The sequence below is a fragment of the Rhyacophila brunnea genome, unplaced genomic scaffold (assembly GCF_057557595.1).
Source record: "Rhyacophila brunnea isolate RB1 unplaced genomic scaffold, BYU_Rbru_1.0 scaffold_50, whole genome shotgun sequence".
Lineage (NCBI taxonomy): Eukaryota > Metazoa > Arthropoda > Insecta > Trichoptera > Rhyacophilidae > Rhyacophila > Rhyacophila brunnea.
In genome coordinates, this window is record NW_028233171.1 from 524268 (window position 1) to 668446 (window position 144179).

Here is a 144179-nt window from a genome sequence, read left to right on the forward strand (position 1 = left end):
TTGCTACAAATATACAATAATAAAAAGACAGAAATGTTATTTCGCATTTAATTGTTATATATCTGTTGCAAATAATCTGATCAGCATAAATTGCTTTTGCATCTTTATAAGTCACAAAGTACCTTTTAATTTGGTTTGTTTAAAGATCTTAAAACGTAAATTTTCGAAAAAATTACTAAAATAAAATTTATTTGTTAAATAACATAATAACGGCATTGATAAATGTATACTACAAATCTTTAAGTGATTTTTTTTTCAAAACACATAATTTTGAATAAAATCTTTCATTTTTTAATTTTTCAATTTTTCAATATTGTACTAGTATGAATATTAATATAAAAATGTATTCAAAACATTTTAAACCATAAATTATCGTTGTTTTGTCACCTTTCTCTTTTATAGATATTTTATGTAATTATTAGTATATTTTACCGTCTCTTATTTACAGATGCTCTCATAAATCATTTCCTTTTATTTATAAAACATGATTACAAGGAAAAGCTCATTATATGTTATATGTTTTATATTTTGCTATTTTTTTACAAACATAGATAACAGAAAACAAAAAATGAAGATGTTTTATAAATATAAACCCACAAATATAGATAAGTTTTTTTTAATTTTGTTGTTATTTTAGATTTAAGAGCTGCTAAAATACGTCAACTATAAAACATCTAAATTATAAAGATTAAGAATAGAATGAAAAGGCAAAAATTTAGTATGGATTATCTATTATTTATAAAAGCCGTTGTATTAAAAATATAAGAGGTCTTAATATAATTATTCATGTCTAAAATTACCACAAAAGCATTTCAGAAAACTTTATATGTTATATCTTAATTATATAAATCAATGTTACAAGAAAAGAACATTATTAATATTTTCATTTACATCATTAAGCTAATTCGGATGTATTAAATTATATTTGTTTTATTGGCACGCTTGTATAAATGTGAAAAATTTAATTATCTTTCTAATGATTTTTTAGGCATATAAACTATTCTATAACTTATAATAATGTATTCATGCAAATTAAATTTGTATAAATCTCATCAGAAAATTAAAAAAGAAATTCAAATCTAAAAATCCAAAATTTTGGGCTTATTGACGTAAAAAAAAAGATCTTATAAAAAATTAAAAATATGTTTCATGATTTTTGCGCCTAGATCTATATACAGTGAAACAATATATCTTTTGAAATTAATTCAAAATAAAATTTTACTAACAGCATTCTTAAAATTTTTTACGTATATTTTTTTGTTTATATTCTATAATTTTTACAGTATACAAGCTTTTTTATTGTTTCTAATTTTTAAAGCATTCTATCTATTATTTTACGGCTTTATACAGCAATTTTTGAATCTAGAATGCTAAAAATCCATATATTATTTTATTTTTTTTTGCTTATTTCTTTTTTTATCTTATTTCAGTGAACTTCTCTTTTCTTAATTTAAAACTATACGCTAGTAATATATAAGGGGGAAAATCTAAACGCCATGAATTTTAAAAATAAATTACACTGATATATAAAAACTTTGAGTGTCATGAATTATATCATTATTGATTGTCTTATTTCAAAGAGAATCCATGGTTATTTATCTGCTATTTCTATCTAACATATAATCACATGATAATCAGAATATTTCAGCATAAAAAATTTCATTCAAATGACTAATTGTCTATACATTTTTGTGGTAATATGCACCTTCATCTTGTTTAGAGTATTTTTTTTAAGGTGCATCGGTTCTAAAAATTTAATACGCTTGTAAAGAATTTTGATATAAATCCGTACTTTTATATATGCATGATGCATATTTATTAAATATGTAGAGTGGTATACATAAATATGCTAAATTTTATAATAATATTAAGTCGCAGACTATTTTTGTTTTGAAAGGTATTTAAAGCAAGAAAATCATATATAAAAGTTAGGGAATGCAGGTTATGAATGATTAAAGTGGTTTAGTGCTTACAAAAATAAAAACTCGAGTCTACGGTGCAAAACTTTATTTATATAACGATGTAGATTTTTGTTATACATAATTATTGGTAGTACATCATTCTTTTTGACTAAATTGCTGAGAGATACATTAGGTAAAGATAAAAAAAGTATAAATTACATAATAGACAGTTAGGAACACATTATTATAAATATATTTTTTGCAGAAAAAGCAAAAATCGTTGATTGATAGATACTTTAATAAGCTATAGGCCTATTTGGTATGGCTCCGGCAATAAAACCAGACTTAATTAACAAAAATACAATCTTGCACCATCGTATGCCCCAATTTTTTTTTATTTTAGTATTTATGCTTACTATTATATTAAAATAGCCCGCACTGTTAAAATGAATATACAATATAATTTCTATGGATCATTTTAGCGTTAGTATATATACGACTGCGGTTTGCAATTACTTTCAGAAATATGATAAAATGCAAAAAGGAAGATTTTATATAAAAGCAGTAAAAATTATTGAATAAAATTAAAACAAATGATTTTTTTTTGTAACAAATTATGCCAAAATAAGTTTTAGTCTAGTCTAATAATGATTTTAAAAATCTACAAAAAGATGTTTATTTCTATGAACATGTGCTATTCAAAATAAAAGCAAAAAAAAACATTCATGTAAGAATAAATAAGATTTTTATATCAGCTCTTCTATATATAAAAATACTTGGGTTGAAAGAAGAGTTTGATTCAGAATGAACAAAATAGTTTAAACGCTTAAATATACTATATACTGGAAAAAGAGGTTTTGTGTGTTTTTAACCTAAAAATACACGAAAATAACTTCAAATGCTCTGCATTAATATTTTAAGGCCGTCTGGAAATCGAATTTTTTGAATTTTTAGGTTAAAATGTCATAAAAAAGCAATTTTGAATATTTTAACTTTTCCATGTTAATATATAATACAGATATAACAAGTATAAATATGTATATTAAAATGAACATGTTATGTATAGAGCAATTTCTATATATTTTGTAACTTCTCTGATGCATAAACCGTATATGTAATTATGTCGTAATAAAAATTATAAATACAAAATAACAGTCTAACACAAATTTAGAATTTTAATATAATAAAATGGCATCTTTTTGTAATATTTATCAAGAAAAAAAAAGATCAATTAATTTGCAGTTATTTACATGTTATGCCATATCATCATCTGGAGAAATATAATTTAAAAGATTTTGCAAGACAAAATCCGGCTATCTTACGTGTATTTTTTTTTATAAACATGATGCTTAATAATATAAAAATACCTATTTTTTTTTGAAGCGGTATAAGATTACGTTTAAACATAGCATTTTAGAATAAATATACAATATAGTCTTAAGTTATATATTTCTAGCAAAAATACATTTTATACATTGATTATGATAATTTTAATGATAAATTCGATCTTTAATTTACATATAAAAAACTGTTGAGACACCGTTTGATTTGATATATATAGAAGATAAGTTCATTTGACTATATGGATTAATGAAAATCTGTAATAAATTAAAATAGAATGCTACATCAACAGTACGAAAAAACAAGAAAACCATGACAAAAAAAAATTTATTATCATAGTACACTTTGTAACAGTTTCTTTGCAGAAAGCAAGAGTAAGCTATTAAGTGTGTGTATAAAATTTTTGTTTTATAATATGATTGCAAAATATAATGCAATGATTTCATGTAGGGTTTATGTAAAGAATTACTAGTTTGTTTATACCAATTAGTCGATTATTTTTATCCTAAAGTTAATCAATGCGTTTCTAATCTATTCAGCTGTATATCCTGTATAATACCCATACTTTTTCTTAGGTTTATTAGTTAATGGTCGTTCTATATTCTAAAGTACACAAATATACAGTGTATCTACGCATTTAATGATAAATTAAGTCTTTAGAGCTATTTTCTGTAGTTTTTTTTACTTGGTATGTTATAGACAAAAAATTTATCAACAGCCAAGAAACTTTTAAAGCTAAATAAATATATCGTGATGTTAATCTCTTTTTATACATATAAAATACATACCATTTCCTTTTTATAATTGCAATGAATTTTACGCTCTCACTTAGAATGCATATTTGTTATAATTAGAAATATTGTATTTCATTTTTTGCTTTTATATCCATAACACGACCATTGCATAAATTATAACTTTATTTTTAGCGTTATTAGATTCTCTTTATTCCTGTATGTGTAATAGATATATAAAATGTCAGTTTATCGTAAAGTAATGATTACTTTCTTGGGTTAAAATTTTTTTTTATATATATTTTTTTTTTCACATATTCTATATGTTTATTTTTGTAATTCTATTACATAAAATGTTAGTTTATATATTTCTTGTTGTATTATTTGAGGTTTTGAACTGCTTTACAAATAAATTTTATCTCGTTTTAATGTTTTTATTAAATTCGAGTTATTTAATAAACAATAATTTTTGTCAAATAAACCCCTAATAAAATTTAAATCATTAAACACGAAAATTTAAAGTACTATGTATTATATTATCTGATTATTGTTTAAAATTTTTTTTTGTTTTAATTAAATTATTATATTTTTCCAACTGAAAAGACGCAAAAATAAATGCAAAAGGACTACATATAAAATATATATAGTCAACTTTTAGCGCAGATGAAAACTGGTAAATATAATTATCCATTTCACTATATCGATTGGTATAATTATCATTGCATAAATTTTTGTAAGTAATAACTGAAATTGCCGTATATAAATAAAATAAAGAAAATATACTATTCAAACCAAACAATGATTTCTGAAATTCATAAAAGGCTTTAAAAATTCAATTAAAAAAAAATGTAATTATTTGTTGGCTAGGCGCAATTGCACAGTTTTTACAGATTTATTACAAAAAATATTGTTAAAAATTATATCTGTATTATAAAAAATCCAATTTAAACGTATAGGGTGAAAAACACATATAAGCAATATCGTTCATTTTACAAATTAGATGTTTGCTAAACGTGAGAACTTTATTTTTAGTTATATTAATTCTTGCATTTTCACTTTTTATTATTTCTTATACATTAATGCGCAGAAATAAAAAATATGTATTCTTTGAACATTGAAAGGCTTTGCATCAAGTCAATAATTGCCACGTTAGGTAAATAAATAATGTAATAATTCTTTTTAAACTGAAATATAAGGAAGAGTATTTCCTTATAAATACATAAAGGACGCAAAATTAATCCATTACCGACGCAAAATTCTCCCTATTTTTAAAAAAAATAATATTTATAGCTTATTTATTTTATTTTCAGTTCATAATTCTTCTGATTTCTTTATAATGAGCATAAATTCGTACCGATATTTGGTAGCCATTGTATTGATTCCTGTTTGACAATTCATAAACTGATAATGTAGCATGCAGCGCATTATGTTTAATTTATATATGATCAGTTGCGTTTTTTTAGATAGAGAACAAGGCTATACTTGGCAGCAATCAATTGTGACTATATTAAATCTTTTTTTGTCATGATAGGTAACTGCAAAACTCCATATAAAATTTATCTGGCGTTGCAGAATACATATAAAACTATTCTTTATACGCTGAAAATTTCTGCTGATTTATGCATAATAGTCATGCATGCATGTATCAACTGTATTTTTTGATATCTATCAGACTGTTTGAAAGCATAAAACTTTGATACCGAATATTATTTTTAAAGGCTATTAAATATACTATTTTTGTTTATCTATAAGATATCATGTATTTTCCGCCTAATCAAGTTGTCTAAATGCTAAAAATTACCAATTCTAGTTTAAATCACATTTTAAAAAAGAACTTGAGTCACATAAGCAACAGTATATGCATTTTTCGTTAGTTGATCTTTATTTATAATTCTTTTTTTTTGCTGCTGCAATTAAATTGAACTTTTCGTCTTAACATCACAATCTTTTGAATCTTATCTAGATCACGTTTTCTTAGAATCTATTGCATTTTTTGCATATTTTTCGATAAAATTTGCGACTTTTCTTCCTTGGTGGCAATCAAAAATTCGAATCCTTAGTATTGCACAGTTATTAAATCTGTAAAACAAACATCTTATAGAATTTTTGATGTATCTTTGCGTTATCTTTGAAATTAATATAACTAGAATCTAAAATTATTTTAATTCAATGTGCAAAATACATATTAAAGCAGTTTTGACATATCTAATAAAAATATATCAATTTTTTTATGAAATACACCTGCATATTATTTTTTTTTATATCACAAGCTTATTACCTTATCTAGAAAGATTTTTTGTATGTTAAGTTCATTATTCTTACACACCTAAGTTATAGATGTATATATATTATGCAAGGAAATTTTTATTTGAATAGAAGCGAAATATATTATTATATTTTTTTTAGCAAGTTAAGGTAAATAATAGACTGGATAAATTTATACAAACTAGCTTATGAAAATACCAAATGCACGCAAATGTCTTTATATGGCTAATTGATTGATTTGGAACAGTTATTTGCTATTTTATCAGAGAAAACATGTGATTTTATATGAAATTTATCTCATATTCATATAAAAGTATAATAATACGAAAGTAAAATATTAAATGTATATGATATATATCTCTTTGTTGATATTACGTATATTTTTCTTTGTTCTATGTAAAATATACACTAAAAAAGACTATTGAACCAGCCATCGTAGAGCTGTAAAGCAATCATGATTTAAATTTATATTTAATACTGTTTTTAAAATAAAATTTCATACAAGAAAAAACATTGCGGGCTTTTAATATTATTATTTATGTGTAAAATGCATCATGTATTTTCATCTAAGATTTTTTATTGTAAAATTTGCAATAAATGCAGCAGTAATGTCTGTAATTATAAAATAAAGATACAAAACATGTTTTATTTTTTCTAATATTGCAACTTTTTCAAAAATTACTGACGGTCACAAATATGAAATACGATAGATTTACTATATGAAAGACCTGTATATGTATTTGCAAAGTAATTTAAATTTTTTCTCTGGGGCTTTCAAATTTAATAAGTATGTACTGTGAATGCTAACATTCTTAAAAAAAATACTAATAAACTTGTATTTTATAAAAATATTTGCATATTTTTTTGACGCGTTCTCTGTTTTGCTTTAATCATTTAAATTTGTTTATAACTACTGAGATTCTTAAAGGTTTATAATTTTCGTACTACGGCTTAATACACCCAATTTAAAAATTCTATTATTTTAATTTGCACTTTTATTTTTGTTATCAGTTGATTTAAAGTAACTATCACGTATTATGAGTATAGTTTTTGATGATCATTAAAATTCTAATCTTTGGAGACTAATTTATGTGAAAAAAAAATAAATTTGAAGTATTTTTTTTGCATTTATATAAAAAATCAGAATTTGTTAAAGTATTTAATGCTTACATGCAATTTTTATATAATTATGGATAAAATTTTGATAATTAGAAAATTTTAATATCCTTCGATTTGTTGCACTAATTAAATATATTAATTATATTTGATCTAGGGTGGTGTGGTTGAGTGGTTTACAAGTCTGACCCCTAGGTCAGGGGTCGCGGGTTCCATTTCCACCCACCCCACTAATTTCCGAAACGAATTTACTCTAAAGAAAAATACCCAAGGGGGCGGCCAGTGGACCGTAAAAGATAAACCATAAAGCACTGACAAGCCATGAGAAAAAGGAGGTTGCTGTGCAAGCCGTTGAACTGTGCCTTCAGTATTGAAAAAGATCCCACACCGTTCAGCAAGGATATAGGTAAGTGTAGAGTGTGGTTGTAGCTTGTAACTTGTAGCGATGAACAGTAGACAGAATCTCATTCCCTCCACATAATGACTGCCGCCTATGAGAAAGGTCCCAATCCACGGTGATTACGGGTGACAAGAAGTGCTGGAGGAGTCCCACAGAGAGACGCAGCAGTTAAGCAATAGTTCCTATGTATATAAAGCGAACTTCCTAAAAAGTAATAGAAGTAAAACATAAATAAATAAAGTAAATTCGATTAGAATTTAATATTTGATCTATATATAGTGATATTTGCGCACTGTAATACAGTAATTATTTTTTTCTCTTTGTAAATTCATTTTAAAGGCACTTATAATCGATAATATTATAAGCTTTTTGTTATTATGCATTTACAAGTTATACAATGCGTGACCTATAAATTAACCAAAGTTCATTGTTATAAAATAAAAGACATTATGTATCTATTAGAATACTTCTTTTCTATGTAGTTTCTTCTTCGAAGTATCTTTATGAATTTTTTCCAAGGCTGTTATTTGATATAATTCTATATAAAAAAATTTTACTATAAGATTTTAGGTAAAAACCAAATTACTTTTATTTTATTATTTCAAATTTTTATATACAAAAATAATATCTTAGTACTTTATTGCCTGTATTTTATGCTAAATACATATCAATAGTAATCGAGTCAATATTTAAACGCTTGAATATTTTTACAAATATTATATGCATTTCGGTTGATATAAATATATATTTATACTAAATAGAAAATAACAAAATATAATTATAAGCTTTTAAATATTATTCAGATATCTAGATGATTAAAAAAAGATTGCCACTATTTTTTTTATAATATTTAGTTTATATAGATTAGATTTTGTGATATATAAATCTAAATAAAATTGGATAAAATTGAGCACTGAATATAAAATTGAAAGATAGAAAATCTGAAATGATTTTAACATTGTTAAATACAAAAAGTAATTTTAGATAATATATATTACATGGTTGCTATATTCTCTATCATAATATTTATAACAAAATAAATACAGTGTAAACAATAAAAATTTAAAAAACCATTAAGTGACCACATTAAATAGGTACGTCTGTTTTACAAGTATTGCAACATATCAGCCATTTCATCATCAGCAAATGCTCAAAATATATGAAAATTATGATATAAGGATAAAGAAAAAAATTAAATATGATACTATAATAAATTCAAAAGAAATGAGACTAGAACGATAACATGCTAAAGTTTTTTTAAAAGCAAAAATAAATGCTCGTGAAAAACCGCTAGAAAAGGATATATGTGATATATGTTAAATTTTCGGAAAATCTATAGAACAAAAGATGTAATTAGATTGCTGAAAATGTAAGTAAAACTAGGAAAAATCTCCTCATAATTTTTTTCATATGATAATGGTTTATTGCTTGTTTCCATGGCTATCTGTATGGTTTTAATTATACAAAATTCTATCTTAATTCTGTTTTATGTAGTTAATCCTTCGTTTGGTATAAATCTTCCCCATGTCTATTTTCAATTATTTCAGAGCAATATTTAGAATAAGAGAAAGGCATTTTTTTACATATTCTGATTAATTTATCATGTCTGTTTTATTTTTTCATGTAATTTGATCATATAGTGTTAATATATAATATTTTTTGGAGTGTTTTATGCAAAAAAATGATATCATATATGAATAGGAATAGATAATAAAAATAGTAGTATCTATGTCACGTATTTTACAATAGAAAGAATACAAATGTTAAATTTAACTAAAACACATGGTTTTTGCGCTGCTGGTCTGATTAAAAACATAAGATGATACATTATAATTACTTAATATCATATTATTACTTTATATAAAAATAAAATAATAAAGAAAATTTTACAAATATAAGACATAGCAACCTAAGATAATGCTGTGTCATTTCTGTCAGAAATCTTAGCTCAAGAAACTGATAAAGTTGTTTATGCCCATAAACAAATATGATTACGTATTTGTGATTTTGTCGTATAATTGAAGAAACCTTAAATTACAATATTTTTTATGCTACTGGCATATATGTAAAAGAAAAAGAAGTTTTATTCAATTTGATGGGTCAATATTCTGCAATTTATTCAAAAAATTCTTTATGGAAAAGTATAATTATTTCTATTCCAAAAGAATAAGATTTAAAACGCTAGAATTGTTTTACATATCGTTTAATAAATCCTTTTTGGAATTTTTCTTATCATGAACAACAGTTGCTTATGATTCATTTTGCCTGGTTTAAATATGAAGTCATTAATTCACTTAAATTACGAATTTTTTTTTATATTTTGTTTAAATTTTATCAAATATGCAATTCTTAACGTATTATCGTTGTCTAGATTCAAGGTTATATATTAATATCCAAACCTCTTTTACGGCTGAAACCAATACAAACTTTCCTCTTGTGTTTAGAAAAAAAATGATAAACTGTTAGAATTTATATAGGCGCGAATACTTTAATTAGGCATATAATTCAATATTTTGTTAATTTTGCTACAATTTTTATATTTAAAAACATCTATTCACAGCGTTAATTCTTTTTCAATATAATAATAGAGACTCTCATTTAAATAATTATTTCTTTTGTAGGAAGTTTATGAATTTTCATACTTTTTTGCAATTTTTTTAATAAACTCATAAGTCTCATAATATATAATAAGCTTAAACATTATTTAAACTTATTCTAACTTAAAAGCGTTTTAAATATGGCAGAAGAGTCATTTTTAACACTTTAATTACAAGTTCTTTGTTGGAGTATAAGTCAGTGTTTATTTTCTTTTTCTAATATGATGTATAGATACATACTAGTAGAAAAGAAATTTTATGTGTGAAGAAATATAAGAAATTATATATTATGACGAAAACTCTTGAATTTTACCACATTAACTTTTTTTAATATAAGTTTTATCTTTTGACAATCGTAAAAACTATACAAACAGCGTAGATAACGTAATATTGTTATATTTATATATCGCTAAAGAAAATGAATTCTTTTCCTCAAATTTGTAACTTATGGAAATTTATGATTCTTTATTATACTGCTGGTAAACGCGAAACTAATATCATTTTAAATACGATCACAGATCGATGTATATGGTTTCGTATTTATGTTCTCTATATTTTTTTATTCAGAAATAATTTGAAATCATCATTTTAGATATTAAATACAATTCAGATAATTTCGTTTTACATTTACCAGATGTCTAAATTACCACAATCATATATATAATTTCTTCTTAATTTCATGACTTGTTCACTTTTCAGCGGTGGTGTCACAGTAAAAAAAACATATATATTAGACTTTTCATAAGATTCTCTATATTAAATGTACATCAATTATACTTGTATAATCCCCTTGAACTTAATATTACACTATTTAAAGTCTGAAAAGGTGGTATATATTTTATATTAAAAGTAATCAAATTATAATTACGATGATTGATATGTATTTTTGGAGGTATTATATGTAATAAAGCAGAAATATACTTTTTGTGATGTTTTATTTCAGGCCACGATACTGTGAATCGAATTTTGTGGTTTTCACCAATGATTAACTTGTTGCTAGTTACACATAATTTAAAATTAGAATTATAAATTTTATTTGCAAAGTGAATTTATTTTTATCAATACACCACAATAATTTTTTAAAAACCTCTTAAAAAAACAATCTATATATAAAAACAAAATAAATTTTTTTAGCTATACTGTGATTATATTTAGAAATCACGTCTCTTTCATTACTAACCGCTTTTCTGAAGAAATTGTAATTCATCTAATTGCAAAATTTATCGCTAATAAAGTATAATCATCCATACTGTATAGTATAAGTTATCTAGTGATTTTTTTAGATCATTTATCTTATTTATTTTCCATGTAGAGTTGTTTTAAAAACTTAAAAGTTTCAACAAAATAATATAAAAAAAACGTGAAAAACATTTATTTGATATTTAGGAATTTAAACCTTTGGATAAGATCTCTAATACGTTTGTATCTAACAATATGATGCACATAATGAATAATATCGAGAAAAATATACATATATCATATATTCTAATAAATATATTCTTTAGTTGTAATGATTTTTAGCTATTTAAATATGTCTATTCAAATTTAATGTTGACATAAAGATGAATTTTCTTTTCTTGATCAGAATCTATTTTTAAAATTCTATAAGTATCTATAAATAACAAGACAAATTAATTCACGGATTTTGCACAATCATATTGTTTACCCGCATGTTTAAGGTTCGACTGACATCTTTAAATTTATGGTATTTTGTGACTGTAATATTTTATGTTTTAAAGTATGGTAATATTCATTTTCTGCGATTTTTACGAAGTTTTAACTAAAACGGTTTGAAAAATACAGAATATAAATCTTTTTATTCGTTTATAGAGAGGAATTAATTTTCTACAGTAATAGAACTTTATATTGAACATATTCAAGTTTATATCTATTTGTATAAATCTAAGTTATTTTACTTTCATTTTTTGAAGAGCTGTACGGATGTTTGGAGAAATTCCGATATATTATCTAATTTTGGGCCAATAAATTTGCCTAAAACCTTGATTTCTTGTTAATCGACTACCGTGTTATTTTTTATTTATGGGTTAATGATCTTTTTATCAATTCAATCTATTGAGACGTAGTCAGTCTATTGTGAACAATACAAAAATCCTAAATACATATTTTGACACTTCGCCTAATCTGTCTTCATCAACTGCTCTTTTTCTCTCAAATGAGATGAGTTCAAGTGTCTTGCGATCGACTAACATGCTATAGCCATAGTTTCGATATCATTCTCATCATACCATAAGCGGCTTTTATCACTAAAAAAACATATAATTTCGAATCTTTTCATGTGGTTTATACGCAATAATCAAGTGTTTTTTATTTCAGAAAACTTATTTATATCATGAAAAAGTCTAACAGTGTTAGTGTATTTCTGGAAACTATGTGGTATTAATTTCATGGCTCTACATTATTCATGCCGTTACATAGCAAAAGTTTGTGCATTTCTAGCAGCTATGTTTTATTATTAACAGCCTCCTAATTTATATATGCCGTTTAATAGCATAAGTTTGTGAATTCTTAGCAACTATGTGATGTATATTACCAGGCTATATAATTATCAATGCCCTTGTGTGAAAACAATTCGTTCCTTCAATCCTCAAATAATCTTATCTAGGATCAATGATGTTACACGATACCAAATAAATCTAAAATAAATATGATTGAGATTTGCGATATAAAATTTTAAAAAATGTTTTGATTTAGGATATGTTATCGTATTTTTTATGTGTCAATTTTGGCACTGTAATTTTTTATTTTTTCTTGATGCATAACGTCATTAATTTCCCATGGACATATTATATTTATAATCTTGGTTATATCCTATTATCTTATTTCCTTTTCATTACCTCTTATCTTTTCAAGCTCTATTAGTTCCAGTGGGTTTCTCAATCCTATGGTTTTTATATTTGCTTTGATTTGTAGCTTCTAGTTCTTATAGGTGTCTTTTATGATTTATCTTACCGCTTAATTCCATATTACAAATTGATCATAAAAGTCATTAACAATTAAATAATCAAATAGATGTAATATCTGAAAATGATCAAGTCCAAGTAATACAAAAAAATAATTCTTCACATAATTTAAATAATTACAATTACCAATGTAAATATTTTAAATGTAATAAATCAGTACATGAACCAATAAAAAACTATCAAACGAAAGATCAATTATTTATTTATATGATAAAAAGAAATACGCTATCACTCACATAGAAATTTAGGAATAACTATTGAAAACATAAACATAGTGAAAAACAAAAAATTAGGAAAATATGATCTTATAGCATCTAAGCTGTGATAACAAAATATCATAAAATTTATCAGTAAGAACTGAAAAAACGAATAAGATTGTGGCATATAGACAAATCTTGGGATTAAGAAGAAAACTTCAATTAATAAGTCTTGAAGGGTGAGAGGTATTGAAGAAGACTCAAGAGAGGAGAAAATAGCCAAAAGAATTAATATTTTGTGCCCACGAGAGATTAAGAAAGTTGAGCATGTGAATGAAAACTAACATTTTAACATATAATTTGTCGCTAAAATAAAAATGTATTTGAGTTTTAAGAAACAATTGTTTTTTTAATTAGAAACTGGCAATTTCCTTAAAGATATTAGTTTAAAATTTTGAGAATTGAAGTAGATAACAAAAAAAAATTATTTGAAAACTGAAAATTTCATTAAAAATAGGATTTGATTAAATAAAAAAACAATGCTTTTATTTAACTACTATCTATTTATAAAATTAAATATAACATATTAAAAAATCATATATTAAATTTAGTAAAAAACAAAAGGTAGTTGTAATACTATTAGTAAAATATTTTTAAAGTTAAAAAAGATTATTAATATTTGAATACTAGATTTATAATGTCCATCACAAAAAAAAATTGGTTAGTATAAATAAAATACATTTTTTATATTCCATATGGCTTATATTATGAATATTCGTGCCCAATTTTTTAATTTTCAAAATCATTTGTTATTTTGCATTTTCTTGTGATCTATTCTGCATAAAAAAATTTCTGCTAATTTGTAATTAAATATAGAAATTCAGAATTTTTTTTAATGTCTAGCAAACTTATCCATTACTACAAATTATAGGCAAATTAATTGTATTTTACGGTATGATTTATTTTTATAAAATATAAATGAATTTTACGTGCATCTTATACATCATACGAAATACGAAATAAAGGTTAAAATTACGAAGTCTATTATATCTTTAGTAATTTAAAACGTTAAAAACAATCAATTTTTCATTTGATAATACAATTATGTTTTTGTAAAAATTTAATGTCAGAATGTGCATAAAGTCATTTGCTTTTATTCTTTAGTCTTCTATATTAGAGTCCAATTAGAAATTAACGAATATTAAACTACCTGATTCTAAAAACTAATTTTATCAACTTAAGAGTATAGTTTCTAACACAAGAGGTGTTAGTTATAGAAATTGATATTAAATCGCAGTTTTATAGATATCTATTGCATTTCTGATATAATGATAAATAAAAACACAGAGGATTGTAAATTTATTTTTGATAATATTACTATAGACTATCATGCTTACTTGTATAGAATAATAGATTGCTCTGTATTACAGATTTGCAGCATACACTTTTTAACACATCATCCTAAAATACAAGAAAAAAGCCTTATTATAAAAATTTTAGTAGTTTATATACCTTTTGGATATATTAAGATATAATTTTTTAGTATATAGATGGATTTTTAAGTGCATTACAACAACTGTAAAATGTATTGAGATTGAACTTTAATATTTTTTTTCACTTGACGAGAATTCCATCAATCACGAATGCATTTTTAAATGGCTCTGGCACATCAGAATCATTTTGAGATGGTATTTGAGGAACAACTGCACCATCAAGAGTACTGATTTTAGTTTCTAAGCTAGAAACGATCCTTTTGTATCCATGATCAAAGTCATATTTTTCTTGTATCTTGTCTCCGTATTTCAAAATAAAACTGAGCGCAGTTCCATTTGTCCATCCAAATCCAGTTTGAGGTGCATACTCACCGCCTCCACCAGTATTTCCTAGATCGGTACAATTGTATTTTTCGAAAAATGCCTTACTTTGCTTGAATCCTTCACTCACTGAATTATAGAATGATTTGGCCACATGGAATGCCATGTTTCTTTCATCAACACTTAACAGGAATTCAGCCATCATGTGCTGGTGAGGTGCCCAAACATTTGGGAAGTCCCATTGTTGTTTGGTGTTTGGACCATCTCCACTTGCTGGAATACCGCCTGGATATCCAAATATTTCTTTTGAATATTTATGTAGAATGTCGTAATTGTTTCTTCCATCTGGTGGTGTTATACCGTAAATCATTGGAGTTACGTTAGAGAAATAGAATCTGTAATCCACAAACTTATTTGTAGAAACAACGTAATCCATCCACGAACCTTCTTTCTCATTCCATAAAATAGAATTTATTGCTCTCTTCCTATCCTCAGAAAGCTTTAAGAATTTATCAGCGCCAGCTTTATCGCCTTTTTTAGACAAGAGTGTATGAATAATCACTTCATTTCTGTATTGTATTGCATTTAAATCGACTGGAATTTGATAGAAAGCTTCAATCGTTTGTAATTCCGTTTCAACTTCTAGCCAACGTGAAGAGAAGTCCCACCCAGATTCAGCACCAGATTTAATATTTGAAAAGACTTCCTCTTCTGTTTTCCCCACAAGTCTTTCAAAAGTTAAAATATCTTCACTAAATGATTCTGGCCTTGGGAAGTTTGTTCTTACATGAAATTGATTCAAACTATGAACATTTCCTTTAGTGTCCTTAATTTCAATTTTTCTATTATGATCCCAAAATTCATATTCTTTTATTGCCATTTCCAGACCTTCACCCATAACCAATTCATTGAATCTTCCATCTTCATAATCAAGAAGCTTAAGCAACATCATCGTAAAGAAAGGCGGCTCACTTCTGTGCAAATAGTATTTTCTAGTTCCATTAGGAATATATCCATATTCTTTTATGATAGAAATGAAGTTTCTCACAATATTTTCCGCTGATTTTGCCATGTCACAAACTAAAAGTCCTTCTAAAATCCAATACGTGTCCCAATAATAGAATTCACGAAATCTACCACCAGGAATCATAAATGGAAAGGGAAGATCAAGCAAAGAACTCACACCACCATTCTTTATTTCATTCTTTTTCCTCGAAAGTTCTTTCCAAATTTCATTCAAAGCTTTAGAAACACCAATCAATTCTTGATTCTTTAAATTATCAAGAAATCTTGGTGAAGGATCAAAATCTTCTGGATCATGATTTACAATGTCATAACCAACTGGATGGAAATTATCCTCAATAAATTGACTAAGAACTTTCAACTTACTCATCATCTTGGCTTTCTTAGTCTTCTTCTTCTTTGCAATAATAGACTCCGCAAGAAATTCTGAAATTCGTGTCTGCGTGATTGCATGATCGATGTTCAGAATCTCTTCTGTATAGGAAGCTAGTCCAAGATCTTTCTGAATAGTAGCGAACTCTTTCGAAATCTCTTTTATTGGTCTCTTCGTCGCTCTATCAACAAAATCTTTAGAGTCGGATGTTGGCAAAAGAATCTGGACGGCAAGGAGAAGGTTTATATCCGTATAGTCGGATATATCTCTTACATCATCAAATTTCTCTTCTCTTCCTTCTACTAGCTGCTGGAAAATAAAAAAAAATAAACTTAGTTGGAGCTCCATATCTGTAAATCAAATATATATTTTTATTTATAATTTGTTATCGCGGATTTTTTTTGAAACATTGTTTGGAGATTTTTATTTAGATTGATAATGAAGGATCTAGATGTTAAACATTTTATTTATTGATTAAGATTCTGGCGTGGTCATCATTTTTTTAATAATGATGTGTTATGCGATATGAATGTTTCATTTCAAATTTTTTAATTTCAGGCTGGAATAATATATAACACAATCAATGGTAAATTAAATAATATTTCCGAAGTTTTCCTCATGGTAAACATTCCATCATAGAAAATAATCATGAAAGTTTAGTATTTTTTTACGATTTTCTGTTTATTAAAACAAAAAATAAAATAATATCTAGTAAATTAAATAATAGTTCCGAATTTTTGCACATATTAAACATACATTCAAAATAAAAACACTAAAATATTTTAAGTTAAAAATATATTGCACTTTTAATCATGGTAGATATGTATTCATAAAAAAAAATACAATTTTTCTTATTACTTTTTTTTGCACAAAAAAATAAATAACACAAAATATTTTGAAATTAAGCGCCTAAATTTTTTTTATATATATAGGGCTGGTACAAAGAAAAAAGAAAAATAATAAATTTTGAGGATAAATATTACTTTTTGATATTGGTAAATAGCACTATATAATAATACAAAAATTATATATTTTATACCAGGACAAGATTTTGAGAAATATTATATTACATATTATAGTTTTATAAAAAGTTTTATTGCTGTGTTTATTTTATAATATATTTAAGCATATTCTTGTACAGCTTTGTTATTGTAATATAAATTCTAAAAAATGTTGTTTTATGGATAAAATAGAATCTGCTAGATTTTTTAAAATTCTACAATAACTAAATAACTAAATAAGAGGGATAGAAAGCATTGAAATTATATTTTTTTGTTTATTGTTTATATCAGTATACAATAGGTGCATTTTTGATATTTTGGTGCGTTTAAAGCATTTTCAAACTTCTTGTAGTTCTATTAATATTTTGATCTTGATGCTAAAATCATTTAACATTTATATGCATTATAAAAATAAATTTATAAGTTTTACTGCTATTGTTAATCGACAAATCATGTTTTATTTACTCTTTAATTCTAATTTACGAATTTTAATGTATGTAATTAAGTGTAGAAAAATATGAAATAATAGAATATTTCTTGTTTTTAATATATATCTTTTTTTTATTTCTTAAATCTTAAAAATAGTCGTTTAATATGAAGGTATCCGGATAAAAAATTATAATTTTTAACTAGCTTATTCTATAGCCTTGTTCTTTTGAATTAAAAATCACAAGCACATTTTCTTTTTTAGCCAAAAAAATTTATTTCTTATAATTACATTTTTTTTATAAGCAAGATACTTGAAACTTCTCATTTGATAGAAAAATAGCAGTTGATATAGATTTATCAGGGTAAGGTGTCAAAGGAAGTACAAAGAGTTGTGTATATTCCCAACGGGCTACATAGTTCTAAATAGATTAATTAATAAAAGTCGCTTAACCCATAAAAAAAATTTAACTTGTAGTGTCAAAATAATTTAATGTATATCTTATGGGTTTTATATTATTTTTTAAGTTTCTATCTGCAAATACAACAAAATATTATGGCACGTTAGATCAATTGTATGCTATTGTATATAATAATATATAGATTCGCATTTATGTAATATTTTAAGTCGACATTAATTTTGATATATATTTCTAGAATTCATATAGACATAAAAATTATCAAGCTTTCTTAAATTCGTAAAAAGTTGTTCGTGTTTTTATAAAAACATGAAGAATATGACACTTCTAGAATCTAAAAAATTATTTTTATGCACATCTAAATATAAAAACGTTATAAAGATAGCACATTATGGTCTATTCATAGATAAATTTTTTTTATGAAGTTTATTTACATTAGTACTACTTATATTTTCTTTTACGTTCTAATAATATTCTATTTAGTTGCATATTTCATTTCTTACATACAAAATTTATATTTTCTCACGAAGATAATAAAATTTCGTAATTTTGAACTCTAGAAGACGATTGCAAACGAAATATTTAAATAACCATATTCACACAAAAATTCACTTTTATAATAATCAAATCGATTTACATTTTAATCAAATTAAAATCAATATTATGTGTGCAACACGTGTTAATTTATTTATGTTCTTAGTAAGCTATATCATAGATTATAAGATGTTGCTTAGAAAATATCTGCGTGCCTATACATATACCATAGAGTAATTATAAATAATTTAAAAATCAAAAAAAAAATGATATCTTATAAAAAGTCAAAAATAGCACAATTAACGTACATATAATACTTAATTTTGCGTCAAATATACACGAATATGATTTTATAACCATTGTAGATCATCGATAGCATTTAAAAAAATAAATCTATATAGACAAATTTCTCGGATATAAAATTATGTTTTTTGAACCTTAAATGTATGAACAAGTTATGAATCAATTAACAGTTTTTTTTGTTCATATTACTTAAGTATTGTATTTTTAATAGTAATCTTGATTAAAAAAATAATTTATATAATATTAAAATATCATATGCATAATAACTTCAGCGAAATGGAGTTTGTTTTTGCATTTAGTTTATAGGCTAACATTTTAAATCAAGCATTTTTAAACATATGAAATGATAAATTTTCAGCATTATATATAAGTTTTTTCTAATATATTTAGATCCGCTCTACTGACATATATATGAAATAAAAAAATTTCTCATAATTATTATCTATGAGGCCATTACTATGCTCTTTTCGTTAGTATTCTTTAAAAATGGTCACACTTATAAAGCTGCATATATTTATGGGCAGTATTAAAACCTTTAACTTCCAATAAATACCATTTTATACTTTTTTTGTAATTGTAATCATATTTTATATAACTTATGTGCACTTACAACTTTTTCGCTAATGTTATTTCCAAAAGAAAATCAAATTTTCATCTGCAAAATTATTCTGGGAGCAAAGAAAAAGATAATTTCTGGTGCTTTCGTTAAGGTGCCAAGGCTTATAAGATGACTTTAAAGAGAGGAAAATAACCGAAAGTATAAATACGCAGTGTGCGCGGGGAATCAAGAAAGTTGTGCTTGAGAATAATAATTAAACTTAAAAGTGTGCATTATGCCTATAAAAAAAAGTTACTAATTGGTGCTTGCTTCATATACTATATAAACTTTGATCGCTTTAAAATATAAAAAGCTAGTTTAATGTTAAATTATATTATAAATTTATATTAATCACATACATGCATTTATGATATGTATAAGCTTTTAACTGTTTCGTTTTCTTAAACATATCTATTTTTTTTTAACGTTATCAATGCTAAAATTATTTTTTCATCATATTTTTTAGAGATAAGAAAATAATTTTTTTAGATTTTTTAGATTTTTAGATTTTTTACATTTTTTAAATTTTAGCATATAAAATCGCGTGAATTCTTTTCTTGTGCGAATATATATTACTATGACTGATATTTTGTTATGTACATAGATTTACATATATACTCAAAAAGAACTAATATATTGGTATCTTTAAAACATAAGCTCCAATAAATAATATAGGTTTGATAAACCAAGTTCTTTCTGTCATTTTTTTTCATTTTATTTTATATAAATATAATGTGAAGACTGGATTTTAGAAACTGTAAATTTATTATAAAAACTAATAATTTAAAGAATTCTTATTGATTATAATATTCAAATTTTGTTTTAAATAGATAAATACGATCAAATTGGGTTAAATGTAATTTAAAATTTTATTGTGCTTAAAATGAGAAACATTTTGTGTCGCCTTTTATTAATTGAGCTCAAATTTATTAGAAATTCTTAAGAAAATTATAAAATGCTCCAAGATGGCGTAATTGCACATCTTAATAATACCATGTGTTCTATTTATATGTGTTTACGAAGTAAATCTTTATAAATACACTTAATGACCATAATTCGTTTATAATAACTTAAATTATAAGTGCAGAAAGATAGTATACATCTGTGATATTTTCGTAAGAAAACAATTCTAAAAAAAATAAGAAACTATCCCGAATAGAGCAATATTGTGTACTTTGTAAACAATTCCAATCAGTATTTTATATGCCATAAATTAATTTATTGGGTTTTTAGAATTGTAAATACGGATCAAAAAAAACAATTTTTTTTAAATATTATTCTTCATATTTAAAATCAATCATATCTACATTATAGACCAGCAATTAAAATTTTTTTTGTTGTATTTTGCATATAAAAAATTAATTATACTCTCTAAATATTATTTATTTAGAAAAAAATTATGAAAAATTATGGTTCATGTAAATAAAATACTTTTAATTTTTATTTAGTGTTTTAAATTATTTTATAGATATTTTATTCATATTTTGATAGTCAGAATCAAAATTAAATAATACATTTAAAATTAAGCATATAATACAAGATTATTTATCGTGTATAATCGGTTCGCTATGTTTTTTATTTGGTGTTACAAATTTTAGACGTCTATAAATAATCTTTTTCTACATTTTTATCATATTATCGTTACTTTTAGTAAAAAAGAAAAAGCTATATATAAACACAAAAATATGAAAATCACATAAACATGTTTTTTTATTTTTCTATGTATTAGTCCAAAAATAAAGCAACATGTTTTAAATTTCTGCATCTGTATCAAATAACATCTTTTAATTTTAACACATTAAGATCCATATCGAAAATTTTGTTCTTTATATTTTAAAATTTGATTCAAAATATTTATTCGTATTTATGATACGCATGACACATTTTCTACTGATTTTCATAAATTCTGCATCAATGTACTGTTTATACTAGAATTAATATTGTGTTAATATAACATTGGTAATTTATAAGAACTAATTTATTCTTTTATTACACTAAAAGTATTTATTAGCTGAAAAACTTTTTTGATTTCGAGTATTACAAAAAAAATTATAGGTTTGCTTCAGCATTTATGCTTTCCATAGTTTTAATCTTTGAATCATTTGCGAAATTGATAGCTTAATTTTTCGCTGATCATAGGTTGATTGATTTCTCGTTAAACATAATATCTTTACTCTGAACATTCCCTAATCTATTTATAATAATATGATACCTTTATATACTTAAGACGGATTAAGTCAAAAATCATTTCCCTTTCCATAGTTTGTAGTTTCATCATAATAAATACTAGAATAAGGGTCTTTTGAAAAAAATTCAATTTTTTTTAATTCTAAGCTTTTTTTTTACTACATGCTAATAGTAATTTGTAAGATAACTTTTCTGATACTTATCATAGTCCAATATTTATTTTTTTTGTTTTTGCGTGCACTAATTTATACATTTTTAACTGTCATTACTAAATAAAATCGCATAATTTTACCGATCTTAAGAATAATATCATACAAAAATGTCAAAACGATAATTATACACGTACTGTTAAAAGAATATCATCAGAAAACCCGTATCAAAACTAAAATAGATATAATTAAATAATAAAAAAATAAAAAAATAGAGTGTGTGCTACATCCATTTAAATGCAACTTTATTTGAAATTTGAAAATAAATACGTAATGCGTATTTTTAGATGTGTGTATTCTAGGGATGCAATATATTCCGCAATATATATTTGATTGCTGAAATCCCAAATTCTGTTCAAACCCTGGAGAAAATGTTAAGATCTTCGTGCATAATATATTCTTAAAATAACTACGTTTTTCTTAGCAATTTTTATCAAAGAAACACATTTTTGATGAGTTAATCTAGGTATATATGATTGTTGTATTTTAATATGCGAGATATGCAAATTTTTTTTCGAAACACATTTTCTCTTCGCAGATATTATAAGAAGTATGTTTATGGGTGTTTTTACATTTCAAGTTTCTATTTTGTAAAACATCAAGCACGATAAAAACTTGGTGCAAAAAAAATTTTATCTTTTTTTTTTGCATTTCTAGGTATACTTCATCTGTATAAAACCTGATTTTTTTATGTTATATTTTAAAGGCCTTTCTTCATCCATCTGTTGTCTTATATGCGTTGATTATGTTAAAATTTTGAGTTCTAAAGATTTTGGTGGATAATTTGTACCTATAAGATCCATTTATAGAGTTATAAAATGATTCTCTTAATAAATCTTTTTATAAAAGATAATTTAAAGCGTATTAGTTTAAGAATTTTACATTTTTGATTTTCAAATAAACTAATGTTATCATTTCTAGTAACATCAACTTATTCAACGTTTAGTCAGATATTATTTTGACAAAAATTATAATTCAGACTGATTTTATAATATGTTATATAAATTGTATATAAACCACAAAAAATCATATGATAATATATTTAAGTGCAGCATTTATGCATAAAATATGCAAAATTTTGTTAAATTTTGTTATTTTTTCATGGGTCGGCTTTTTGGAAAATTGTTTTGTTTATATTTGTTTCATATAATCGAGATTAAATCTATATTGTAGGAGTAAAATATAAACGCTAAGAATAAATCAACCTTAATCATACATAAATTATAAAAATAAAAATATGTTTCCATCTACTTTTACTTAACTTAAGATATGAAAATACCTCTTTCATAATTATAATCTGTGATAAGGGATAAAATCAAAGGATTATGTACCTATCAAAAGCGCTACACAAAAAAAGGGTTTATAAAAAATAGTGGAATTATTTTGAATAAGAAAAACATCATTAATAAGATGTCACCATAAAATTCCTAAATAGATTTCGTTTATTTTTAATGGGCTGAGATAACATTGACGAACTTGTGTATATCTTTTGTATTATTGTCTATGAAAGGGCCTGTTTATTATCAATTCCAGTGGAAAAAAAAGATATGTGAACCTTATAAATATTGGTTTTAATACATAATTCAAGTTCCAAAACACATTTTTGCATTCAAGGCAAGTTTAGATTCCTTTTAAAGGTAGTATTTTATATTTAGAGATAGATTTTCATATTAAAGTGCTGTGCGGAATTTTGTATGTTTTTATATTTTGGCAAGAATATTCTAAATTTGTTTCGGTATCTCTTATATTAAACCAGTATAGATTTCTCATTTGTAATTGTATATGTATAAATTTCACGTAGAATTCCACCATAAATACTGCTTAAAAACGATAAGTTATAAAGCATATAATTTATAGTTTACAGATGTTCTCGAGTCATCTAATCCACTCTTGCTGTATTTAATACCAAACTTGTGTAGATTCAGATTTTGTGAATCAATATATACACTCTAAAAACATATTCGGTGATTCAATGGACTTCTTGCCCAAAAGCCCTGTATTATTATACATCGAGAAATACAGCATCTTGTTTCAAGGTGATTTATTGTTTTCATAATTTGTTACAATGTGAGAATTTTATTCTCTCACCGAAAAACGCATTTCTGTCGTGAATAAAGCGAAATTTCCATTCTTTACTTGCTTAAATGTTACCGCCTTGCCACCAAGAAATAAAGGCAATTAAAATTAATATGATAATTAGCATCAATTGTAAAAATAAGACTTGGATTGGCCTTCGGCAAATTTGTTTTGATAAGATAATATAAGGGTTCCTTATTCAAATTTTAATAGCTATAGTCAAAATTATGTAGAAAATAATATTTCAATTTTATTCATTTTATATAAGCATTGCAAACATAATTTATGGTATTTTTATCTAGGCTAAAAATCATACAACTTAAAATTATCAATATGATAGAATAAAAGAATAATTAATGGTTTAAGGCAGTAAAATGTTATAAAAGCCCTGATGTAATTTTTAATCGTATGTTAATAAAAATTTTATCTTGCTTTATACATAGCAAATGTGTTTTATTTACCAAAATTATATATTTATACGTGCATAACATGTATAAAAATAAATTTTAGATAATAGAATTCTATTTTTACCGCTTTTTACGTAGTGATGGTCGACAATATTCTAATATGCAATTTTTTATCTAAGAAATATGCGTATAATTATTATTTAGCATAGCCATCTTTTAAGTAGATAACCTGCATCTATAATAAAATTGGTTGTAGATTAACATACGTAGAGTGTAAAAGGTCTATGCTAAATTATTTTTTTTATCTGCAGTCCTGTTTTGATTTTCTTGTATTTATTTCGGGTTTTATACACTGCTTTTTACATTTTAAATAGCACCATATGACATAACATAGGTTCTAAATAAATTAACTGCCGTATTTACATAAATAGATTACAATTATAAATATAATCCTTTTTTTTATAAAGTATACTAATTTCATGAGAAAAGTTGTATATATACCAAATTTAATGACAATAAAACACGATCTTTTGCTTCTTTTAATATTTAAAAGTTTTTTTTTGCGATTATAATTTCCTTACTTTATGTAATCAACAGTATTAGCAGCATGAACTAATAAAGAATCACTATTATAAACATCGCAAATTTAAAGATTCTAGTAACATGAAAATGATTTAATTTTTTAAATGCGGTCTACATCGAGATAATTTTACAATACGAAACTTTTATATTTACATGGTTGCAAACATAATAATTTAGTGGCCTTTCTCTTTCCTACCGTTAGTTCAATGATATCTTATGGAGCTTCATTGGCTATTGTGCGCAAAAAACTGCAAGATGAAACTAAAATGTATCATAAAAAATCAATTAAGATTTGGTTTTTAGAAGTTTATTTGAGACATTATATATATTTTTCATTTATATTTTTATATAAATATTCACTGTTCAGATCTATCAACACAAAGAATAAATCATGACCATGTTAAGCAATAAATGTATGCTAAAAAATGTAATTTTGGAAACTAGTTGTTGGTTGTAAAAATTCCATTTTAGAAAATTTAAGTTTTGCGAATTCTACGATTTTTTCCAGGTAAATTTTTTTTGATTTATCGAAGCGATAATTAATTTTCACATCTAAGATTTACGTTTTCATCAAAAAAAATTTATGGCGCTTATATCAATGAAAATAATACGGGTTGAAATGTATGTATATAATATAATACTTACGCTTAAGTATATTAAAAGATAATTATAAGTTTTATGATAAGTTCTAGAAATTTTTATTTGAAAACGATTTATAAAAATGTGTTTGTTCTTATAAAAATACTATTTAAGAAAAAATGCAAATAAAAATATTTGGTTTTTTTATTTTTTTATTTTTTTTCGTCAATCACAGTATATTTAAAACCAGATTAGACTCAATCGCTTCGTCTTTTTTAGATATAAACGTAAATAAAATTTTTTTGTTGTCTATGAATGCGAGATATAGCAAAAAAATCATCACAAAAGTATATACAAGAAGGCAGAAAATGAAAAAAAATAGATATTATAAGCACAATTTTCACTAAAAAATTATAACCCAATAAATGTCAATCATTGAAATACACCAAAAAGTAAGAATGTAAAAACCAAAACAATGATATTACATAACTATTTTTTTCAATTAAATATTTTGCCTCAAATTCCAAATTGTAATCAACCAAAGGATAATATGAATAAAAATACAGATGGTCACATCGTAAGAGAATTATGGTCTTGCGAAACTATCATGTTTGTTTATACAATTGATAGTTCAAATAAAACATTGAGTATTATCGGATTTATATTTTAAACATAATGCCAAAACAAATTTAATACAATGCTGATGTTTCCAATGCCACCTTTAACAGTGTATTTCATGATATAACATTAAAGCTAAATAAATATTTAGGAAAAGAAAAAAATCATAAGAAATTGTGTCCAAAGTGTCTGTATTTGGGGAGTTATGAACGTATAATGATCTTTTTATGTACCTTTTTGTGCTTAAAATAGAACATCATATGTTTTCATAACAAAGTTTATATAAAAAAATCAAATTGAAAGGGCTTATGCTTGACATAGAAAAATATATTTTACAGAGTGGATTCGTAAAATATTTAATACATATTGATGAAAATCATCGATAAATTTTTTAAGCATGGGTAAAGATAAACCAATAGTACTATAGTTTTAGTGTGTTGAACTGTCAAAAGATGCATATATGCCATGTTCGTACCCAAAATAACATTGATATCCATAAGATTGAATTAATAGTATTACACACTGAAATTTTTAGGTATTTTGGCTATTTTCTAAATCCATTCTACTTCTTTTAGATCATTTTGAAAAAAATAAGTTTCATTTGGTGTTAAAATTTTTTTGTAAATAAAAATGCTTAAATAAGCAGCACCAGCCTATTTTATTTATAAATTATGTAATTTAAACTATAAGAACATGTATTTATTTCGCTTTCTATTTGCAATTTACAACTGTAAATACAGAAAAAAATGGATGTTTATAGAATTACACTAAATTTGAATATTAGTTAAAAAATTAGTTCACCAGAAATTTAACTTGGTTTAAAAAATATATATATTGACTTAGAAATTTCATAAAGATCCACATACACATATGAGAATCGATAAAAAAAGGGACCAAATATTAAAATTTTTTTTACAAATACAAAAATTATTTTTATGGTCGAGAAAGCATATAATTGAAGAATTTAACCTGATTGTAGTAATATTTTTGCTTAAACGCAAATATTAACTAAATAAAAAGCATTTTTAAAGCTAACATTTAATCATTCTTATAATTTTTTGAGACAAATTTACGTAAGATAGGTAGATAAACGAGAAATAGAATTGATATCGAAATCTTTTTATTGCATGTGTAGATTCTAAAATCATAAAAAATCAATTATGAAAACTTAATTATGTGCATTGTTAGAATAATGACCACAAAGGTTTAATGTAAAAAATCTTTATTATTTCTACAAATATCGTATTTATTGCCCTTAAAACTGTAGATTAGAGTATATAAAGTTTAATGGTTCGTTTTTTTTATTGTCATTTTAGAAGAACTTTACACGGCTGCAAGTAGATTGATGCAATTTAACCCGATTTCATGAATATTATGTAAAAATTTTATATTTTGATCTTATGAATGAAAATAGGTAGAAAAAATGAAATTTTTAAATTTCCGCAAATTAATTAAATTAGTTCTTTGGATGATATTTTTTTGAAATTTATAAAAATTCAAATATTAGTTATCATAAAATTGTTTGCATTTTAAGCATGTTTGAGCATGTGAATCAAATAAAAATAATCAAACTGAAAGGTTATGGAATTCTAGTGTTTTTTAAAAAATATGTGCGTCGATGTTAACTTATGTTGCAAACAATTTCAAAACGTTCTAAAATAGTTATAAAAACATAAAAAAGGTTTTATGTATATTAAAGTCATTACATGAAGCTCTTATATACCCCTAAAAAATTCAATATTTTCTGAATGTTTTTTTATTAATTATTGTTAAAGAAACATGTGTGCAAATTATTCCGTATTCTGGCAATTATTCTAATTTTATTTCAATTAATCATTATTATTCTTAATGTAGATTTTTCTATAATTTTTTTATTATCATTTATGCATTAAAATGTGAATATATGAACATATCAAAAAAATAATTTATATATAATAAATTTTTATATGTATTGTATTTAATCTAATAAGAAATGCCTCTAAAAAGAGGAAAGGTGTCATATAAGATATAGGAGAAGAGAATATGGCCAAGTGTATAAATATCGCGTGATCATGGGAAATAAATCAAGTTGAGGTTAAAGAAAAGACTAAAATTATAATAATAGATGAATACGAAAAAAATCGTTTATAAAAATTAAAATTTTTGTTATGTTTTATGAAAGGTGAATACTATTCTGGATTCCTATCGAATTTAAATTATAATAAATGACCCCCGAAAATATAGAATTTAAGAATAATTTAGAAGCAGATACAAAAGCAATGTATTTTTTTCCTTAAAGATATGAATGTATTGTATGGATATAATTTGCATGTTTTTTTTTATATAACTAAGTTTACCATTATTTTGAAAACTACAAAAGATAGCTGTGGTACTTTATAGTGTAGATGTAGAAATTCAAAATTTTTAAATACCTAAATACCATATATATTGTAAAAAATATATTCTGTATTAAAATAAAATCGACAACAGCATGTTGCAAAAATTAATATTCTTCAATTGAAATAGCCTTTCACATTGAATATATACGAAGTTGTTGGCATGAATCAAAGACCAGTTAGCAGGTTTATATGTGACTTTTCGTTAATTAAAAAGAAATATCACGGCAAAAATATTGTGTGAATATTTGGTTCTGGCAGTATTATTCAAGCCAATAATACAATGCTATAACCAAGTTAAACTCTCATCGATGAATGTACAAAAGAGATAAAAGCCAAACCAAGACTATTTTATACATGTGAATATTACTTGGAAAAGTTTTTGCTACTGTCGTTTTGAAAAACATAAACAAAATCTATGCCATTAAGAAAATGATCTTAGAAAGTTTTGTGATGTATAAAGGTTAATTTAAAGGCCAAATTTTTATGAATGAAATGCGAATATACATCATAGGATTGCACATGAGCATAATTTCGTCGATCCAGATTCTTTGGTTTATGCTAAAAAACTATACTCTCAACAACAAGCTGAAGAACAGCATTAAATATGAAAATATATGGAAAATAAATTTTAGACGATAGTTTTAGGTCTGTTGTTTTAAAATTGAAAATAACGAGGGTAGTGGAATGCTCTTTTTTACTTAATATATGTTCAAGTATTAAAACTTTTGTATTCAATTTTTATGGTACATCAATAATTTTAGCGAAATTTTTTACTTTTTAATTATAGATAAATTAAATTAACTTAATTTTATTTAATCAAATCGACTTAGGATCTGTATATTGATAGGATTGCGGCGGATATATCTAATGTTCTTCTTTTTTTTTCTAACTTTGAATAAAATAAGGGAAAATTTTGATTTGAAAAAAACACTGATGGTTCATGCAAATGTAATTATGATTTGTTTGTTAATCTTTTATGTAATGTATAAACTAAGAAAACAACTTGAATATACTAGATATTGAGTATATTTTCGGATGTAATTTTACTGTAAGTTCTATCCATTCGTGCTTTTATGTGTTTTTATTTATAAATAATTTTGTCTCAAGTATTAGTTTCCTCAATTCTTTAGACCATAAAAAATATAAGATATATTTGGGATTGGTTTCCGCATTATTTATTTTGTTTTATGATTATGTATATGATAAACTTACGATGTTATTTGAATATTTTTTTTGAATTCGAGGGCATGAAATATATAAATTGAAGATTTCTTTTCCCAGTTATCTATGTGTTTTTTTGTAAATTAGTCAAAAAATGCAGATAAATTTCAATTTATTTTTTCGCATGTTAAAAAAAGTATTCATATCCTGCAACTATTATATCGTAAATAAAAAGAGCAAATGTGTCATAATAATGCAGAATATGAAAATTAAATATTGAATTTAGCATAAATTTATAGAATTTTATCGATTCACAATGAATCTAATTTTAAATAAGAATACAAATATATGATCAATTTTCATTTCGCAGCTTTTGTAATAAAATAAACAGATTTCTTAAATAAACATGTTTTTTGATGTATTTTCTAGTAATATATAAATTTCTTTCAAATTATATTATAAATAAACTTTAGATATATACTTGCTTTTAATTTTATTCTTGTAATTTAAAATACAGTAATAAATATCTGTATTTTTTGGTTCATTGCGTTCTAAGAGACCATTTTTCCCTTGAGTTTAGTGGTATTATTAATTTAAATCAAATCTAAAGGGCAATTGCGTGAGTGGAAAAGAAGAATATACTTTTACATTTATTGCCTACAGTAGAAGTTAAAAGATATCAACCAACATGTGCAGAAAAAATATCACGAAAACTGTTTGCATTGTTGTTTTCTCCGTTTTAAATAACGTAGAAATGAAAATTGCAATAATAAAAAATCAAGAAAGTATTTTTATCTGTTTTGACGATGTATATATTATGAAAAAATATATTATTTTTTTTACTTATTTTAGATCTGTACTGTATAATTAGTATAATTCAAGTTTAAAGCATAAATAAAGAAGTAAATATAGTTTTGTTTTGATCAATATTCTAAAATCGCATAAAAACTATCTTAAAATGTATAATTTGGTCTTAAAGGAATTTTTTTTATATCAAAAATATGTTTTTGTTTAGAAATTACAATAATATGTACTATGATATATAAAGACTTATAATTTATTTTTCAAAACTATATATTTTTTTAATTTATAAACAAATCAAAATTTATAAAAAGCAGAAAAATATAATTTTAAAAAACAATTTGTCTGCTGTTTACAATTTCTAAGTAATATCATGTGATTTTACGCGGCAAAACTATAAATTTATATTTTATTAGTCTTAATTTGTATTTTTATAATTCATTGGAATATACAATGATAAAATAATTCCTCGCATTTTCATTCAAGTATACAGTGCATTTTTTGTCATATAAAGCTGTCTGTATAGTGAATTCTGCAACAATTTCCACAGAATTTTCGATTTATGTGCTAAAAGACTTTCTTGGAACTATAAATCTGTTTTAAAGATTACATGTGAGTTCGCATTTTCATTTTTTATGGTGTTTTTAATTGATGAAAGACCGGTATATGTTAAATTATAAAAATACAAACATGTGTTATTTATATATAATGTACTTTTCGTTTGGTTTTTAACGCATTGATTCGTATGAGTAAAATAAATATGGATATTCGTAACCATTCTATTATATACCTTTCTTTAAGATTAGGCAGTATATTTGTTGCAAACATAAAAAAGATGGATATTAATAATTTTTAAAAATTTTTTATGTTCCCATAATCTCGATGAGAAAATCAAAAACCGAATTATTAAACTTTTTATAACTATAAATATATAACATATGAATTTTTTTGTCTTATATACTTTAAAAAACCCAAACAGTGAATGCGTTCATATAGATGGTTTTTTTTTGCTGCAAGATGCCTAAAATATAGAAAAATAAAATTGGCTATTGCAATATGCTATAATTATAACGTTTCAAGCATTTAAATTTTTCTTCTAACAAATGTATAAAAAATTTTTTGTTGCATATATACCCAAAGAATGATTTGAAATATTTTATTTATAGGTAAGCTAAATTTCAACAAAATATAAAAGATGAAAAACCGCAGATAACTTTAATGAGTTCGTGAAAGTAAGCTTTTGCATTTCTACACCCAGAGAAACAACACTTAAAAAAGATAGACACACTTTATGCTCGCGAGGAAATTCATTTAAAAAAAAAGGAAGATCAGGCGACATTTAGTTCAAGTAATCATTGAAAATATACTTTGTTGTAAAAAAGAGTACTTTAATAATCAAATAATTAATTTATGCTAAATCAACTAATATATTTGCCTACGATATAAATAAAAATTTGATCACGTTGATATAAACAGAAACTACGATTATAGATCTACTTACTAATGTTGAAATGTGAATCAAGAAAATATACCTATGGGCAAATAAATTATCTATTAAATATAAATACTTAAAATAATAGCACTGTACGCAATAACTTGGAATCGGCATTACAAAATCCTATATGTTGTAATTACGGAGTTGGAAATTCCATATCTTGGACAAGAATGTACACAAAAAATAAATAGAGAAAAAAAATATGTAAAAAGTCTTTAAAGAAGAAGGTGTATTTAGAAAAAATTTTAAGATCTAGAGGTGGATATAAGAATTAGTAAAATCTGTTCATAAGAGCATTCAGAAGTTTTTCTTGCAAATTTATAATAGCTATAAATATAAAAAACACACAAATAAACATTATTGGTCCGTAAAAATGAAAATTATGAATTAAATATTTGAATATACCTTATTGAATTTATTAGATCATATTTCATAAAACCGAAACAAGATATTTTGTATAGAAATAGCATAAAAAACCCCATAACACTACAGCTTAGAAATTACGATTATGATAAAAAAAATTAAAAATCCGGAATTTGTTTCAATAAAATGCTGATTCTAGCACAAAGTGACTAACAAAATGTTTTTAAAAAAATATCATGCTCTGGACGAATGAAATCTGCCTTTTTTAATTTAAAAAAAGTTGTAATTTTTAAAGAAAAAGTGATAAGCTGATCAAAGGAAAAAATATATTTTTAATCAACTTAATTTACATAAAAAGAGATTTCAAACACATTAAAATAAATTAAATCTTAAATACAAAATTATTTATAATATTATTATAACTAAAATGTACTATTTTATCTGTTGAATCATAAGTGTCTGTCCATTTAATTTTTACAGCATGAAAATGTACTTTATAAATTAAACTTATTGATAGAAATTGAAAATGGGATTAAGAAAATATAGAGTGAGCTTTTTATTGTGGATATCTTAATTTGTATAGAGCCTTTTAAAAGTTTCATTTTATTTATTTATGGGTTAAGTTTCTTCTTTTTAAGAATTCCATCTACTAAGTTGTTGACAGCCCATTAGGAATATTTCAAAACAACCGAATGTATCTCTGACACCTTACCCTAATCTTTCTTCAATAACTGCTCTTCTTCTGTCAAATGATATGACTTTATGACCTACAAAGTGTATGAGCTTGCTATTTTGTTGTATATTTCATCTGTGATTTTTAACTTCATAACATATTTTTATTTGATTTTGAAATATTCAAAAAAATTCATTGCATATTATATTAATAGGTTGTTTTACATCGAGTTCTTTAAGATATATATTTTTAATTTAACTTTAAAATTGGTCGTATCTTATAAATAATATGGGAATATAAAAAAAATATGATAACACGATTGCACAATAATTTAAGGAATTTTATTTGCCGAATTTGCAGAAGCTTGTAAATATATCGAAAAGTGTATCATTGCTGCACCATACTTATTCTAATTTCAATACTTCAGTCATATTTGATTTTTCTGTTATATTATATTTTCAAAAAAGTCTGTTCATCGAGCATTTCATCAAGATAAATTGGAAAAAATTAATGCTTTTTGGCTTGGGATTTATGATTTACAACACACATAAATATCCTAAGACTAGCCTTTTCATTTGTATTCTCAGTTTAAAAATATATGTTAGAACAATTCTAAATGTATAGATTTATTACGAATTTCTGTTTAATTACTATAAAATATAATTATTCACAAGATAATTTAAATAATAATGATTTTAGATTTTAAAAGCCTATTTCTGAACAAAAAATATTTATAAACTGTTCCTCAAGAATTTTTTCAATCAAAAATTATCCTTTGCGCAAATTTTCATATCTTTAAAAGTAATAATAGTTTAATGTAAATAAATAATGCTTTTTAATATCTTCATATGTTCTTTGCTATACAACACATTCAAGAGCATCTAATTTATAAAAGGGATACAAGTTCTGAGACAGATAAAATCCAATAAGAATATTATTTTTATTTTTTATATCTAACAATATATTTGTCTTCATATAAAACATCCATGAAATTCTAATCGAATTTACTTTATTCATTCATGTTTTACTTCTATTACTTTTGGGAAGTTCGCTTTATACTGATAGGAACTATTGCTTAACTGACGCTTCTCTCTGTGGAACTGCCCCAGCTCTCATTGTCACCCGCAATCACCGTGGATATAACCCTTTCTCATAGGCGGCAGTCATTTTGTGGAGGGAATAATATTCTGTCTACTGTTCATCGCTAAGAGTTACAAGCTACAACCACTAACTACACTTACCTATATCCTTGCTGAACGGTGTGGGATCTTTTTCAATACTGAAGGCACAGTTCAACGGCTTACACAGCAACCTCCTATTTCTAATGGCATGTCAATGCTTTATGGTTTATCTTTTATTGTTTACTGGCCGCCCCCTTGGGTATTTTTCTTTAGAGTAAATTCGTTTCGGAAATTAGTGGGGTGGGTGGAAGTGGAATTCGAGACCCCTCACGCTGGGGTCCGACTTGTAAACCACACAACCATACCACCCTAAAAAATCCATAATAAAATATTTTATCTTAGCACAACACCCCTGTATATGAAAATCGCAATAATACGCTATAATCAAGAAGAAAGATATACTAAATTCGATAATAACATGTATGCAAAGGCATTCTTTTAATTTATATTTGAGAATTTAATAGCTAACAGATTAACAGAAAGTAATGTGGAATATGTAAACATGATTATATTTCAATAATAGTGTAAACACACTTTAATGACATTGTGAAGATTATAAAATGGATTAGATATACATGTTCAGATTTTGGCACCAAAAGAAGTAAATATATATCCATCTGCTAGAGAATGATCGATTGATCAGCAAAATTTTAAATACAAGAAATTAAAGTGTGATATATCTTTAAAAAAGAACGAAAATGCTTGAACAACAAAAATAATATTTCTAATTGTAAACGAGTGTACATCTTAATATATCACAGATGTAAATTCAAAGCGTCATTACTTTAATAAAAATAAATGAAAATTTAGTATTATAAAATATCAAAAAGAATGATTGTCAGATATTCGGAAAGGTATAAATTAATTGAAAGTATCAGTCGTTCCAAAGCTGAGTGTAACAAGTTCACCTTATAATAAGTATCATCAGCTTTTATATTAAGACCGCCTATGTAAATTTCGTGATATTAGAAGAAAATGATGTCGAGTTGTTTTTTTGGAAACATGTAATTAAATATAATTATACTAGTTTTTGAAAAAAAGAATGAAGAAACTATACATGAATATTGAATTTTTCATTTTACAGATTCTAGCATAAATTAAACACAATTTGAAATAAATATAAATATAATATAAATAAAATAATTGATTTGTTTATTAGCATGAAAGATTGTAAACAACAACAGAATGAGAATGAAAACAAAGATATAATTAGAAAGAATCGTAAATCATTTGATCAGATGCTTCAGGTTGCAATAACTGTTAGAAGGCTTAGTTTAGATAGTGATGATCCCTTAAAGCAAGGTGGGAAGATATAAACTAAGAACAATGTTGATCTAGAAATTACAAAGACAAAGTCCGATATTATTTTCACAAACACTAATGAAAATGACATTTTGACATCTACAAATATCATCGGCGTCGTGTATAGTCTTGATAGTAAAATAAATTATAATGAAACAAAAAACAGAGGTAAAATGGTCCATTTCATCGAGGATGAAAATCTTCATATTCAAAATTTGTCAGAAATTGTAAAATAAATTGTGAATGATATTTAAGTATTAGAAGATGATGATAAAAATAGCGGACGTATGCAAAAAAAGAAATTAATGCTAGTAACAACAAATTACTAATAAATTAATTTATAGAAGTGATAAAGGAAAAACAAAAAGCATAAACTATGAAGATAATGAATTTCTTTCAATCACAGATTATACAAAAAGAGAGAAAAAAACATAAAGGCACAGTAAAGATAATTCTTACATTCTTAATGCAGTTTCTAAAATTTGATTTATAATCACAAAACAATCCTGAAAAAAATATATTAAATTACAGTGATAGAAAAGAAATCCAAAGACAAGAAACAAAAATACATATATCTGAAAACAAGGGAATTTTTAATATCGATAAACGGAAAATAAAAGATATGTTTCCACATAGACTTCTTAAAGTTATGAATCCTAAATAAGATAACCACTCAAAATGTATCTGATTGAACTGCAAAGACACGTTATGTAAATTTAAATAGATTCGAAAATTCATATATCTTTAGTAAAATATAATATTAGTAAACCTAAATACAAAAGCTCGAATGAAGTAAAAACATTGATTCAGTATGAACTATACAAGAATACCACCATACGACGCATTTAGAAAATTATAAATGGTAATATAATACTAGAAGAAGTTCAAATTACCTTTACCTCAGAATTTAAAGAATCGAGAAAAATAAAACCCCCATCATCTATACATAGTGAACACAATATATTAAAACACCGGTAATAGAAAACTGGAGAGAAATAGAAAACTTACATTCCGCAGGAAAGATAATACCAGACTTTACGAATACAATAAAACAAAAAAAATAAAACTAGAAATACCGTCATCAGCAGCACTTAAACAAATTTGAAGCTCAGGGCACAAAGAATCAAAGGGGAAAGAAGAAACGCCGATAACTCAGAAGCCAATTTATATCAAAACAAAGATATACAAAGAATCAATAGGAGTAAAAACAGAAAATTTATACTATGAAAGGAAAGAAAAATTGAATAAGAATAAAGAAGAGAAAAGAAATATACTGAACCATATCGTTTGAAATTCCGGTGTTTCGATATGCAGAAAAGAAAAATATACCCGAAAAGATCTACCCGATTGTCTTCATGGAAAGCTAAAAACCAACATCAAAAGAAGATTTTTCTCATATTCTTGTAAGTTTTTCTGAATAATAACTCAAAAATCATATATTTGCAAATAAACCAAGACTTCATTCTTGTTTTTTTGAGTTAATTCAAAAGAGGAAAAGTGTTGTGCACAAAAGCTTAGTATATGAAAGAAAAATAGACAATGAACTCGATATTAGATATGGCCCTTAACTAAATAGAGGTATTTATAAAATTCATGAAGTAAAAATAAAAACAAAACCAGTCAATACATATGTTCCTAAAGTCATAGGTGAGGAAGAAGCTTATAAAAGAGGTTCTAATTTGCAAAAATTATTGATGAAATCAGAGGAAGAAGAAAAAGAAAAGAAAACATGAAGGAGAATGAGAGCATGAAAGAAAATAATTAAAATAGCTAAAGAAGAGCAAGAAAGACAAAATAAATTATGTACGAAAAAGAAGCAAGAAGATTGATAGAGAAATAAATAGAGGCGAAAGAAAAAAAGAAAAGAGACTGCATAAAAGAGTGTATGAGGGAAAACATAGTTCCGGAAAAACTAAAGAAACCTAAAAAAACCGGCAAAGGATTTTTAAGTTGTTAATCTAAAGGCTCAAGGCATAAACACTATATTACATTGATCCAAAAATAAAATCAAATTCCACTTCACGTGCATGAATTCTTTTTATTAGTTTTTAAAAAAGTAGATAATTCTATAAATTTAAAAATTGGCAAGAAATACTGGAGAAATAGCTTGATAAGGATTCCAAGTAAAAAAAAAGCTTCTCATATTGTCTTCTCGCCCACAAAAAGAAATAAAAATAAAGATTTAGAACAAGTGAAAAGAAAAAAGACAGATGCATATACGAAGTTATATAATCTCTAGTATAAAAGAAGAATGAATTATATGCTGAAAAGGATAATAGAATATTAAATATGTACAAAATATTACTTACTAACCAATCATATGAGAAGCCAGAAACGGGATCAAAAAATCCAGTATACATGGAAAGGGAGTATTTGCAATAGAAAATAATAAAGAAAATACATTTATAGGTGAATACGTTTGGGAACTTATTTAAAAAGACCCGAGCGGCAAATGAAAAGAATCATACAAAGATAAAGAAGTAGAGGAGGTATATGTTTTTGAGGCTTCCGAAGAATGTGAAAGTGATGTGGCTTCATATGGGCCAAGGCTTCGATTTGCAAATCACTCTTGCAACCGTAATTGTAAAGCCGAACTCGTGAAAGGAACAGAGAAATATCCACGAATCCATGTCGTTGCTATTAATGGCATCCAAAAGAGAGATTAAATTATAATTCTCTACTAATTCAAGTTCAAAAGGGGGCTAGAAAGATTGGAATGTATGTGTAAAGTGGAATATTGACGTTAATATATGTATATGAAGTAAAGTTCATAATAAAAAAATCAATACAAAATTGTTTTTGATAGTAAATTTTCCTATTATATAATATTAATCTAATTAATATTTATGTATTCTGAATGTTGGGTTTCATAAAAAAAAGGCAGTACTTTCAAATTAAATATATGAAAATCAACGTGTATATTTAAAGTGATGTTTCAAAATTAAGATTTGATCTATTATATTTTTAAATAAGCTACCATGTGAATTTTCAGCATAAAAACACTATTAAAACGATGGTCATTATACGACAATATTTTTAGCAAAAATAAATTATAAAAATTATATGTTATAATCGGTATTTTCGGATAACAGAATCTCGCTCCTATATTATTAAAAATTATTTTTTTTATATATCTTTACAAAAATCTATATTTTGCGCCATTTTGGTCTAAAGGTGATTTAAATCTTTCTTTTTTTATTATCAAAATTAAACCTATGTTTTCAAATATAATAATAAATAGTTTTTGACATATAATATATTATCAAAAACTTTTAAATAAACAAAATCATTAATTCGGTAATATAAATATTTTTATCACTATGAATACTAATTTTCAAAATAAAAACTGAGCTATAATCAATGAATTATATATTTCGTTAACTTTTGTAATTGCAATAGTCTAATATTTTTAAAGTTATTTTTTCTTTAGAAAGAGCATATAAAATAATCAAATGTAAGAGCATTTAAAAATAAATTAAAAATGATATTTTATCATAAAAAATGAAAAAGGTTTATAAAGAATAAGTATAAACAACAGATAAAAAAATTCTAAGAGATAATAACATTAAATATATTTAAATAAATATTGAAGTTACTACGGCAATAAATAACACATAATATAAACAATAAATGAACTGTTTAAAGATTATAGCAAGTGACGGGTCATTTAAATATTAAAGACCCTAATAAAGTTGACAGCTATCAATATAAGAGATTCAAACATCAAAAAGGCCTAGGAGATTACAAAATCCACGCAATACATGCTAGGAATTATCTTGAAGTTAAAATAAAAAATATAATTGTTTTTATAAACAATTATAAGCGGAAGCCATATTTGATTTTATCATATCTTGCCTTTTATTTACTTTAACTGTAGAGTAGAATCGTAAATGATGTATTTCGATTAGTGTAACATAAATACAATCAAGAGTTTCGTATAAAGAGTAAAATTAGGAGATTATATTCCCTTTTTATAACATGATTTATGAAACAATATATCTATATTTTAGAGCATTTGATTAAATAAAAATACACGTCAATATGAATCCAAAATAAATTGCGGGTGGTTTTTTTTGTAAATTTCCTGGCGATTGTTGTTTGAATAAATTCGTACATTTTGTTGACATTTTCATATTCTTTTTATGGGTTTATTTTCTTTTTATCTATTTTAGTTATTTACTAGTATGCACTTAGCGGGAATATTGCACAAACTCTTAAATGTATCTTTTGACGCCTTCCTCTGATCTTTCTTCATCAAATGCTCTTCTTATCTTGATGAGATGAGTTCATGTCTCTTGCTTATAATTTACAAATTATTATATTTTTCATAAAAATAAGACGTGCAAACATTGAAAGAATTTAAATTCAATATTACTAATAATGTTTTATATGGACTGAAAATTATATGCCTTACCTTTCATATAAAAACCATTTTAAGGTTTCAGGTTTCAAATATCAAGAAATAGCATTAATGCTAACTGACTTGTAATAAGTATCTATTATTATAAGAGTTTATCAAGGTTTTTTTGTTCATACAGACAAGCAATTAGATTTTTTCCTCTGATTTAAGAAATACAATCTATAAGTCTGACAATAAGGTTAAAATATATGCCGATTTGTTTCACAAGTAAGAGAAGTCGATTTTCAGCTATTTAATCTTACGAAAGCTTAACTTCAGAATATTTTATGAAAAGGGATTTGGCTTAATTATTAGACCTCAATGTTATTTTTACTATGCTCTAAAAAAACACCTATTTATTATAGCTTGATTTTTAGTATCAGTGTCTTCATCAAACCTATTGTTTGTACGTATGCTTCCACTAAAGTAAGCATGTCTAACACCTTACAAACGACGTATGTTCTATTTAATAGGTCGTGTATATATAAAATATAAATCTTGATTTCAAATGTTTGCTTGCGCAAAATTATATTTGCTCTATAAAACATATTTAATCAATACTTCTCAATTTGATCATCTTTTTAACTACTACCCCAAGGCTCTTCTACCCTCAAAGCCATAAAAGGAGTTTTTAAATCATTTTGTTTACGTGTATTCTTGAGATTTAGATACCACTTAACTCTTCATTATACGACTCATGTTATTTTGTGATCAGAAGTTTCCCGTGATATGCATGTACTACTATTTTATAATATATTTGCCGATTAAAGAGAATTCATTCGCTAGTTGATCATTTCTCATAGTTTTTTCATTATAATAAATACAAATATTTTTATTTATGAATTAATTCTAGTGAGTGAATTAGATTTTTTATTCAAGTTCAACTTGATTGATTTCTCGTAGGTACATCATATATTTATGTTTGGCTTTATTCTCTTCCCTTACATTTTCTTCGATACTTCTAATCTTTTAAAGGCCTATAAGTTCAAGGGCTATTCACAATCCTATAGTACAAATATATGCCTCGATAGGTATGTGACTTCAATTTCTTCTGGTACATTTTATGATATTATATTAGAAATTAATTACGATACAAAATTTAAAGAAGATCAATATTAAATAAAGTGTTTCGCAAGGACAAAATAATATTTAAAAATGTTATATATATTTTTTTATTAAAGAACGCATTTAAATTTTTGTATTGAAATATAAAAAAACCTAATAATATTTGAAACAAAAATTATATCACAGATGTTAAAAATACCTAATGTACTGAATTCCAATGCTATGATTAGCTTACATAGGTTAAAATATTATTTATGAAATTTAAAATAAGAAAATCTGGAATTTGTTTTTTATTTGCAAAATCATATTTTGATGTCAGTTATAAATTCAAACAATAAATTTTTGAAAAATAAATAACCCTGTCAATATATTTCAGGATGATGATAAAGTAGGTTTAATAATAGATAATAAAGTAATCTGGTAATAATTATGATCATGAAAAAATTACGAAAAATCTAAGTAATAACAGCTAGCTGAAATTATATCAACAAATATATTTTTTTTATGTTAACTGTGTGAGACGGCGGCGTCATGAAACATTTTAAACCTTTCTATCATTTATTTTATATTTTATATTTTAACTACATTTATTCCGGCATACACCAATATAAATTTATCTTTATATGTGTAGAGTTTCAACCAAAAATTATTTCATCGATGAGATTTAGTATATATCGTTTTGAAGAATACATAAAAACGCGATGTTTATTATTTTTATCATAAACACATTCGATTATGGGTAAAATATTCAACCTATATTGCAAATCTCGATTTTTTATATATATAAGTGAAGATAAATGTTCGAAAGTTGTATAATATCACCATCTTTAAATCATATAAAATTGGAAATTATTACATGAAACGATTATATTATATTGTTTAAATAACATTGAATATATTTATTCTCTAATGACTTGTTTATAAAAAAAATTTATTTTATTCGCGGCTGGTCACTGAGATCTTTAGAGATATATAAATAACATCTTTTCGTCAAGTACTTAGAGGATTTGTGACGCCATGGAGATGTGTTTTCATATGAACGTAGTCCGATAAACAGTATACAGTGCTTTTTTCTGTGATGAATGTTGCGATATGAGACTAAAATCAACACGCATCTATGGAAAAAAATGAAGAAGTGTGCAAAATTAAAGCGAAAAAGAATTTATATAATTTTTTTGGAGAATATGTATTTTCTGTATATAAAAATATAAGATAGAAAAAAAATTAGAAAATTGAATACGTGCAAATTAATTTGATTCCTTGGGTTAACTTTTATTATAAATATAAATTGACAACTTTACAGATATTTCAAGATATAAATCTATAAAAAACACCATGTATTATATTTTTATGTAAAACTGCATAATAGCATCATTTTTAGTGGTTTTTACTCGCAAATAATATCTTTACATTTTTTTTAACAAAATCACTTGCTTACGATTAAAAAACTCATATTAAATAACTTTTTAATGTCTGATAAGTAATTTATAATGCAATAATTTGGATCATAAATTATGTTATCTACGCATTTAGACATAAAGTTTTTTCAACTTGTTTTTAAATTCGACTAAATTTACTTGTATGTCAATCGTATGCTAACTAGTTAACTAACTAACTTACTTACATACTAATTTATTTGTTATTAACTTATGTACAAAAAACCAAAATTTTTATTTTTAGATATTGAATTTATCCTTTCATCTGAAAATCTTACAAAATAACAGAAAAGAAACCATCAAGCAGAATTCTGCGTAAAATAGAGTAATTAGGGGCGTAGATTTTGAGCACATATTCATAATTTCTATAATTCTTTCTAATATGGCCACTATATTTTCAAAAACAGACACTTTTTTATTTCTCTTACACAAAAAAAAAATATTTTGGTGGAAATTTTAGCGTGTTTAAATTGACGCTTAGTTGAAAATAGAACTTTTCTTATGATATAAATTTTTTTCTAATAAATACAACTCTGATTTATGCATTACATTCAGAAATATTACAATATATTTAAAAAATATAGCTGTTTTTCTCAAAAGACCCATAATAAAAAGCTTTATTTTCAGTTTGAAAAACAATAAAATATAATTTACTGATAGAGCTACGTTATCTCTAGAAAATTCCTTTTAAAGTTAAGAAAGAATAACATTTGTCTATTTTTAGAATATATACCATCAATTTTATTGTTAAGGAAGTTATACATATAAGAATTATATAATATGTTAGTAAATTGCTAGTCAAAACATTATTAAAAATACGTTTTTTTGAATCCCAGATATCACTTTTGAATCGAATTATTGATACAACATAAAAATTTGTTTTTTATGAGATGGTTTTTCTAATGAAATTATAACTTTTGTAAATGATATAGGGTTTTTTAAAATAATATAGCTAGCTATTTTTTTTCAATCATCAATGTGTTTATAATAATTTTAAAACATCGAAATATTTTCGTTTGAATGAATATCTCTTTATTTACAAACATCGTATTTTCATAAGAATTAGTGTATTTTCCCGTATAATTTCTTTTTATCTAATGGTCAACATTTTTATTCAATACATTTTCAAAAACGTTGATACAATCTTCTAATCCTATTTTATAGACCATTTCATTATCTATTATTTTCCGCGATCATGTTCAAATCATATATGTAATTTTCTAGGTTTTCTAACTTTTGATATGCAGTAGTTTGAGGTTCCCCATACGTAATATTTTAATGCATCCATTAAATAAAAAAATTAAAAGTTATTTTCAACTTCAATTTCATTGAGTGTTTCAAAAACACCAGCTTTTTAACCAGGAATACGTCATTTTCCCCGTATTTACCCTGTCTGTAAAAGAGTTCAAATCTATAAAAAAAATATTTACGATTATATGTAATTAAAAATCTGCGTTGTTTATCATTCAATATTGGAGAATAATAAAATATTTTATCCAGAGTCGTAACTTAATGACTTCTCATATTTTATTTTTTGAATAGTTATCGTATCTTTTAATTCGGCTAATGGTGTATGTATACTAAACGCCTTATATATTCGTAGGCCTTGTTCAATCTTTCATCAGCTGAAATGCTTCTCTTGAATAACAAATCTTGCAAATATCTTGTTTAAACCTCTCTTATTATTATTGTCTTTCTCATCGTAAATATCTTGCAGCTTAAAAACTCTAGTCTATTATTCTTTTCATATGATTTGAAAATGATTTTTGCCTTATATAAAACATTTAAGGGCGTTTTCAAAAAATCTATTTATTCTTACGACGATCTTTAAAAATGATTCATAGCTAAATTCTATTATAAAGATGCTACTTTGCAACAGAAAATTTTTTATGGCATCCAAAATATATAATTATTGATTTTCAAAAAGAAAGAAAATCCTATAATCAAGTATTTTATCCATTCTCTTTGAATTTTTATTATTTTTATCCTTGAAGAAGTTTTCAATTAATAAATTTTGCAAATCTTCTTCCATCTCATTAATAATATTTTATATATAAATATATATAGTCGTAATTCGAATCAAAGATTACAGTGTAATCTGAAATGCAGTTCCTTGTTCTAAAATTCCCAGTATCCTTGAGTTTGTTTTTCAAAAAGGAATTTCGCCTAAATATTTTCCACAAATCCATATTCTCATCTACTTTTTGAAGGGAAACATAATTCTTTTTCGTCTACTTTTTTGGTGTGTAAACTTTTATCAACAAATTAATTTTATTTTTTAGAACTTTGATAAAACTTTCTTCTCTAAAAAATACTATTTCTTCAAGATCTTTTTCGAAGAAGATCATGTTTATTATTTATTGAAATCAACCTTTTTCATTACTCGGTGATAATATAATATGATTAATTTAAAATATGAAGCTAAATTTCTTGCAAGGACATGCATCTTAAAATCACCCACATTATATAATTTCTTAAACTTTTAATTGACATCTATTGTCTTAAAATTACTATTTTTAGCAGCTGTAATTATGTTCTCTATATTGTTGAATATAATATCTTTCATTTTAGAATGGATTCTTATATCAGCCTCTTCAAAAACATCGGGAATAAATATACATTTTACCTCAAGCAATCCTTGGTCTTCATCCCCAAAAATAGAATTTTAAATTTTAGAGCTAACACAATCAAGAATTCTATCACGCTTAGAATTTATGGTGTCATAAGCATATTTTACTGCAGTTATATCTTTTAATTCGTTAAATAGTAAAAGCGATCGATTAATATTGAATGATGAATTCACCAGATTTTTTTCATCTACGCGCTCCAGTAAAGATTTCATACGTGTATTTTTTGGGGTATTTAAAGTAAGTTCCTTTGAAACTTCCATTTCGTCTTTTGCTTATTTCAATTCATTTATGTCAATTATAAGTGACGATTTAATTTTATTGACCCATTTCTTTGCCTCATGAAGTTTATCCACGGATTCGCTGTTTAACATATATATATTTTACTAAACGACATAATCGGAAAATCCTTGGAAAGACATCTCAATAGTCTTTTACATGGCTCTTTCTAATTTGTGATACATGTCTATATAGTTTATAGTCGATTGAGACGAAGAATCAGAGAGCAATATTGCAAGTGTCAATGGATTATATGTGTTATCTAAAATATTTTCCCATTCAATTCTTATTTCACACATTATCTTATCATATTTGTCTATATATTACTTTATCATGGGTCTATTTAAATATCTGCTGTGGAAATTAAAGCAATTTTATTTTCTCGAATTGAAAGAAGTGTTCATCAAATATGTTCTATGTAGCAACCATAAGTTTTGCTTATACATTTTCAGGGATATAAAACTAAATTAACCGTAAATGTATTAAAATAAGTTTTTTTTACAAGACCTAAATCCTTTATTAATATATTTCCAACACAAATATTTAAATTATTAAAATGGTAAACCCTTAATATATGAAATTTATACATCATTAAAAGACCATATACGATCTTTATCATGCAAAAAAACGTTTGTTTGAAAAAAATACTGTATCGATATGCATTCAGAATACTTTATTTATAAAATTTGGTAAATCAACTTATTATCATAATATTAAAAAAAAAAGCTTATTATATATTAATAGAAAACAATCTCTTATATACAGCTTTTATATTTTTTTCGGTAATCAAACCATTTATGACTTACCCTTTGTTTTTTTTGCTAAAATCAAACAGTTTTATTGTCATTATATGGTCTATTTTAGATTTTATATCATTTTATATTAAGGAATTTAGTATCTATCATGAAAACTATTTTTAAAAATTTGAATAGTATTTGAAAATCAATACAATGAATATTTGTTCTTATTGTTTTGAGTACAATTTGTTCTTTTAAAATCTTTTAGTAGAACCATTAAACATTTTTTTATATGATTTAAATGCATATTTTCAGTTTTTTTCTTTTTTTATCATAAAAAACATCTAGAAGAGCAAATTTTCTTATTTGATAGAATAATCGAGTATTGATTGTTGGTAATAAAAAATTTCACATTTTAAATACGAAATTCATCATAGAAAAAAGAAGTTAAAATTTAAAAGAAAACATTATTATATCATGAAGATATTTGAGTCTAAACATCACTTTATAATTCCCTTTGCTTCTTATTTTAATAAATGGAAGAAACAATCAGAAGTGGTTTTTAAAAAATGTTTTTTTTTGTCTAAGACATTGAAAAGGTATAAATGTTATGAAACTATCTTTAAAACTTAAATTAGTGTATTCTTTTATATCAAAATTATCATGATTTTTATATTTATCCATGTTCTCATAATATAAAAACCTAGAGCTGCTTCGAATAAATTTTTCATATACACAGTGCTTATTGCCTATGGTTTTATACGCCACTACTTTGTGTAAATTTATCAATATTATCCAATTTATACTTATGACGGCGTGGTACAAAAATAATGAAAGGTATTTGAAGAAAATCCGTGTAATTAAATAGATTGTGGGATGTTTACGAAACTTGGGATTGGGAAAAACTCTTTCTGTAAAATGTCTCAAACGGAGGAGAGGTGTAGAAGAAGACTTTGAGAAGAAAAAATAGCCTAAATTATAAATACGTTGTATACACGAGAAGATAACCGCGTTAGGCTTAAGAAGAAAAACTAGTATTATAAAGCATAATCCTAAAATATATAAATAATCTACCTGTTATTCTTAAAAAAAATTTAAAAGTTGCTGGGTCTATTATGATTAAGCTTCTCATGTATAATTAGATGAAATTTTTACTGATTTTCTTAAGTTTGTAGAAATTTTTATAAACGTAATTAATTTATATAGCACTTGTGCACAAAGTTTTAAAATAGACTGTCTGATTTTGGGATATATTTTTTAAATGGTTAATTAATAAATTATTAAAAATTTTAGGCAGTTTAAATTTTAGAAAATATATGCAGCAGCGATAATTAGAGAATAAAAACAATTAAGAAATAAAATAAAATTAATTACATTGTATTTGTTTATTTATTTTTGAACTACATTATGGTTTCGAATGTGTGCGGCTACATATTCTCAGCATCTGCGATCTTGTTTCTTCTGTCAAATTGTATAATTGGCAAAGGAAGTCATATTTCATAATGGAATCGCTTCTAAAAACGAAATTCCTCATTCTTTCCCCATACAAAACATCAAAATTATTTTCATTACATAGTTCAAATAGATCCAATCTCAGTTTCGATGGGAAAAATATTATCTTTTTCTCATCAGCAAAAACATGATGGAAATCAATCCCATGTGAAATATAATGTAGTTCATCATCAAAGAACACCAGATTATCATCATGTTTAGTGCAGATTCTGCAATAAAAATGCTGCTTATAGAAGTGTTCAAGAAAATCTGCGACTGTTTTATAATCTGTACTGCATAATTCACAGTATATTTCCTTAGCATTTATAGACTTGCTTGCTAGTAATTCTTGATGCGGGTCTTTCACTAAAATTCCTTTGTCATTCAATTTTTGGATTTTTAGGTTGATTGGCGATATTTGCATATTACCGGGGTGTTCTTCTTCTATAAACCTTTCTGATACCAATTTTTCCAAATCTTTTTTTTTAGAAATCACACTATTTTCGTTTTTTAGTATCGGCCTACTTTTCTTTTGATTCTGTATGTTAAAAAATACTTTCAATTTTTTTATTAGCATTGTCAATAAATTCCATATTAATTTTGCTACATTTTTTATTTTTACCATTACATCCAATATCAAAATTGCCAATGAGTAAAACATAAATATGCTGAAAAATATCAGCTCTAAAAGGCTCCCTTCTTTACAAACTATTGAATTCACCTTTAAAACCCGACTAGTTTCCTTGGTCTTTCTTGTTTCCTTTGCTTGTTTTGTTTTAAATTTCAATGAAGTCGAATCAATGTTACTCTGAATTTTCATTATAAGTGGTCTATTTCCTTTGTTTATATAGCTAACATTGGTCTATTTTTGATTTTATTGTTCCATCATGCATTTAGCATTTGCATGATGACCTAAAAGAACTCCTTGCTTTTGGATATAATCAAATGACTGAGGGTGTAATTTTTAAAAAATACCGGTGAAAATTGTCTTCTGTACAGATTCATTTGTTTTTAATGACTAATTCACCACTAAAAACCATAAAACCCATACAAATTACTCACCGTAAATATGAATTTCCCTCCTTAAATATATATTTCCCTCGATAAATATGAATTTCCCTCCTTAATACAAATTTCCCTCCATAAATACACATTTCCCTCCATAAATACAAATTTCCCTCCTAACATTTATCACTTATAAATTATGCCACGGTACAGTTATATAGTGAATTTATAATCCGAACAACAAGTTTTAATTTGTATACAAAAGATTCTAAAAATTTTTAGTGCTCATCACTTGAAATATCTAATTAGTCAAAATAATTCAATCAATTATAATATAGAGCAGAATATATTTAAATATATATTTGGAATTAATCTATATGACAAAAAGAAGAACTGCATCACTCTGATAGAAATTGGCGTGACAAGTATTGACAACATAAACATAGTTGAAAACGAAAAATTGAGAAAATATGACCTGCTAGCATCTGAACTTTCATTAATATACAAATACAAGACAAAAATTATTCCATATGTTATAACATGGGACGGCGTGGTGACACGATATCATAGAAGGTACCTGAAGGAACTAGATGTCACCAACCAGGTTGAGGCATATATTCAAACATTGGGATTGAGAAAAACCCTTGAATTAATAGGTTTCGAAAGAAGGAGGGGTATTGAAGAAGATTTTGGAGAGGAGAAGATAGCCGAAAGTATAAATACGCTGTGTGTACAGAGAATCAAGCAAGCTGTGCCTGAGAACAAAAACTAAAATTACGACTATAAATATAGCCCTTAAATAAAAATCAATAGTAATGGAATTAATCTAAATATCAGTAAAACAAAGTGGTAAATTATTCTTATTTTTTTCAACAAAGAATATTATAGCAGCCATGTTAAAGCCTATAGTTTTTTAAGGATAATCTTGTTAGTTAGCAATTTATTTCCTAAGATTATGAAATTTATGATTTTATTTTTGAATTTTAAAAACAATATAGTGGTTATATATATTAATTTTCTATAGAGATATCGAAAACTTGCGCATAAATCCTTTGTTTTACTAAAGAAACTATTGTTCTTTATCTACTTCAAATTAAATAACTCTTTAATTCCTAAAAAAATAACCTGAAAATCTATTATTTTTTGATAGAATAAAACAGTAAGTAGAATGATCTTTAAAGAAAAAAGATAACTATGTACATCGCAAAAAATAGATGTAAAGTTATCTAAAACGTAAAATGATGTTTGAAAAGATTCTATTATGTTTATAAAAACAATTAGTGAACGGAAATTTAAAATTTACTAAAACTATTCAACATCCCAATTGGACCATCTAAAAATCAATTTGTATTTAAAAAGATTTTAATCATGCCTATAAAAACAAACTGTGACATTAAACTACAATTTTACTAAAACTAACCAAAATCCCAATCTGATCATCATAAATCCAATATAAGTATTACGAATAACTATAAAAAAATATATACAATGATAGCGACTCAAAGCCAATTCATTTATCAACTACTTATGTGTTGATTATCATTTCTTTGTAATAATAAGGTTTTTTTTGTGCGCTGGTTGCTATTATTATCGTGAAGCATATGTAAGTCTAATGTTAATACATATTACGAAAGAAATAAAAATATTCTGTATTTTTATGTTTATTTTTGTTTTTGTTAAAGTATATTTGTTTAAATTTAAGATAGCTCTATTTGTGAGCGTAGATAAAGTTTGTTATGTATAAATAGTATCGAATATGTCATGTTTATATCACAATTGACGATAATTATAATTGTTAAAAATACCTATCTATTTTGCAAGGTTAAATTGTTTATAAAATCAAGGCCTAGGCATATATATTGGTTCGTCTTGTATAGATTTGACGCAATGATCCATCTGAAAATAAGAATAGAGAAGAAAATGTCTTAAACTTTACGCATTATTATTATATGGATAATGTTTAAAACTAATTTATAATATTCCAATACAAAACGTCTTTTGTTAAGAGTTCAAATCACTTTATGCGTATTCTACAATTTGGGAACAAATATGTTTTTGAAGACATATTAGCCCAAATTATGGCTATTTTTTTTTGGATTTTCTTGCAATATCGCTGTAAAAAAAGCACTGTATCGGATCAAATCATTAAAAGCATCTGAAAATTTGCACAGAGTTGCGAATTGATTTTATATTTATACATTGGATAGGTTTTGTAAAGTTCTAAGAAATGGAAATTGAGAATAGAAGGAATAGCACATTCTTATAGTGTTTTTTAAAAAAAGTTATACCATGAAAAAGAACTGCAAACAGTCCGTAGCGTGTATATAATGCACGTTTTCAAAACATACGGTAAGTATAAACCATATTGTATCGCATTTTACATTAAGCTACGACAATGATATATGATTCAGTGATCACTTCAAAAATTTTGTGGGTTTGATTTATATTGTTTGTATTAAATATTATCAAAAACTGAATTAGAGAATTCTCTTGATACGAGTTTGATTTATATACCTAGATACAAGATTAGAGAGAAAATATATATATTTTTATATAGAAAAGAATTAGAAATTAAAAATGAAAATAGCAGCAAGATCATATATAAAAAATTTATCAGAAGGGTGTAAAGTTTAAAACTTGCTATCAACGAAAATAAAAAAACAAGTTTTAATATCAAAATTAAATCTGATGTTTTTATAATTCATTAGATTTATTTGTGTGCCGATTTGATATAATAAAACAAAAGTTGTGCATTTAGAAATTTGAAGAATTTGAAAAATACAATTTAAAAAATCATTTTATTACATCTTTTTTACTTTAAGCATATTTATGATATAATAATAAAAATTGGGTGATGATAATATCACATTGAAGAAACTTTTTTTATATTTTAACAGTTTATTTAACATAAGAATCGGCTAAATCTAAGACAGAATTTTGCAAAAATACAGAGACACTTCCGACGTACAAAGCCCGAAGCATATACACAAAACACAATGTCGTACTATTGTTTTCAGAGCTCTACCTCAATCATAGAAGATGTGTTATATTTCACAATATGTCTGGCAAGGGTTTTCACATTGCCAGAGGTTTTCTCTATATGTGAAACTAGCACATCTATATTGCAAACTCAAGCATCTAACGTAGTATAAATTATTGATGCAAAAACAAGAAATTATGAAATATTAGAGAAGCACAAACATTGAAAAAAAATATAAGCACCGATACAAATTCGAAATTTTTTCTTTGCAATAACTTGTAGAGGCAGAAAACCAATCTCGAAGTACAGATTAGATTTTAAAAATATGTTTTTGACTTAAAATTTTATGGTTTTTAAACTCTCTTTTGTAAAAACTATCGCAATATCATTCATATTCTTTGAGTAATCAATTCGCATAGAATTATCTATTATATTCATTGCATGCGCACAAGTCGATAATATTTTAAACTATTGAAGAAAGTAGTAATGCATTAAAGAAAAAGGCCCGATCTGTATTATTAAAACAAAGCAGAAAACGAGATCTGAATCTTGTTGATACAATCATTTATAAACTATATTATTACGTATGTAAAAAATTTACAACTTAAAGAAAAAAAACAGTGTATATTATATAAAAACTATAAAAGAGAGACAAATATAGTGAACAATTAACATCGTTGTTGATGTTATGATAGAAAAAGGATATTTAAGAATAAAAAAATACTAGTTTTAGTCATATGGCAAAAAGTATAAGGTTGAAAACAATATATAATTTATAAAACATAGAATTAGCTGTATTTTATCTTTCGCTATAAATAAAATCTATCCATAATATTTGGATTGAAAATTTTACAAAATTTTGGTTTTTATGTTAACATGAGCACAAACAAACCTGATTTTAGCGATTGCTAGGCTGATAAGCGTAAAGAAATAATATGATCTATTTAATTCAAAAAAAGATGACCTGTTTTATTTTTTTCTATATAAATAGACCTTCTGTAATTGATGCCTTACTGAACAATTATGTTATACATATAATCACGCAATACAGAAAACAGTCAATTAGTTATGTCAGGAAAACATAAACACATTCACTTTGTTAGTATCGCATGCCTTATATCTCATCAAAAGTATCATTAAATCCACATCAGACACTAAATACATAAAAAATTACTATTAATACATGCATCAAGACGCTGAAGAAGTAAAAACTTCATATCTATAAGCAGAAAACTATCTAGTATAGGTCAGAAGAGTGCATTAAGCTTCGAAATTGACAGAAATAGTAAAATTGAGCAAAAAAAATAAATTCGATAACACATTACATGACAAATGTTAGAAATGAAAATACCATTTGATATATTAGACTAAAAGATCTGATTGTTATGCTTACTAAAATTTTAAATATGAAACGGATGATTATATTTTTTTTATATTAGATATTAAAGAAACTTTATCTTTGAGATTCATAAATATAAAAAAATGACATAAAATGTATATAAATAAGTTAAGGTCCAGTTTTCACCCTACCGTTTGTCATTGTTAAAAATCCATTCAAAAACATAAAAAATAAAAATCCCATATATATATTCGTATCTTGATAATTAGTAATTGAACTAATAATTTTAATTTCATCGAGTATTTAAAAACTATATCAAAAGAAGATGAAAATGTATAACCGATTTCTATTATGGCAACATAATTAAAATATATAGTAAAAATATAAAGCCTAAAATATATTTAAAACCAAGTTAATAGTTACGATAAAGACTTTTCAGATATGAATATATTATAAATATCTACGAAACTAAAAATATACAGTCTAGAGAAAGAAACCAGAAACATTTAAAAAAGCCAAAGACGTTTAAAAAATTTTGTACATCGGACACAGACTAATTCTGGTAAAGCCATTTCTAAGCAATATTGAATGAGTACTACCACCTTTTAAAACTACTACGTGGGCTTTTTAAAAATAGAACGAGATAAACTATAAAATACAAGTAATTAATTTTGTAAATATTGCTAGAAATCAGATTATAACGGTTCCTTACTAAGCAAAAAGGCATATTATCTCGTAAAATATCCCAAAAGCAAACTGAAATATAACATACATATAGAAAACCCCTTTTTCTGCCATAGAAAATAGATTCTGAAAAATGTAAATCACCATAAATAGCAAAAAAACAAAAATATTACACAAAAAATTGCGAGACTTCGTATTTAAAATGCATTTCAAAACAAAAAACACGTATATTCTAACTAAGATCTAAATGCGTGCTCGGTTTTTCAGAAAGAAACACGTGAATTGTAAAAACTTATAAACCAATACTCTTTGATATGCTTGTAAATGTATGTTTAAGCTAGGTTACTTATACAGCTTAGACAAAAAAAATAGTGGCCATCTAAAAATCTTTGTTCTGAAGTTTCTAACATAGAAATAATATATTCTTTATTGTTAAAATGCTTGCAAAGTTATATGCTTTAAAAAAAAATTTATATATGAAAAGGAGATGCAAAGTTATGGCTGGAAAATTCCACAAATAAAACACAAAGAGATGGTTTAACTTCCACAACACTTACCTGAAAAATACCTTTTGAAAAAAGAGCAAATTAGCATTAACCTTATGCAAGATATAATGTAAAATATTTAAGCGTACATCAATGCAAATAAAAATATAAAATGTGACAAGAAAATTACTATATGACATACTCATGAGATATGAAAATAAAAAATATAAACCTAATAACGACCAATTTAATTGGTATATTCAGTTATATCAAAATATACATCATATATATCCAAAAATCATTTATATCTGATCTTTATGAATCTAATATTTTATCAATATAGAAGTGCATACATAAATCACTTTTTACATTTACTTGATATGGTGTTTTATGGAGGTTTTCTTATATTTTCTTGTAAAAGCATATTGTACGAACCCAATCAAGACATATTTGCATTTTTTGATACCTATACTCTTTCAAAAAAACAGTTTTAAAAATAAGATTTGATATTGAATCCAATTTAAGATTTAAAAAGATTGTCGAAATGTCACAATACGGTAAATTAACCCGAAAAAATGTAATTGTTTTGAGAGCAATAATTAAGATAATCATAACAATAAAAGCGAAAAATGTATTCATTTTCTATATAGCGAAAAAGAAATATAAAAAATACAAAAATTTAATCCAAAATCAGTATTTATTTTGCCTAATAAATTACTAAAAAGGTTGTAATATCTTAGTACAATTCACATGAGTGTTATATTTAAACATAAAAATAATGCGTAAAAGTTATATTTCTGTACATTAAAACGCCACTATTGAGTTAAAACAGATTATATATCATAGAATAAGAAAAATATATATCTATACAATTTTTTTAAATAAATTTAATCATAACCTCTCATATCGCATTTTTCATGCATTAAACATGAAAGCAACTTTTTAAAATCTTTTAAGAAAATATAAAATTGTAATTGTAATATATATATTTACGAAGAAATTTTATATATGTTTTTATTGCTTGCAATGGTAATTTGATTTTGTTTAGTTTCGTGTTGTGCTTTATTTTTATCAAATATACAATATTTTTCGTAATACGATTATGTTCATTTTGCATAAAAAACGATATGGTTATTTGATTTTTTTTAAATAAGTTTTTTGATATATTAAAAAACCAATTTATTACAGCTTATAGTTACTGATTCGACATAAAGAAATTTATATTAATATTTTGCTCGTGTGAACAAAAAAAACGATTTAAATTAAGCGAACTGATTAATTTATTGCACTTAAAACAAGCCAATTATTGGTAAAAAAGAAATAAAGGATAATGTTTTTTTTTGGTTACGTTCGAGATTATTTTGTAAAAAAACTGTTTGAATATTTTTAATTAATATAGATCATAGTATGTATGATAACTTGTCATATAAAAATCTTTTTAAACAGTGAATTTATGTGAGTTTATAATTAAAAAGGTTGGATTATTTGGTTAAGTTCTATATTTAGCAGACTTGGAAGAAATTCTTTTTAACGATATCCGTGTTTCCAGGTTAGCATTGTTATTTATTCAGAAAATATAAGCACATGCAAGCTTATATTATGTACTTTTTAGCTGTTATCGATTGATTCATAGTTTTAAATAAAAACATTTTAATCTCTTTTTAACTATATAAATTATTAAATTTAACCATATAAACTAGTAAATAATATCAAAACCAACACATAAATTTTTTTTATATATTTATTCTAAAAAATTGGTTAGAAATTAAATTGCAAATGTTAAGCCAAACATAGGTTAAGAAAAATAAAACGTTTGTAAATGCATGTAATAATAATATCAGAAAGTTCATTGGTGTTGTTTTCGCATTGGCAGCTATTTTTGTGAATTAAAAAAGCTAAAATAATGAGATACACTGAACGCATGCTTTTTAGAATGATTGAGATTGATTATTTTCCATTCTTAATTATAGTATTTTCATAATAATCAATATCCCATGCAAGAAAATATTCAAAATCATTTAAACACATTTTTAATGGGTTATCTATAAAATGTGAAAGTAGAAAATATCAATAGAATTTTTGGTTGCAATCTTTTTATTTCCAAGCGAAAGAAGCTTTACCTTTTAAAGTTCTTATAACGAAACGTATAATAGCGAGGTCATAAATATATCTTATTAAAATATTATTGTTTTTCATTTTTTTATTGTACCATCTTTTTCCGTTTAATAATATGTTTGTTTACTTTTTAGCATATTTTGTTATTTTTATACTATGTAATAGTAAACTATTAAGCACTCTTATTTTATATTCTGTTACAAGTAAATCAAAATCCTGAAAATATAGATATAAATTTATAAAAATTATAGAAATCATATTATGAAGACAAATAGAAAAAAATAATGGCTTTTAACTTGTTTTTTAACCCCTTCTAATAAATACATTAAAAAAATCATTTTGTATCTATACAACTTAAAAAAAAATAGTGCTGTTAAGCATACGAATGATAGATATGTATGATATATGCAGTATTTATTGGTTTCAAAAATATACTTTTGTTATATTTGAGTGCAAATGTTGTAAATCTAAATATTTTTGCATGATGATAACGGCTAAATAAAATGCAAAAATATGTAAGAAAATTAAAGTTTGCATAGAAATTATATGAATTTTAAGGATTGCCGTATTTTTATAAACTTTTCTAAAATTTTATTTACTTATATAATAGAAGACAAACAGAAAAAATGCAATAAGTATACATTCCATGGATTTACATAGTGGCTTTGCTACAATGTAATATGAAATCCATACTTCATGTGTATAATCGATGAAAATTATGAAGTCATAAAAAAGCGTTGCAGAAAAAGTTGAAATCGTCAGAGAATAAATAGAAATAAAGCGTACACTGTGTACTTAGATTCACAAGTAACTGTTTTATAACCTTATTTGCGCTTTTATATTTACGATTGTAGTTTTTGTATAATTTTGGAGTAAAGTGATAAAACTGATATCAAGATTTTTTTTACCGAGTAGCTTATAATTTTGATTACATATAGATAGCAGTAATTCTATTGAATGACATTATCAGCCACATATTTTTAAGGTACCGATATTTACCGTTTATATCTAATCACAACACATTTTCTAATTTTTCTCGAAAATCACTGTTTTTATTAAAAAAAGAAAGTTGTTAGATGCTTTTCTATTCTAAAATTGTAAATTTGTTAACCGACACAACTCGTAAGCGACTATATGTATCTTCGTATCATGTTTTTCTTACGAGAAAGCTGAAGTGTTATATGAATTTCGCAGTTGAAACTAAAATACTGATAATATGTAATTTTTAGATCTTTTGTCTTAAAAATTGTTAAAATTGCATTATTCTATTTGAAATTTCATTTTTTAGAATGTTTATGTAAAACACGAAAAGATAGAAATTTCAAGATTAATTTAAAAAACTCTACTGCTTTTTATTATATTTTATATCATAAGAAAAGTATTTCAAACAATTTTTGTATCAGTTTTATTTTATTTATTTTTTCTATTATTTTACCTGATTTTTTTTTTAAATCACATCATATAAACGTATACTAGAGCTATAAGAAATATGTATAATTGTTGATTTTTTAATAAAAATATATTTAGTATAATTTGTTTATAAAGATTATTACAGTATTTACGAAATTTTAGCAGCCTTTTTTTTTGTTTTTAAGCGTTAAAAATATGCCAAATGTTTTTTAAACTGTAAATAGATGCAGAAAAAAAGTAAGTTGCACATAATTTTGTATATAAATACAGAAAAAATAGACCAATATAAGTCAATTAGATACTTTATTGAAATATATAGGTATATTTAATACATTTACTTTACTCCCTGCGATTTACTTTGACAATGTTTTTAGTTTGTCATTTTAGCGCTGTAAAAAGATAGAAAATAATAAATTTGTGTTTATCATATACATTAAATCGGTGTAAAATATTATATTATATGCAGCTGAAAAAAAATATAAAAGATGGAAAAAAAACCATATAAAATGATATATCAATACAATTTTTTTATTGTTACTGGAGATTCTATTCGTGTTTTAAATTGCTCCAAAGGAATCATTTTACTCACATAAGATTTTATTTTGTAATTAAATTTAATAATGCTTAAAAAAACGATTGAATTTGTGCAACAACTCTGTTATGAATGAATCGTGAATATATGCGTAACATTATTTTAAATCGACTCACATCGCTTACAAGCAATTCTGCTAGTTAAGAATTCAGACATCTTTAATTTTAAAACACATATTTTAATTGATATTTTGTAAAAAATAAATTTGCTCAATATGGGTTTATAACATTTAATTCCGTAAACTTTTGTAATTTTTAAGCCTGTACTTAGAGTTTCAGATGCATTATTTTATCGAGAAAAAACCATATAAAAAATACATGAATGCGTTAAAATATAAATTTAATAATTAGATATTAACCTGATAAGTTTATAAGCCTAAAGTAAAAAAATTGTTTTTATACACTTCCTGGATATTTTAATAGTTTGGAAATTTTATGCTTAAGCGAAAGATGATATCTTGTATGTTTTACTAGAACAAAACAGATATTTTAAAAAATAGTTTTATTTATATTTTACGTTCTCATAATTAGTCTATCATTATATATACAGACTAGAAGTTATATTTAAATATAAATTAAATGCTATTTCAAGTGCAGTTTCTGCAAGATTCTGTTTTTTGTTCTATATATTGAAATTCGATTTTTCATTCTTTATATATTAAAATAATGGTGTTAGAAAGAAAAAATACAAAATTAAAATTTTTTTCTGTATTTTATACACTTCTAGAATTATTCATTGTGCTTTTGGGTTTAAATTAAAGTTTTATCCTCTTAATTATTTTATAAACAAAAATATTGAATTATCAAAATTTAAATATAAAAACCATAAATTTTTTGATCTATCAAAATATTTTTATATATTTGCGTACTCTCAAATATACGGAAAAACATGTGTAATATGAATATGTTAATATCGATTTTACACACTAGCACTGTCAAGATGAGATCACTATGTAAATTATACAAAAACATGCTAGATTCATATAATTCTTTTTATGATTATCCAGACTTATATTACGTTCGCGCGTTTTTTATGAAAAGAAATTTTAGGTGGCATTGATTTTTTTTATAATATGTAATCGTACGATCTATTCTAAATTTTATATACAGAATTGTGTATTTTAAAAAAAAAAGGACAAAATCGTTAAAATATACATTAAAGATATAAATCAGCCTATCAATATGTTTCTATACTGTACTTATATTTCTAAAAACTTAAATTAAAGAAAGATTATACTAAAAAACAAAAAGATATCAACTTAGTGTTTTATAATATTGATACTTTATAAATACACATGAATATTATTCTTACGGCAATCTTTTTACTTTATAAAGCGCTTAAACACATCCTTTCCATTATATTATGGTACAAAAACCTTGGATTGCTTAAACAAAAGACTAATAATTTCTTTACAGCAATTTTTATACAAGCTATCTTCTAATAATGCTGCCTTTTTAAGTTCGTAGTTCATTTTTGCTTTGATTATTGCTTATATTCAACCTTTGTATCAGTTAAAATTTGAAAACGTATATTTCACAGCTTAGCATAACAAAATTATTTTATGTAGCTGCAAGTATATATATTTTTATTACAACATTATATAATTTATCATAATTTTTTATATTCTAAATATATATTTTTAGCCGCTAAGAACATAAATTATGTCTTTTATTTATAGATATAAAATCGCAAAATGTGAAAAATAAAAAGTTCATTTTTAGTAGAAAAATGTTAATCAATACATTATTAGAATTCTCTATTGAAAAATTATAATTTTACAATGTTTTTTTATATAAATTGTAATTTTTTTGTGTATAGTGTATATAAACTAATTATGAAATTTTCACAAATTTTTGTGTGTATCTACTTGTATGAAGTAATTATACAAATTTCTTTTGCATCTATCGAATTTTAAGTAGGCTAATATGGAACTTTATGAAATTTAATATAGTTAAGTCCCATCATGAAGTATTGCTCAAACAAGTTAAATCACCTTAAAATCGGATGAACTCATAAATTAAATATCATATACAAATTTTACAAAAATTCGAGCTTTAATTTATTTAAATTAAACCTTCATATAACATTATGTAAAATTTCAAAGGAAAAGTATTTAGCCATTTTCATTTATAATATTTATTTTCACCCGCATAATATTAAACTCAGTTTATTTAAAATTCACATAAAGTACCTGATTTTACTTTTCACATGCAGAAGCCAATTTTATTGTGATGGCTTTAATTTATTAAACCGATAAGTGTTTCTTTGCAAAGCAAACTCGTTTTATTCCTCTTAATTATAAAAATAAAAGATCTGACTGCACAAATTCACAAATATATCATGAAACATTATATTCGTATTATAGACAAGTGATTGTTCACATATTTTTGTTTTATTTCTATTTCTAAATCGTTTGCGTATGACATATACTGTTCAATTAATATCTTATTTGTTTTCTATTATTTCAAATAAGTTGATTGATTTCTTTTTTAATAAAGATTGCGTTTTACTAAATTTTGAGAGTACTTCGCTTTTATTTTTCAAGATCTTGCAGATTATTATAGCCCCCTATTCATCTTTCTATTATTTTGTCTAGTTTATATTTATGAGAATATTTCTTTGTAAAATTAAAAAAGATCATCACTGTGTTTTATTTTACTGTCTACTTTTTATTGCATATTTTTATTTTTATGATTGAGCTTTTTGTTTCTTCGATTTTACATGGTATATTTATCAACTTCATGTAAATATTTTTTAAATCATATAATATTGTTGCCATTTATTGGCGTATTAAAGCACAATTACGCATACATTCTCTTGGAGATCTACGATTTATATGCCTTTTCGCATGGTAGATTTTTACACACAAGCAAAATTAAATTTATTTAAAAAACAAACGTATCGTTATCATGTATTTTAGTCAATTAGACCACAATTTAATTTTCGTAAAGTACCATCTGCTCTAATTATTAAATAGATGCTTTACAAAAAAAAATATGTTACTTTTTTTTTAAAAATTATAATATTTGTGTTTTATCCCGTTATTATATAAAATTATATAAATGATAATATGTCACTAGTCTTATGTCTAAAAGAAATCAAACTTTTTCTAATCCATAAAAATATAATAATATAACAATGCAATAATTGTATTGAAATTAACAACACAATTAAATTTTTATATTATTTGTATATAATATGAATTCGTTGAACTTTTTATTGTATTATACATGTGTATGTGAAATTTTACTGGTTTTGTATAAATTACAAATTTGTGGCTCTAACTAGCATTAATAACTTGAAAATAAAACTACTAATGCCAAGAATAACTCAATCATAAGTTTTTAAGATATATACTGCAAATTATTAAATCCTGTGTATTTTTTCGATATATATCTTCTATTGGTATTTTATACAAAAATACATATAGTGTTTAGAAATTACTTTGTAAAACGGAGACAAAAGAAGATTATATTTTCCTAGAAAATCGCAATCTTATTATATATAAGTTGAATCTTCAAATATGTAAAAAAGAGCTGAAATATAGTTTGAAGATCGAGTAGCTATGGTTGCAAAGCAAGATAGATAAATTTAATTAGATGCTGTATCATATATTAAAAAGTTTGCGATTTGTTTCAGAAATTATCATTTCTGTGCGATTGCATTTTGCTGTTCATCATTGAGTTAAAAATCATACTTGTTATGATTATAAAAAAAATTCTTGACGAATCTGATATCCATATATCTTAAAGAAAATCATAGCATAGGTTATAAAACTATTACTCAAATGATATAAATACAAATGTTGAAAACTAAAAAAATTTATGAAGCTTCTAAACATGAAAATATCATTAATTAAAGATACATGTAATAGCATAAATATAAGAACTCTTGCAAATTCTTGTGTAAAAGCTTTTTTAGTCGTTCAAAAAATAGTGAATTACGATCCAAAGAATGAAGAACTTTTAATTTTATATCGAGATAACCCGTGAACCTAAGTTTTTCAAATATAGATCGTTTTTTACGACCATATACTAAGGACAAAAAGACCACCATTGTAAATATCACAGAAAATTAAGACACATATGGTTGATATACAAGACACTTGAACTCATCTCATTTGAGAGAAGAAGAGCAGTTGAAGAAGAAGGATCAGGGGAAATTGTCAAAAAATGCATCAAGGAGTTGTGCAATATTCCCAATATGCTGATCACGTCTAAATAGATAAAACTGATAAAAAGAAAATCTACCCATAAATAAATAAAAATTTATTATGAAACTGACGCATAAATATATAAAATCAGCCTCAAACCCGCTCTACTCGACATATGAATAGAAGAAAATAAAAAATGTTTCTTGTGTAGCTGAGAATTATTCTCATAACAGGCATCGCTATTTGCAACTCCTATGCAATTCTACTCATGAATTTTTGATCTTATAGAAATGTAATAAATTTCCCACTTATTATATCTCATAGGGATCATAAAAATACATAAAGATTTAAATATAATTCTATAATTTGTATTCGATAAATGAATTACCAAATGTTGATACATAAAATAATTAGTCCCATTTAAAATCCATCCATTAATTTATTTCATGTATAAAAAAATATATAAAGAATTAAAAGGAATCTTTTTTTTTCAATAATATACCTTTTAGTTTATTTTAACGGATTTGTGAGAGCTACGATTCGAAAAATTTATATATTATAGCTTATAAAAATAATTTCTACTGAGATAACTTTTATTCCTGGCTTTTTAATGTGTTACATTCCGTATATTTGATAAAATTGTAGTCTTGATAACATTTATATTATTACCTATTATTTATAGCTACACAAGCAGCGAAATTCGAAAATCTATATATGTAGACAAAATAAATTATCAGTTAAATCGAATGATAATTTACTATCTAGTATAGATTTTTAATATTCAATGCAAATTTTTATATCAAAGGTTTTATAATAGCAATCGGATTTTTTTAGACTAACTTAACCTCGTAGTTTTTAAATTCTAATAATTAAACAAACGCTTTTATTGTTATTTAATTATTAGGCCGTTTAATAATAGATATCATAAAAATTCCAATAATTGCATTGCTAGCATTTATATATTGTATTTTATTGTCTTTTTACAATTAATTTTCTTATAGAAAAAAGAGAATACGTTTAATCTGTAGGTATATAGAATCTATAATCATAAACAGGAAGATATAAAAAAGCATTATGTCTCTATTAACAATTACTGTTATACTTTCTGGTAAATATACGTCATTTATTTACATTAGAAATGCTTGCAAATGTTTGGTACATTAAATTAAATATGTTACGTGGTGCAATTTTGCCTATTTTTTACCTTTTAATTTACCGCAAAGTACTGATTTGAATAGTTCTTTGATGGGGGATATTATAATTGTTTTGTAAGCAACTCAAATAATGTTAGTTGTATATTAGCTTTTACCTCGTAGAAAAAAAAAACATTAAGAAAGATACAATAAACGCGAATTCAGACTAAAAACCACATATGAACATAGAAAACAGCCTTAACGCATGGATTCATCTGATACAATAATAAGCTGATGTTTAGAAAAGAGAATAGATACATCACTTTTCTTGCAATTCGAAAAAATAACTTTTGTTTATACTTATATATTTATCAAAGCATAGGAGTGTTTTTCATGTGCTTTTCTTCGTAAATAGATATATATTTTGCATTGCATAAAATTATTAATCCACTATTAGAAAAAAAAATACACATGTCTAATTTGTAACATATGATAAAAATTGCCATTACCGCTTTGAATATAGAACTTTTAATTGTCCAAAAAAAATATTTCTATTCTATTTCAATTTTTAACGCGGGTTAACTTGTTTTTTTTTACTTTCGTTTCTTTTACCCTTTAATTCGCATCATTTTGCACAAAAAAAAAAAAAAAAACAACAGTACTTTTAATTACAATCATACCTAACAGGCTCTAGGCTCCCTAGAGATCGGTGGAAAGCGGAAAAAACCACCACCTGCACGATCTTTCTCATTAAAAGTACTCGGGTGTTACACTCCCATCATACCTTGCGGCTTCGATTACTGAGGGTTCACCTAGCAGATACTAGGTGAGAGTGGGCCCCCGACGTTCTGCAACAAGTGCATTTCGGTGGGGTATTGTTAGAGAGAGATACTTGATTGTATCAAGTACCTCCTCAGGAAGCTTCATGTGGGAAGCTACCGACTCCCCCTCAAGGAGTATTTCAATTACATTTCTTTTAAACCCTTCTGAACAACCTTGCTCAAAAGGGTATTTCATTATTTGATGCTTTTTCCTTGCATCTTCAAAACATTGGCACTGACACAAAAAATGCCAAATGTCTTCTTTCACTAGCTTGTTGCAGCAGACACATCTATTATATAGTTCTGGTGGCAGTGCTTGTGTAATTACTAATTCGTTCGTAAACTTGAACGTTCCTGTCCTTAGCTTAAACAGTGCATTTACAGCTATTGGATCTAGTGCAAATATTATTTCGCTTGTTCGTAGCTTTTTACCGCTTGTAATGTTGTACAAGTCGGCATTTCTACCGGCTATGGATGTGTCTTGTCGGGATATCTCCCTCATCCTTTCTATCTTAACTTGGTCTAGAATTAAGTCACTGGTCATATTTGTGTCAATATGCCTGGATCTTAGCCATCGTTTTGTTTCTTTTGTCCAGGTTGATTTTCTAGACTTGAAGTTATTGGCTGAATCAATCAGTTCTGCCATTTTTCCTCTTGATGTTTTCCATTTCAGGAAACCTCTTGCTCTTGCCACTGCACTTGTCACATACAGTGGTAAGATATCCATTTCTTCATAGACTCGCAGTCTGCTAAAGTTTGATTTTTTTACGATACACTTGAGGGCATTGTCAAGTACTCGTTTCATTGGTCGGGTTCTTTCTAGACTCATCCCAAATATTTCTGTACCAAATGTTAGTCTTGGTATAAGCACATTTTTAATAAGCATGCTTTTATACGCTAACGGTACTCTGATGTTGGATAGAGTGCTCCGGATAGTTTCCAGAGTCCCTTTTCCTTTATTAACTCGGAAGCTTGCCATCTCTTGCAAGTCGAGTTTATTGTTGATTTCAATTCCTAGATAGACATATTTGTCTACTGTAGGAATGATTTCATTCGCATATTTAATTGGTTCCATCATTGGCCAATTTTCATCGGAGTTTATTTCCATTGTTCCACATTTACTTGGATTTAATTCCATGTGGTTTTCACTGCACCAGAGTTTTATCTGTTGCAATTTTTTTGTTAGTTCGTCTCTTGTCGAGGCAACTATTACTGTGTCATCGGCGAACATAAGCCCGCTTAGACCACCTTGTATACCTTCTACAGGTATTTTTTCTTGTTCCTCTAATATACTGTTGTAGTATATATTGAAGATTAGAGGAGATGTGGGGCACCCTTGCCTCACACCTCTCTCGTACTTGTGGCCAGAACTGGTTTTATTTCCAATCTTAACCTTAATTTCCGTGTTTTGATACATCCTTTCTATGAATGCTACAAACTTTGGACCGAGTCCGGCTTTCTTAAGTCGGTTAAAAAGTCGTTGGTGTGGAACCATATCATATGCTTTCTTGAGATCTAGAAAGCACAAATAGGTTTTATCACCCCTAATCCTTCGTCTTGTGCATGTTTCTATTAGACATGCTGCCTGGCTTACACATTCTTCATGTGTAATAAAACCAGTTTGTTCTTGTCTGACTAGGCTATAGTCTTGACAGACTATTTGTAGCCTAGCAGCTAGAACTTTTGTTATTATTTTAAGGAAAGTATTTATCAATGCAATGCCTCTATAATTGTTGGGTTCAAATTTGTCCCCTTTCTTGTGTATAGGAATGACTATACAGTCATTCCATATTTTTGGGAATTCTTCGGAGTTAAAAATCCCATTTAGCAATATTACTATTGCTTTTGCTAAGTTGCTGGTTGGCATCTCCTCGTTGGATACCAGCTTATATACCTCTCCAGGTATTCCATCGGGTCCAGCAGACTTGTTATTTCTCATGTGCAATAACACTTGCCGGATTTCAACCCATTCGATATTTCTATCGGTGATGTTTGTAAACTTTCCAAGTTTACTTGTATCTTTCACTTGATTTGAATCACCTATGGTTTTACACAGGTTTCCAAAGTGATTTCCCCATATTTCTACGGATTTTTCATGGTCATTTTCTACAACCTTCGAGACTGGATCATATACAGCTCCGTCTATTTTGCCCCTGTTTTGAAGTTTCGAGTGAGTTTTCACCCACTCCCAGGCCTTCTTTGGGTCTTTATTTTTTAGATATAGCATACCTTTTTTGATATATCTAAGGTATGCTTTTCTTTTTGACATGTTTATAACTTGTCTTAGTTTTTTCCTTGCAGCTTCTAGTTCTTCTAGAGTAGCCATGGATTTTGAGACACGTCTATCTATGCGTCTTTTTCTGTATATTGCATCTTTAACTACCCTTGGTAGCAGCAATTCTTTTCCTATGAAAGGTTTTGTTTCAATAACTTTTTCATCAATGAGTTTTTGTTTAAGCTCTTTGTGAAAAGTATCAATACTTTCTCCTATTGTGTTTCCACTCAGTGTGAATGGGAACTCAATAATGTTTAATCTTGTTATTTCATCTAAGATTTTTTTCCTATCGGTAACTGTTACCATTATAGGGATGTTTCTCTCGACAATTTCGTCGATCGTTATGATGATTGGAAAGTGGTCGGAGGGTCTCCATTTCCTTAGAACCGTTTGACTTTTGATAATATTTGCAGTGTTTGTCACTGCAAAGTCAATCGGTTTTCTCGTGATTTTCCTCGATTTGGAAATTCTTGTGCCATTTTTTGGACTATAAGGAGCTTCGATTTTGTGCCCTTTTTTCCTTAATTTATGTATTATATGTTCTGGTGTTGCATTCCAATCACCAGCTAATACTATTTTTTCGTTCTTATATTTGGATAAGATTGTTTTGACTTCTAGGTCTGTCGACTTTCGAAGTTCTGTATTGTGGGATCTATATACGCATACTATCACCACTTCTATTGATGGCCCTCTTATTAAGGCTGCTATCATTCCCTGTGATTGGAAAATGATAGATGGCCGTATTGAGATGCCTTCTCTACATCCGAGGAGTAGTCCATGTCCATTGTTATTAATATGAACTTCATGTATGATATAACGAGGTATGTACAGTTTTTTATCCTGTATACCTCGTTTTGTCTCTTGCAGACATATGATGTCTGGTTTTTCTTCACCTAGTAATAGGTTAAGTTCTTCGTTTTTAGACTTTATACCATTAATGTTTAACGTCATAATTTTTATTTTTTCCAGTGGTTCATATTTATGCCCTTCTAGATTTATGTTTCTATTCAGGCTCTGTTTTTTGAGCCTGATATCACATTTTTTTAATAGGTTTTTTTCAACCGTGTTTTTATTATATTCAGCATCTTTTTTGATGCTGATTCGAATATAATTTGACACTGGTTTATTTATCCTTTTTATTTTGAAATCTTTATTTTTGATTTCTTTTAATAATACCGGGTATATATTTCCTGGTTTATTAATTGTATTTGAATTGCAGATGAAGTGATTGGCTTCTCCTTTATTCTCTTTTAAATTGACAGTCTTGGCTTTATCAATATTATTGGTCTCTTTTATTACATCTATGTCGATGTTTTGAGAGTTATTAAATCTACTATTTTTTTTATAGATAGTATTTATTTTTTCAGTATGGTTATTACTGTTCATAATTTTAACACATTCTACATTATTGATGGTGTTTTGTACATTTTTTTTACAGAGAATATTTTTTGAATTAATATTATTTAAATCTGTAATTACATGTTTTTTATTATTAATATAATTAATATTTTTTATATTTTTAATTTCTTTAATATAATTAATATTGATTATATTTTTAATATTATCTTTTTTAATATTATTTTTAATACTATTTAAATTTTTAGAGAGGTGTTCTGCTTTATTTAGGCTTACTCTTTCTTTTTTACAGAGAATATTTTTTGAATTAATATTATTTAAATCTGTAATTGCATGTTTTTTATTATTAGTATAATTAATATTTTTTATTTCTTTAATATTAATTATATTATTAATTTTATCTTTTTTAATTTATTTTTAATACTATTTAAATTTTTAGAGAGATGTTCTGCTTTATTTAGGCTTTCTCTTTCTTTCAGTAACTCTGTCAATTTAAGCCTGCACTAGGATTATTCCCAGTGCAGTTGCTTTTTTCATTTGTCAGAATGTATTCCTCTTCTAGAGCTCGGGTGTTCCCAGTTTCGAGGTATTCTTTCATCCTCTTCATCCTGTTCCTTGTCTCTTTGTTGGATTTTCGGCTTCCTATTTGGTTGGCCGCCATTGTAAATATCTGTCCGTTATACATGGACAGTTCCTCGGTTTTCAGTGGCAATAATCTTATTGCATCTGTGTATTTTGGTTCCTCAGTAAGTTTTCGTAGTGTTGTTTCTTCAACCAGCACTATAAAGCGCCCACTTTCGAGTTTGAAAATGCTCGAGATATCTGTTTTCGATATCTCAAGCAAGTCCACCAAAATTTTTTTCAACTCATTGAACAAGTCGATTTTTCTGTTTGTCTCTACTAAAGTTAGTATAAACTTTCTTTCTGGCTTGTATGTTCCGTAAAGGAGCATGTAGGCACTCTGTCTAGCTTTATTTAGATTGGCATCAGACCTTTGTTTCCATTCTTGATTTTTAACATCTTCTGGATTTTTATGTGTCTTGGGGTTGACACACTTGTTTTGCCGCCTTTTCTGTGGCTTTGGAGCTAGTTGCATGGAGTCTGCCGTATTTTTATCATTCACTACGTTTTTTTCAGCGTCCAATTCACTTTTGCTCATTTTTTGGAAGTCATCATCTATATGAGACTTCCTTTTTTTCGCCATTATAAGAGCGGCTTGTTTGAGGATCTTAAGTTCCTCTTCAGTTTCTAAAATTTTCTTGTTTAGTTCCTCCTCATTCATTATAAAGGGGTTTTTTGAGAAAATATTTTTATGACAGAAGAGATCGGTATCCCCGTATCTCTTTTCGTCAGGTATTTTTTGCGCTGCTTTTAATATTGCTAGCGCTTGTAGAGCAGGTTTAGTACTACCTGCTCTTTCGTTTTTCCTGGATTTATTTTTATCGGAATTTTTATTTAAATTTTTCACCACATTTTGTGGGTAATTTTTAGGTTTTTTATTATAGTTATGTGCCTCAATCCATCCATCAGATTTAGGCATTACTAATAATTTTTTATTAACTTTCTTAGTTATATCCACTTTAGGATTTTTTATAGATAATAGTTTTGAGAAATTTATTTTATTTTTATTTTCTCTTTCTAGTTTTTGGCTTTTGAGCATACTTTGAATTGGTTCATTACCAATAGAAATATTATCTCGGTCCATTATTTTTTTTGCAGCTTGAAGGATTAGACGGTTATCCCTGTCTATTATTTTCCTTGCCGCTTTAATAAAATAATTGTCATTCTTACCTTTAGATATCGACGAATTAATTTTATTCTTTGTTTTGCAGTTCTTAGATAAACTTTTTGCTAGACTGTTTTTACATTTTTGGCTTTTAAATGTGAGAGCCTTTACAATTTCGTGAAATAAGACATGCTTAGGGTTTTTAGTTTCATCGAAATTATTTTTACCGTAGCTTTGGTTGGTTGCGGATTTTATTTTTTTGCAAGGTTGTGCTTCATCTTGATTGGGGCATCCTCTGCTTTTTTTGACCCTTTCTTCCTTTTTTACGTTAATCTCATTGAGATTTAGGAGGTGTCTATTGGTTGAAATATCCGATTGGGATGATTTCTTATTGGTGTTGTCCCCTTTAATTTGGTTTATCACCATCTGGACATTTTTAGTGGTTTCTGGATTTGATTCCAGATACTTTTCCTTTTCCTCTTTTTTCATTTCATTCTTGCACGAATTTAGTAAATCGTCAAGTAGAGGGAGATTAGAAAGAGTGGATTTTTTAAAATTTGGCCTATGTCCATCAAATCCATCGGATATGTGAGAGTTTGGGCTCTTTAAGAATTTTAACTTGAATTTATATAAGTTTTGTGGACTTGGATTGCTTTCACAATCTCTAGTATCCGTTTTGACCATGTTGAACATGTTCTTAGAATGGTGAGAGGATGACATTATTTTAGTGTCTTTAAAAGCACTTGTCTTCTCCATCTCTTCGGGTTTTGAAATCTCACCTTTTAGAGTGAGACTCTTATTTCTTGGAATTGGTTTTTTAAGACCAGTTTCTTTTTGGGTGAGTGCATTAGATGCACTCTTAGGATTTTGAGACTGATTTGGCCGGATACTCGTATCTAGCGAATCTTTACCAGTCTCTTTTGGTTGCTCAGGGTGTCTCTCCTTGTCTGGAGGCCTCTTTCGCGGATGTAGTTCTCGCTTTGTATTTCTTACATAGCCATCATTTTGCACAAATAATATGAAACACAGTGTTTAACTAGGTTATTTTTTTCTTTAAAAACGGAAAGTGTATACTATATACCTAGAATTCGCCGAAATTTTTATTGTGCATAAATATGAAAAAAAAAGATAAAAAGAGCTATCTGAAAAATACTTATTTGAATGTATACAAAAACGTAAAAAAAATTAGACATGAACACTTATAATACTATAATTCTAAATTTTATGCTAAAAACAAAAAAGGCTTATATGATTGTAATGAATGTAGCTATATGACTTGCAGCAAACTGGTAACAAAGTGCGTTTTTATGTTGTTAAAAAAATTTCAGGAAGATTTTTTAGTATTTTTTATTCTTTGTAATGTATTTTATGTATTCTTCTTCTACATACAAGTGTTTTATTTATTAAAAGACAAAATATTTTTATCATAAAATAGAATACAATTTTTGACAAGTATAGATGTAATATATATCAGCACATTGTAATTTCTTAGTTGTATATCTATAATAAAAAAATACAGCAGAAGCTTACATATAAACAATAGGCATTTAAAAACGCCAACTAAATAGTATTTTCAAACGGAAATTTTGATAAATCTTATATATTATCATAAGAAAATCATTTAGTTACGGAATGCCGTCTTATCATACATAAATAAGTTTCCTTCGACAAGTTTTTTTTAGCTTAAAGTCGAATTTAATAATCATAAGTTAGGTTAAAATAGTAAAATTCTTTTTAAAAGATTGATAAATTTCGTTAAGTTAAACATAACAATACTGCTATAAACATAGTAATTCATATTTTAGGCTATGCAAAGTTACCCATGCACGAATCACCACCTTACAAAAGCTTTATATAGCACAATTTATTTATTTGAGGACTTTTTCATTCGTTATAATTAGGCTTTTTTTTACCATCTTAAGCAATACTTACTTGATCTCGCGTGTACACAGCGTTTATAAAAATCGACTATTTTCTTCTCTCTCTAGTCTTCTTTGTAACACAATAATTATAATTTGAAGTTGCAATTATTTTATTTTATATTATGAATAATTTAGATGACAAAATCAGGGAGACCTAATTTTGAAATTTTTGAATATCGTTTTTATGATATTCATGTGTCGTTTATTTATATAAAAATTTTATATTTTTTCTATGCTGCCCGTTAAGACTGTTTTATGCGAAAAAAATATCTGAATAAAGGTTTTTAATTTTCTAGAATTTATCTAGCGAGTTTTCAAAATTTAAAAATTTTAAATAAAGAAAAAAGTAACTTTCGAATTACCGACTATTTAATCTAGTAAAGTAAAATGACATTAATTCAATTTTAATTTTACACAATAAAAAAACAAATTATATACGAAGATGTTGTGCCCCGTGCGTATATATACTTAAAACTGTAGCTGTATCGTTAATTATTCGGCTATAGATGTAAATCTATATGATAAAGCCTGTAATTGATCGGCAAAATACATATACGTAAAACTAGAATAGGGTTTGCAGCGTAAATATTTACAAAAATACATAGCATTCCTTTATCTATACAATAATTATATACTAATCAATTTACCCGATCATTTAATGCAAAATAAGAATTATTTCTGTTATGGAAATAAAATACTGATATATTTATATTTATTCAATAGTTTTTAATGAAGTATAATGCGCGAAAATTACAATCTTTCAAAGTATGACATCAAAAGTAAAAAGTGCAAATGAATTTTAATTAATTAATAATTGGTATCTCAATATATATATACAATTCTTGGTATTTATATATTTATCCCATAGGACATGTGAGTGATTTTGAAGTGCGTAAATCGCCAAAGGTTATAAATATCATGTAAAAATAGAACACAAACAAATTCTTATTTTTGTATTAATTCCACAAAAAAATGGATAATTAATTTTATATTAAAAATATATAAGTTTCGAATCGATGTTTATAACCAGTCATTCAAAGCATTAAATTGGATAAGACTACCAAAGAATCGCTAGTTTGAAAGATGAATAGATATTAAATTGCTTAATAGGTTTGAAATACAATTAAAAAAACATAAATTATTGCAGAGAATATAATTACTTCAAGTAAAAAAGGTCTAATTCGATCTATAAAAATGCCTTAAATATATAGCAACTTGCTTTGTCTTACTCAATTTCAAATTTTTGGCTGGTTAGAAAGGTGTTGTTTTCTAAATCACAAAAACCTAATATTTACAATGCATAAAATTCAGAAATATTATTTATTGGCAAAATATTTATTATATTAGATTTATAGTATACCAGTCAGACTTCATTATATTTTGGGTATTTCTATTCTATAAATGTTAGACTTGGTTGAATAGGAAATTCCTAATGCATAATATAATTTAATTTGGCAAAATGGGTCCATATTACGCCCGTTTTTATTGTTATAAGTTCATATGGGCACATATTTAATAATTTAGAATTTAAGTGAGTATTCAGGTCATATTTATCAATTTTATTCTTTGCTGGATAATTTTATATTCAATCTAATATTTTTTTCTGAGTACTAATACCAATATGTTTAATTATAATTCGAAAAATGCATTATAAGTTTCTTAAACTGCGATTTAAATGCTTTTTTATCCTATATTAAAATATCAATTTTTTTATTATTAAAACAGCTGGCTATAAGTAGAAAGAAATTTTGATGATTGATATTCTTTCTAATTTTAATTCTTTAAAAATGTATATAAAATTTAGATTAATTCAAATACTTCATAAAACATGTTGACTAACTGTTAATATCTTGAAATTAAATTTGATAAATTTATATTGAGTAACTTTTTCATAATACAAGATAATATTCCTTTACTCTTGCTACTTTAGTATATCACCGATTCTTTATTTTGTAATTTTTTATGATAATTATTTATTTTAAAGTACATTTTGAATTCAATAGACTTATATAAAATCAAATTTTTCTTTAGTCCGGTAATGTTTATCATGCTCAAAAATTTAATTTCATTTAAAAAAATTTGACAAAACTTTCTTACATTTCAAAATCATTTGAACAGATTTATAGTGTCTTTTCTACGCCATAATATTATGCATTTAAGTGCCTTTCTCTTTTCCTTTTGTTTGTTCGTATGTTTCTACTTCTTTTGGAGTTCCCAAATCTTTACTACACGACATGTGGTATTTTCTGAAATATAAAATATTTTAATTAGGGTATAATTTTAAATATTAAAAATCATTTTTATCTTTTAATGCATAAATTTAAATCAATTTTATGCCTAATACAAATCGATAATTAGATCCTATTTAAATAAATGTACTAAATTATAGAAATATATTTATTGCGCATATCAGTTACACTTATTTATTTTTATGTTATTTGATTTAAGTTTATTTATTGGAAATAAAAATTTCTTTTCCTGTTTTCAATTATATATTTGGTTGTTTAAAAAAGTTAAAAAATATGATATTTCCCCTTTATCCTTGCAATCTAGACTTTCAGAATTAAACTTTCTGTATAGACTAAGAACTAAATAACAATATGAATTTTATTTGCTATATATAACCTCTAATCGACTTTTTTGTATTTTTTTTCACCTTTTAAACTTCTTATTATTTTACAAATTATAACTCATTTATGATAAGTTCGATATGGTATAAAAGTACAATGTTTTTGTATTTTTTTCGATTTACAAAAATTGTCATAAAAGTAATTAATTTATATAACACTTGTGTACTAAATTAATAAGAAAGTAAGCTAATGTTGGGATTATTTTTGTTAATATTAAAAAAAAAATTTAAAATGGTAATTTAATTAATTATTGTAATTTATTATAAACTTGAGATTTTATGAAATATATGCTGCTGCACAACATAGAGAATTAAATAAATCAAGCAATTTAAATTATTTATATTGTATTTGTTTGTTTATTTATTTATTTATTTTTGTTTTACATTTTGGTTTTGAATGTGTGCGGCTACATATTTGCAGTATCGGCAATCTCGTTTCCTCTGTCAGATTATATAATTGTCAAAGAAAATCATATTTTATAATGGAATTGGTTATAAAAACGAAATTTCATATTCTTTAACCATACAAAACATTAAATTCATTTTCATTGCATAGTCCAAAAAGATGATGGAAATCAATTCCATGTGAAATATAATGTTGTTCATCATCAAAAAACCTTAGATTGTCATCATGTTTAGAGCAGATTCTGCAATAAAGATGCTGCTTTTAGAAGCGTTCAAGGAAACCAGCGACTGTTTTATAATCTGTACAGCAGAATTGACAGTATATTTCTTTAGCATTTATCGACTTGCTTGTTAGTAATTCTTAATGCGAATTTTCCACTATAATTCCTTTGTCATTCAATTTTTATATTTTTAGGTTGATTGGCGATATTTGTATATTACCCGGGTGTTCTTCTTTAAAAAATCTTTTTGATACCAATTTTTCCAAATATTTTTTTTTAGAAGGAACATTATCTTCGTTTTTAAGTATCGGCCTACATTTCATTTGATTCTGCATTTTAAAAAATACTTTCAATTTTTTTACTAGCATTGCCAATAATTTACAAATTAATATTGCTACATTTTTTATTTTTACCATGATGTCTAAAAATATAACACACCAATGTGTAAAACATAGATATGCTAGTAATTATAATTAATAAAAAAATTACCCATTGCATTATCCTTTATGGCATTTCATGTTTGCTTTATTGTTCTTGTTTTCAATTTATATATAGTCGTATCCGTGTTACACTGTATTATATTATATATGGTCTATTTGCTTTGTTTATAAAGCTAACATTGTTCTATTTTTTCTTTTATCGTTCCATTATGCATTTGCATGATGGCCTGAAAGAAATCCACGTTTTTAAATATAATCAAATGACTAAGGTTGTAATTTTCTTAATATACAACTATAAATTGTCTTGTATACAGATTTATTTATTTTTCATGTCAAATTCTCCATTAAAAAACGTAAACCCAAATAATAATTTCCCTCCATAATGTAAATTTCCCTCCAAAATATGCGAATTTCCCTCAAAATATATTTTCCCTCCTTTGCCTTTATCACGTAAAAACTATTTCACGATACAATTATAAAGTAAATTTATAATCAGAACAACTTAATTTATTTATGAGTTAAGTTTCTTTTAATCTATTTAGAAATGGTCAGCCCATAAGAAATTTTTCAAAACTCCTTAATCCAGCTTTTGACACCTTCCCCTAAAATATTTTCGCACTACTGTTCTTCTGTCAAATTATATGACCATAAGTGTCAATCAAAGTGTGAGAGCTTGCATGTATGCATCTACTTCATTTGGTAATTTTAACCTCAAGACATATTTATTTGTGATTTTGTAATACTTCACTCCAAGTCATTACATATTATACTAATAAGATTGTTTTACGTTGAGTATATCAAGATTTCTATTTTTTTTAAGCATAAAAGTGTTCAAATCTTATAAATAATATAGGAATATTAACAAACGACATAACAATAAATTTGAAGAATTTCATTTGCGAATCATTAGAAACTTATATATGAATCGATTACTATATTATAGTTACTTCAAATATTTATTCTTATGTTTTATATTATTATTCCATTATATAATATATAAAATAAAAGCCTTTTCACCATGAATTTCATCCAATAAAATTGAAAAACAATATATAATTTTTGTCTCTGACTTTATGATCCACAACACAATAACGATCCTAAGACTAGCTTTTTTTAATTGTATTTAGAGTTAAAAAATGTGTTTTGGATCAATTCTGAATGAATAGATTTAGAACGAATTCGTATTTAATGACAATAAAATATGTAGATTAATTACTTAAATAAAAATAATAAATTTAATCTCAAAAGTATATTTAAGACCAAATCTTATATGAACACTTGTAACTAAAGCTTTTTTGGATCAAAAAACATCCTTTATCTATAATTTTATGCTATAAAAATTTATAACTGTTTTGTGTAAATAAATAATGCTATATAATATCTTAATGTGTTATTTACTATACAACAAATTCAAAAGCATCTTCTAATTTATAAAGAGAAAAATAGTTTAGATATTGATCTAAGAGATAATATATATGTTTATTATGTTATCTTTGAATATATTTGTCTTCATAGAAGACAGCCATATAAAGATTTTTAATCTTGCGCGATACCCTTGTAAACGAAAATATCAATAATACGTTATAACCTTGAAGAAAGAGATAGAAGTTATTGAAAATATTGTTGGTAATATTTTCTTAAGAAATATGTTTGTGAATTAAATATCTATCGGATTATCAAAAAGTATATTGGAAAAATTAAACATGATCATATTTCAATAATAGTGTAAATACACTTCAATGGCATTATGAAGATTATTTCATGGATTGGATATACATGTTCCAATTTTTGTGCTAAAAGAAGTAAAAAAATATCCATATGTTAGAGAATGATCGTGTGTACAGCAAAATTTTGAATACAAGAAATATAAGTGTGCTTTGTCTTTAAAATAGCACGAAAATGCTTGAAAAGCAACAATCATGTTCAAATATTATAAACGAGTTTTATTTCGTGATATATAACAATTATAAAATTAAAGCGTCATTACTTTCATAAATAAGTATTGAAAATATAAGGATTATAAAAAATCAAAAGGAATGATGTTCAGATGCTCGGAAAGATAGATATGAAATGAAAGTACCTCCGTTCCGAAACTTACTGTAGTAATTCCACCTTTTTATGAAGTATTATCAGCCCTTGTATAAAGAAATTTTTGAAAAATTCTGTGATATTAGAAGAAAATACTGCCCAGAGTGTTTTGGAAACATTAAACTAAATGTAATAATACTGATTTCCGAACAAAAGAATCTATAACCTATACATAAATATTGAATTTCACATTTTACAGATTCTAGCATAAAATAAAACACAATTTTAAATGAATATAAATAAAAAAAATTGTTTTGGTTATTAGCATGAAAGATTTTAAACAACAATAGACTGTGAATGAAAGGAAAAAAACAATCAGAAACGATCTTAAACCAGATATCAGATGGATAAGATTACAATAACATATAAAAGGCTTAGTTTATATAGTGTTGATCCCCTAAAGCACGGTGAGAAGACATTGGTTAGAAAAAATATTGATATACATATTACAGGCACAAAGCACGATATTAGAACATAAAAACCAATAAAAAGGCTGATTTTTTAGCCACAGATATCATTGGCGTCGTGTATAGTCTTGATAGTAAAACAAATTGTAATGATACAAAAAATGTAAGCAAAATGGTTTATTTCGTCGAGGAAGAGAATCTCAAGATTGAAGATTTTTCAAAATTGTAGCAAAATTTGAGGATCATATTACAGTATTAATGGATAATAATAAAAATAGCGGACATATTCAAAAGAAAGAAATAAATGGAGTAACAATAAAAACACAGATTAATTAATTGATAGAAGTGATAATAGATAATTCAATATTATAAGCCATGAGGATACTAAATTTCTTATAATCACAGATTATAAAAAGTGAGAAAAAATATATGGGCGTAGTAAAATTAATTCAAGTGTTCTTAATGCAAATTGCAAAAATTCAATTTATAAAAACATATACAATCGAGAAGAAAATAAGTATAATAACAATGATAGAAATAAATTAGAAAAAAACCAAGGACAAGTAAAAGAAAGACATATATCTGAAAACAAGGGACTCATCTATACTGAAAAACGGGAAATAAAAGATATGTTTCCACATAGACTCAATTAAGTTTACAATCGCAAATAACAGGACAACTCCAATATTCATGAGATTGAACCGCTTAGAGAGTTTGAGTCAAGATAAAAAGATGCAGAAATTCATATACCTTTAAGAAAATATAATATTAGTAAACCAAATATCAAAAGATCGAATTGAATAAAAACATCAATGCATAATGAACTTAACAAGAATAGAACAACAACAATACAATGAGTTTAAAGGATTTGAACTAGAAATCCGATACCAGAAGAAGATCAAATTACTTTTCACGCAGAATAAAAAGAATCAAGAGAAATCTAAATACCAATATCTCTATATTATATATACAAAAATATTTAAACACCGGAATACGACAAACGGAGAGAGATAGAACTAGAAAGACCAACATTGCCCAAAGAAAAATAATACTAGACTTATCGAATACAATGAAACAACAAAATAAAACTAGATATACCATCATCAGCTGCACTTGAACAAGTTCCAAATTCAGGGAGCGAAGAATCAAATGAAAAAGAAGAAATTCTGATAACTCGAAATCCAATTAATATCAAAACTATAATATACAAAGAATCAATAGAAGTAAATGTATAAAACAATATACTATGAAAGAAAAGAAAAATCGAGTAATAAATAAGATTGGAAAAAATATCCCATGCCATAATGTTCGAAATTATTGTGTTCCGATATACAGAAGAGACAAATTTACCTTAAAAGATCTACTATTTCCTTCATGGAAAGCACTAAAATTAACATCAATAGAATATTCTCTTCATATATTATATAACTTGTACTGAATACCGAGGCTTAAATCATATATTTCCAAATAAATTAAGACTTCCTTCTTGTTTCTTTGAGTTAATTTAAAAGGGGAAGCTGTTGTGCACAAAAACTTAGTAGTTGATAGAAGCATAGATAATATAATCAGTATTAGATACGATCCCAAACTGAATGGAGATATTAATACTACTCAAAAAGTAAAAATTACCAAAAAACCTATGCATAAATGTGTTACTAAAGTCATAGGTACAGAAGAAGCCTATATAAGAGGTGCAAGTTTACAAAAATTATTGATAAAATCCGAGGAAGAAGAAAAAGAAAAGGAAAAAAATTTGAGGAATAATTAGAGCATTAAATAAAATGAATAAAATAGCTTAAGAAGAGCAAGAAAGACAAAAAAAATTGAAGAGGAAAAAGACGCACGAATATTGATTGAGAATCAAATAGAGGCGAGGGAAAAAAAGAAAATGGACTGCATAAAGGTGTGTATGAGGCAAAACGTAGTATCGGAAAAACCAGAGAAAATTTAAAAAAATCGGCAAGAGATTGTAGAGTTTCTAATCTAAGTGCACAAGGCATAAAACCATAATACACAGACCCAAAAAAAAATAAAATCCATCTTCACGCACAAAAAGTTTATATATGTTTTTTTTTAAAAGTATATAATCCTATAAATCTAAAAATTTGCAAGAAAGACTGCAGCGATAGCTTGATAACGGTTCCAAGAGAAAAAATAGCATCACACAATATATTCTCGCCTAAAATTAAATTAAAAATATAGACTTAGAACCAGCGAAAAAAAGACTGATTTATAGAGAGATAATAAAATTTCCAGTAAAAAAGTATCATAAAAATTCTGGTGAAAAAGATGATATAATATTTAATATCTGTAAAATATTACTTTATAATCAAACATATGAGAAGCCTGGAACTGCAATAAAAAAATCCGAATTACAAAAAAATGTATATTTATAGCTCAAAATATGGAAGAAAATACGTAGTTCGGGAATACGTTTGGGAAATTAATTAAAAGAACCAAGCGAAAAAAGAACAGAATCATAAAAGGATGAAGAAAAGAAGGAAGTGTATGTTTTTGAGGGTTCCGAAGAATGTGAAAGTGATGTGGCTTCATATTGAACATGTCTTGGATTTGCAAATCAATCTTGCAACCCCGATTGTAAAGCTGAATTCGTAAAAGATTACGAGAAATATCCACGAATCTATGTCGTTGCTATTAAAGACATGAAAAAAGGTATAGAAATTACAATTAACTACAAATTGAATTTTAAAACGGGGCTAGAAAAATTAAAATATATGTGTAAACTAGAAAATTGCCGTAAATAAATTGAATTGAGAATAAATTTAAACCATAAAAAAATAAATTTAAAATTTTCTATACGCAAATTTAAAATCATACACAATATATCTTATTCTTTTTAATGTTCTGAATATTGCGTTTCCTAAAAAAAAAGCATTACTTTCAAATTAAATATATAAAAATCAACGTGTATAATTAAAGTGATGTTTCAACATTAAAATTTGATCTATTTTAATTTTTAAATAAGCTACCATGTGAATTTTCAGCATAAAAAAAAGATGAAAATGATTATCATTATGCGAGAATATTTTTAGCAAAAATAAATAATGAAAATTATAGGTGATAATCTGTATTTTCAAAAAACAGAGGTTCGCATTGATATGTACGAAAAATTGTAAGTTTCATACTTTTAAATTATATTTGTTTTAGCTTTTGGTTTATAGGTGATTTTAATCTTCCTTTTCATTGGTATCGAACTTATTTTATGAATTTGCATGAATGATTTTCAAAGTTAATAATAAATGGATTTGCGATATTATAAATATACAATACCTTTTAATGATAATAAACAATACTTCTATAATATGAATGTTTTTTTCAACGAATACTAATCAAGAAAATATAAAAAACTAGAATTAATGAATTATATATTTACTAACCTTTTAAATTGCAGAGTATAATTATTTTGAAGATATTTTTTATCTAGATAATTGGAATAAAATTTGAAAAATAGCTTTTTGCAATATTATAGATATATTAAAGATGATTGTTTATTTTAAAGTCAAAAAATCATTGCAAATTTGGGATTTTTTTTTATTAAAAAATGAAGCAGTTTAAAAAGAAAAGGCTGGAAAAATAGTAAAAAACCCAAGGAATAATAACATAAAATGTATTTAAATAACAATTGATGTTACAACAGCAATCAATGGCATAAAATAAAAATTAAAAATCTACAGTTTGAAGAATTCATGTGCAAGTGATGGGACATTAAAATATCTAAGACCTTAATTTAGTAGACAGAATAAAAAGATAAGAAAAATAACTATCAAAAAGATCCACGAGATTACCAAAACCATGCATTACATGATATGAATTATCTAGAAAATAAACGGCAAAAAATTACCATTTTCAAAAACAATTATAAGTGGAAGCCATATTATTATTTTATTTACTCTACCCTTAAAATTTATTTTAATATAAACCAGAATCATAATGATGCATTTCGGTGAGCTCAAAATAAATTTTCCTATCAGATGTTTTCGTATAAAGGGTAAAATTCGGATTTATTCTTCCTTTTTCAAACAATAAAGCTAGATTTCGAAGCATTGATGAAGTTAAAATATACATCATATATGAGTCCAAAATAAATTGTGGTTGTTGGTTTTACTGCAAACTTCTTGTTAATCGTAGTTTTAATATATTCGTATACACGGTTGCCATTTACACATCACAAAATATGATATTATAAATTTACACGATTGAATCTTTTAAAATTAAATTAAATTCACTTGTGTTGCAAAAACTCGGATGTTTTCTAATTTTATTATTTTTTGTCTGATAAAAATCAAAAAAGGATTGTGAAAATAAATCGTGTTTACAAAAAATTATAGATAATATTACCAGTAAAAAAATACACTAATTATGAAACTAAGATTATGTGCTGTAGATACAAATATATTGACAATACCAAAATTTTTACGAGAAAGATTGCTTAAAGTATTTTTATATTATTGAAAACAACAAAAATACATATATCGGCAAGGTTTATTTTTTGATATAATTAACTGTTAATTTTTGAGCGTTTTTTCTACTTATCTTCGTAAATATTTTAGCATTAAATTGTATAAATTGCCATGTTTACATTAAAAAATAATCACAAAAATAAATTTTCGGAATTTCATTAAAATGGCGATGTAAGTAATTTTTTATTCTATTTGAAATTCTACTTTTATAAATTGTTTTTATCTTATTAATCCACCCCACCTAAAAATGGAGAGTCACATGGTTATAATTTATATGAATATAAAGTCGTTTAAAATATTCAGTAAGTTTATATTAAAAAAATTTATGAATCATTAATGCGCTCAATTGCAGTAAACTTTTATTTAAGGATTATTTTCTTTGTATCAATGCTATCAATTTAGACGTTGTCAGCTTATTGGAATTTCGGAAAACTCCTTGATGCATCTTTTGACAACTTTTATTGATCAATTGGTACTAATTTCATTCTTCTTATAAATGAGATGACCTCAAGTGTCTTGCGAAATTTTTGAGCTTGCATGTTATGCTTCTACGTCATCTGGGATTTTTTACACCTTATTTTATTTTTCGGAATTTTTGAAACACAATCCTTACAAATTTTTTTCAAATAATATATTTCGTGTTTTACATTTGTAATTAAAACCAAGTTTTTTGCCAAGATGTCTACTCTTTATATTATAAATTCTCAACTTCATTTGAGTTCTTAAGGCTAGTTATACCTTTTTCTAATTAACATAATCATATTTATTTTTTTGTCGTGTATAAACATATCTGAATGTTTTTTGTGATAAATATATGTTTTTATTCGGGTTTCAATCTTAAATTTTGCATATTCGTATCTGCAGATCTCTTGCTTTTAAGAGTTCTGATCTTCTTGGTTTTCTGGATTTGTATTGTCTAGATAGGAAGAAATGAAGACATACTCGATTTCATTGTACCTTCGCATTAAGTATGCCCTAAAATTTTCTTATCTCGTTGCAAGGTAGTCAATTGTTTTTATGGCTTCTTTACAATGTCAGCATTTTATCTTCTAACCAAACAACACATTTCTGTTGCGAATAAAGTTTAAATTACCCCCAAAATTGGTTTTATGGAATATCTTTTGTACATCTTGATTATCGAGCAATTATAACCATATCATAGTTCTTGGCTTCAAAAGGTTTTTGGATCGATTTTTTTCAGTTATTGTAAAGAATAGACTTTCCCCCCCCCCCCTTTTTATCCATTTTCTCGGAAACGGTGAAAATGGCATGATATTTATTTATAAGATATTCTTTAATTAGTGAAAGATCGTTTCTTGCCATCTTTTTTACTTTTAATATTGTATCCTCCGTGGTAAAAATTTTTTACTGTTTTAAGTAATTTTTGGCTGGTAGATCATCTTATCAGTTTTTAATATGTTATTAAATAGCCTACTTCCTAGTAGATATTCTTTATATAAAATCTTTGTTTAAATCTGGGTTGGATGTGAATAGAAAATTCCTTAAAAATATCTCTTATCTTATCATCTAGTTCGGTTTATTTAGCAGGTCTATATTTATTAAACCCTCTGCATAATTTATTTGTGATTTTGCATGTGAATACATGACTTATTATGAATTCCAGCATTCAGTTTAGTTTTACGTAAATTCTTTTTTGATTTAGTATTTTTACAGAAATAATAAGCTGATTTCCTAGCTTTATATCCGAAAAAGAAAATCACAGTTTTTATAAGATATTATCAGGCAACCGGACTGTGACTAAATGTTGCTACATCTCCACATATTCCATGGTCTGTAGCAAACTTATTTTTTTGAATCTAATGTATACTGTATTTAAAAAGATTAACTCCCCATCCGACAAAAGTTTAGGTGTTTTTGGAGTTTAATTATTAAGTTCTGGTCATCTTTCAACAGTAGATGTTTGTTGTATAAGAGTTTTTATCATTTTATACAGTTACCTCGGAAAGCCTATATCAAATTTTCAGCTCAAGGGATCCACACATGCAACGTAAAAAAAAGTGACAGATTTATACGCGTAGTAATGCCCTTTTTATTCTTTTATACATATATTTATTAATATTGAAACTTCAAGGTATACATATTTTGCTTATAATATTTTTGGAAAAATACCATATTTTATGTAGATAGATATAAGTTTTTAATACATGCATGTATGTAGTTATATTCTAATAAGTTTCAAATAATTTTTACCCCAAATAAACGTTCTTTTTTGATTAATTCCAGGCTCTATATCTATCGCAATAATAATAAGAGCTTTTTCTTCTATTCCTAAAATTCACTTTAATTTTTCTATTTATTTTCTGTAATTTTTTTATAATTCTTCACCTCATATTATATCATTTTTTTGCCGCTGCTGCAGTAAACTTAAAAAATTGAACATACTCGCAATATTCTATAGGTATTTTCTATTTCGAAATCTTCTTGCAGTATAAGATATGTCGTATCCGTGTAATAAACTTCTTCCTGGTTTTATTTTACCAAAGTTAGGCCAGAAAATATCTGATTATGAATTTATGACAACTCTTTATCGTTATAAAACTATAATAAAACATTCTATCCGGTCGAGCAGCTTTTCAGTTTAAGCAGTGATTTTATATATATTATCAAATCCAATCTCTGTTATGAAGTTAATTTTTTCATGCATTTTCATAGAAAGCATACTGGTTTGTTCGATCGAACGAAGCGAATCTAAATATTTTTGTTTAAAGCCAATATTCTATTTTAAAGTCTCTTATAGGCTCAATACAATTTTCTTTTGCAATAAATTGAACATCTTTGTAGTACAGCTTCATATTTTTATTCTTTTGATATTTTCTGTATGCTTAATGAACATTGTAAAATTATATTCATTGATTTTTGGTTTCATGTTTCTCGATCGCATCATTTTTCTTATTTTTTGACATCCTCTTTCTCAACTTCACTGCGTATATTTTATTTGATTCTCGTCATTCACTTATCTATACAAAAGCATAATTAATTCACTTTTTTTACAAAACTTAATATTGACATTTTTGGTTTTGTTGTGAGGCTTTTGCGTGTCTGTTGAGCGGTTTATAGCACGACTACAAAATTAGACATATTATTGTATTTTTCAAGGTGTGTGAAATTCCTTTATTATCTTATTAAAAGTTTGAAAAATATTCGAGTCGAGTTTTAGATATTTAATTTTTCTTGTCCTTTTAAATTCTCGATGTTTTCCTTTTTAAGCTTTCGTATATTTATTGAATTTCCTTCTACATAAGATGAATCTTTTTTACTCTTCAACTCAAAACGAAACATTTCACAAAATTTGAGTTCTTCTAAATTTTTTGAAGCCTTGGCATCAACCGTTTGACAACTGACCACTCGTTATTTTGTTCTATAAATATTTTCATCGTATTTCTTTTATGTTCCTGGTTGTCAAATTGCATTGGAATTCCCGTTATGATATTTTTTGAGTTTCTCCCATATGAAGTGTAGAATACGAAAAAAAGTATGGTATTGCCGAATCGGCATCATATAACTATGCATTCGAAGAATATTTTGTTGGCGTGAGTTTCATTTCAAAAGTCAGGTGTCTTTTATATTCATTAAAGGATATTTGCGCATTTTCCACCGCCACTACATTTTTTTTTGCCTGGCTACAGCCTTAGTTTTGCGATTTTTGTCTTTTTAGTGCTTTAAATATAATTTTTGCGTTATACCCATGGAAATTCTATCAGAAAATTTTTTTTATGTAATTTGAATACATTCGAGTTTGATAATACATAATCATCAGGCTGATTAATATGTAAGTGTTTACATAATTTGTTTTTACTGTAATTTCACCCAAAAATATATTATAGATGCGCAATTTGGGGATATTTTTTGCATTCGCTCGTTATAATACAAAATAACGTTTTTTCTTTTGAGTAAAAAGATATCATTTTTTGTTACTGTGATACCAGGAGTATTTTTTTTTATGTTATTGGTTTATTTTTGAATACCAAAATATTAAAAGCTTGCATTAAATAGCGTAAAAATTTCCCCGAAGTATGTGTATTTATCTCGTTTTAATACAGATTAAATTTTACTATTTGATATGATTTTTTCTGCGTATCGTTTATGAACAATATTATTATAAATTCTAAATACTTGTCTTTTAGGCCATTTTTATTATCCTTTATTTTTTAAATATGCTTTTACATTTTTTTTACACAAAAAATATATAATTACTAAATAAATCCAATTATTTAATGAAACGATATACAACACAAAAATTTTCTTAATATTAAACAGATTACAATACTAATTTTATAAATTTGAAGAACTTACTTGTTTAAAAATTATATGATCATTACAATATAAATTCAACATCTATATTAAAAAAATAGTAATAGAAAATCAGTAATTTTATTTTGACTACATTCTAGCAGCAAAAAATTAAATATTTTCAAAATTTAGATAAAAAAACATAAACATTTTGATGACTGCAACTTTAGAAAAATAACTTATTATGCCAATTTCAGATATTTATCAACAAAAAATTTAAAAAAGACGTAAATATTTACTACTGTACTAGTTTAACAAAATTATTACGGAAGGTTTTTTTCTGCTTATATAATGATATTATAACGATAAGCATGAGTATACAAAAGAAGCATGTAGCTACACATTATATATTACTAATTACAATATTGAATATATTTGCAGAAAATTATTATCAAAGAAAATCTAACGACATTTAAAAACATTTTAAAAGAGCTGGATACCATTTTTTTCCAAAAAATGTTAAGTTCAAGTAATTGGCTTATATCTAACATTAGAAATATTTATATTTATTTACATACATGTGAAGTCAGCAATCGAATAATTGTTAATTTTAGAATACGTTTCATATAACCAACAAGCTGTATTGCAAAAGTTAAATTCTAAATATGCTTAAATCGACCTAAGAATCTTTTTATAAAGTAACTTCGTTGCAAGAACAGCGCAAAATGATCATAAGACGCAAAAATAAAAGAAACCTTAAAAGAAAAAATATATTTTGGCAGCGACTCTTAATTCAATGCAGAAAACACAAACGAACGGCGAACAAAAATATAGTTGCAGCGCAATGAGACTTACGCAGAATAGTTGAGACGAAATTGTGACCTAGAGTGTAAAAATCCTAAAATAAATCAATACGTATTTGAGGGCATAGGTATGCTTGTAGATAAAATTAGAGCTCGTGATCGTAAATTTTATATTATGAGTATAATTTGGTTTTTTCAGTGTTAGTCGATTTACATAAGCAGAAACTAGATTAAAAAATGATCTGGCAATTTTAATCTGTAATGGATAAAATTATTGCAAATTAGATGTGAATTCAAATTGAATACGGTTCGATATTACTATTGAACGTGATAAAAACATATCACAAGTTATTGATAAACATCCTCAAGTTCATGATATGTTTTATGAGGTAAAACGATACGTAGAAGAAATAAAAAAGTAAGTAGTATATGACACAAAAGAATTAGAAAAATATAAATAGGTGTACAAAAACCATAAGAAATATGTAATATATCATCATATAAAATATATATTAAAAATGCATATATTTTAGGTTTTGTCTTTTATAGTATTAAAGAAATAAAACAAATATCACTGAAAATATGTAATATACTACAGCATCAAAAATATAATTTTCATCGTATCTATAAAAAAAGATAAGAAAGAAAAAATTATATTTATCAAAATAAGAAAATGATCATATACGCTAGCACAATACGATTATAAAACATACAATGTAATTGCACACTAGTTTGATTATTTATATTATAAAGTAGATTACTGGTACTTTTATGATGATAAAATCTTTAAAATTGTAGCTTCATAAGAACAAATCACAAACTTATGTCATAAGAAAGTATAAATAATATGCATGTATTTGAATTTAACGACCGAATTTTGATGTCAATATGCAAGAACATGCGAGAGAAGTGCTTATCATATAAAAATATATAAATTCTTATTTCTTTTTTCAAAGCCAATTTTCTATGCATTTATGAATCATTAAATAAAGTTTAAATACACAACTTTTTATAGACTCAAACAACTATTTATAATTAAAGGGATATATATAGTATGATTATGTACTTTAATATATTTTTATTTTTTGAATTGATTCGAATTTTGTTTCTGTGACCTGTTTTAGTATACGATGTCATTTTTATATATACTCGATTTAAGATTACCACTTATGTTATCAAACATGTATTTTGATATACATATTACATATTATTATACTTTTAAACAGCATTATTACGATTGAGTTTTGTTGAAAAACTTATTAATAACGAATCTTTTTTTAATCATCATAAAACGTGATTTTTAAAATTTTTTATTTCGAAGTGATAGCTTTTGACAAAGAAAACCTCTAATTTTTAAAAATTTTTAGCATAGAAATAGAATTGACACGAATAAAAATACAGCGCCTGATTAAAATGATAACATGATACCAATACTGTGATTTTATCTTAAGAAAATCAAACATTGCTTCTTTTATAAGATAGTTTATGTTCATGCGATAATATAATTATTAGATGTATATTCATAGCTTCAAAAAAAACATTTAACGCAAAATACTGTTAAAGTTCAGATGGTCCACGGAGAAAATTACTTTTTACATATCCTCTATCTTTTTTACAAAAATGATTATATAAAGAACATAACTAAATACGTCAATTGTCATGATTGAGTTTAATTAATTGTTCTCAAAAGCTCTAAGATCATTAATATATTATTATAGAATCGAACCATGTATTGGCCAGTAACTTCAATAAGTTTCGAAAAATTATTGTCAGACGATTGAAGACCAGCCCAAAACAAAAATAGACGATAAAAACATAAAAAAAATACATTTAAGTGTGCTAGGAAATGAAAAAAATGGACAAACATATTATAAAAATTTAGTAAAATTTAAGTAAAACATATAGGAAGACATATCTAAAATATAATTATAAAATAATATTTCAAACCAAATTACAAAATATTGAAATACTATATATATAATATTTTGGCTGGTAGAAGCTCTTAAATACAGTAAACATTTGCATAGTAAAATAAGAAATATAAAGATTGTAACAAGTTCCAGGTCAAATTTAAAACCAAAAAAGATTTTATTCATAGATTTAAAAAAATAGAAAAATCATAGAATCCGTGTTTGAGATCCTTAAAAAATTTATTTAACAATTAAAGCTTATTTGAATTACAAGTTTGCGTGAAAAAATTTAGTATAAATAAAGAATAATATAAAAATCTTAAAAAAACACTCAGAAAAATATGTTGATCATGATATAGATCAATGCGAATCTTTTCTTTGATCATTTTAATTGAATAAAGTAACTATATAAAGTTTCGCATAAAAATATATAGTTTTTTTAGATACTATATTAAAAAATTCACAGTAATATCTCTTATATGATTACCATTCATTCGCTGGAGTATATATGAAGAAAAATACATCAGCGAAATAATAAAGAAACACAAAGAAATTTTCGATGTTTTATTTTTAGTACCTACTTTCATAAAAACACACATAAATATAAAAAAGAAGCAGACTTTGATTATATAACAATTCTAAAATATACCATGATAAATAATTTAGAGAAAAAAAGAACACTAAAAAATATATAACATAAATACTACAAGCAAATAAATTTTGGATTGATTGAAACAATGAAATCGGAAAAAGTCAAAATTATTTCATTTCATCTCATGCTTACAAAATTCACATATTATATTGTAGTAATCTTATGATGTTAATGAATCCGAGGCCTATATCATTTTTTAGGATCAGAACAACTTCAGAACTGATAATCCAAAAAAAAACAATTAGCAAATATTTAAATGGCGTTGAAAAGAACAGAATCAATATTGTTGAGTATGTCTTGAAGAGTTTGAATACACAATCGAAAAAAGAGATAAGTCAAATCATAATACAGCACTAAAAAAAGTCACATAGAGAATTATAAGTTAACACAAACGACATCTAAAGGTTTACTTTGTAGATAATAAACATGTATTAACATTAATTGTATCTTTAATTTGTTAGTATCTTAGTTTTATAATCTTATTCTAATTTTAACTTCTTATTTACGCATAACATTTATAGTATTACCCTTAAAAATTTTACATCTAGATTAAAAATATAAAAAAAAATTGTAGCGTATTACTTAAATGCAACAAATTACACAGTAAAAGCTTTAATATTCTTTCTTTTAGCATAACTTGATTTTATATAAAAATATAAAAATTTTTAATTTTTAAATTTCGTATATTCCTAACGTATGAACGTGATAATTTCAGTTTTTGCTTTATGCTAATAGCTATTTATTAAAATATAAATTTTTAGAAAATACTCTTAAAATCATATAAATTACTACATACTAAATTAAGAACATGTTTTAAGCCTTTTTGTGCAGAGTTTAGATACAGTAATCTAAACAAAAATATTTTTTTGTGTTTCAATATTTTTAATAAAAACCTTTGTACCAATATAAACAGTGATTTTGTTAATTTACGTAACTAAATTGTGTTTTAAATCTTTTTATGCTTTTTGACTGTTATCAAACCATGAAGAAATATAAAAAAAATAGATTCTGTTATATAAACATTCGTAATATACAAGACCTTGAATTATAAATTTCGTAACATGTATTAGATTTTTAATGATTTTTTTTCAGATTGTATATGTGTAAATTTTTATATTATGACTATAAAAATACATATGAGATCTACGATCGATTTTTTTTGTTTTTCTAGAGTCCTGAATTATAAAAGGACGAACAAAATGATTTTTATTATAATATTGCAAACTACAAAAGAATTGGCGTTTTATTTATATACGTTACCTGAAATCTGTTTTTTTCAATATAAAATATAGCAATTTTTTTTTACCTGTTCACTTAAATATCTATATTTTAATTTCTGATTTTCATAAGTTTCCATTGATATTTTTGCATTAAGACATAATCTGATATCTTGTATCAAAAAAAGATCTCATGAAAGCATTGAGACTTACATAAAACTTAGATATACCTATATTTATTTCTAAATATATATTACCATGAATAATATATTAGAAACACCTTAAAATAGTAATTATTGGTTCAAAAACTACAAACTTATATAATGATATGCTTTACATTAGATATTTGGCGATAATTATTTATTTACGTTTTTTTTTCAATTTATTAATATGTCTTTGTGCTTTCAAGTGATGTGAACATATGACAAATTCCAAAATCACATTTGCAGTCTCGTAAAAAACTGTAAGTAAATAATATTCGTTTTTGTATAACTATAATATGATTTTTGAATCCGATCTAGAAATTCTTTTACATACTTTTGTAAAAACTAACTAGTTATAGATTTTTTCGCCAGAAGAATCTTTTCTTTGCACTAAGGCTTATTTTCTACATTAGATTTTAATTTTAATATCTGTGTATTGATGTTATCTTGTCAATAACTGAGTTTGTTAGTTTTAGTTGAAACCTTTGCGATAGGGCTATGGATGACATTAGATTTTGTTTTTAAAAATAGACAATTTGAGCATCGAAAAGCATATGAATATATGCTTTTAGACATCAAGACGTTCAACAAAGCATTATACACATCACATAGACAAATTATTAATATGAAAATGTAAGGGGATAATAAATGTGAAAATAATTTAATAAATTGAGTTCATTTATATGCTTAATTAGACAAAAATAAATATCAAAAATTTAATGTTTATCCGATAAATTTTTCCTTTACTATAAATGTTTTGAATTTTCGTTTTATTTGATGTTATATTTGTATTTAGAAGTGATTTTGTTAATACCTAATTCTGATTTGATATTATTGGAAGCAAATCTTTATACTGTCTAATAATATATGATTTTAAAAACCGATTTTTTAACATTTTCTATATGATACTTTTATATTTAAAAATTCAATCAAGAAATATTTATAACTAAAATTAGCTGATTGTGCCTTTAAGCATTTATTCACGTATTTTAAACATTGAATGCATACTAAATCTTGATTAAAAGTACCGCTACAATCAACAAAAATTAACCATGTGTCAAATATATATTTTATTGTTTATAGAGACTCAAATCTTAATATCAAAAAATATATGCATTTTACTGGGAATAATATTTTGCCTTTATAATGGTGTAATATGTGTTGCTATAAAATATATAAATAGCCATAAGTTTAAGTAGCCAACATATACATGCTAATTTGATATTCAATTCTTATATAATTAATAGAAGCTCATAGCTGCAGATATATTTTTTACTTAACAGCGTAACAAGCTTAATACTGGTTACAGAACTGGAACTTATAGAATAATTTCTAGTAAAATCTATGATATCATTCAAATATATCTTTGCAAATGTAAACACATATATCTACATCCGATTTTTTATATCTGCAAAAAAAATTATTAAATCTTAATAGAATAAAAAGATGTGATTTTTTTGTTTTAATTATTAAAATTCCGATCTATATATAATATATAAGACAAAACACCAGTTTCAACATAATAAACAATGTAAGAATTATTTTATTCATATTTTAGATACATTTATTTCATTAAAATATCGTTTGATACGCAAGATTATATGTGTTCTGTATGTATTTGTAAAGACTTTGGCTTCTTTATAGTATATTTACTTTTTTTTACTCATAAGTATCTTTTTGCAAATCCTGCAAAATTTTAAAAGATTTTAACTGATAAGAATACATATACTAATTTTTAAGTAACTGTCTACGTTTAACCATGAAGATTTTATGCAGTGTAATCACAAAACTGTGATTTTTTATGCAATAATAGTTAAATTTACTACAAGAAAAATCAACTTTGCGCCAAATTTTTTTTCTTAGTAATGCTGAAAACATTTATAAAAACAAAATTATAAATTTTATAAAATTCTGCCAATATAAAAAATCATTTTTTTTATTTGCGTCAATATTTCCATAAAAAGTTGCGAAAAGTATTAATAATATAATTTAAATATACCACTGTGAGATTTGTTATATTTCTGGCATATTAAATGCAAAAAGTAAAAAAAAGAATGCAGTTTAAAAAGTATTTGTTACTTTTTCTATATTCTTTATATTCAACTGTGCTAAATTTCTTTATGAATCTTCGGTCGAAATTTTCCTTCAATTGAATGCATAATTATATATATAACTACCTTTTTATATATAAATAAATTGTTGATTGTATTTCTATTTATTTATGATATGATTTTTCATAATATTGTTATATTTTCTATATAATATAAGATTCTGTTTGTAGATTCTACAACACTTTATTTATGCATATATGATAAAAGAAAAACAGCTAATCTGTAAAAATGGCAAATTTTGTGTAATATTTTATTTGATTAAGTCTCGATATCGATTAAAATTGTCACATGCTTATATTTTTATATTGAAAAATATGCATTTCATATAGCAAAATAGTTAGAAAGCCAATTCTTTGGTACATGTGTTTATTAAGAAATCATGTATCTCACTTTATTTCATTCTAGATTTTTTTACCCTTTTTTGAATTAGTTTGAAACACAACAAAAATACATAAATACATTTTTTTTGCATTTCTGACCTTATTTTTGTAATTAAAACCTTTTTTATGGATTTTCCATCACTTAATTGTTCGTGTTAGGATTTTTTCTTTAGTTATAGAATTTATTTAATTTATTATATTAAAAAAACATTTATTTTGTCTAAGTCATTATATGGTTGTTTATTTTATTACATGTAGATCCAAAAATAAAATTTATGTTTATGCTGAATGTATTGAACTTTTTATTGATATTTTGTTATACAAAGATACCTTACACATATTTTTGTACGGTAAACGTATAGCTTTGTTCTGTTTTAAGATACTATTCACGAATTTTTTTTGAAACAAGAAAAGTAAATTTTTATGACTTTATTTACTTTTCTTATTACTGTACAATATTCGTCTACTAAAGAACAAAAATTCCTTTCCATGCAAACCCAGATTTTTTACATATAGATTATAAGAAGACTATATTTTGGTTTGCAGTTTATGTTTTTGCTCGTTTTGGTACACATGAATTTATTTTTTCTTAAAATAGAATTTATTGTTTTCAACTTCTAGTGTTACTGATTCGGATTCATATCTAACATCAAATTTCTAATATTTTACACTTCAAAAGTGACATATGCACATTGTTGACCGTATCTAAAATTTTTTGTGCATATTATATACTAAATACTAAGATACGCTATTATGTGAACTTTTGGAATTACTTATATGAAAGCTAGGTTGATAAATAATTTATGAATTCTTTTCAACATTTATTGTAATTTATGTCATAAAGAGCACTGTTATTATTCACAAATTATTTTTATCATATACTTTTTATATAAGTCATATTTATATATTTTCGAAAATTTTTAGTCTTGTGTTTCAAGTTCATAAATTCTCGCATCTTTTTAGTGATTTCTATGCGAGCTAACAAAAAAATTGCTTTTATATAAGTTATTATGAACTGAAACCTATATAGATAGATATCTAGCATCCATTCAAGTAGAATGCGTAAATATTCTATAATGAAAAAAATATTATGAAAACAATTATAAAAAAAATTTATCCAGAATTTTGTATGCAACAAAACGAAAGGAAATCAATGAAACTATAGTTGAATAGGGTTAAAATGAAGCATATACAATGCGAGAACCTTTTACATGAAATTAGATGAAACTAAATAATATTGATTTTTTTGAAATTCAAACAAATGCTTTTACATAGTTTTTCAAGAAAAGAATGTTGCATTTTCTATATTAAATAAGCAGAAAGATGTGAAGTCAAAGCATCTATAATATTTATGATATCAAAAGTTTATGAAATATCATATAATATAAATATTTTATTGCGCAAATGTTTTTCTTGGTTTTTAATAGGTTTTCTAACCTTTTTCAGATTTTATAAAGAATGCAAAACAATAAACAATTGTTTTACAAATGAATATATGATATTTACTAAAAAAAATTGATCCAACCTAAAGAGATAGTTTTATTACTTTATTTGTGTTTCTATGTATCCAGTCTTTGACTTCTTGATGTTACATCATAAAGTATTAAAGTAAATCTCAGTTAAATACTCATACTGTAAGATACAATATAGATGATAAATATATTTAGAAACAACTTTTAGCCATCAAACATGTAAAAATACGCTAAAATGTGTATACAGGAACCACATATAGCGCTTAACTGTACATAAAAGAGACGGATATTTTATACACATTCTTTGTATCTTAACAATCAATGGCATGCAAAACCACATAAAAATTCTACAATAGTCTTAATGTAAATTGTATATAAGTAGGCAATTCAATAATAGTCTAAATTTATTTTTCTAGGAATGATTATATTAAATTTTTGCAAATTATGACTATACGAGATCCTTTGTTGATGCTAAAAACATATATTATATAGTAGATTATATGATATTTTATATAAATAAGCATTTTAAATATTTAAAAAATATGATTATCTTTGTAATACCAGTATATATTCACTATAAGTCAACTAAAACTGATTTAAGGTACTAACTTCTGTATACGAAAATATAATGTTTATAATCTACATCCATATACTCATAAAGAGTATACTGTGGTATTACTTTATGTTTTTTTATAACATATTTTTTTCGACACATAAATACCATCATAACAGCACAAATCTTATAGTCATATATTTTATATAATTAAAATCCTCGATACACTATATAAAAGGTTTTTTCTTGCATTTTTCAGATATTAATTATTTAAAAATGTTAAAAAAAGAAAACATTTTATTTAAGATCGTAAAAAATATATATCGAGGCATATAATATATTGTATTGTTGGTTAGAATCTTTTATTACAATCAAAATAATAAATTGTAAGGCTTTGGCTTCTGGTTTCGGAAAAAATCTGCACATACTGTAGAATATGCCTTTCAACCGTTTCTTTTTATGTAAAAAAACGCTTTAAGCCTATATATCATGCTGAAAATAAATATTTTGTTTTTGGTATTCAATAAAAACATATAAAAATAGATAAATAAGATCGAATACATATTAGTATAAATAATTCTATCAGATCGTAGTCATGATAAAATTTTATATTGAAAGCATAGGATCTCAAAAAAAAAACGATTATCAGATGATTTAACACGTTTATTTGCGTTTTGTAGCACGAGATCAGTATAAAAACAAAAATTCTAGAAATTTCAAAACAAAATAATATTGATTATTGACTAGAATCGTGATGTTTAGCAAATATAAGCTGTATCGTTGGAATCTTTCTCTCTGGCTATATATGAACAATTTGATGTTTTTAATGAAAACAAGTATGCATATAGCTTGTACCAAAGTATTTACAGTACTCTCTGTTTCAATATTTCATAGATCAGTAAATCGCCTTTATTTTATATTCTTTAAAAAGTATAGTAAATCTGTATAAATTATGTTATCTATACGGTACTTTACTTTCCAATATTTTTTTCTTATATTTATATATAACTTCTAAAATCTTAAATATTAAACATTCTAAAAACAACATAGAGGAATGTTATTAGTCTAAAATAGTCTTTAACATATATCAATAACCAAAAAAACTAGGACTGTATTTTTAAGCATCATGAACTGATACTATTTGTCAAAAAACACGATTTTTTGGAAAATATACTAACTACGATCCATACGGAAAAGACACAATTCTACTAATATGTATAAACAAAACCACAGCTAGTATGCCACTAATATACTTGGTAATAATGTTTATCTGCTGAAAAAAGAATCTAGACATTATTATCAATATATTGAATTGAGAACTGGAGTGAGTCCAGCATAATTTTTTGACAGTAAAACCACAAAAGACGCACAACTGAAACGCTTTTTGTTACAATTTCCCTGATTCTTGTGTAAATTTATAATAATCGCCATGATTTTTTTTCATCGTACTGTTGTGCTATAAAAAAATATTTTTATTTCGCTAATATGCATTATTAATAAAATATATGAAAAAATTAAAGATTAATATTTTCCGTAAAAGTTTGGTTCTATATAGTGTTATTATATATACATGGCAATACAAAAAAATGATGTAACATGCAATTGTCTATTCTTTTTTTTTATAATTTCTAAAAAACAAATTTTTAATATTTTGCGCATTCAAACCGAATTAAGTAATGTTTTTTTATTAAAATACATAATTTGTATGATATATTTATTTTGTTCATTCTACGCTTATGTTAAAAACATATTTTATTTTCCAAAACGACCTGCGAAAGTTGCTTTTCAAATGTTAAAATGTCGACATAAAAACATAGCACGCATGTCAGAGCATTTAAATGTCATGATACATGGATTTATGTAATTTTCAAGCATAAAAAACAATAATAAATTAGACAAACACTAAAATATAAAAAACCTTTTTTTTGTAATAAGGTTTAAAACTGATATTTTTTTGCAACTTTACAACACACAACACAAAATTTGCAAACTTTTATGTCTATCAATAATATTCAAATAGCAAAAGAGCAGTTTAAATCTTAGGTTACTTTTTATTTATATTTATTATCTGTCTTTTGAATGAGATAGTTGTAAAAGATGACCAGATGAACGCAAAACTCTAATACATTAGTATTTTTTATGTTTTCTATCACATGCAATAACGGTTTTTATAACAGTCTACGTGTAAAATTAATTTTTTGTAATATTTCATTTGTTCATGATGAAGGTCATCATTTGGTTTTTATTTATATAAATTTTATATCACATATTCTTAATTCGCCTTTGAAAACTAAAGATAAACATATATAAGAAGGTATTTTGACCAACTTTATATTAATCGAGCCATTAGATATAAGCGTTATACGATTTACTGAATTAAAGCTTGTATTTTTCTATATTGATACTATATTAATAAAAATAAGAAAAGATTTCTACAAAGCAGAACGAAATACTAGATGTGGGTATATAATATCAAGCAAATGAACATTTTCTCAAACCTTAATCTTCTTATATGACATTCTTATTATAGGTTATACTTTAAATGGTGGGTTTTTATTCTGCAAAACAGTTTTTCAATTTTTTTTTGCATATCGGCTAAATAAAAAATGAAAAATTCTTTTTTGCATTGCAAAATATAGACTTTTTTATTTATAAATTTTAAAAAATAGTTTTTGTGATTAATGAACAGCCCTTAAAAAATTTTATAGGATAAGGCATGAAATATAAGAAAATTAATTTTAGATCAATATAATTTTATTCTATGAGCTAGCATTGCAAAATCCACTATGAAAGAAATATACTGAAGAATGCATAAAATCATATAAATACCGTAAATTAAATTTCCAAAATAATGATTATAAGGCTCTTTGAAGCGTAATATAGGCCAGAAAAATTTTATAGATAGGATTATTAATATTATTTCAAAAAAAAACGCATTTAAAATGCTTAAGACTATAAAAATGCGTGCAAAAAGGAAATCAATACGGTGTTTGTATAATAAAATATGCAAACCGAACATTGTAATACTTAATAAGTAAAATATAAAAGTTGTGTAAAACACAACATCTGGCCGCAAGTCAACATCTAAATGACCAAAAAAATAGTAAATATTGTTCAAACATGTAATGCAACCCTTTTTATATTTATTCCTATCATTTAAAACACTCTCGTTAGCAGCTATTACTATTTCAGTGATAATAACTCGTTCATTACCATCATTATAGTTGTTGCCTAATTCTTCTGTCTTTGTTTCAAAATCTGATGTAGCTGACATTTTTTTTTCTATGACTTGAGAAATCGAAATATTTTTTGTTTGATGCATATAATGTAGTCTACACGAAATATTATATGTAAAAAATATAATAATCAAAAATAATGCATCGATCAAAAAGGAAAATTGCTTAAAAATTTCTTCCCAAAATATTTATTTTATTATTTCCTGTTTTGTTTGGATATTCATTCGGGTTCAAAGAATTAAATCATAATCTAAATTAGCCATAATTTTAGGGTTTTTTTCTAAACATGAGACATGGCATTTTATATTACATTTTTATTATTTCATATATATGCGTCTAAAGACATCATAATCAAAAACATAATATAAAAATGTAGCAAAAAGCATAAAAAAGAAAAGAAAAATATTTTTGTGTAATTATCATACATAATACCAAGAGATCAAATGCTTCCAAGGCAATTTCATTTTATTGAGTTAAATATGAATGACTTTATCTTATAAAAGTGTTTATAACGCTCTAAATGGTAAATAACTATATAAAAAAACAAATCAATTTATGTAAAATTTATTTCTACACAAACAACCAGATTAAGAAATAATATTAAGCTGTTATAATTTTTTTCAAAAATCAAATGTAGCAATGAATTACGGTGTTTTTGTTGTTCAAATAAGACAGATAGCGACATTTAGTGCGCATATGCTCTTTCTTTTAAGAAACTATTTCTCGAATCGTTTTTCTTATGTCCGATAATTTTAAAAATTTATATAGAAAAATTCTTATGGCACTAAGAAAAAAGATGAATTTGCAAAATAAAATTTTTTTCATTTCAAATAATTGATTTGAATTTTATATCACTTTGTCAGTACTCTAACATAATTAAGCTAAATGTGAATTAATCCTAAAAAGATAAAAATCGTGTAAAAAAGTAACTGAAAAGCAAGAGTATTCTTTTTCTGAAATTTGGACTGTTTCTTATATCATTGTACACTTAAAAGGTAATAATTATCACTATTGACCATTATTTTTATTTTTCTATTCAGAAATAAATTCGAGAAATGATTTTCCATATAGGGAAGCTGCAAATTCTTGCATGAATAAGTAAATCTAAAGACTGGATTTTTTTTCGCAACACATCATATAAAAATACATTTTATTACGCTATTAAGTAATATTAAAAACTAGAGCATAGATGTTGTATGCTCCTTACATATAAAAAATGATATATTAGAAAAAATAGATTAATTAAAATAATAAATGCTCTATATTGTTTTTTATCAGTTATTATAAGTACATCTTTATGATTTTTCATATAAAGTCATTTTTATTCTATTTTTTGATGTTTTGAAAATTCAAATAATACGAAAGGATAGTGTCCCAAATTCTTATCTAAAAAAAGCTGCTATATGTCATTTATATGGAATTTTGTATTATAGAATTCATAAATTCGTATTTTTTTAGTTATCTAAATAGCAGATATTTTAAACGAAATATTTCACATTTATGTTTACCAAAATATCATTTTATTCTATTAATTTTTGATGCTGCTAGTATAGGAGTTCTTTTTATATATTTATTATATGTTTGCATATAATTCAATATGTATTACAATCAATGCAGTCTTCTATATGAAAAAAAAAGAGAAAAATATATCAAAAAAGGTTTATTAGTTAATCAAAATGTTTTCTGTGAAAAACTGAAACTTAGAGAACCTGGCAAATTTTCAATTTTTTTCTAGCTGATATAGTCTTTTCTAGTATATTAATGTTAAGACGTTGAAAATACATATTCGAATTCAATAAAAAATTATGTATTCGAAATCACTAATGATTATTTTTTTGGGGAATCATACATAAGATGATATTTTTTAGACCATTAAAATTTACAAGTACAACATATTTACTTTATAATATTTTTCTTATGAAATTGTTTTATTATTTGTATAATTTGAACATATAAACAAAATCTCTATAATACGTATGGCGTAGGTACAAAAATATTAATATAGTTAAATCATAAAACCTGTTTATTTCATCTTTTTATGTATATTTAGGGTAGGATGTATTTCTCAACCAAAAAATATAACCCAATATATCTCTTGTCATCAAATTAGAATATTATAAAAAATGCATATGTAATATAAACAATACATTTAAAACTAAGATTTATAATTAAAAACTTTTTTGTGCAATAAAAAAATATATATTTTGCAAGATCACTGTATTAAATTAACTTTAAAAATAATCTACACATATAAATATTTTTATAACATCAGAAACTCATATATACTGTTTGACTGCATCTAACACTTTTTAGTATGTATATTGTATACCATTTAGGTAATAGATTCATAAAGTATGTTCAGTTCTTTATAGTATCTTTAATAGCGATACTATCTAATTTAAAATTATTGTATCGTGATAATCTAACATATGAGTATTAATTTCTTATTGCCACTAATAATTAACTCTAATGTCGATTACTAATTTTGTAATTTATTATAAAAAAGATGTATATGTTAGTTTATTTGAAAATATACATAGCGAAAAACGCCATTAATAAACTAAAGCTTAAAATAAAGGCATTAATATGCAGTTAAAATCTTTGTGAAGGTTTTTCGAAAATATAATATACTCATTTGCCGCCTTTCGCACTATAATAATAAAGATAATATTTTATATAAATGTTGCCTCTATATAGAATAAAGTTTTTATCAATTTAAGCTTTAATGCAGTAAAAGATAATAAATTAACTTTTTTTCTGTTTGCAAATTATCCCATCTAATAGTTTACTATATTATAGTTAAAATCGTATTAGAATTTTTATATATGCGTATTGTAAATTGATTAGAATTTCTTATAAATCTTTTTCTTATAGGTAGGTCTATATATGATAAACTATCTAATTGTGTGCTAGTCTTATATTCTCTTTTCAAGTATTTCTAGATATATTTTTACTGGTGCTATAAATATAAACCTTTTTTATATTATCTTAATGTTTTATGATTTTTGTTTAGTAAATTATAATAATCAGTATAAATATAGTTGTCTCTGATATAAATATTTCATGATAAAATTTCTTTATATGTTTTTTAATATTTTCTTATGTATATTAGTATATTATAATTAGTAACAAATAATGTTAGCGTTAATAAATGGCGATTTATGGGTATTTGATAAAAATACGCATCAAAATTTCCTAAGTTTATTTTATTTGCATCTAGCAGAAGAAGATCAAATAAAAGATTTCTTTTTTTTATTCACCTATATGTACTTCATACATCATCTCTGTAAAGCCGTAAAAATTATGCATTAAGCTCGTATATCTTTAAGTGGTTATTGTACAATTTAATCGTATCTTGAACACATCTGCCTGTAGTTTACTTAGTATAAATTATGATGAGATGTAACTAATAGCTTTTTTTTTGTTTATTTGATGATAGGTTTGTTGTTCTTCTAGAAATTATAAAAATATGATGAGATATATAGGTTATTAATTTTTAAAGGTGTGTATTACCAGATGTTTTCTTCTATTTCAAAATTTTTATATAAATAAAAAACATTTTGTATATTACATTCAGGTTATAAAAATCCCAGTAGAATTATATGCATACATGCAAGCGTTCACATTTTGCAAGATACTCAGACTTATCTTCTTTCCAAAGAGTAGTTATTAAAGATAGATCATGGAAGGGTATCAAAAGTCATATCAAAGAGTTATTCAATATTACCAATGGACTAAACAAGCCTACAACTATAAAATACACAGATAGAAAAAGAATCAAATAAATTTATATGGTTATTGATTATTACATTTATATTATTTTAACTCATTACGCCAAAAAAAAATATGTGAAACGGAAAAATCAGAAGCAGATCACTAGATAAATACAAATCATCTATAGCTATAACTGTTATCAAGCAAACAAATGTTGAGCATTGGAACATGCGCAAATTTCATAAAAGAATATACAAGAAATCTGACGCAAGATTTAAACATTAAATCAACAGAAGCTCATTTGATTAAAGATAAATATGATGCCAATGCCGGGAATCGATACGCTTAAAATTTTTTCTACGCTATTTACAGGAGAAACTTAGGAAATATTTTTGCGGAAAATTAATGTAATTTTTTAACAGGAACTATAAAGAAGAGTGATGAAAAAATAAAAAGACCAAAATGAATAAAAGTCGGCTTTCAAACGATTTTATGCCGATATCAATAAAATTTAAAAAAAATATAAGTAATTCTTATTTTAGCAATTAAAGATTAAAGACGAGTCGACTTATGTAGAAATAAATTTATTTTAATATACGAAAGTTAAAAATAATATAAAAAAATTCTAAATTCCAAAGGACAAGAAAACCCCATTCTACAAAATGAGTCTTATCTAATCCAACCATATATCATATTAGAGCTAATTATATCCACCCGACATCCCAAGAATATGTCTGATACAGCTGTCTTGCTACAAAACCCACATTAAACCTACCAAAGCCATACAAAAAAAATACAAATAACAACACTTATTTTTCGGAAAAAAATGAATATTTTATTTTTGTAAAATATGTGAATTACTAAAATAAAACAAAAATAAACGAGGCTTTTTTAAGAAAGAGAAAACGAAAAAAAATACACAAAATGCGGTCAAAAACATGATTCTAGACAAGGATGAGTATTTGGAAACAAAATAATTGAGATCATATCAAAAAAATAATAAGAACAAAAGATGTGGATTTTAAGATAAAACCTATTCTTTAAGCTATATATGTGATTTTTTCAAGGTGTGTTGATTATAAACAAAAAATATACATTTGAAGCAAAAAATAATCAAATCAATAGTTTTTTTCTAAAAATGTAAACAAAAAACGACAAAAATAAAAAATAATTTTAACGATTATATTTGCCCATTCTAAATTATCCGATAATAGGAAATGTTTTTCTATATAAATAAGTTTTATTTTGATAATAAAATGCAATTTTTGATGAATTAGAAAGCTGTTAGACTAGATGGAAATATTTATTTCATCATTAAAAAATGACGATAACGTATAAATTCATATATAAGTAAGATAGACCGAATTGATGTATAATAAAAATCAGACAGAATTGTTATACTTATGCGACATTTGGAATACCAAAACATATGATGAATGTTAAAATATCACGTGGTTTTCTAAATTTTATATGTTTAAGACAAAAGCTACAAAATTTTTTTAACACGGCCATATGAAAGGTAATTATTGCAAAATATGTTAGGATCATCAGTGCGTCTAAGTAGATAGAGAACCTGCTCTCAAAAATGTTGCGATTGATAAATCATATTTTAAAAATATCATAAATCGCAGATTGATGTCAAAAGCTATTTGAACATATATAATAAAAAGACTGGATGCATGCCAGAGAAACTTAGACATACTAACATGAATAGTGTATTTCATAAAAATTTGAAAGCAAATGGTAATATTCTTTAAGGTTGAATGGTGAAGAAAAGTGCATAAAAAGGTGTAAAACGGAATACTACGGAGTGAGAATCTGTTACATTTATATTTTCATCTTGTATAGAATCACTGAGCAATAAATGTTTTGAAACTTACTGGGAGATTGCGTAATATACGTGTATAGTTCTTTACAAAAATCATCTCCTGTTTATATGCCACTTCAAATAAATATCAAAGTATCAGAAACTCTTATACTCAAGACGGATACAAAGTTCCAAGTGTTGCATGCAGTAGGCCTTGAAATAAACAATAATCGGTCTGCCACTAACCATGAAATATACGCGGATGTAGCAACATAAATGGATAACCGGGTGCAGATAAAAATCTTCGAGTAATTAGAACTTATAATTAGGATATAAAATTAGATACTTTTGGCATTATTTCAGAATAAAAACTATAACTTATAAGAAATTTTTGCAAGACTAAACTGAAGGCTGGGAATTATTTAAAGCCATTTTTGAAGATGCAACATTTCTTATAAATGTACTTGTAAGCGTTATAAATGTAGATACAGACAAATAAACTTTACTTTATATTTAGACAAGAGATATTTAAATACAAAATTCAATTCACCTCCAGCCTAGTAATAAACAAAAATTTTATATAAAGAAAAATTACAGGGATATGTTAAGTGTTATATTGAAACACACTGCGAGAAAATAATCTACCTTCTGAAAAATTTGTTTGAAAACAGTAAAAAAGGTTCATTGAGGAGTTCTGCAATATTATAAGTAAAAATATAACAAGACACATCTCGTGAAATCGAAAAATATATTAAAAATTTATTATATGTATTTATCACTGATTTCGAGACACCGGAGAAAACAAACAAGAAAACATACTCCGTAAAATAAAAGAAAAATCTTTAAGAGCAAAGAACAATGATATGGTATATATTGTTGAATTATCAAGATGGATAAAAGACAGTAACAAAAAACTAAGTGAAGAAAGCAAATTCTGTTATATTAAAGACAAAAATGTCTGTTTCTGGTAAGGATAAAATGCACTGAATGTTATGAATCCATGGAAACAATTGAAATCTGGGCAACGAGATTTAATAAATTTTTGGGGCATGATTACACGCAAAGGCACATTTTAATCGTAAGATTTCTTACAATAGCTTCTAAAAAGACGATACAACATTAAGAAAACCATTAAAAATATGAAATCTCACATACAAAAGAATAGCGAAAAGTAAAAATAAGATTATACCATGATCTAAACACATGTATCTAATAAAAAATTTAGACCTGATGTTTTTTTTACGATAAAAAAGAAATTATCATAACATGATAAATATAGGTAAAACTAAACTTGATAACCATGCTGAAGTTGAGTGTGTAAAAAAAGATAAATGACATCTTAGAACTAAAATCGGTATGATTATCAGCTGTAGTACAAGAATAATACCATATGTGATAAATTGTGATGAAGTGGTTATAGAATTTCATAAAAAATATAGAAAGAATTAAAAATCCCGGATGAAGTAGAAGTCCTCATGATAGCTTGCACACTTTGAATGGCACTTGAATGGATTTCATTTAAGGGAAGAATAGCATGCAATAAAAAATGATCAGGAAAGGGTGATAAAAGATGCATCAAGGAGTTATGCAATATTCCCAATTGACTGAACACTTCTAAAGAATTATAATGAAAATTAATCTACAAATAATTATAAAGATATACATTTCGGTCAAAAATACGTCCATTTTGGTGAATGGTAATATATGCTGAGTTAATACGAGATCACTATGTATTTTTATATACTTTTTATTTTACGAATATTGTGTACTTTATAACATTCAAAATTATTTTTTTACAATCTTTATAAATAATTTACATAGCATTTTAACGTATAGGAATGTATATACAACTTTTAATCTAACTTTATAGCATGTTTAATAATTAAACAGGTTGATTGTACATACCACAATAAAATATAAGTCGTAATATGCATTTTTATACGTATAGAATATATAAAAAAAATTGATGTGGTATAGTTCTACTATCAAACCTGTAATTTTTTATAAAACTAATTGTTAGTTTGGTACAAGAACATATTAATTGATACGCAAATCTTTTAAATAATATAAAGCCATGTAATTATAGAAAAATATAAAATTTTTGAGGCGTTATTCAAAACTATAATAAAAAAATGAATGTTTTTGATATGTAACAATATTTGCAAAAATTGGTCGCATAAATTACTAGAAATATAATTTACAAAGACTAGTTTGTGATCTTTTTTATGCTTTTTGAATGTATAAACAAAATTCGTCTTTTATATTAACTCTAAATCTAATGATGATTTTTTTTAATGTATACCGCATAGAAATTTAGGGACCTATGTTATGCAAAAAAATACATATAGCGACTTACTACTATGAATAAATATATGAAAATATTTCTATAAAAAGAAGACTTGATTTTATAATATTTTTTCTAATATCTAAAAATTTCCACATATTTATTTTAATTTTAACAACACTAAATTTATATCCTAGCAAATTCGTTGTCTTTTTTTAAAAATTTATTGATATATGACGGTATATCTGCAATTTTTAAATATTGTCTGATCTAATATTGCTTTTATAAAGTCTTTACAATGCTTCAAATATAGCATGTATGGATTTTTTATTCATTTGGTGTTTTTCTTTTCATCTAAAAAAATAATGGTATGCTTATTCTATATAAAAATTCAATTATAAAATCGCGTGTTATTCAAGCTATAGTTTACAAATTTAATTGGTCCTATATGTATTTAGTTTAAAGAAATACATAATTGTATTTTTTTTGTGTTATTATACATTTCTGTCCCTTTTTTATATTACAAGCTTTTTATTAGTAACTATTTGACCATATATTTGTATGTAATGGTTTTTGACGTTTAGACAAAAAAAATATTTATTTACTATCATCAGAAACCAAGTGTTTTGTCTAAGTAAATAATTAGATTTATTTATTACTTTGTAGATTCAAATATGTTATTTTTTTACTCCTGAATGCGTGTACTATCTATTATTTTTTTGTTGTAGACAGAATACTTTCAAATATTTTTGCAAATTAATTATACAATATTTTGGATTGGATTTAATCATATCTCCATGAAAATATTTTTCAACTAGAAAATTCATTTTTTTTGTCAGTTTTAAGATGGCTATTGCCTGTTATATATTCATCTACTAAATAATAAAAATTTCTTTTCTAAAAAAACTTATTTTTTAGAATTATGATTTTATAAAGAAGAACTCACTAAGGCTTTTCTATGTAATACACTCGTATTGCGTACTCGATTTTTAATATAGTTATATACTGTATATGTCTTTTTTAATCTTTAAGTGTCTCGGATTCTGGAAGAATTTTGTCCGCTAGCTATAAATATTGGTAATTCTCTGGTGAAGTATTTACATATGCACCCATTTCCATATTTTTTCGCAAAAAAAAAAAATTTTATATTTATATACAGTGTAGAGCAATTTTAAAAAAATTGATACCATAAAGCCGATTCGGATGATATTTATCCATTTAAAATGGTATTTTCTTTAATTTTGTGATATAAACGGGCATTATAATTATACTTAACGTATGTACATCGCCTATACTTTAAAGATGTATACATATTTAGTCTTATATATGTGTAGTTATTCTGTTTAAAGTCTAGAGTTTATTGCATCTTTTTCTGTTATTGAAATGCCAGCAAAAGGAAATAATAGTTTTTTTAAGTTATTTATTAGGAACGTAAATTTTCAAATACAGGTATCGATTATTTATAAATGTTTAACTCGAATGGTTTCTTATTTGAGAATATGATTTAAATAATATATATATATATTTTTTCTAAAGAAATTTAATATTTACCAAAATTATCAGAAAAAAAATCTATATATAGGTATTAAGAAGACAGTTCGATCCAAAAAAGTTTTCCATAAAATTGTATAACATTGGTATCATGGACTATTTTTACGATTCAAATTAATAAATTACATGTTATATGAAAAAGGGAATTTACATCTTTTATAATAAATAAGCAGCAAGATGTGGTATAATAGCTTCATCAGTTTTTTATTAAGAATTAACAGTCTAAGAAAACACAAGTATCAATTTATCTAATTTACACAAATGTTATTTTAAGGATTTTATTGAGTTTGCACGCCTTTCTTGCATAAAAAAAGCAAATTAGATTTAAATCAATATATATCATCTAGTATCAACTACATACCATAAAAATTGGATGTCTAATCCAATATAGAAGTATCGATATAAGATTATTTTTCTATGTATTCTGTCTTTGATTTTCTAATGTTACATGATAAATAATTTTAATGGATTACATTAATATAATATTGCTGTAAAATAAAATATAACTGTATGTCGAATCTTTAAAAATAATTTTTGACATCATTCTCATATTAAGATGGTAAAAGAATAATAACTTGTGCTACTTTTAGCGTTAAAATGTAAAAAATAGTCATAAGCGCTGTAATTCTAACATATAACATGTTTCTGATCACGAGATTACATTAACTCATATCAAATGCTACAATTATCTAAATGTAAAAAACGAATAAAATTATACAACTCTGATAACGGTCTTCATTTATTTTGCTAAGAATAAGTATTTTAAAATCTTAAAAAATGGAATCACAAAAATTATGGAATTCATAAAAACAAATATAATGTTATTTAGCAATTATAAATTTAAAGAAAACAAGTATTTGCGTGATAAAAAATAAATATCATGTATCATTATAAGATCTGGATAATACTGTAGAATTACTGTGGTTTTTTCACTGTCTAACGGATTCTTTGTGGCACATAAATACTATTATAATAGCACATCGTATTGTAATCACTAAACTGATTATGTTCAAAAAAATAAAATGCAGATTTAGTCAGGATCACAAAACTATTTAGAAAGACACACAAAATATATCATATATTAGTTTGAACCTTTCGATGTAATTCATAAAAAGCTTATATGCCTCTGGTCTCTGTGTATATATTTAATACCAAGCAACAGTAAAATATAATTAACAACTGTTTCTTGGTAAAAAAAATTCAAGACTAGATATAGTGTCTATTATATATAATTTTGCAGGATTTTCAATAAAGACAGATAAAAAATTGATAATCAAGATTGATCGGATATTAATATAAATATCTATCGGATCGTAGTCAAAAAATATATAAAATTTATTGCTTACGATTACAGTAATTACGATTTTGTTATATATTATTTAAAGATGCAATATTATCAAGAAGATTGCTAATTGTTATGTTTAATGCAATATAACAAAAGAATAAAAAAATTATCTAATAGGAATTTATATAAATTTGAAATAAATTTACATAATAACGATCTTTATTTACATTTTCGTTCGTAAATGGTAGAATACGAAATAATATTTTTTTTCAGCATAAATTTTCATATGATTTCACATTTTAATTTGCTTTTCTGTATGACGTAATCAGCGTTAAAAATAAGAATAAAAAATTTCAAAACAAAATATTCAAGAATATCTTTAAGAACCTGTGATCTTATTTTGATATAAAGATGATTTCTTAGAAACTTTCTTAATGATCATATTCTAGACAAAATTATGTTTTGATATATAACAAGTATGCAAAGAGCTTTTACAGTAGTAAATATGATAATCTCTGTTTATCGCCTTTTTTTTATATTCTTTGATAAGCATAGTAAATTTTTTTACATTTTATTTTTTAACGGGTAAATTACCACGCACACGTTATTTTCTAATATTTACCAAAAATTCTAGACTTTTGAAAATTATGATTTTTGAAATAGCATAGTCTAAGATATTACTTTGAACATTATCAAATGTAAAAAATTAGGTGCCGCATTTTTGTGCATCAAACACTTATACTTTAGGTAAACAAACATGTTCTTAGAAAAATATACTATTTGCGATCTATACGGAAGATAAATAATGTTAATGGTATGTTTATGTTTTTATAATTTATATTGCGCATAAAAAATACGTGGTTTCTTGGTTTTTTTCATTGAAGTATATTTATATATTACTATAAATAAATTAAATAAGAAATTGATTGTGCCTAACAATATTTCTTGTCAAAGGAATGAATAATAACAGACAACTAAAATACATTATAAAATAAACAATATAACTATACAAAAAAAAAGTTACCATGATTTTTAATGTTCTTAGTCGTGTTATGGCAATAAAAACCTAAAATTTTTTCCTAATATTTATCAATGATTAATAATCAGATGCTACAAAGGTACAATAATCGATTCTAAAAAATTATTGTTTCAAAATAATTTAACAGATGAAAATATCATAAAAATTGTTTTAGTTATTTTATATTGTTATTTTGGTTTTTTTCCTTCTTTCTTTATAACAAATTTAATATATTTTGCGCATCCAAACGCCTTTAAATATATAACACTTTGGTTGGATATGACACTTTTTTTCTATAAGCTCGTATAAATCAGTATGGAAAATCAAAAACCGTACTTGCTAAATTTGCTTTTCATCCGTCATAAAGTCAATAGAGAACATATCTGCGAAAAGCAGAACTAAAAAACATGCGTCGATATACAGGTTATAACCTTTTTCTAACGAAAAAACCCATAAATAAAAGGATAAACTTTATGAATTTAAAAAAACAATTTTTAGTTAATTTTATTACATAAAACTAGAATTTTTGTAATCAATAAAATACAAAATTTGCAGAACTTTTAAATCATCGATTTCTATTTAAATATTGAATCAGATTTCAATCTTAAACACATTTTTATAGTATTTAGTATTTGTCTTTCGAATGAGGTAGTAGTAAAAGATGACCAGACGCTCGCAAAATTCTTATATATTGATAATTTATATATTATACATAACATGCAACATAAATGTCATTTCACCTTTCTACGCGTATTTTTAGCTTTTTTTAGATATTCATTGGTTCTTGATGATAGGCATCATATTTGGTCTGAGGTATGTAAAATTTTAAATCATTTATATTCTTAAATCGTATTTGACAACAAAATATTATTAAATTTACAAAAATGTTTTTTATGTAACTTTATGATGACAAAACCAAGTAATTTAAGCGTTTTAATATTATCTGTTTTTTGCTTCCAGTTTTCTTTAATTGGTATGATATTGAGTTATAAAAAAACGATTTTTTGACATAGAAACACGAGATTGACTAGCTGTGGGTACAGAATAAATTTGCTCATGGCTTTTTTCTCAAACATTAATCTTCTTTTATGAAATTTGTTATTTTAAGTTTTACTTTGCGAAAGCGGGTCCTTTATTCTGCAAAATAGTTTTTCAAAACATTTGTTATGTATATCTGCCAAATAAAAAATGAAAAATTGTTTTTTGCCAAACAAAATAAAGACTTTTTTCATTTATAAATTATAAAAAATTGTTTTTGTGATAAAGAACAGCCTTATAAAATTTTATAGGATAGGACATAAAATATAGAAAAGTTTATTTTTAGATCAATATATTTTTATTCGATGAGCTAGAATTGCAAAATCCACTATTAAAAAAATAAACTGAAGGAAGCATGAAATCATATAAAATCCGTATATGGAATTCCCAAAATAATGATTATACGGCTCTCTGAAATATAATTTTTTCCAAAAATATTTTATATATAGGAAAATAAATATAATTGCAAAAAGAGACGCATTTAAAATTCCTAAGATCCTAAAAATGCACGAAACTATGAATTCACTACGATGTTTGTTTAAATATATATGCAAACCAGACATTGCAAAAACAAATAAGTATAATATAACAGTCGTGTAAAACACAATATCTGGCCGCAAGTCAACATCTAAAAGACCAAAAAAATTGTAAATATTGTTCAAACATGTAATACAACACATTTTATATTTATTTTTATCATTCAAAACATTCTCAATAGCAGCTGGTCCTATTGCAGAGATTTTTTCTTTTTCATTACCATCATTATAATTATTGCCTAATTCTTCTGTCTTTGTTGCACAATCTGATATAACTGACATATTGTACTCTATATCTTGTGTTTTCTTTTTATTTTGAAATATTACTTCAGAAATTGTATTGGTTTTTTTTTTATGCATATAGTGTGTTTATACAAAATATTATATGCAAAAATAATAATAATCAAAAATAGTACATCGATCAAAAAGGAAAGATGATTAAAACATTTCTTCCCGAAATAATTATTTTAATATTTCCTGTTTTTTTAGATATGCATTTGAGATCAAAGAAACTATCAAAATTTTATTAACCATAATTTAGCGATCTTTTTTAAAACATGAAATATGGTATTTTATATTACATTTTTAATTTCGTACATGTGTGCCTAAAGACATATAAATCAATCACTCAATATAAAAATATATTTAAAAGCATGAAAATAGACATAAGTTTTTGTTGTGCAATTATCATTCTAAATAGCATAAAAAAAAAATATTTACATGAGTAATATCTATTTTTTATTTTTGACAATAGAGGACTTTATCATATAAAATTTCTTTTATTTAGCTTATAATGTAAAAAACTATATAAAAATACAGCTTAATTTTTTTCAAATATATTTCTGCTTAAATTTACAAATTTAAAAACAATACATAGTCTTTATAATTTTTTTTCAGAAAGCAATTTTTTTTAATTCAACTATTATTATTTTATCGGAATTAAATGCGTTCTTTAGCGCAAACTTGTTATGTGCTGAATATTAAAACCGATTTAGGAATTCACTTTATAAAAAAACAATTTTTAAAAGTTTGTGAGAAAATAATCACAAATGGCCCAAAGTAATGTGGTTTTTTTAACATTATTTCCTTTTCATTTACATAAAAATTATAGAACAAATAATCCTTATTCAATAACTCTAAAAAAATAAAGAACAGTGGATTTAGTAATAAAACAAAAAAAATCCCGTACATAATGTTACTTCAAAGCATAAGTATTTTTTTTGAAGTTTTTAATGTTTTTTATAAGAATATACGGTTGAAAATGTATGAAATATATAAAGATCACTATTTTTTGTGATTTTTAAAAGCGAATAAATTTTTAATTATTTGATATTCCGTATGCGGAAGCTACATATACTTGTATTAATAGGTAATTGAATGTGCATTAATGCATTTTATGAAAAAAAATTTTTTAATGAATAAGTAATTTTAAATAATAGTGCATTTATATTTTATGGTTCATTTCATACATTAAATAAGTTCAAAGAATAATAAATTACAATAAAAAACTTAACATAAATATCTGTACATGTATATTTTAAATTAATATAGATAATTAAACGGCATAGATATTTTTGTAGAAAAACTAAAACAAGCTAATTTTTATTTAAAATGCTAATGAGCTCTGAAAAAACATCATGGTTACGTAATCTTTGTGTATAAATTCATTCATTATCTTATACGTATATTATATATTTTTAGAAAATCATATTTTTTATATTTTTTTGATGCCCCGAATTTTATAATAATGTGTCATGATAGTTTTTAAAGATCTTTTCTTTTTAATAAGTAGTTTTCAATATTTTGTTATAATTTTTATTTATAGAATTCAATTATAGTTTTATTCTTGATTTATTATTACAGATAAGTACCCCGAAATATTTAAAATGCTTAAAAAACCAAAACATCATTTTTATAAATAAAAATAAATATTAGCTAGTAAGTGCGTGAAGTTTCTACATGTTTCTTATCTCTACAAAGAAAAATATCGTATGAAATACATGTAGTCTTAAATATATAAAGTAGAACAAAAAAAATAATTAAATACGAATATTTGAACATCCATTACGATAAAATACAAAAACTTAGCGGATTAGCCGTATTTTCAATATTTTTAATTGGCAATATGTTTTTTTGTAAATTCTATGTTAAGACGTAAAAAATTGCATATGTGAAATATTGACATATTTATTTAATATATAAAATCATAATTTTGTAGTAGAATCTTTCATGTGATGATCTTTTCTAGACCAGTGAATATTTTACCAGTGCAATGTATTTAGTAAATAATATTTATCTGTTCTTAATTTGATTTTATAAATTTAATTTGAACATTGTAAAAAAATATTGTAAATATATATGACGTAAGTAATAAATTAATGTTAAAACATCACATAAACTGTTCATTTGCATCTTATAATACCCCTATTTTTTGGTTATATGCATTATTTGTCTAAATTTTTTTTTGCAAATATATATTTTGTTATTGAATATGGATTATGAAAATCATATTCTATCCTTTGAAACAACCTATTTAAAATATCTTTTATGATAAAAAAAACATTTGTGTAATAAAAAATAATACGGATTTGCTAAATCACCAACTTAATTTTACTTTAAAAATCATCTATATATACCATATTTTTATAATGTCAGAAACGAAAAATAATTTTGTTTGAATATATTTAACACATCATTATACTTATATTGCATGTATTTTGGGTATGTAATGTATTAAATACGTTCTTTTTCATATAAAATTTGTGAAAGCGTATATTTTATATTTTAAAATCATGTATCTTGATAAAATAGACTAAAAAACCGAATTTCTAATTTTTGCGATGGATTAACTATGATTCCGACTTTGCAATTTGTGCTTTTGATTACAAAACATAGAATATTATAATAAATTTGAATATATGCTTTATACAAGAAATATGAAATGAAGGTGCTAATATACATTAAAACTTATACGATGATATTCGAAAAAATATAATATACATATTTCTCGCTTCTGAACTATTATAATACGAATAATATATTTATCAGAAATATTGCATTGTTCGTAACCCAAATTTTAAGATAGATTATATTGCATAGTAAGAATATATAATGACTTTTTTTCTGTTTACAAATTGAATTCTTGATATATTTTTTATATTTTAGTAAAATATCGAAATGAATTTAAATTTATTTGTGTAGTGCAAATAAAAAAAATATTCGCCTATAATTTATATTTTCAATTATGCGTATATATCATAAAAAAATTTATCAATTGTACTAGCCTTTATATTTTATTTACAAAGATTTCTAAGTTCCTTTATCAAACAGATGTGAAAAAATCTTGTTTTTATTTATATAGATATTTGGGATTTTATTTTATTTTTACAATAAATATTTTTCGTCGATATGACTATAAATCACTTATGATATTGGTTTTTTCTTAATAATATTTTTTATATTAGTTTTATTACATTTTTTCAGATGTATATAAATATATTAACGACTAAATAATTTGATAGCAACATAAAATGGCATTTTTAGGAAGGTTTGGAATATAACCATGACATTATAAAATTCTCATAATCCAAGTTTATTTAATCTAGCAAAATTTAATTGGCGCAACTTAATCTTTATTTTTATCTGCCTGTATTTGTTATTTGCAACATCTCTGTAAAGAAATATGATTTTTGCTCTCTGCTTTTAGCTCTTAAATACCTTTATTGGCTAGTAAACAACTAAATTTTATAAACACATGCATCTACTTGTAAAAACCTTTTGAAAAAAATACAAAAACTTTGCCTGATCGCTGTTTATTTTTTGGTTAGATAAAGTTTCTCGTTTTTGGTCTTTGTAGTAATATAAAATTTGCTGTAAGCATGCTTATATAATATTTTTGTTTTCCTTCCGTTCTTATAGATGTTTTTATTCGATTAAAAATTTGATATTTTACTTAAAAAACTTATTTGTAAATTATATATGCAAAAATTCAGCTCATGGGGACAGAATAAATGGGTGAAAAGGTGCTCTATATAGACAAATCATGCGAAACTGCGGCTGAGATAAAGAAAAAAGATATATAGGCATTTTTAAATGCTTATATATACATAAAAATCAACAAGAAATCCGACATTAGAATCGAGCTTTACTTCAAGAGAATCTCCTGCGGTTTAATGGGTTCAAGATGCCTATGCGGCAATACAAAAATAATTTCTCTGTATCTCACGTTTAGTATATGAGAAACTTTAATAATATTTTAATAAAAAATTCCAATGGAATTTGCTTAAACTAGAACTAAAAGGAAGAAAGGCGACAATAATTATTAACGAAAATGGAAGGAAGTCTGTTTTCAAACGATTTGATGCCGAAAACGTAAAAAATTCAAAAAGACTAAAATAAAGTAAACCATCTAATTTTTATATTGAAGAGTAAAGTTGGGTCTAATACTGTAGTTGGGAATTTTTAAAATTTACTAAATTCAAAAAAGGCAAACATCGTTGAATTCGAAAAGACAATAAAAATTGCGTAATACAAAGTCGACTCTAGTATTCTCCACACTTTTTAAAAGATAATAGCAACAATTACATCCGCCCAAAATCAAAAGAATATGTTTCATGTTGCAGTCTTGCTACAAACAGCGCAAGGGGCTAACAAATGCCATACCACAAAACCGAAAAAAGACAACATATATTTCCAAAAAAATTAGCAAAAAATGCTGTTGGAAAGATTAAGAGCTATACTAGAATTATATAAAAATGCTCGCAGAGTATTTGTGAAGTAGAATGTAAAAATAAAGAAAAATAATGCGATCAATAAACGTGATCCTAGACCCAACAAATCATCATAAAACAATGTGAAGGTATACAGAAAAAATGGAAATATTTATGAAAGAATATAGTTGTATAAAAAAGATGTGACGCTATAAAATCATATAACTACTTTTAGCATAATCGAAGAATTTATGTTAAATGGTTGACTCTAAACAGAAGCTATAAAATCGAAGCGTCAAATGAACAAAATAATAAAACCTTTCTATAAAAATGCGGATAAAATAAAGTAAAAACAAAACAAAACAATTCTATCGATTACATTTGCGTATTCAAATCGAAAAAAAATCAGTAAAAAAGCATCAAGGCAGAGGTTGAATTTAGTAATATAAATAAATCATTGTCATATTGATAATAAGCTGGATCAGAAAGAGTCTTTAATTGCTTCAAAATATAGTGAAAAGCCTCTATAACTTTATATATCTGATTATATTGGATATATGTATAAAAAATAAAAATCTTGAAGAATTTTTTTACTCTGATACGGCATATCTCTTAATAAAAAAAATGTCTCAATAGAAATTTATTAAGATGTATCACGTGCATGTCCAATTTATATTAGTTGACGGCAACAGTGGTGTCTAAATACATTCAATATGTGGTGGCGCAAAACTTAAAATCGCAGAAAATATGTATGGAGCAAAAAAGTGCTTTCGAGGAGCAAGAGAACTATATCACAAGAAAAATTGGATAAAAAAAGAGCATTCTAACAATTTAGATACAATCACTGATTCATGTTAAAAGGTATTGAACACTAATAACATGTCTAACTTCATGCATGTCTGACAAACTTGAACATACTTACATAGAAGCGTTTTTCATAAAGAAGATCACAAACAAATGTAGCATATCTTTACTGTTAAATTTAGAAGAAATCATGCATGAAAGTTTACTTAAGATAATACTTTTGGCAGACAGATGGTCACGCTTTTCTTTGTGATAAATGGATCCACAATGCAAAAGATTAGAAGATATTTTCCGGGTGTAAATGTAATAAATTTAAAATTATATAACAAAAAAAATATAAAGTGTTTTTAGATGTCCTCAAATAAATTTTAAAAACTCTAGAAACACTTAAAATCATATGGGATAAAACATTGACTTTCTTTAATGCGAGAGGCCTTGAAACTAACAAAAATATGTCTTCCACTAACGATGAAATATGCGCAGATGTATAAACATCTTTCAAAGGACCTTTTATTATAAATGTCTTTAGAAAATTAAGAATAACAAATAGGGTAGAAGGCTAGATACATATGACATAATTATAAGTAAATACTAAAACTTATAAGAAATTTATGAGAGACTAAACTGAAGGCAAGGAATTATTCTATGCCTTTATATCTGAAGAACCTGATAAATACACTTTACTTGATGATAGAAAGTATCTATTTAAACGAAGTTTCCATTCGACTATATCCTAGTAATAAAAAAGATTATATATAAAAATAAATAAAGTAAGAGGTGTTCTACGAAATATCGAATTTAAAGCCGAAAAAAATTTCTATCAGCTAAATAATTTGCTTCCATATTACAAAAACCAAAATCGAGAAGGACTACAAAATTAAAAGTAGAAAAAGATAACAAAAAAATCTCTCAATAATTGATGAATATCTTAAAGCTAAACATCATGTCAAATCACCAAATACGAGACACATTTATAAAAGTAGCAAGGAAGCCTACTGTGTAAAATAAAATGAAAAGTCATTCCACCAAAAACCTTTTGAAGCAAAGGATAATGATATGGTTGATATTATGGAATTATGAAGATGTATAAAAGATTGTAGCAATAAACTGCGTGAAGAAATGAATTATGTTTTTTTAAAACCAGAAATGTGTTTTTCGGCGAGAGGATAATATACACACAATGTTACCAAGCCACGATAACAATCGACACTTTTGCAACGAGATAGAAAAATGTAAGGGTATGATTACACGTAAAGGCACAAATAAATTTAAGATGTTTATATTCGTTTCTATCAAGACGAATCCACATTTAGAAAACGAAAAATATGTGAAATCTCTCAGTGCAAGAGATCTGCGACTAAATGAAATACGAGAACATAAATTAAAACTAGAATCTTAACACATATATATTTCCAATTAGACCTGATGTTACAAATGATATTAAAGAATAATTTCTTTCGATGATTAAAATAGATATAAGTAGTCTTAACAACTAAAAGAAAGTTTTTAATTAACAATAAAGGATGCATGACCTCTTAACAATTAACATGGTTTAATATTCAATCAAAGAAATAGAATAAAATCATATGTAATGAATTTCTTACATATTTACATGAAAAAATATGTTAAGACTTTAAAAATCCCGGAAGAAGTAGAGGAACTTATATAAGCGTTCACATTTTATATGAAACTCCTATGGATCCTATATAATAGAGTAAAATTTTATAATTGTATAGATCAGGGAAAGTTGTATATGATGCAATCTGAATATGTGAAATATTTTCGATGAGCTATTTGCGCCATAAAAGACCGAATTTAAAAATAATAAAAATTATAAAAATATATAAGACATTTCTTATATTTAAATATCGAAAATTGTAATTCTATAGTATATGCAAACCAAAAAAAAAGGTGAATTCTATCTTATACTTACGGTTTATTTTTTTTTAGAAAGCAAAATGTGCTGTTATAATTTTCTTTATATGTATATTTTTTTATTGGCAATAATTATTACATAATATTAAAATAAATACTGCCCTATTATCACACGATGTAACCAAATACATAATATACTGTAAAAAAATACAATTAAAATACAAACAAAGCGATATATATAATAAATTTTTCTTTTTTTTTGTGGCGTCTTTTATGTCAAAATAGATTATTTAAATCTGTCCCACATATAGTCTGCGATTATTAGCAAACTTCCAATATATTAACTATAATTGTCTAGGTATCATGAGTTAAGGGATGAAGCAATAAACTGTGGGTTTTTTATGTGCTAATTTCGATAATAGTAGCATATAAAATAGTACGCATTATTATTTTTTAGGGAAGATAAGCCAGTTAATGACACGAACTACAAATCTGTATATTTTTAATATAAAATACCATAGCTAGTACTTTGGAGAAAACATTTAAAAGGTCAATTTTTTACGTGAAAAAATTATCTTTTTGCTACTATGCGTTTTTGTAGTTATAAAAATATACTTATATTTCTACAATTTTATTGCGTGTTTATACATAAAATCCAAAAAAAATTTTCTCTGTTTAAATAATCATTTTATACATTTATAATTTATTAAGTCCAAGATGTCATTTTGTTGTTTTTTACATGATGCAATAAAATTTTTTGCGATTTTTTTCTAATTTATGTATTAAATATATATAAAAATGATCGATTGAAACATATACATTAGAAAGTGATTGAATCTGAAATATATATGGATATGTTTTATGTCTATAGGATTGGTTTTATCTATATTATTGGGTTTAGATGTATATAAAAAAGTTCGAATTTGTGTTTTTTAGTTTATTATATCTTCATATAATTGCTAAATTGATTTTTTTAAAAATATATATTCGTCTATGTGTATATAATCTACTATAAATAGAGTGTTGATTTATATTCTTTCCTTGAAAATTGTTACTTAATATTTAACTATGAAATTGAAATTTTCATACATATATAGTGTTATTATGAATGCAATAAAAAATTGTTGATTCTATGTGTAAAAAATAATTTTAAATCACTACTAATACATGATTTAAGTTTTAATTACTTCATCTAAACACATTGATAAAAACCATCTCGACTATTTTTGCGACCTAGATGCAAAGAATACAGCAAACACTATGAAATCGATCAAATCGCCTTTATCTTATAATGCCTATAAACAATACCTTTAATTGGCTCTAATACAAAATTACTTGATTTGTCGAAGGCAAAGCGTAAGTAAATAAGCTAAAAATGCTATTTTTGAAATGTTTCAACGTAGCGGTCGCCGGATTGGCTTGCTTTATCTTTTTTTTCATACGGCAAAAAGATTTAGAAAAAAACTTATTAAAAATTTTACAAATTTAGATATCTTGTGTGCGACTGGATAATCTGATTTTAGGTGTCTTTATATATAAAGACTTAATATGTATTAATTATTTGTGTTTTGATATTTTAGCGTGATTTGAAATCTTTACTATAGTTGAGTAAACTATGTATAAATTCTGTCCATATATTGATTTTTCAAATCATCGAAAAATTACACTGTTTACAGCTCTTGTGACAAAAGTAGGACTGAAAAGTTAAAAATGCATGTAAATAAATCGTATACGTTCTCAATGTGTACACTTCCTGAGTTTGGTGATTATCAGTAATTTGGAGAAATGATTAGAGTATTTATTCGTGTATTTATACTCCTTTCTCTTGGAAAAATCCTGTTTATACATCTTATCAAACATTTTATAAACTTCTTCTGCATTCATAGCTTTGATTTTTTTCAACATATAGAGCTACTTCTATGCTTAAATTGACTTTTAGAAAATCGAATTAAAGATTTAAATATTTTAAGCATTATATTTAAAAAAGTTGCATTTCATAAAACTTTTCAAGATTATTAGAAAATTTTAGATCATTCACACATTATGGCAACTAATGTGCTAAATAATAGTACACTAGATTCGCTGATCATTGATAAAAAAACAGGGGTCAATTAAATATTCATTTATGAAGCAACATTATTCTTTTTACTTTCATGTTAGCTCGCGCAAAGCTTCAGGTTACACTATATTACATATTTGTTGTTTAATCTATGAAAAACATATATTTTTACAGTTTTTAATGAATTTTTTAGGCTTAAGACTGTAATTGCAAGTGTTTTTTTCAACAAATTTTTTATACACATGCTTCCGCTTTTATTGGGATCCCCAATCCTTTAATATACGACACATTGTTTTTTTTACAGTCCAATCATATGTATTTGTATATTTTACTAAGATACAAGACTTCTTAAATCATTTATATTCGCTGTACACCCTTTTTCATAACAATTTTAAGACATTATAATTTAAATTTTAGTGACCAAAGGTAAGGATATAAAACATTTAAGAAGTTAAATCTAAAGATAAATTACAGCACAATCAGCTCGTCAAAACAAATTAAATCAAATATCGGCTATAAATATGATTCATGCTATAGCTTTTATCATTATAAATTCCATGGTTACATTTATTTTTACGTTTTTGGTAAATTTTATGTTCGACTTTAGTCAAATAAAAAGTTGTTTCATGTGTAAATGTGAGTATATTAATGCCACAAATAATATATAATTCCCTTTTTTCCTCTGTATATTTTTCTTTTAATAATTATTTAGTCGGTTTATTATCACCCTATTTATTACGCCCATCAGATTATTTTTACTACGTTAAACTAAAGATATCGTTCTAGCATAACATAGGCATTTACATTGTCTTGTATTTACCTAAAATACAACTTTCAATTTCAAACTCTTTGCGTTATTTTTAATTTAGTCTCTTTCAAGAATTGTATTTCATTGTGTTCCTCAGCTCTGCTATCCGCTACCAGTCTCATCTACGGAAAAACTCAAATTTTATTCTGATTATAACAATGATGTTAAATTCAAGATACCTCTTCACGCCTATTAATATTACTAATCTCACCATATTTCTTAATATTCTCTATATAATTTCTCTTTTTATGACAAATTAATTCGGGTCTTTTACAACCCTTATAAAAGGTGTTAATCTTTAATCAATCTTTCCATTTCTCACATCTAATTTTTAAAGGTCATATTATTTAAGTGTTTTTTAAATCATATTGATTGTGCGATTGCTTCTTTTTATTTTACTATTTTTCATTTAAATTGATTTATCCCTACAGAAACACATTTTTTAACAAGATGTTAAGAGAACTTTATAAAACCAAATGTGAGCTTGATATAGTTACACAATGCCACGGATCATCTATATTTACTTTTGGAGGCACAAAAGTACATTGCATTATTAAAGGACCGTTTGACTCAAGAAATTCTGAAAACGATAATATAGAAATAAAATGGAAAGATGAAACACTCGATAAGTCAGATGAAAAATATTTTTCAGAAATAGTCAAACAAGTATTGTCTAATTACATAATTTTTGATCGAAAACATTATAACGTTAATAAATTTTATAATATTGCATTGTTTGTTGTTCCTATTAAAGATTCTGACAAATTAAATAAAGGATGTAATTTAGTTTGTGCTTTAAACGCTTGTCTTTTGGCAATATTAAAAGCCGGAATACCATTGATAAAAACCTTTTATGCATCTACTAGTCTTGAAATAAACGAAGAATTATTTGTTTTTGAGAATGAAAATATCGATCCTATTTTTTATCATGGATTTGGCAATAGAAAATTCATAAGAAAAGAGAATTTAGAAAGAAATCTTGAAATTTTCAAAGAAGAAATTAAACACTGCGTTGAAACTAATATGAACATTGGAATGTTCGATTAGTCATTTTTAAAAATAAACTCCACTAAAAAAGAATTTATTTTTTCTATCCGTGAAAAATACATTTTTATACATCGCCTTTATGTTATTTTCTAATACGAGGTTTATTATAAATGAAAAGTAAATCTGCTGAACCAGAATTATTACTTAAATATGCGATTCGGTCCATTTCAGGATAGTATTTTAAGCTATAAAATTGTTAATAACTATATGTAATCATTTGGTTTTTAAATTTTAATCAATCTGCGGCGTTTATATTCAATCAACTTATAAAAAAATACACAAAACATGCTCTTTGTGTCCATACTGATAATTAAATATTCCATATTGCTTACTTATTTTTTATATGTATATATATAAAATCGATCAGACTTATTGAATAAATTTACTTTTCTGATAATTAATTCGAAATAAGTCTGCAAAATATAGATCTAATATTTATATTTATCTTGTGGTTCACTAGGTTTTTTTTGATTATATAGCTTTTTGAAGCTAAACCTTCTAATATAATATTAGTGTATAATATAATTAAATTAAAAGCTGTTTTATGTTTATACTTTTCATTTTCGCTCGCGCAAAACTATAGATTACCAAATATTGCAGATTTCAAATGCTTTTTCAAAGAAAAAATCCGTACATTATTTTTCAATGGAGAATTACCGCACATATGCACACATTCAAGGTTTTTCTTGATAATTCTTGTGAATATGTTTCCAGTTTTCTGGCTTTCCTCAGCACTTAATATATGAAATATTGTAATTTTTGACAGCACAATCCCATGTTTGACATGGGGTACATTACTCTTTTTGCTCAATAAAAATATTTCTGCTAATTTATTAAATACTGTAAATTCTACTATTAATAATATTCACAATTCATAAGCTGGAATTAGTAATTAGAGTAAACTGCAAAGCACGATTATCTCACGATAATGCAAATAATATATAGATATAATAGAACCAATATGAAATGATGGGTTTTTTGCGTGTTATTATGATTTTACACGTATCATTTTTCGCAGTGTTCACATAAAAATATTCAAGAGTAAAAATTCATGTATTTATTCGTAAATATCGTTAAGAATTTATTTTCTAATGTTGCAATATTATAAAAACCATATTTTATTGGTATTTATAAAATACAGCTTTATGTATTTATTAAAAAGAAATAGAATTCCCTAAAAATAATTATACTTACATTCAAATTATAAATATGTTATTTCTTTTTATTTTAAAATTTTGCTAATACTAGTATATGTATTTTCAACGAATATCGGATTTAATGATTTTTATCTAATTCTATACAGTAAATTATCTTGCCCCCATTTCAAACAATATGCTAAAGAAATATCTTTTAGTGATATGTTTATCTTTTTTCAAAAATTTATAAATTATATAAAGAATAAATTCAAATATTAGGATATTGATGTGGATATAGCAACTAAAAGATATTTTTAATATAAAATATATTACCATACACAATAAAAAAACCCATTTCTAGGACGTATGATGATTATTTAAGTGTTAAGATTATACTATAGGTATAAGGTATTTTCTCTATTATATTGCATATAAACCTTTTTAAAAATGCATATAACGCAAAAAAAAACCTTTTATTATAGCCATAATAATCAATGTATGCTAATAATAAGTGATTTGAAAACTTAAAAATTCTTTTTTGCGCATTATTTATTAAAATAGGACGAATATACGTACATTATACCAAATCTAGTTTTATTTATTTATATATCTTTAGATCTAAATAAATACGATTTTTCAATGAAATTTTTACCTTAAAAATAAATATCAGTGATATTTTTATTTTACACCTTAGTTATATGCAAAAAGAAACACATTATAATAGATAAATCTCGGTATATTATTATATTTTGTCCGTATTCTTTGATTTACATTTATAACTTTAAATTAAAAAGATTTAAAAAGTAACTTTGAAGAGTAAATACATTATCACATTCTAAAAATATTTTTAATCATCATCTATACTATTTAAGATAAAAAAAATGATCTAAAACAAAAATCAGAAGAAGAATCATACAAATATGAACTACGCAAAACTGCACTTTTTAATGAGAAACAAAAATATGAAGCAAAGGAATTTTGCGCTTTACAGCGTAAAATCATCGACAAGATATCTAACCTTATATGTGATCTTTCCATCAACAGACTTATCTTTTGATTAATAGATTTGAGACATCTATTCAGCCATCCTAAAACGCCTTTCAACTATGTTACATAAGATAGAAAAAAATTTAGCATTCAATAAGGGATATAGAATGCATATAGTCTAGGGTTCAAAGGAAAAATAAGAGCTACGATGATATTAATCGACCCAATGTGTGAAATGTGTTTGATAAATGATTTGATGCTGAAAATTGCACAAAAACAAAATTAACAGAGTTTTAGTAACAGAAATCAAGGAATATAGAACAGTGACTTATGCAGAGAAAATGCTGTAAAATGCCTGTAAACAAAAAAAAAGTAAAAATCGACGAATTTATAAGGAACTAAAATAGCAACTATAAATTTGTACTGAATATATACTAAGCTAATGATAGGATAAATCGGACAATTACATTCCTCCGAATCCCAAGAATATCAATGATGTCACAGTTTTCAGATGTCTTTGAGTTTATAAACATAGTAAAACTTCATTTAAAATAAGAAATTGAATATTCGTTAAAAAATCAGCTTATAATGCTCTTTAAATGAACAAGAGATGATTGGATTTGTATTAAAATAAATAAAGTTGAATTAAAAATGATAATTAGAAAATAGATACTTTCAAGAAACTTGATTATCACAATCGATAAACATCTAATGCAATTATATAAAATTGCACTGCAGACTTCTGAACAGACATAGAAAAGAAAGAAAATTTAAAATAAAAGATGTGACTTTACAAAAGAAATCGATTGCTCTGGCATAAAAATGTGCAAATATATAAACTTTTTACAATATATATACGATAAAATTGCCGCATTAATTTTAAATATCAATACATTTGAATAAATGTATAGAAAAGATGGGATAAAACACCATAAAAATAATTACAAAAATTATCTATATCGATTTATATTGACCCAAAAAAAGAAAATAAAACCTGCTATGAAAATTAGTTCGAATTTGATGGCATAATATTAGCATCTAGGAATCTTATTATCACAGAGCCATGAGAAATTTTTAATTTTATCATTTTAAATATGATGATACTTCATGAAAGTACGTATCAAAATATATCAAACATATATCTATAGAAAATTAAAATCGAGAGGAATGGGTTAGTTCTGTTACAAAATATCTATTACCAAAATAAAATTTCAAATGGGTAATAAATTTATATTAACACATATGTTTCGTAGAAATTAGAAAATTTAACTACAAAGACTTTATCAAAATATAACATTGCTTCTTGAGACGAAATTTAATATTAGAAAAACCAGTTACAAACAATATTATATGTGCAATGGCAAAACAACAGCATCTTATGATTATTGTGATATATAAAGAATAGGAAAACAAATTTATGCAACATATATAAATGTAAAGGCTATACACCCAATATATAAGCTGAAATTTATTATAAAATTATACTTACACGGATGTTGCACTGTCTTTTTACTAAATGAAAACAGATAAATGGTATATCTTTGCGGTTAGATATGTTAGAGCTTTAAATATCATAAACAAGCAAAATAGATTAAGAAAACAATTTTGTCATTTTTATTTTTTATGTGTATATGCATTGAGCAGAGATTGAATAATTGCTTCTCGAAAATTGCCTAGTTAAGGATATTAAATCTTACATAAAAAATCCACTTTTGTTCATACATGGCCCTATACATATTCTAAAAATATAAATCGCGCCATATGATAGGAAGGACAAGCGATTGATTTTTTTTATTGCTGTGGCCTTTAAATATACAAAAATAAGTCAGCCTCCAAACAAAGAATATGCGCAGATGTACCAACATTGTTTTAGTGCATTGCTGCATATTAAAATCTTTGATTAAATATAAAATATCATATAGAAAGTAAAACATGATACATATTATTTAATAACGGAAAAAAATATAAAAAAAATTTAAAATATTTATAAAGCTAATAATGAAAATTAAACATCACCTATAAAATAACAGGAAGTTGTTTTATAATGATAACCGGAAAATACATTTAGCTCGATAATTAGCAAAGGGAAGTTGCTATCATATTTTTTTTTTACCTCCAGCCTAATAATGTACAAAAATTATAAACAAAGAGAAATATTTTTTTCAGTGGGCTATCATATACAAAATTAAAAAAACTAGAAGATGATAGAACCCAGAGGCGAAAACATTTAGCATATGGTATAAATAGTTTACATGAAAAGGCTGCAATATTAAAAGTAGAAAAGGATAACAAGACACATCTCTAACAAATTAAACAATATCGTGAAAAAATAAGCATTTCAATATCACCGATTCCGAGACAACTGAGAAAAAAGTTGCAAGAAAGTATATTGTGTAAAATAAAAACATATTCATTGCAACCAAAAACTTTCGAAGCCAAGAATCATCGTATGCCTTATATTGTTAGAATATCATGATAGATAATACAAGGTTTGATATAACAATTTTTAGAAGTAAAAGTATATTTTATTTGCGGAATAAATGTATTTTTGGTGCGAGAAATGCCCTTATTTCAACAAACACATCAAAAAAACGATCACCTTGCAACGTTATACAGGTAAATTTTAGTGCATGATGGCATGCGAGGCACAATTAAATATAAATACGGCATCATTTCTTCCTATCAAGACACTATAACTCCAAGAAAACCAAAAAACGCTGAACTTACTTAGTATAGGAGACTGGCGCAAAAGAAAATGTGGGAAAAAAGGTTGGCATCATAATTATATCGGATATAAAAATCAAACAGAGAACATCTAATATTATCTTATACGACAACTTAGAAAATATTATTGCTTTGATAGAAACAGATAACACTTGTCTTAATCACTAAACTAAAGTTGTGAAAATAAAATATAGGAAGTATGACGTTTTTGCGAATGAACTTGGTTGTAAATACAAATATCAAATAAGAATAATATCATGTGGTGCTAAATTTTATATTTGGCTGCAAATTTTATGGGAAATGTTCTGAGGTGTCTAAAATCAAAGAAAAATTAGATGAACCCATGCAATCACTTACTTTTCGCAAAAAACATAAAATCATCTTATTTGAGAGAAGAAGAGCAAATTTTAAAAATATATCAGGGGAAAGAGGTTATAAATTTATTAAGGTGTATGCAATACTTCCCATGGGCCCTCTAGGTCTCAATAGAATGAATTGATTACAAGAAATTCGACACATATAAGAATTAATATTATAATTGAAGGTATATTAAAATTATTTATTTTTTTCGACTACAATATTACATTGTCTTAAAAACATTTACATGATTATGATTTTTCAGTCTATAACATACGATTTCTGTATTTTAACGTATAAATCGATGCTGGTGGCTGATACTATCAAAATAAATTGTTTTAATAATTTAGCATCAAATAAAAAGTTCATAATTTTAAATTTTCTAAGACATATTTAAATAAAACAAAAATTGAAGCGCAGAATGCTCTTAATTAGGAAATTAATATAAATAACGTCGCAAGGGGTGAAAAAATGCGTAAACTTATATTGAAAGTAGACAACATATATAAAACAAAAAAAATATCATTTCTCTTTTATTTTTTTAAAAATAAAACTTCTTTCAAATAAAATCCTTCATGTTGTAATATATGATTAATATCATAATTAGGACATTAAAATATCTTTCAATGTGTATAAACAGAAAATATGTATCGCAGAGTATATAACTATTTTTTTCATCATGTGTTAAGAAATATAAAATTGCATAAAATGCTATGGTTGAATTTTCATCTTGTTTTCAATACTCTACATATTCAATTTAAATTGCATTCTAAAATATATATATTTATGCAAGTTTGTATATGCTATCTTAATGCTTCAAATGGCGAAAATTGAATAAATTTTTTACATTTTAGTTAAAAATGCATTTTATGATTTTTTAAATATTTTAAAACCTGAATTATATAGCTGAACTATAAAAAAATATCCATTCGAAAAATAAAAGCAGAAATGGAATATTTGGAAATATAAAACATATATACACATCCAACACACAATATGATTTATATTTTTTTTCTTGTCTGTATATTTTTATGAAATGATTTTTGTAACAAAAAAGACAATAATACATAATCTTTAGGGTTTATTATCTAAGCTATCGGAGATATCGAAGCTTTTTCATTCACGAATTTTAAGCAAAAAATACGGCTGATTTCTTATACGTAAGGCTTGCACATTACATATTCTATTGTACCATAATTGCTTCATTTCTATTTTTTCACGAAAAAAATTTATTTTCTTGTACTAAATATCTAATCTATATTCTATGGATGGAATAATTTATGCAACAAAAATTGACTACAGAAAAAAAATATGCGCTGCTTTTTATTCAAAACTGTTCATTTCTATTGTAAGTGGATAACGAGCTTTAAAAGAATTTTGCAGTTAATATATATATAATAGGTGTTGTAGGAATCTAAAATATAATTTTGAGTGTTATTTGTCGTTTAAAAATATATGAACTGCGCATTTAGTTGATAAATGTGATTTAACCATTACGATATAATACATAGATTAGATCGAAAATATCCCAATGTTTATATCTATATATTCAATTTTATTATTATGTATTCTATTGGTTGATATTTTCTTAATTCTATTTATAAAAGCCATAGACCCATTACGTGTGCTTTTCGGAATTAAAATGTAAAAAAAACGAATATTTGTTGCTCATTCTATATTTTTTTATTTTTAAAGATAGTAATTTGAATATGTTTGCTTTTCAAATTATTTATTCAGTTTTAGCATTGAATATTATATGGGTGATAACATATGAGATTAAGTTTTTAAGTATATTGTTGAATTAGAAATGTGATATCCTTGAATTTTTATTAAATGAAACTTGTAAATCTTACTGTCTTTATGTTATATTAAAGTAAAAATGCTGAATCTGCATTTAAAATGCTATATTTTTAGTTTCAAAGGAATGAATTAATGCTTATTCATATATAATTTTAAAATATTGCAAAAAATAACTATTAAAAATTTTCCAACTATATAAACAAAAAAAAACGATGATTTCATACTTTATCATCTATAAATTATAAAATGTAAATTTTATTTGTCCATTTTTTTGTGATAAAATTTGTAATGTGATTCATCATTATATACCTTTGACTTGTAAATTTTTCTGTATAAAAATTATACAATAAACTAATGTTTAATTTAATATATTCAATGCATTGGATAATCTGTAAATACAAATGTTTTATATAAATTTCTATGGTTGAAATAAACTAAAATCTATATTATATGCCCTAACTATAGAGTATTCATATATTGTGTGTCATTATTTGATATTCTATCTTAATTCTATAATTTTAACTGTGTTTATATGCTCGTAATATACAAGGGTCTTTTTTCTGTGATTTGTTTTTGTAAGATTGGCCCGATACAATATAAAGAATAAAAAATCTATATAAAAAAATAATGATTGTAACTGAAACTTTATTGGAATTTTTTTTTCAGTGCTTTTACATAAAATACAGGATATCTCAACAATTTATTGTCCAATAATTATTGTTTAACAAATACATTAAACAAATTTTGCAAAAAAATGTCAATAAAAGATTATCAGAGAAAAAAAAATTGCAAACTTAAAGTTTTTCCATTGAAATATAACTATGCTTCTACTACAAATATAATACGTTATTTTTTATATGATTTTAAGTTATTTTTATCCTTAAAAAATTTAGAAATATAGATTTCAAAGCGTAATTTTAGTGTTACCCTTTTTTGTAGAGGTTTTAATGTTTCTAGGTATAATATTATGTGTTTGAAAAGTTCAATTATACCTTGTTGATTGTAATAAATTAGAAATAAAAACAACTAATGTATGCTGTTTTGTATATTCTCAGGTTTATCTACAAATAAGACACATCTAAAAGATTTTATCTTTGGTTTTTAGTATTATTTTGTATCTATTCTATTTTTTCTATTTTTTTATGTAATCTGGTCATAATTATCTATAAATCGATGTTTACATGTATATTGTTACAAATGGATTATATGTGTTTTGCTCTATGCCGAAAAGTGCCAGTTCTTCTTATAAAAACTATAATGGATTGGATTTCTGTTCATTGAACAAAAATAAAGGATACTTGAACCCTTTGCAAAATTATTTAATAAAATTATACAAATTAATTTTACGCAAACATACGGATTTGTGTAATAAGCATTTATGTAACGTTTTTTGGATCTCTACACGTGCAAAAAAAATTTAAGAACATTAATTGCTGGTGGATTGATTTTTGTATATTAAAGCAGAATGATATGAAAAAAAGTATGTCTAATTCTTAAAAAAAAGCCAAATCAATTATTTACCTACACTTTATGTGATTAACAGGCCATAATCTTAATTGTTTTTTTTTATTTACAACAATTTAAACTTAATTTTCTTCAGCATGAGTTTTTATGGCCATTTACTTGATTTTAAATATTTTTTTTATTGTGCACACATTCAAAATTCATTGCAAACCCTTCATATATTCTTGTAAAGGTTCCTAATCATCTTCCATGTCTTTATCTTGCTTCTAGATTAAATAGAAAGTTTTCATGGTTATTAATGGTAGTTTGTATAGCACTAAAAAATGTAGATAACATGACTATATACATATTTAAACAATAAATATTATAAATATGGTTTTTACTCTTTTTGGTTCACGTGAAATCATTTTTAATATCTAACTAACAAAAAAAATTTACTTTTATGCATTTTAATCCATGAAAGCGCATTTTATTCAATTACTAAATTATTATAAAAAAATCTTATAACTTTACATATAAGGACATTTTAAATAAAAATATAAAACAAAAGTTTATGTCTTTATTTTACCTGCTAGTAGTGCAAAATCAGCAATGCCAAAAATAAACTGAAGTATACTTGAAATTAAGTAAGCACCATAAATTGCATTCCCGAAATATTGATAATATTTTTTTTAAATCGTAATTTCTCATAGAATAATCTTAACAAGATAAAAATTATAATCGAAGCGAAAATTAATGTATTTAGCATTGTAAAGATGTGGAAAAAATAAGAAAGCGCAAATTTCTCTCGGTATTCATATAATAACATATGAAAAGCTAAAGAAATGATATTTAAAATAAAAATTGGAACGACTGTAAAAAAGACGACTTTCGGCCGTGTTTTCACTTCTAAGAGACCACAAAGATAGAATAGGCAATCTAAAAGAGTAATCGAAATATTTTCGTTAGTATTATCTGAATTCGATACTGTTGCAGTAATTTCGGGCTGTATTTCAAAGTTATCCATATTAATCTTCTTGTTTTTTTAATGATGACTATATCTTTTGAATTTATTGTTGTATAATCAAAATTTATGTTCTTCTAATTTTTAAATTGCTGTATCTGTTTTTTTAAGTGATATTACCAAATTGTTTTTTTCTGTTTTATACGTCGTCTATATGTTTTCAAACATACTTATAGAAAAAAATCAAAATAGTATATTATAAATCGATCAGAACAGGATATTTGAATTATGTTAAAAATATAAAAATTCTAATTAACTTATAATATCCGAGAAAAATCTATTCTGAGCAATAATAGATAATAAAATATTATATAAGCGTATATATAATTTGTTTAAAAATTAGGCGGTATAAAAACAAGATGTATTAATTTTTTAACAAAAATGGTAAGGCTTAAGAACTTTGAATTACATAAGAAGAAATTCCATACTATTATATTTCTAAAATTATAATACATATAGCGATTCTAAATGCCTTTTTTTTTTAAATCCACATTTTTTATATTTTATTTGTATCCATTATTTGCAAAGGCTCTGATAAGTTTTTTTAATGACTTATTGTTCGAAAATAAGCGAATTTTAGTATTTGATTAAGTGTAAAAAAAATTTACAATCAACTAACTCTTATAATCGACAAACTAAGATATAAAAGTGCATTGAATTTTGTTAAAACGTTTTTTAAAATTGCAATTAAAGGTTTAATAATAAATTTTATTATGTAGGCAAGTTTATATATTTATTGAACCATTATCTACAGTGTATCGTACATTATTTTTCAATAAATTCCAACTAGGTGGACTTAAAATAAAAATTGCCGTTTTTTAAATCTATTATTGAACATTATATAAGTTTGAGTTTGTTATTTTATGATAATAAACAAAAATTTTAGGTAGACGTGTTTGAATTAATAAACTTAGTATTAAAAAACCAACCCTGATCCCTGACACTAAACAATAGAAGCATAAATGATTGTAACATTCGTTATTCATACTAATATATAACCAATATGGGATATATTCATATAAAATCGCTATACAACTTGTTATAAATTTATTTGAAGATGTTATATTTGTATTTTTACGCAATACGAAAAGATTAACAAATTTGATATGACCCATAGTTAATATATAATGAATCACGATATAACTTCACATATATATAAAAATGTAAAATAATTTAAATTAAAGTTTAATGTGTCTATATAATAATTTTTTATAAAGCTAAGTATATTTCTATTTTCTAAAATATTTTCAGACAAAACAGAAATTTATATGGAAAATATAAACATTTTTCTAAAGTCATTTTTTTAATTTTTTGTTTTATAATGGATTTTTGGATAACCACAAAATTACTTAGAAAAAGAATATATTACTAATCTCTTCTGATTTAGTCTTTACTAAATGAATCAAACACTACCAAATATAAGTCTTTAATTATAGCATTTTCAAATAAGACAAATAATAACGATTTGAAAATTGGCAATTTCTATTTATATTATTTTTTATTTACGGGCCATATTTATAGTCGTAATTTTAGTTTTTGTTCTCAGGCACAGCTTGCTTGATTCTCTGTACGCACAGCGTATTTAAACTTTCGCCTATCTTCTCCTCTCCAAAGTCTTCTTCAATACCCCTCCTTCTTTCGAGACCTATTAATTCAATGGTTTTTCTCAATCCCAAGGTTTGTGTATATTCATCAACCTGGTTCGTGACATAATATTCTTTCTGGTACCTTTTATGATGTCGTTTCACTACACCGTCCCATCTTGTAACATATGGGATAATTTTTGTCTTGCACTTGTACATTAAATATAAATATATTGAAACAAACATTTTTATATATGCAAAAAGCTGATATAAAATTGCTGAAATTATATTATTACGCATATATGATACTATAATATTCGCGAATAAGCATATAAAGGATTTCAATTCCTTATATGCTAATAAATATTACAAGCGTTGAAAGAACGTTGTATATTGTTAAAAAGCTTTTAAATATACAAAAAAACGAATTAAAGTTTAGAAATAAAAAATTAACTTTAGGTTACTAGCTTTTGGTTTTAAATTCATAAGAGCACATTTTTCCTTGAATTTTCTGTGTATGTTTGTCAATGTCGATTTTCAATCGCAACATCATTTTGATAAGAATGCTGATAGGCAGTAAAATAATATACTTCAGAACTAATATGTGAATTTTTTTCTAAATTATGCTATCGAATAATCTAATTTTGAATACTACCATAAATATTTCTTTGAATCGTCTTTTCTACATGATTGTATTTTCTGCCTCAATATTTTAAGAATAAGGAACTTAAATTTATTTATGTTTTTTGCATAACTGCGTGCATTTGATGACGACAATATTATGTTATCCTTAAAAAATATATACTTTCTACATTAATTAGCTCAAAACGATAATGAAACACAAATTCTACGACGAGATTTATGCATGAATATAGTATATAAAGTGCTATTATCAATATAAAATTACAAATTAAATATATTAATTTTTAGTATTTGATATTTAAAATAAAAATGTATTGGCATATTAAAATTACGTTTATCCAATTTAAAAAAATTCAAAAGTATTTTTCATAATTTTAAAGGTGCTTAGTTGATTTCGAGAGTCTATCTCCAAACTATTATACTCTTTATTCATTTACATTTTAAAAAAATATTAAAAAACGAAAAAAAAAATCTTCTGCAAGTTTAAATTTTAATCAACTAAAATTTGCGTGATAATCTATTTTTTATTTTAAATTTAACTTGAATTGATTGATTACTTTGGAAATCCATTGTATGTAATTTACCAGGCTAATCAATTCTGTAAATCAAAAGATATTTAATTAATTGAAGAAATTAAGTCATATATGTTTTAAACAATATCATCGAATTTATTACCATAACGAAAAAAATATGTAGCTATAGCTGCAATATATACCCATCCAATGTAATTGTCTTTCTAATAGTATGATATCATTTATATAGTTGTGTTGCTTGTCTCTAATGCATAGTATTTTCTCCCCGTGTCATAAATCCAAAAAAAAAGGATTTAAAGTTTTGCCTCTCATAATTTACGCATTTTTAGATTTCTTGCAGTTAATTCGATTACTCTGCAATGTTTTTATCTCCATGATTATTTATTGAATAAAATAAGCAACGATTTGCGTTTTTACTACCTACTATGGCAATATTCAATAGGCAATTCATTCCCTTGCATTGTAAAACTAATCTGAAAAATCACGATGGTTAAAGAATATTTTCTGGAATATCTGATGGCTAATTCAATATGAATTGTTAAATAGATTGAATAATTTAAAAACTTGAAACATTATTTTAGTAACAAACTAATTATCTTAATATAATTTTTTATAGCATAAACTACACAAGCAAAGCAGTTTTCTATCATATGGGTGTTTTTTTGAAAATTTGAATAGTAAATTTATATAATCTATTAAATATGTTATATTGCCTCAGGATTGAGAAAAACCCTTGAATTAATAGGTCTCGAAAGAAGGAGGGGTATTGAAGAAGACTTTGGAGAGGAGAAGATAACCAAAAGTAAAAATACGCTGTGCGTACAGAGAATCAAACAATATGTGTTCGAGAACAAAAATAAAAAATATAACTATAAAATTAGCCCATAAATTAAAAATACTTGTTCTTGAGATATAAATGACAAATTTATGGCTTAAACTTTTTAGATTAAAGACAAGAAAGATTATTACAGACTATTTTATAAGCATATTTCTGAAATATGGGTTATTAAATATATGATTAAAAATATTTTCTCACAACAACATACACAAATATGAAATTTTTATATAAGTATAAAGAAAATATGTGCACTTGGCGCATCATGATTTCTCAAGTTTTCGATAAGATTTATATTACAACCATTTAAATTTTTCATGTAAAAAATTCCTAGATAAATATAAAAATATATAGCTTTATACAAAAATTAGAATGTTTAAAAACTATCATTTACTTTTATAGGTTGTTTTTATTGATAGCTTATCCTATTTTTCGGTAGATATGTTTATGGGTGTTTCTATAAGATTCGTATATAATAGTAAATAACGGATATATATTTTGTCTGTTTTATACATTGTAGCTTCAAAAATATATATTAAAAGGTATATGTAAATAGTGATTACAGTAGAATATAAATAACGTATTTTTAAGTTTATAACCCCCATAGTTATGTATTTGGAGAATAAGAACAAAAAAGCTTATAAATGTTTTGCTTTTGCAGACAACTGATGCTATATGCAGTTAACATATGCATAAAAAAATTAAAAATCATCATCCGAATAATATGGATATCATGATTATGCACTTAGAAATCGAAATTAAATATATTTATATATCCTGATGAATATATGTGTTAAGGTTTTTAAAAATTGTGATCTATTTTCTATTTACGTATTTACTTGGATACAAAACAATAGTACCATACACCACAATACGGGATAGCACGTACGGGAAAATGTATCATATATTGAAGAGTCGGAATATATCACTGAGAATATACAAACAACTAATTAAAGAACTAAATGAATACGTAACGATTACAAATGTAGGTATATTTTCATATTATATAGTCATAGGGATATAATGAAGTCTTATGATGCTTTTTATATCATTTTATTTACAGTGCTAAAATAATAAAAGGAATAATAAGATAAATCTGATTGCGAATCTAACATATAAAGCATTTAGTATTCATTATGATGTTTTCTTTGATTGGAATTGGTTAAATATTGAAGTATTTATAAGATACTGATGCATTTATTGGCTATTTTTCTCTATGTATATTTCTTTATGCAAAAAAATATTACAAATTCTTTGGAACAAACATTCATGACAAGCAATAGATACAGCAAACACATATATTTTCAAAACATAATGCTATCTTTCGGTAATCCTATAGAAATTTCAAGGAAGTCAATTGTATTGAATTCTATTTTTTTAACTTTTTTTTATGCGATTTTTTTAGGGTGGTACAACTAATTTTTAAATTAAATTCAAAAGTTATTTATTATACATTATTTTGGATAGTCATATGTAATCTGGATTTCAAATGCTTTTTGGCATTGATATGATAATTTAAAGCCTACCATGCAAGAATGAATTGATAAGACATATATTAAATAATTTTTTCTATTTTATTATGCCGCCTATATTTAAAATTCTACGCATTGAACAATGGATTTGGGTTTTCTGAAATATATTTTAAATTTTTTTGTGCAAAGAGAAAACTTTTATCGATGTATTTTTAGTTTGAATTTAATCTATGGTAAAGAAATGCTTAATGAATATTTAAGTAATTTTTACTGTGAATTAAATTTTTATGATTCTTAATAATGATAGCAGTTTTTAAAAATCTGATTGAAGAAGAAAAAAACCAAAAAAATCACAATTAATGTGTAATAATATATATGTGCTATAAAGTTACGGAAAGAATATTTTTGTTAATAATTCATCGCAAAAAATATTATTTAAATTGCTATATTCTTTTAATCCTACTATACCTTCTATATGGTCTGATTTATTCTAGAAATTAAAGAAATACAGAATTTTAGCATTTTATAATATTTGAAACAGCTGCAAAACAGCAGCATAGTTTTTAGTATTAGATTTATTTTTTAAAGATAATTTATTTTTATTGTATATAATAAGTTTTAAATTATATATTTTCTTTTAATTTTAGTAACTGCTTGTTAAAAATTGACCTCTTCTATCATGATGTCTGAATATAAAGTAATTTCGTTTTTGAAAAGGTTTTTACACTAATATTATTAACTCTTGGTAAATAGACGTTACACATAATTCTATAAATTTTCTGTCATATGGGATATACGGCTTCAAAAATATTGTGTAGATACACAAATAAAATAAGATACGATCATATTCATCTTATAATGAATAGAGATACAACAAAAAAGATGCTTTAATTATTTTCTTAGCTTTCGCAAAAATTAATACTATGCGTTACATACCATTAATAAAACAATTTTTTTTGTATTTATTTAAAATAATGGCCTTAATAGTGTATTTACAAAATCTAGCTAACAAAATATGAAATTAAACGTTGTTAAGACGATATAATACCATAAAATTGTCTATTTAACTGAAAAATAAAAGTATAAAATAATAATATTTTTCAAAAAATGAATCTCTTAAGATTCTTGCATCTTTTTTTATAATGATCACTTCTAAATAAAAAAAGAAATATTTTATTATATATACTCAGATTTTTTAGTTAATCGCGGCTATTTATGATGATATCTTATATCGTACCACTATGAAATGCTATAAGATATAACATTTAAAAATACATGCACAATTTACACACAAAATAAAACTTGTGTTACGTAATGGTTGAAGATAAAATTTACTATGATTTTTATGATTATATATCCGATAAACGGATGAAAAATAAAGGTGTGAATATATATTAGCATCCATTTTTGAATAAAATATTCATAATAAAAAATTATCCAGTCGAGAAAATTTTTTAGCATTTAGTCACTTAAAAGGCAAAATATAAAGTCTTTTCATGCCTTTTTCATTTCATATAATGTTTAAAGATTTATTCATAAGAATAATATGCTAAATTTAACAAGGGTATTTTCTATAAATTAAATTTATGATATGTATACTTTAACTTTTTTCAATTATCTTGTTATGATCCTATATAACTTGCAGTATTCTATATTCGAATTTAGTTTATTATTTATCAATACCGATGTTTCGTAATTACGACATCTTACGCTAATTCTATGAATGTTTGTTTTCAAAGGGTACCTATTACATTTAAACATAAATATTGCATGCGTAAATAAGTTTTCAGTATATAACTAAAGTATATATTAGAAATCTTGTTTTGAGAATATTCTTATTTTCTATATTAGTTTTAGTTTTCGTAAATTTTCATGATATTTAAGATTATAAATTTTTTTCGGGATATATTTTTTCAAAAAGGGTTTTTCTACAAATAAATTGATAAGTAGATTTTGTTTTATTTTTTTAGTTTATTATATTTTACTTTATTTTATTTTATAATGGAACACATGAAATTATTTATCCATATTGTACCGTAATGTGGAATATTACGATAAACATTTTATATCTGGCTTATTTTTTTCTTTTAATGCATTATTATTATATGTTTTTATATTCCTAGCATATTTAAATTTTAGATCATTGATTATTTATAATCAATTTTATATATTCTTATATGTTATTTTTTCTCATAATTATAATAAAAGATGACTTGTATGATAATTGATAAATAAAAATTTAATATATGTCGAAATCAAAAAATATCTAGACAATGAAGAGCCAGGTGATTAATAACTAATAATTTGGTTATAAATTTTTGAATTTATTTTAGTTTTGCAATAAATTTTGTATAGAACAGTTTCGTAATATGAATACATTATTTCAATATTATATAAGTTCGTAATTATAATAGAATTTTATTTTATTTGCAAATACGTGATAAACTCGGGCGTTATATAAATTTCATTTTTTTCATGTTTCATCTAAATTAGATTATCATAAAACATGTACCATAAATATTACACATCTCTAACTTAGAATATGTTAGTAACCACTCTATGCGAAAATCGGATGACATAATATAAATTCTTGAATGTAATTAGAATATTATAAACTCGGCATAAAGGGTTTATAAATGCTCACATCGCGAAAAAAAAATGTTGTAGTTTTGCCGTTTTTTAAAAATTTGTATATGTTAACATGGCTGCGCTATCAATAAATTTTGTTCATCTTTTACAAATAATATTAAATTTCAAATGGGTTTTTCACTCTTTCTCGCTAATAACATAATAATATATTCGACTCATTGCAAAAAAGCCATTTAAATGTGTATTAATAATTTTAAGTCCTGTTATGCGCGATTTTTAAGACAGAATAAAATAAAACTGATGCACGGATCTTCATTTTTTTAATACCTACTGGTATTTAATTCTCAAGGGCTAAAAACTGTTGTAAAAATTAAAAAAACTTGCTTTTTTTTTACGCTAAAAACTATTAAGCTGTAAAAAAATGATAAAATGGTAAAAAATTTTCGGTGATAATTACCACAATATATATAAAAATGATATTTTTTATTAGACAAACGCCATAAAAACGATAAATTTTCCATACCTTTTTTCATTTTAATCATGTCATATTCTCAATTTTAATTATGCATGAAACATCGTCTTTTCAAAAAATAAATGAATACGAAAACATTATACAGTTTCTTTTAACCCTTAACATCGACTTATATATCTTTTACAATACTGCACGAAAGTAAGTAAAAATTATGTATGTATACTTTAAATTTGCTCGCGTCTATTTTTTTAATAATTTAGCGGATCTTATGTTATCTTGAGTTTCTAAAAGGTATTTTTTAACTAAAATTGATTTTTAGATGAAATTATACGCAAAGCAAATAATAAGACATTAATGACACTTTATTATATATGTTTGATGAATTTAATAATCATCATGCCTACTTATTTTTGTTACGTGTTTCTATGTGCAATTAAAATTTTAAGATCTTTGTTTTTACCCTTAGACTGTATTAGTATTTGTACTTGTAACTAGGTTTTTTAATGATAAAGTATGATTAAAGATCCTATCTATGTTTCCTGGACGGTTAAAAACTATAGATTATGCGATTTTATCATCATTATAAATGTTGCTATCCGGTTACCGTGTTTTTTATAAGATTCCTTATTTATGTCAGTGTTCTTTTTTTCACATCTGAAACTACAAAAAACCCTTTTTGTAATTATTTTGATTCCCAAAACAGAACAAATTAATTTCTACCATATGTAAACTGTTATATTGCGCTTCCCCACTTTTGTTTATTAAAATTTCTAAAGATATACAAAGTCTTTTAATGTATGCATTTTTTTGGTTAATAAGTAACCACTGTTATTTATGCAATTATTCACAAATTATATATATATTTTTATTGACAATCCCAAAACTTCGCAATAATTGTAACGGACATTTTATAAATTAAAACTAAAGATATGCAAATTTTTTATCTATTTATAGTTTTTGTGATCTTTGAATGTAATGGGTATAAATTTTATTTCTTTTACGACATGCATGAGACTTTCACTTATACTTCCCTTTGTTATCTTAAGAAATATCATTCTTCTTTATTTTCTACATTTGATAGGCTTATTTCCGATAAATTTTTTTCTGAGCTTTTATTCTTTGTTTTTTGATGGTATGTAAATTGATATGATTTTAATTTTATTTTTAAGTTATTGATATAATTTTTTTATCATTCAAAAAAATGAATTTTTGATGAAATTTACATAAATTTGTCTTGTAATATAGTTCTATTTTTTATTGGAGTCGCTTTGAACACGTTACCTACCGAATTTAAAAAATGTTATTTTGTACAGAAATAGTAATGTGTAGTAAACTTTCCTTTTTTATATTCCATATTAAATATCCAAGTTTATTTTCATATTTATGAATATATAAATAATATTTATCGTGATTTAATTTATTTATTAAATCCTAATATAACTATTTTTTTCATGGAAAAGATCTACACTTTTAATATTTTATCTATAATGCTGATATTTTATAAAATACTTTATCTCGCAACAATAGTATTTTAATAGTAGTTTGAATATAAAGATATTAAAAATGTACTGTTCCGATTCCCATCTATGATGAATATGTGCTTCAAACTATTTTTTACACACAAAAAGTAAAAATATTTCGAATTATTAATAAAAAAAACAAAATTGGAGCGATGATATTTTTTTAAATAAAAAATAAATATTTTCAAATTTCGCATAAAAAACAATGCTAAATTGGTTGCATTTATATTTAATAATATGTTAAGTCATTTCTAAACTTCTTAAAATACAGTGGTGTTGAAATTAAGTTCTTACCAGTTTAAAGAAAATGCTATATATTTTTTTATTGGAGCCCAAGGGTTGTTAATAAAAGTGTATATGCGTGTTATATAGATATATGCATATCATTAGCCTCCAATTTAGTTATAGAATTACAAATTACATAATTAAATTTTTTAAAAAGTAATATGGTCACCGTTTTTTGCCTTTATAGCTTCCTTGTGTCGAATTATTCTTTTATTATTTAAGCATTTCTAAGACTATCCATTCTGGTAAGAAGATGTATCCTTTATCACGATGATTTTGAATTTATTCTTTTTTATTTATTAATAACCGATGAACAAGTATTCTTTTTCGCTTTATGTATGTCTGGCATGTTTTATTATTCTTACATATTCAAATTGAAAATATCACGTGTATGTGTAGTTTATGATATATAAATATTATTTAAAATTATTTATTATGCATAAATTTATCGAGACTTTTTCCAGAATTGATTTTACAAATACAAATTTGGTCGATATTTCCTAAATTTATTTTATTGTTAGGATACTTAGCTATTTTATATAATTTATCTTGTTTAATTACGTTTCTTTTACAAAACGATCTTTATTTTTTAAACTTTAGGTCTAAAATTATAAAGTATTTTGCTGAACTCAATCTGTATTAAAGCTTTATATTTTGCATTCTTGATATTAACAAATAAATGCAATACATTATGAGAAAAGTAAGAAGGGTAAGGTATTTT